Source organism: Haliotis cracherodii, unplaced genomic scaffold, assembly GCF_022045235.1.
Source record: "Haliotis cracherodii isolate W230 unplaced genomic scaffold, xgHalCrac1.p SCAF_8, whole genome shotgun sequence".
Classification (NCBI taxonomy): domain Eukaryota; kingdom Metazoa; phylum Mollusca; class Gastropoda; order Lepetellida; family Haliotidae; genus Haliotis; species Haliotis cracherodii.
The window spans coordinates 47,409,649-47,519,541 of record NW_027266341.1 but is presented as its reverse complement, the minus strand read 5'-3'; the positions used below and the strand labels follow the sequence as shown (position 1 = coordinate 47,519,541).

General features: G+C 38.7%; 2 protein-coding genes, 2 long non-coding RNA genes and 1 pseudogene across 4 annotated transcripts; 2 read left to right on the top strand and 3 right to left on the bottom strand.

Annotated features, from left to right (window-relative positions):
* Positions 1-9,802: 9,802 nt before the first annotated feature.
* Positions 9,803-11,711, bottom strand: LOC139450457 (uncharacterized). Its single transcript, XR_011652228.1, has 3 exons — positions 11,629-11,711; positions 11,020-11,105; positions 9,803-10,341 (listed from the first exon to the last, which is right to left on the bottom strand). It is a non-coding gene; the product is annotated as an uncharacterized lncRNA (long non-coding RNA).
* Positions 11,712-18,967: 7,256 nt separating this feature from the next.
* Positions 18,968-21,728, bottom strand: LOC139450512 (uncharacterized). The gene is made up of 3 exons (XR_011652230.1): positions 21,675-21,728; positions 20,218-20,303; positions 18,968-19,541 (listed from the first exon to the last, which is right to left on the bottom strand). It is a non-coding gene; the product is annotated as an uncharacterized lncRNA (long non-coding RNA).
* Positions 21,729-30,088: 8,360 nt separating this feature from the next.
* LOC139450472 (uncharacterized) lies at positions 30,089-35,924 on the bottom strand. Its single transcript, XM_071232180.1, has 5 exons — positions 35,856-35,924; positions 33,682-33,801; positions 31,904-32,050; positions 31,273-31,401; positions 30,089-30,800 (listed from the first exon to the last, which is right to left on the bottom strand). The coding sequence occupies exons 1-5, from the start codon at positions 35,884-35,886 to the stop codon at positions 30,634-30,636; spliced, it is 594 nt and encodes a 197-aa protein (XP_071088281.1). The 5' UTR covers positions 35,887-35,924; the 3' UTR covers positions 30,089-30,633.
* A 14,664-nt stretch (positions 35,925-50,588) lies between these two features.
* Positions 50,589-73,161, top strand: LOC139450652 (cubilin-like). Its single transcript, XM_071232448.1, has 23 exons — positions 50,589-51,011; positions 52,161-52,239; positions 53,464-53,597; positions 53,832-53,981; positions 54,391-54,475; positions 56,071-56,213; positions 56,466-56,603; positions 57,227-57,293; positions 57,770-57,903; positions 58,191-58,337; positions 59,695-59,779; positions 59,999-60,120; positions 60,658-60,801; positions 61,401-61,494; positions 62,088-62,209; positions 62,836-62,973; positions 63,493-63,601; positions 64,108-64,229; positions 65,177-65,344; positions 66,225-66,303; positions 67,169-67,293; positions 69,983-70,144; positions 71,073-73,161. Exons 1-23 carry the CDS (start codon positions 50,936-50,938, stop codon positions 71,492-71,494), a joined length of 3,045 nt encoding a protein of 1,014 aa, XP_071088549.1. The 5' UTR covers positions 50,589-50,935; the 3' UTR covers positions 71,495-73,161.
* Positions 73,162-75,062: 1,901 nt separating this feature from the next.
* Positions 75,063-107,719, top strand: LOC139450653 (cubilin-like; annotated as a pseudogene).
* The last annotated feature ends 2,174 nt before the right edge of the window (positions 107,720-109,893 follow it).

Here is a 109,893-nt window from a genome sequence, read left to right as displayed (position 1 = left end):
ATAGTTGAGCGTGGGTAGCGAGCTTGGAAGGACACGTCTGCACGGGACGAGTGTCCAAGCCGAGATGACTGTGTATTGACTGTGTGTATTCTTTGATTAGAATGCTTCTCACCGACCTTGGCGTGTAGGGGCGTGATGTCCTGGGCAGGAAACGACAGTGTTTTGACTACTCTTCTTTCATTAATTAACGCGTTGGGCATCCTAATTAATCTTTACTAATTCGTGTTAAACCAACACAGGATGTTTTCTGGAAGTGGATATTCGCGAATGTCAAAGGACTGACACGACACGTGTTAATAACTGTCCAAGCACTTCTCAAGTTCCTAAGATTCTTTATATCTGAAGATTAGTATTATATCTAATCATATACCACTTTATTGTCTCATATTTCAGTAGTTAAAGAAAACACAGAGCTCAAAGTGAAGCCTTTTTCACTCTACATTCTCAACATAGTCTCTATCAGAAGTGTTTGGCTTGTGTTGGGTCCGACTTGGCCCGGGCTGTCAAAATGCACTTTAAACACACAAATGTATCATCAAATGTCTTTAAATCTATAGACTAGCACTATACCTACCTATATACAACTTTATAGTGTCTCAGTTCGCTGTATTTAAAGAAAACAAGGTGCTCAAAGTGAAGCCCTTTACCTCTACATTCTCAACATAGTCTCTATAAAAAGTGCTTGGCTTGTGTTGGGTCCGACTTGGCCCGGGCTGTCAAAATCAACTTTAAACACATAGAAGTATAATCAAATGTGTTTACATCTATAGATCAGTGTTATATCTACCTATATACCACTTTACAATATATCAGTACATCGTCTTTAAAGAAAACAAGGTGCTCAAAGTGAAGCCCTTTTCCCTCTACATCCTAGACATAGTCTCTATAAAAAGTGTTTGGCTTGTGTTGGGTCCGACTTGGCCCGGGCTGTCAAAATGCACTTGAAACACACAAATGTATCATCAAATGTCTTTAAATCTATAGACTATCATTATATCTACCTATATACAACTTTATAGTGTCTCAGTTCGCTGTATTTAAAGAAAACAAGGTGCTCAAAGTGAAGCCCTTTTCCCTCTACATTCTCAACATAGCCTCTATCAGAAGTGTTTGGCTTGTGTTGGGTCCGACTTGGCCCGGGCGGTCAGAATCTACTTTAAACACAAAAATCTACCTTCAAATGTGTTTACATCTATAGATTAATATTAAATCTATCTATATACCACTTTATAATGTCACGGTACATCGTATATAAAGAAAACAAGGGGCTCAAAGTGAAGCATTTTTACTGTATTTTCTAAAGAAAATCCCTGTTAGAAGTGTTCGGTCCGACTTGGCCTGGGCTGTCAAAATCAACTTTAAACACACATATGTATCTTAAAATGTGTTTACATCTATAGATTAGTATTAAATCTACCTAAATACCACTTTATAGTGTCTCAGATCGCTGTCCTTAAAGAAAACAAGGTGCTCAAAGTGAAGCCCTTTTCCCTCTACATTCTCAACATAGTCTCTATAAAAAGTGTTTGGCTTGTGTTGGGTCCGACTTGGCCCGGACGGTCAAAATCTACTTTAAACACACATATGTATCTTCAAATGTCTTTACATCTATAGAATAGTGTTATATCTACCTATACACCACTTTATAATGTCACAGTATATCGCATTCAAAGACAACTGGACCGTTAAAGTCAAGCACTTTTACTGTATTTTATTAAGAAAATCCCTGTTAAAAGTGTTCGGTTCGACTTGGCCTGGGCTGTCAAAATCAACTTAAACCTTACAGATATATCATCAAATGGATTCACATCTATAGATTAGTATTATATCCACCTAAATACCACTTTATAGAGTCTCAGATGGCTGTACTTAAAGAAAACAAGGTGCTCAAAGTGAAGCCCTTTTCCCTCTACATCCTAGACATAGTCTCTATAAAAAGTGTTTGGCTTGTGTTGGGTCCTACTTGGTCCGGACTGTCAAAATCTACTTTAAACACATAGATGTATCATCAAATGTGTTTTATATCTATAGATTAGTATTTTATCTACCTATATACCACTTTATAATGTTTCAGTACATCGTATTTAAAGAAAACTGGTCCGTTAAAGTCAAACACTTTTCCTGTATTTTCTTAAGAAAATCTCTGTCAGAAGTGTTGGGTCCGACTTGGCCCGGGCGGTCAAAATCAACTTAAACCTCACAGATGTATATTCAAATGTATTCACATCTATAAACGAGTATAATATTAACCTATATACCACTTTAAAGTGTCTCGGTTCGCTGTATTTAAAGAAAACAAGGTGCTCAATGTGAAGCCCTTTTCCCTCTACATTCTCAACATAGTCTCTATCAAAAGTGTTTGGCTTGTGTTGGGTCCGACTTGGCCCGGGCTGTCAAAATCTACTTTAAACACACATATGTATCTTCAAATGTATTTACATCTATAGAATAGTGTTATATCTACCTATACACCACTTTATAATGTCACAGTATATCGCATTCAAAGACAACTGGACCGTTAAAGTCAAGCACTTTTACTGTATTTTATTAAGAAAATCCCTGTTAAAAGTGTTCGGTTCGACTTGGCCTGGGCTGTCAAAATCAACTTAAACCTTACAGATATATCATCAAATGGATTCACATCTAAAGATTAGTATTATATCCACCTAAATACCACTTTATAGAGTCTCAGATGGCTGTACTTAAAGAAAACAAGGTGCTCAAAGTGAAGCCCTTTTCCCTCTACATCCTAGACATAGTCTCTATAAAAAGTGTTTGGCTTGTGTTGGGTCCTACTTGGTCCGGGCTGTCAAAATCTACTTTAAACACATAGATGTATCATCAAATGTGTTTTATATCTATAGATTAGTATTTTATCTACCTATATACCACTTTATAATGTTTCAGTACATCGTATTTAAAGAAAACTGGTCCGTTAAAGTCAAACACTTTTCCTGTATTTTCTTAAGAAAATCTCTGTCAGAAGTGTTGGGTCCGACTTGGCCCGGGCGGTCAAAATCAACTTAAACCTCACAGATGTATATTCAAATGTATTCACATCTATAAACGAGTATAATATTAACCTATATACCACTTTAAAGTGTCTCGGTTCGCTGTATTTAAAGAAAACAAGGTGCTCAATGTGAAGCCCTTTTCCCTCTACATTCTCAACATAGTCTCTATCAAAAGTGTTTGGCTTGTGTTGGGTCCGACTTGGCCCGGGCTGTCAAAATCAACTTTAAACTCACGGTTGTATCATCAAATGTGTGTATATCTATACCTTGTTTTCTTTAAATACGATGTACTCTGACGGGAACATAAACATCATAATGATAATGATGATGATAGTTGTTTATGATGAGGATGATCACCATATTTTAACGTCTGTGTTGTGATTAACAAGGAGGCCTTTCATGATTGAATTTAATCGTGCACTATTGCACATATTTATTTATCTGAAGATCCTCTTGTGAAGCATGTCAAGACTGAAAACAAGTCATTCAATGGATTTTCCTAAACGACCCATTGATGCAGTACTGAATATCAATGTTAATGTTTATTTTGTTGATGGTGCTGGACGGTATAGAAATGAGTGTCAATCAAGCGAAGTGCCATATCAAATCGACCTAGAACCAGTCACTTGCTACTCGAAAACGTCAATGTGTGATTTTGTGTCAAAGTTGATGTCCAGCTTGACACAAACACAGTATCTTTGGCATGGTTCGATCCTCTTGTTACCGTACTGCGTGGTTTTGACTCCGAGACCATCAATGGTACGACCCAGAATATGCAGAGGGCGTCGTGGGAAATGATAATTACATATAAAATTCTTTGGAATACGCCCAAATACAGAGTCAGACGTATCCAAGCGAACAAACCTGATATGGTCCTTTTTGATAAATCCAATGAAAGCATTGTATGACCGATTTATCTGTTTCTTTTGAAACTAATGAGATTCAGGAGAAACAAGGCAAAGACAGTATGAGGACCGTACTAACGAAATGTCAAGCTAGCTTCCCAAGTTGTTATACTCGCCATTCATGACAAGAAAAATCCCGTTTCCTGACGCTTAAAATAGTGTTTATATTAATTAAAATGCACACATTTCCAAATATTCGAAATATTCCAGTGTCCATACCGTCCACTATCCTTGAAGGATAATGATGACGTAGACGACAAAAACGACAACGACAACAACGATGTGCTGGATTGACTTTCAGAAAGCATACGATTCTGTCTGTTTGGGAATGTTTGGACATGTTGTAGACATTTTTGTCAGTGTCCACATCGTCCACTATCATGGAAGGTGTATCTTGCCACATATGTTTGCGGGTAGAGACACAAAACCAAATAAAGACATGACACATGTGTATGCATACAATTTGGAATAATATGGAAAGTTTACAATCCTAGACACATTCCACATTAAGCCATGTTAGATCATGTTTACACTGCAGTTTTATGTATGAGAACACAAGAAAGTACGGATTTGTCAGTCATTCAAATCTCGGGTTCAGCAAAAGTTTTCGTATCTATTTTTAGTAAAAATCGTTAGGAGTTTTGCGATCAGGGTGTTAGTTGTCAATTTTAGGTGCTTAAAATGCACTTTAATGAATCCTTGGAGTCTGTAACCTTGAGAAACGTTGTAATGTTATTAATACAAAAATCAGTAAAAGATAAAGCATATATTTTGTGACCGGAACTAGCATGTTCGAGGTAAAGCTTACGTTTTGTGTACCATCAAAAGCATGCCAGTGATGACATTTCTTCAAAACATGACAAAATCCCTATCATCCACAACATGAGATGTCAGGCTCGCTGACTTGGTTGATTGGATGCATATCATCTTATCCCAATTGTTTGGATGTCAATCACTGGATTGGCAGGTCCAGACTTGATTATTTGCATGACCTCCGTCATATAGCTGGCATATTGCTGAGTGTGGCGTTAAACAAAAAAACAAACAAACAAACAAAACATATAAATTTAACCGCTTATTTCAAATTCGAGATAAAAATACATAGCGCCAATTTGAACTCCCAATCTGACTTTACAATAGAACTGTGTACCATGATATCGAAGTTTGAATTTGCCACCGTGACAGCTTTAAGAAATCTTAATTAGAATTTTACTTAACTCTAAACAATTCTCCTCGATACAGGTTGAGGAATCCGTAATGAAGTCAAAGAAGGTGATCATTTGCAACATTGTCAAACTTAGTTTCATCCACAGAAACCACGGACCTTTTTCGCAAAACTAAAATTCAACTCAATCCTTCACTTGTTTTTCTGTCACAATGTTTATTGATTATTACCTGCGAAATACATTTCAATTAGTCATCGAGATACATGTCAATTAGCCACACTTTACACCTGTTGTATTCTGAATTGATCGTCTATGCAATCGTATTTCTATGGATCTATAATACACAGTCTGTTACTCAGTCTTATTTCGCTTATCGACTTTCTACATAGGTGAACAGGGACATTTATTTTACATGCAAACAACATGTTATTCAGGAAAATATAATTACATGATAGGGGTTTGTGAACACACAAATAATTATTTATTCAAACACCTCTTCCTTTAAAAAACATATATATTAACACACACAAATGGTTTTTACAAACAATAGTTGATTTTATGCTTCCAAACAAACCACACGCAAGCTATTGTTGAATTTTAAAATATAGCCTAGGTAAATGTATCCACAATCATATTTAATCACAAATATCGTTCTGTTCTATATAAATGTAACAAGTGAACTAACCATTTCAGTGGATCTCAACATGGACAAAACTGTTGGAGATGTTCAATGAGTGAATGTTTATTTAATGAAGTAAAAACGTAGATTCTTTCTTTTGGTAAATACATGTAGCTGTACATCTTATAGATGTTCCAAGACAAAATGATATAATATCTACCTGTATACCACTTTATAGTGTCTCAGATCGCGGTATGTAAAGAAAACTTGGTGCTCAAAGTGAAGCCCTTTTCCCTCTACATTGATGATACAGCTGTGCGTTTAAAGTTGATTTTGACAGCCCGGGCCAAGTCGGACCTACCACAAACCAAACACTTCTGTTAGAGATAATGTTGAGAATCTAGAGGGGAAAGGGCTTCACTTTGAGCACCTTGTTTTCTTTAAATACGATGTACTGTGACATTATAAAGTGTTTTATATGTAGATACAATACTAAGCTACAGATATTAACACATTTGATGATACATCTGTGTGTATAATTGATTTTGACAGCCCGGGACAAGTCGGACCGAGCACCACTTCTGATAGAGACTATGTTGAGAATGTAGAGGGAAAAGGGCTTCACTTTGAGCACCTTGTTTTCTTTAAAAAACGCGATCTGAGACACTATAAAGAGATATTTAGGTAGATATAATACTAATCTATAGGTGTGAATCCATTTCATGTTACATCTGTGAGGTTTAAGTTGATTTTGACAGCCCGGGCCGAGTTGGACCGAACACTTGTGAGACTGTTGAGAGTATGGGGAGAAGAGGTCTACTTTAACCAACGTGTCTGCTTTATACACGATGAACAGTGACATTATTAAGTGGTATTTACATAGATATAGTACTATCCTATAAATATAAACACTATGCCGACAGATGGAAATTTATATCGCGAGAGCTAGAAGTATTTGATACGTTTCAAATCTTATTTCGTTTAACGATTGCTCTTTTACATGTTACCTAGATCAGCGACGCTTACACACAGCTCCACTTTCTGGATTTCAAGCGATTTACTCCGAAATACCTAATTATGTTTCACGTTTTTGGTTGGTGATTGTTCATTAATGTCATGTGTGTATGTTGCATCAATAATAATATATGATCGCCGATAATGAAGTAATTAGCCAATAACACTTTGGCCCGTCTTGGCCCGGCCCGGCCCGGCCCTACTTTTAGGCAATGCCCTCGTCAGTTGTCTAATACGGTCAAGAGTAAGATCTTCCGGAAGACCACTGCACTGGAGGTATGTGGATTATTGAGGAGGTACTACGTGTTTGGAACTGGGAGTTGAACACTAAGCACTTTTAGAGAAGAGCTCACAATAAAACTTTATGGACTCGCGGACGGACTGTTTTCATTTCAAGACGTACATTTATCAGTTTGAACTTCCTAACTGTAACAATAACTGAACTTTACGCCTTTTATACACATTTGTGATGGGGCGACAATGCGACAACGAGACATATTTTGACCTTGAAAATGTCTCGTTACGGCATCGTCGCCCTTTTGTAAAATAAAGAAAAGGATTATCAAAGAGCGACAATGCGAACACGCGACAATGCGACAAATGGCCAATTGTCGCGCTTTTGTTAATTTTGACACGTTTTGCTTGTTTTTGTAAAGGCGTCAATGCGACAATGCGACAACGAGACAATGTCCCTTCCATAGTAATCCGTGCAAATAAAACTGAGTAATGAAATAGAAGTCTGACATGCCAGTTAAAAGATAGAGTGTTGCAGCTTCTGATTTCATAGATTTTCAAGAAGGGTTATCAATAATGGGATGGGTGATGAGTTCAAATGCATACGCTGTGATTAACAATAATGCTCCGAGTCAATACATTTTGTCAAATGTATGACATGTATTACGTGAATGAACATATTGTTTATACTCGTCCATGTTTTTGACGGACAAAATAATTTACATGCTCGGTAAAACTGAGGACGGGCATCATTGTGTGTTTCCGTGCTTTGTTCAGGTGAACAATTGACTTGTCCTTGCATGTGTTTGTGACGGGTGCCACTTGTGTGGCAGTATACGCTCACCTTTTCCCGAACACCCATTGGATGACCTGAACCACTTCGGATTTTTATCCCACATCAGTCTGATACACCATGATATAACTGAAATACTGATATACTGTACAGTTGAAAATGATGTTTGATGCGATTACCGTAGTGTGTTACTGCAACTGTTCATATTTTGTGCAGTGATGTTATGTAATATGTAAAAGAAAGCATATTCAATTAGCCAATTGATTTGAATAGAATATACTTGCGTCAGTGTATTTTATTAACGCCCCAAATCGTAATTTAAACACATAAAATATACAGATCACGCATGGTGCCTTGACTTACTACTAGATTTAATGGGCCACCCCGGAATAAAATAGTTCCCCCCAAAGCGAGAAACACATGTTTAAGTATGTTTACAAGAAATATATTCCAAACAATATCCTCATTAGATGAGAAGATCTTTTACAGAATTACCTCAGTAAGTCAATCACAATGACAGAGTGTCGTAATACATTTACATCAAGTACAATACGTCAAAATGGCCGACACGATAAACGTGACGGGAGATATTTTCGAAGTTGTTAATTAACCTGTGGCTATTTCAAGCCTTTGGCATCACTGATCAATTGGCCGATCATTGAAAGGTGATTGTGAAGATGTGTCAAATAGATACTAAGGTAAATTCATAGATTTCTGTAAATTGTCACTGCGACAGTTTGGATTTTTTTTCGTGTTTTTTTCTCTCTGGGATGGGTTGTAGCGAGGGTATCCTTAAATGGGCTTGCAACCACGCTTCTGTATGAATTCGTACTAGGGAATTCCAAGGGTTTTCCCCAGGAATGTGGAAGTAGTCAGTGTTTACGCCTTTTCAAGAATACAGTCACGTGAAGAACGTCATGAGACCGACCTCGCGTCCAAGTCGTATATCTTGTAAACTTCACATTAAAAAAATAGTTATTGTTATAACCAAATGAAACACAACCCATTATCCGATAGGGGTAACTGTACATAGCCGTTACCACAATAAACTTAGTAACATTGTTTGGTTTGACTTCTTGGCGCGTGTCTGAATTCCATTAACATGTAACATATCCTAAAACTAGCTTATCAGCAAATCTCGCTGCACTGCGCGCGAGAGATACTAGAGCAAGGCATGCCAGAAATACGAAACCTAAAGCTTCCGAAAGGAAGCCTTGGACATCACGTGCGTCGGGGGACCAGCGCCATCTGATTGGCCGTTAACAGTTGTACAAGGCGGAGCAAAAAGCATCGTTTTTCCGTCCATTTTACGCTTGAAAAACTCGACCCTTTTCTGGACACTTTCTAGACGCTGACCAATTAATCAATTTTAATGAATATTTAGTCGTTTTTCCGTCCAATGACCATATACGGAAAAAAACGACGTTTTCGTGTTTGCAGTGCCAAGTGACCTCAACAGACGACTGACTTTATCTGTGCGTCGAGGAGTTTTGGCGTGTATTGAGGCATTTGGTGGTCACACACGCTACTTATGACTTGTTATTGAACGTGAGTAGTCGATGACGTTTACCTATTTGGTGAAACCAACGAAGACAATGTGGTGCTGAAACATCAAGGTTCTCAATCAGGGCTATTTTTGGGATTCGTTTCCTGGAACATAGCATCCTGGCGCGCCTAAAGGACGCAACTCTACAAAGCGAATTTGCAAATTTGTATAATACTTTTTAGAAAGAAAACACCAGGAAAGAGGGTTGCTATACTTACATTCTGGTCAAAAGCATCGCGTTGTATTTAAGAAACAATTAATAAGTCCCTAATTATAGGTAAAAGAACATTTTGATTCCAAGTGTCTAAAATATTTGAACGAAATCTTGACCTGACTCAAGCAAACATGACATGTAACGGATAGATATCCATCTTAAGATTAGCTTGCAAAAATCCATTGAAAACATTATGCCAAATGTGAGGACATTTCTGATTCTCGTTATCTTGAAGAACCAGAAAGGACAAGGGACACCAGGCTAGAATGACTGAAGCTATATATTTATTTTGCATCATATTCATAATATTGATCTTTGGTAGTACACAACTTTATTACACAAATGTAAACATATAAGTCATCTCTTTATTTACTTTTTAATGTGTTCTAGAATACACGTTTTGTTTCAAGAGAGATATGTAAGCGATGAGTTGACAACATTCGTCAATGGTTGCCCTACAACCGTTTATTTATTGTAAATGTAGTGCTTCAAAGTGATTCTATGACGCAGTTGTCCCTGATAAAAGTTTCTTGTCTTCGTGTTCTTCCCACTTCTAAATGCGTTTCCTGCACTGATGTATTGATCATGTCATTGTTAATGTGAACATATTTCTTATTAAAACTAATAATGTCCTTTGAACGGGGTGGTAAAATGTCAATGTGTTCCATCACTGGGATGTATAGTAAGGAGATCAGTGTCTTTCAGAAGAATGTATACAGCCGGTCATTGATCATTATCATAAGGTTCATGTTCCGTAGTGGTGGTGACGGGGTCAGTAACAGCCTCTGTAGTGGTAGTCTCAGGTTCTACCATGAGGTCGTGGCTCGGTAGAGTGCCTGCAACATTCAACATATATTAGATTTCAGGTTTCCTCATCTATGTGCATCCCAGACATTCACTGAAGCTTCTAGCGCTTACCAAACTTAAAACAATGTCAAACTTAACAAAAACCGTAGGTTAAAGAAGAGGGACTCAGCACATCATTAATGAGAGAAGACTAATAGGATCAGGAGGTCAGGCTCGTTAGTCTTTATTTACACGCTCAATAGACAATACTAGACTATTCCTGACTTCACCGTAAAATGTGCACCTCACTCACTCCATAAAGAATGTTCATTCTCTAAACACCATGTACTGTAAACTACGTTAATAACGATCACCCTTATAACGAAGTGACGGATGTAACGAATTGTGTTTGGGTCCCCTCCATTTGCTGCATATATGTTGTGTACATGCTTGTAACGAACTACGCTGAAAATTAATTAAAATTAGTGGTCCTTTTGAGTTGGTTAAAATCGTAGTTAACTGTACTCATGAGTCACATTTCTTGCTCGAACTGTTACACACAATCCAAAAGGTTACAATAACCAAGAAATGATGCGGGCATGCGTATTATCAGGTACTGGAGTTTCAATTCAAAAGACGACTTCAGGCTGCACATCTTATGTCTTTATATTAAGTTTGATTGATCATCTAATGAATCGTATTATATGAATTCAAAAACATATACCAACCTGCCCCCAACTGGTAATAGCATGCTGACTGTACGAGAAGTACCATGAGGAAAAGACAACGGCCGTTCATTGTTAGTCCGTTATATCTGAAATTGGTAAAATGTTTTTTATTATTACATGCATTCAGCATTGTGCATTCAAAACACAATCGGTCTCAGCAATTAACTACATGATTATATATAGTGAACCGAAGTAGATCCTTCCAACAACAGTTAAAACTACAATACGTTTATTATTCTGTAGGGTAGTATGGATATTGTTCATCTTTCGTTGGGAACATAAATGTAACCCTACGAGCTAAGATGAAACAAGGGTAATCTGTCTTAGGTGAATTAATTCACAGAAAATTACATGAAGTTTGTAACGCATTTAACGTACATATGATAATAGTCAAAAAGCAAAATGAGATATATTTTGTAGAGATTAAATGAATTTATGATCCATATACAGTGAAACTTTGTTTATTCCAAGTCAACAGAACCATCGAGCAAAATATAGATATATCAAATCGAACATCGATCAAGTGTTGACACACATTCTGCCGGGAGACTTATGAGTCTTTATAGTTCGAGTTAAGGAGATATCTTTGCTATATTTATGTTTACTTACAGATATAACGAGTTGGATGATACCCCACCTTGTGGCACTACCAGTCAGGTTAGTAAAAGCCGAATATATACCTATATATTCCCTTAATGACAATTGATTAAAACGAAGGCAATGCAATGTTTACCAACTGACGTCTGAGTTATTCTTTCCTTTGTGCATGTCAGTGGGAGGTTATGGCCCAAATAGCTGTAATGCACACCACAATTGTTATTGGAAGACATAATTTATTGTCGTTTAGCAACTGTGCATTCAGCTTATTGACAGCAAGGCAGCGAGCTGTCGTTAATTTTTGTATGTGATATAGGTATCGAAGTATCGCAATTGAAAAGACAAGCTTTAAACTTACATACGAGAGGAGGAGTTATAAGGATTAGTCGTGTGGGCTGAGACATAAGCTAATGCGATTAAAACTGAATAGATCGTCTTATGTCCACCCTTGGGTACGTATTTCCCTGCGAATGGCAGGGATCGGTGTCATTTATCATATATCATATTATAGAGTGAGGCGGTCGGAGCCAGTGAATAGGTTCGAGATATCGGTACATTCGGCGTTCAAGATAACGAGTTTCGACTTTGATTTTTAAGTTTGTAAGAGGAGGATCATTCAGGGGGAACATCTTGCTGACGTGGAAGCTGGGCAAACATCGGATGACATGTCCTTCATTGAACAACAATCTTCGTTGTACTGACCTGCATTGCCATGGTACAGGTCTAGTAATTAGCAGATGGCGAAGCTCTTCATAGTTTGCGGGTAACGTGAAACACTTGGAGAAATGAAGATTATTCGTATTCTCTCATGGCATACGTTCTTATAATAAATGAAATGACTCCGGTTGTCCAGCTGTGACAGGTCTGGTAGTTATCGACCCAAGGATACACTACGATTGACCTACATAGGACTTTCAAGATGCTGGCGATATTTACACAGTAGATTTGCATGTCCTAAAGTGAGCTACCTATCAATATATATTTAAGTGTTATGTTTGAATATTGATGTTATTTCGACGGGAAGTATCAACATCTTGTCATGTTAGTGTTTGGAAGAATTTAGGCGTGTGAATATTCGACGTGTGTTCCACGCATATATTGATGTGAAAAGAAATGCCAATGCTCATTGTAATGTCAGCACTGTAAACCCTTACAATGGTGTATGCGAAGTTTTGTTATAATTACACGGTGTGGCAGTTCTCCATGACCAGTGCTTTATTCTTATCGCAGTAATCTACAGTACAGTAATGTGTAAGTGGGTTATTTTCTCCCAAGTGCATCAAATGATCAAAGGGGGAGCACTTAAGCTTCTGCTGCTGTCTGCAATAAACTTCTTAACCACAAATGCACCAAAGATTAAAGTCCTTTCACTGTTTTTTTGAATTTGCTTGCAAGTCTGGTCTTTTTTTAGCATTTCCCCAAAACACTCGTTACTAATCCAAGCGTCTTCCAATCTTTGATTATTCATAGATCGGTATTACAACTATAAAATTAGAACAAAATATTTATTCTGCAAGATATATTATCATTTATCTTCTCTGTATGGGGGACATTGTTGTTTGCTTATCAACGTTCCGCGATGGCGATCACTTGGATATCTGCTCCAGACTCCATTATCTAAAGGTCGTGTATCAGGAATATTACAGCATGCGTCGATAAACAACAAACAAGCAAACAAACAATTCTGTCACTGGCAACACTTGCTGGTGCACGTTTGATAACATTAACACCACTGCGTGTTGTGAGACCCGTACCCTCACAGAGATTACCTCTAGTAATATCCCGCAAAGCAATCATTGTAGTATGTGAGCTTCAGAAAGCGATCACATTGATACGACTGTTGTACCTCTATGTTAATATAAGATATATTCAAAGCAATGGCGGCGCTTAAGTACCATCATACTTGACAGTTGATCGATGATCTTACTACAACCTGTGACTTGTTTCGTCCAGAATCAATTATTGACAGGGTGTAAAATGTACCTGTAATTTTGCTGACGGCGGCATGAAAATCGCATCCACTTATTGAATGTGCTACGGCAACGTTAGATGCCATTTTATGGGATTAATTTATACGATAGAAGAGACGTGAATACGCCTTTCCGTGTTTTTTGACAAACATCTAAAATATAGCAAATGCGTTTAACTTTGTCAGCAGTAGTGTTGCACTCACCTGTTGGTTTGTGTGATTTGTGGACCAGACAGAACAGTACGTACAATGTTGTAATCAGTACACAATCAATCAATTTAGTCGTCTCATTCACTCACTATAGATTATTGGAGACCTTGCAGGTATTAAGCTAGGTTATTGCAGTCACACTCTGATGAGTCGCTTAGGCGTGATTTTATGATTATTGTGAAAGATCCCTTTTGTATCCGTGTCTAAGTATGGAAAACGTGGAAATACCAGCCGATATGGAGATCATTTAAAGTTCTAAATTCCTATTTCCAAATACAAATTACCAGTTGTTAGATTTAGAATCTGACATATCGTTTCACCAAGGCCTAGAATATCAACACAACACAGCTAGGTCCTCGCCATCCATGATTCTTTGGTTTTATGAAAAGTTATGTCTTCATTTTCATGACCCGCCTGACCATAAAAAGGCCGGCCCTAAATCCTCAGCAGAAAATCATCGGAATGTTTCAACTCAAATATGGTGATCTATTGACTACAAATGTTTTGGGTCTTGACAATTAGTTTGTCAGATTCGCCGGGTACCCTAGACGTTGTCTCATGGCATTAGACCCAACAATTCATGTATACTCCGGTGCCACAATATATCACACACATGTGGTACTTTCGAGTCAAGGGTTCTTTTATAATTGTTTAACTTTACAAATAGATGAATTAGAACACACTCCCCAGCCATATTTGTATTAGTGGTTTTAAAAAGGGGCTTATAACAGTAAGAATGACGGTCCGGGTCAACACAAATCGAGTCGTTACTTTGTTGTTCCAGATATGTATGATCTGTACTATTTGTTTGTTTTGTTGGTTTGTTGTTTAACGCCACACTCAGCAATATCCCAGTTATATGGCGGCGGTCTGTCAATAATCGAGTTTGGACAAGACAATACAGTGATTGACATCATGAGCATTGATCCACTCGATTGGGATAGGATGGCATGAATCAACCAAGTCAGTGAGTCTGACCATCCGATCCCGGTAGTCGCCTCTTCCGACAAGCATAGCCGCTATTTACGGCAAGCATGGATTGCTGAAGACCAATTCTACTCCGAATCTTCCCGGGTGATCTGTCCGTTTGTGGTAACCCAAACTAAATAGAGACAATGCACTAATTAGACAAATGAGTCTAAATCGAGACAGGATATGACTTCTCCCTCTACTGATAGTAAGCCTTTAAGTCTTTTTAGTTAAGTTACGTCTGACAAGTGTGAAAGTCAATCGTCACAAGAATGCATCCATTGAGATAAGATTCCATTGTTGTGATACCACGACAACAACAGAAAGAATGTAAGTAGCCCCACTGGGGAATACACACTGTAACATCTTATTTTACGACCGCATATCAGTACCTGGCAGCCGCGTTGAATGACAACGTTGTGTCTGAATATCACAAATGTTGCTACGATGTGTTACCTGTGTCAAAACAAATCAATACCAGTACGTCTCATGATGAAGTTTTATGCAGTCCGGGCAGTACAGCTAACAACATTGTGAATCCAGAAATGGACGGTGACTGTTCAATTATCAACTGTTTTCCCATGTCAATACATTATGATGTTCTACAATATGAGCATATACTCATTTAGTGTCAATGTATTTACAAGATAGACACATTTTTTATGGATAACAACTTCTTTAATACTGTGAAAAGAGACGTTTCGGTATAGATCCTTATACCGTTGTCAAGCAAGACTGAATGAGGGACATAGTACAGAATATATATAGTAGGTGGAGGATTAACAGTAGCGGATTAACAGTAACAACAAGTATACATGAGTGGGATAACATTGGTAGGTGGCACCTGTACAGGTGTCTATTGTGTTGTTGACTTGCTACTGTGCAAACCATCACAGATGTTGGATCGATGCTGCTTTCCCCGACAACACTAACTACTGCTGATGGGAACAAAGATACGTTAACATTACATCGTTCGGTGCATACAAAACCAGCTGTCGGACATTCCCAAATAGCACACCACACCCTAACTGTATAATTTCATTTTGAAAAAAGGGTCATTAGTTCGAAATCAGCAAATGGCTAAATTCATGGACTTGGAGAACTTGGAGACAAGAGTACTCCATGTTGTGAAATTTTCAACAAGAAGCATGAATCCTATATAATGTATGACAAGTAACATTTTTTACAATGGGGAACCGATTTGGGAAACTGGATATCTGAAACAATAAATACTGATAACTTAAGAAACATCTCGTGTGGGCATCCCTATGGCCAATGCTACAGTAGTATCCCTTGGGCTATTACATCACCTACCTCCCACCCCCACCCGTCCCAGTTTTCAGATATGCATACCAACCAATAAAGCAAAGATTTTAAAAGACCATTGACAGCCGAAGCAACTCCCTTCGCTGGAATTTTGGTTTGAGGCAAAATTGCGTTCTGTGAGCGCTACAAACAATATAGTTTTGTTCTTTGACAAGAGAATCCAAACATTATATTACAGAACTTCAGAACTTGTGTGTTTGTAAAATCTTAGGACAAATGACTTATTCGGAGCATTTACGGTAAGATTAATTATGTTTCGGTTAGTTTCTTAAGCCTGTCATTATCCTCATTGATCCATTGGTTCGAATCCCAATCTCGCCCTGATTATTGTCATTCGTTTTCATCGTTTTAGAGTTTCCTTCACACATGAAGATGACATTATATACAATCAGTCAACCACCGTTGTGTCGAACTTTGATGCTTCGCACTTACGGTTGTCTCGAAGTAAAAGCTTGGACCCTGCATATGCCTTCTTAATTCATCACTTTCGGTTGTGTCGAAGCTCGGATACCCGACCCTTGAACTTCGACACAACTGTGTTTGACTGTACTGTTCAACACGGCATAAAACCCAACCTGACGTCCATAAAATCCTATTCTGTGTTCTTGATGTCACAAATACGTTTGATGTATGTTATTCTATCATCAAAGTAAGTGCAACTAGTACATTTGTAGACTAAGTGACGTGTATACATGTGCATAAAGTCGTGTCGTGGACACATTTGTCATTGTAAGACTGTACTATATAGTCGTTCTAGGGGCTCCTTAACGTGTGTGAGCATATAAAAGAATCGATTGCATGGCACAGACATTTGTAAGGTACATAAATTGAATACATGAAGTGAAGCCGTTCGAGCATACTACCAACGTATAGTCGTCAATAAAGATGTTGACCCGCCTACTCAAGTAATCGTCTTCGTTATACACAACTTCGGTGACGTGTAGCTTTGTCTGTGTACTTATTGGTGTTCTAAAAGTTGTTAGTCAATATATTTCAGTACTTTTAGGTCTTAGGCCTTTATGTACAAACGGTATGGTACAGAATTTACAGTTAAGTTATATTTTATTTCTTTACATATAAGCGTAGTACAAATATTTCCTAGGTTTTTAATGATGTTAGAGTTTAGCGATGATATCAAAATGTTAAATTTGTGGAGTGAGTGAGTGAGTTTGATTTTACGCCGCTTTTAGCAATATTCCAGCAATATCACGGTGGGGGACACCAGAAATGGGCTTCACACATTGTACCCATGTCGGGAATCGAACCCGGGTCTTCGGCGTGAATTTAATTTGTGGATGTTAGGATAAAGATAAAACTTCAGTAAAAGAGAATGGGATTCATGGTCATTTTCAACGCCGTTTAAGTTACAAAGTTTACATTTTCTAAAATTTCTAGGTACATTAATCAACGTTTATAACGAACACGCGTATAACAAACTGACCGATATAACGAACCTATATTTAAATCCCATCCATTTGTTGCATATATGCTTATAACGAACTGCGGTTATTACGAACTAAAATTTGTGGTCCATTTGAGTTCGATATAACCGTAGTTTACTGTATATTGAAGTTATTCCCACGCTCAATTTCCAGGTAATGACAACTTAAACGAAAAGCAATTTTGAATTGGCTTTATGTTATGAGTTCTTTGGTAGGCATTTAGAAGTTTGAGTACTAAGTAAGGATAAGAATTTATTGATGAACAACTTCTTTATTACAGTTCGGTGTAGGTTCTACCACCGTTATCGAGCAAGTGATGAGATCAAGCAAGTCATCACTTGCTTGATAACGGTGTTAGTACGTACACCGAAACGGCGCTCTTAACTGTAATTAAAAAGTTGTTTTATCCATAAATTCTTAGCCTTACTTTATGTTATGAGGTTCAAATAGTTTTCACAATTTATAGAAACATTACATATTGCATAATTAAACATTCTGAGATTCTAACCTGGAATCTTCACAGGACAGAAATCTGGTGAAAACGGTTGCAACGAATGTAGACTTGGTGCCTTCTCAAAATATTTATTCATACCTTCTTGGCAACTACTTCAACTACATTGCCTTTATTGAACCATTTCACAAAACTACAATTTTAATCTTAGACATATTGACCGACAATTTCAAAGTTTCACAGAAATTGTGAAGAATATTTAACAATTTTATTAGATTGAAAACAGTATCACAAAAGAGAGTGTTAAGTTATTGAAAAGACGAATGTACGACATTGGATAATTGTTTAGTTGCTATGGTAGAATCATCTGCAAAGATGTGTGTATTATGAAGCTCATTCGCATGTATATTACCACGGTCTTTTTGGCAGACACTACCGTCTATGGTATCAGGAGTGAACGAGTCATATAGCCCCGTATCACCATCATGAGGGAACAAGCCCAAAGAGGTGAGTAGTCGATGACGTTTACCTATTTGGTGAAACCAACGAAGACAATGTGGTGCTGACACATCAAGGTTCTCAATCAAGGCTATTTTGGGATTCGTTTCCTGGAACATAGCATCCTGGCGCGCCTAAAGGACGCAACTCTACAAAGCGAATTTGCAAATTTGTTAAATACTTTTTAGAAAGAAAACACCAGGAAGGAGGGTTGCTATACTTACATTCTGGTCAAAAGCATCGCGTTGTATTCAAGAAACAATTAATAAGTCCCTAATTATAGGTAAAAGAACATTTTGATTCCAAGTGTCTAAAACATTTGAACGAAATCTTGACCTGAATCAAACAAACATGACATGTAACGGATAAATAATTATCCACCTTAAGATTAGCTTGCAAAAATCCATTGAAAACATTATGCCAAATGTGAGGATATATCTGATTCTCGTTATCTTGAAGAACCAGAAAGGACAAGGGACACCAGGCTAGAATGACTGAAGCTATATATTTATTTTGCATCATATTCATAATATTGATCTTTGGTAGTACACAACTTTATTACACAAATGTAAACATATAAGTCATCTCTTTATTTACTTTTTAATGTGTTCTAGAATACACATTTTGTTTCAAGAGATATATGTAAGCGATGCGTTGACAACATTCGTCAATGGTTGCCCTACAACCGTTTATTTATTGTAAATGTAGTGCTTTAAAGTGATTCTGTGACGCAGTTGTCCCTGATAAAAGTTTCTTGTCTTCGTGTTCTTCCCACTTCTAAATGTGTTTCCTGCACTGATGTATTGATCATGGCATTGTTAATGTGAACATATTTCTTATTAAAACTGATAATGTCCTTTGAAAGGGGTGGTTAAATGTCAATGTGTTCCATCACTGGGATGTATGGTAATGAGATCAGTGTCTTTCAGAAGAATGTATACAGCTGGTCATTGATCATTATTATAACATTCATATTCCGTAGTGGTGGTGACGGGGTCAGTAACAGCCTCTGTAATGGTAGTCTCAGGTTCTACCATGAGGTCGTGGCTCGGTAGAGTGCCTGCAACATACAACATATATTAGATTTCAGGTTTCCTCATCTATGTGCATCCCAGACATTCACTGAAGCTTCTAGCGCTTTCCAAACTTAAAACAATGTCAAACTTAAAAAAAACGTATGTTAAAGAAGAGGGACTCAGCAACTCATTAATGAGAGAAGACTAATAGGATCAGGAGGTCAAGCTCGTTAGTCTTTATTTACACGCTCAATAGACAATACTAGACTATTCCTGACTTCACCGTAAAATGTGCACCTCACTCACTCCATAAAGTATGTTCATTCTCTAAACACTATGTACTGTAAACTACGTTAATAACGAACACCCTTATAACGAAGTAACGGATGTTACGACCTGTGTTTGGGTCCCCTCCATTTGCTGCATATATGTTGTGTACATGCTTGTAACGAACTACGCTGAAAATGAATTAAAATTAGTGGTCTCTTTGAGTTGGTTAAAATCGTAGTTAACTGTACTCATGAGTCCCATTTCTTGCTCGAACTGTTACACACAATCCAAAAGGTTACAATAACCAAGAAATGATGCTGGCATGCGTATTATCAGGTACCGGAGTTGCAACTCACAAGACGACTTAAGGCTGCACATGTTATGTCTTTACATGAAGTTGATTGATCATCTAATCAATTGTGTTATATGAATTCAAAAACATATACCAACCTGCCCCTAACTGGTAATAGCATGCTGACTGTACGAGAAGCACCATGAGTAAAAGACAACGGCCGTTCATTGTTAGTCCGTTATTTCTGAAATTGGTAAAATGTTTTTCATTATTACATGCATTCTGCATTGTACATTCAAAACACAATCGTTCTCAGCAAATAACTATATGATTATTTTGTTTGATAGGCATTACTTAGAAGTTGATGGATGACAAGATAGATACAATTTTATGGATATTTTCATCCCATCCGCCTACTATGAACTCATCAAACAATAATCCCCTGTTTATTGGCTTCATGCCCCCATTGGCTTCTAGCTATGTTTTTTCTGTCCATCGTGTTGTGAAAACATAATCCCTTTGTTGTCACACATACCTATGTTATCCCACTCATGTATGCCCTTGTTGTTACTGTTAATCCTCCACTTGCTATATATATTCTGCACTATGTCCCCCATTCACCTAAGACATCGAACCGCATTACAAACCACCCTCAATCTAAACAAGGCTCTCACTCTAGAAGCAATACTAAACCCACAAAATAAACTAGAAAACTTCAAGGCCTTAGGCGTATTCTTAATAAAAACGGAACTAATAAAACGCATCTAAAACCATAATAACCTACCAAATCAAAATCACATAAACAAACAATCATCCACCATACCCAGCTCCCTTAGTTCTCCTCCCCAACCCCATCAGCATCTATTCCAAATCTCAAAATTCCCAAATTCTATATAAGTAACCCCTAAAGCCCCCTCTTGGGTTGCACAGACCACCCTCGCCCCTTTCGGAAACACATTAAATGGCCTGGCCGGGCCCGTGTGCGAAATACGCATCAGTCGGAAAGCGCACGTTAAATCTCCAAAGTAAGTAAGTAAGTAACCCATTCAGTCTTGCTTGACAACGGTGTAAGGATCTATACCGAAACGTCGCCTTTTACAGTATTAAAGAAGTTGTTATCCATACAATTGTGTCTATCTTACATGATTATATATAGTGAACCGAAATACATGTAGATCTTTCCAACAACAGTTAAAACTACAATACGTGTATTATTCTGTAGGGTAGTATGGATGTTGTTCATCTTTCGTTGGGAACATACGAGCTAAGATGAAATTTTGATAATCTGTCTTAGGTGAATTAATCTTCCAGGTATTTGGACGTATCATAATTCACAGAAAATTACATGAAATTTGTAACGCATTTAACGTAGATATGATAATATTAAAATAGTCAAAAAGCAAAATGAGATATATTTTGTAGAGATGAAATGAAATTATGATCCATATACAGTGAAGCTTTGTTTATTAAGTCAACAGAACCATCGAACAAAATGTAGGTGTACGTAGTTCAAATCGAACATCGATCAAGTGTTGATACACATTCTGCCGGGAGACTTATGAGTCTTTATAGTTCGAGTTAATGAGATATCTTTGCTATATTTATGTTTACTTACAGATATAACGAGTTGGATGATACCCCACCTTGTGGCACTACCAGTCAGGTTAGTAAAAGCCGAATATATACCTATATATTCCCTTAATGACAATTGATTAAAACGAAGGCCATGCAATGTTTACCAACTGACGTCTGAGTTATTCTTTCCTTTGTGCATGTCAGTGGGAGGTTATGGCCCAAATAGCTGTAATGCACACCACAATTGTTATTGGAAGACATAATTTATTGTCGTTTATGTTTAGTCCGAAGCAACTGTGCATTCAACTTTATTGACAGCAAGGCAGCGAGCTGTCGTTAAAACATCTTTTGTATGTGATATAGGTACCGAAGTATAGCAATTGAAAAGACAAGCTTACATACGAGAGGAGGAGTTATAAGGATTAGTCATGTGGGCTGAGACATAAGCTAATGCGATTAAAACTGATTAGATCGTCTTATGTCCATCCTTGGGTACGTATTTCCCTGCGAATGGCAGGGATCGGTGTCATTTATCATATATTATATTATAGAGTGAGGCGGGCGGAGCCAGTGAATAGGTTCGAGATATCGGTACATTTGGCGTTCAAGATAACGAGGTTCGGCTTTAATTTGTAAGTTTAAAATGAGTTACATTTTTAAGTTTACACGAAATACCGCTTTTCTATTGGACGAGAAGCCGGTCACATGATCGCGAAACTGACGTATGAACAACACAATTTGACGTTTGTATGTTTTTGACGAGGGTGTATTCTTGAAAAGACGAAAACACTGACGGCTTATTTCCATATTCCTGGGACAACCAATGGGAATTCCCTGGGACGAATACACACAGACTATTACTGATCATTAGACCCTTGAATCTTGGACTCAGTGTTTTAGCATACATTGAGAAAAATCGGAGAGATTGAATGCATGAATGCGCGATCTTTCACAAATAATAACGCTACAACCCATCCTAGTGAAGGAAACGAAGAAGTGCACATCCAAAATATTTTGGTATCGCCTCGATCCGGTTCCCGTGTCCAGGCAGACATTTACAGTCTACACCAATCAATGTATTTAGGTAACACGTCTTTACAACCAGCTTTTAATGATCGGCCAAATGATCAATGATGACTAACACTTGTAATCGCAAAAACGCGGGAAATCGTTCCCGTCACGTTTAAAGTGTCGGCCATTTTGACGTCTTGATGTAAATGACTTCAAGTTGTATTAAAACGCTCTGTAGCCGCAAGTTCCGACGTTCATACACTTTGATCCTCTCTCAATGAAGGTTCATACTATAATGAGCTCACATAAAGTGAAAGCCATTTCTTAATTTATATATTTCCCTTATAAAAAGTACATGATATATGTTGCTATATATGCAATTATTGATTTCACGTTTCGCATATATAGTTCACAATTTGTGCATTTAATAATGCATACAAATGATATGGTTTAGTGTGGTTGCCCCACATATAAAAGATCCACATTCAGAGGAATGTGTTAGTTTAGACTCGAGGAGCATCATTCAGGGGGAACATCTTGCTGACATGGAAGGTGGGCAAACATCGGATGACATGTCCTTCATTGAACAACAGTCTGCGTTTTACTGACCTGTATTGCCTGCATTAGCAGATGGCGAAACTGTTCATTGTTTGCGGGTAACGTGAAACACTTGGAGGAATGAAGATTATTCGTATATCTATCATGGCACACGTTCTTATAATAAATGAAATGACTCCGGTTGTCCAGCTGTAACAGGTATGGCAGTTATTCACTCACTGATACACTACGATTGACCTACATAGGACTTTCAAGATCTGGCTATGCTGGCGATATTTACACAGTAGATTTCCATGTCCTAAAAAGAGCCACCTATCAATATATACTTAACTGTTATATTTGAATATTGATGGTATTTCGACGGGAAGTAGCAACATTGTGACACGTTAGTGTTTGGAAGAATTTAGGCGTGTGAATATTTGACGTGTGTTCCACGCATATGGTGATGGGTTAATTTTTCCCAAGTGTATCAAATGATCAAAGGGAGAGCACTTCAGCTTCTACTGTTGCCAACCTTTCAACCACAAGTGCACCAAAGATTTAAATCCTTTCACTGTTTGGGGGGAATTTGCTTTGCACGTCTTTTTTCTGCATTTCCCAAGAACACTGATGTCTCGTTACTAATCCAAGTGTCCTCCAATCTTTGATTATTGATTTACAGTTGATCGATGATCTTACTTCAACCTGTGACTTGTTTCGACCAGACTCTATTATTTACAGGGTATTACATGTACCTGTAATTTTGCTGACGGCGGCATGAAAATCGCACCCACTTATCGAATGTGCTACGGCAACGTTACTTGCCATCTGTGGGTTAAATTTATACGGCAGAAAAGACGTGAACACGCCTTTCCATGAGTATTAACAAACATCTAAAAGACAGCAATTGCTTTTCAATTTGTCAGCAGTAGTGTTGCATTCACCTGTTGGTTTGTGTGGTTATTGTTTTACGACGCACTCGGCAATATTCCAGCAATACTTCGGGGGCCTGTAATAATCCATTCTGGACCAGACAGAACAGTACAATGTTGTAATCAGTACACAATCAATCAATTCAGCCGCCTCATTCACCCACTGTAGATTACTTGACACCTTTCAGGTGTTAAGCTAGGTTATTGCAGTCACACTCTGATAAGCCGCTTAGGCGTGTTTTTTCTGACAATTGTGAAAGATCCCTTTTGTATCCGTGTCTAAGTATGGAAAACGTGGAAATACCAGCCGATATGGAGATCATTTAAAGTTCTAATTTCCTATTTCCGAATTCAAATTACCAGTTGTTAGATTTAGAATCTGACATATCGTTTCACCAAGGCCTAAAATATCAACACAACACAGCTAGGTCCTCGCCATCCATGATTCTTTGGTTTTATGAAAAGTTATATCTTCATTTTCATGACCCGCTTGACCATAAAAAGGCAAGCCCCTAAATCCTCAGCAATGAAAATCATCGGAATGTTTCAACTCAAATATGGTGATCTATTGACTACAAATGTTTTGGGTCTTGACAGTCACTTTGTCAGATTCGCAGGGTATCCTAGACCTTTTCTCATGGCATTAGACCCAACACGTCTTGATTACTCCGATGCCAGTGAGTGAGTGAGTGAGTACGGTTTTACGCCGCTTTTAGCAATATTCCAGCAATATCACGGCGGGGGACACCAACACCGATGCCACAAGACATCATATGCACGTGGTACTTTCGAATCAAGTGTTCTTTTATAATTGTGTAACTTTACAAATAGATGAATTAGAACACACTCCCCAGCCATATATGTATTACTGGTTTTAAAAGGGGGCTTATAACAGTAAGAATGACGGTCCGGGTCAACACAAATCGTCGTTACTCTGTTGTCCCAGATGTGTATAGTCTGTACTATTTGTTTGTTTTGTTGGTTTGTTGTTTAACGCCACATTCAGCAATATCCCAGGTACATGTATATGGCGGCGGTCTGTAAATAATCGAGTTTGGACAAGACAATACAGTGATTGACATCGATCCACTCGATTGGGATAGGATGGCATGAATCAACCAAGTCAGTGAGTCTGACCATCCGATCCCGGTAGTCGCCTCTTTCGACAAGCATAGCCGCTTTTTACGGCAAGTATTGGTTGCTGAAGACCAATTCTACTCCGAATCTTCCCGGGTGATCTATCCGTTTGTGATAACCCTAACTAAATAGAGACAATGCACTAATTAGACAAATGAGTCTAAATCGAGACAGGATATGACTTCTCCCTCTACTGATAGTAAGCCTTTAAGTCTTTTTAGTTAAGTTACGTCTGACAAGTGTGAAAGTCAATCGTCACAAGAATGCATCCATTGAGATAAGATTCCATTGTTGTGATACCACGACAACAACAGAAAGAATGTAGGTAGCCCCACTGGGGAATACACACTGTAACATCATATTATACGTCCGCATCAGTACCTGGCAGCCGCGTTGAATGACAACGTTGTGTCTGAATGTCACACATGTTGCTACGATGTGTTACCTGTGTCAATACAAATCAATACCAGTACGTCTCATGATGAAGTTTTATGCAGAAGTCCGGGCAGTACAGCTAACAACATTGTGAATCCAGAAATGGACGGTGACTGTTCAATTATCAACTGTTTTCTCATGTCAATACATTATGATGTTCTACAATATGAGCATATACTCATTTAGTGTCAATGTAATTTCCATTGAGGCAGAATGACCTACAAATGAAATGCCTGTGAATTAATTGATGATCCCATATGCCCGAACGTACTGACAAAACTTTAAAACCATAAATTAACAGATTTTAATTTACAAATTTCTGATTGTTTTATTAGAGAAAGTCTGTAACCATCACTTGTTTTGTTACATTTATCTTACAGCGCCTGCGCACAAATATGACCAGGCTTGTGTTATTGCTGTGATATTACACAGCTCAGATTCGCTCACAGATATAAGAAGTCATTATTCATGCTTGTTAAGAACTTTATTGATACTTAACGGAAAGTAAGCATGACACATAAGAAACAATTATTTCCACCGGCTGTTGACTCAGACACATGTTACCGCCACGGTAGAAAAAGGTTGTTGTATGGACGATGCTATTGGATTTCCATGTCATACACTTCTTCCGACAGGTCAGGATCCTCCTTATGTGGTTTAGTGGCTGCTGGGAACGCGGTCATCTCGGTGGTGTCATCTGTGACATCATCTTTAAATGAAAATGAATATTAGAGCGCACACTTTTAAATAAAAAGGTAATTATTAAACAAGACATACAGCCCATCGTGAAGACACAAGCGGGAGACAATGAATCATATATTTAATAAATAAATATGAAGGGCGTGAGAATAAACTCGAGAACATATGTTTATACATCGATGCCACAAGGTTGCGGATCAGTATTATTGAGATACGAGTAATATGTATTGTGTCTTATACTTCCATCCTAATACATCAAGGTACGTCTATTCTCAGAATACGGGGCTGGTAAAAAAGTCGCCAATGTTACCGTCTTCTGCTGTGTCCTCGGTATCGTCTTCAGTTGTGTCTTCGGTGTCGCCAATGTTACCGTCTTCTGTAGTGTTTTCGGTAGTGTCTTCAGCAGTGGCCTCGGTATTGTCCTCGGTAGTGTTTTCAGTAGTGTCCTCTGTTGTTTCGGTGTAGGCCAAGTGGATTAACAATCCCAAGAAGAGAAGAAGTCTGATTTTCATGATGACGTCTCAATGTTCTTGCTGTAACGCCAAGTTAAGAAAAGATTAATTCTCTAATATAGCGACGGGCATGCACGCATGCCACAGAGGTGGATCTAAGGTGCATGTATAATGTTACCAACAATATCGACGTATAGACATACATGTTTGGATGTGAAGCAGATATCATCTATTTTTGAAAAAAAATATATGTATATGAAAAATGTATAATTGTTCATGGCAGATCATGAAATGAGGCAAAATTATTACTTGTCATAGAATCAAGTTGATGCAATCAGTTGCATGTCTTTCACGGCGACTCGGGTTACTATATGTATGTCCTGGGAAAGTTTTAAATGTTTTTTGCGTCAAATGAAGCATGCTAATTGACCCTCAAGTTTATCTTATTAGCTACTAAAAATGTTACACTTCATCGGTATTGTTTCAGGCATATAGCCACGAGAACAAATAATGGCTTCAAATCGTGCTATCAATCCATCAATGTTATCTTTAAAAGCAATCTTATAAGCACGAGATTTTTAACACCTAAGCTTTCTGCAAGAGAATCCCTTGCGATTGCAAAGTCCACGCAATCAAGTATTTTTTCAAGAAGCCACTCAAGGGTCCATTGTGTAGAAAATAAACGGATGAACTATTATTCACTATTCAAGTAAATATTTCATGGTGAACAGTCGTAACCCTTTTGTGTGGAGATTGACTTTCGAATTGCTCAAGCACCAATTTTGACAATGAAGCACTCACGTTGCCAGGTTGTCTCTGGCGATGAGTCAACTTTAATAAAGAATCCCACTTAAGACAATAGCGTGAGCTGCATTTTGTAAGCAGGGTTATCCACCATTTAATACGGTGGCATGGAGCTTCTCCCAAGTAGAAAACAAGTCCCCGATTTTAGTATGAGCAACAAAGAAGCATATGTCATACCTACCGGGGTAGATGACGTTGTCGTCCCTGGTGTGTCGTTACTGACGGGGCCTCAGTAATCCTGGCCTTTATATGACACGGGTAGACAGACGTGGGAGTAAGGAGCGAGATTAAAATGTAGGACATTTTAGAATTTCAGGCATGGTCAATCTTAACGACGGTAACCCTGTAGGGGACACGTTGAACGGAGGTGTAACATGTGCAGGACAAGTGAATTATGTATCGATATGGAAACAAAGATACCACATCATGGTTTCAGTGAAGCATACACCCTGTGTTTACAGAATCCTAGTATAATGCCATCTCCGGCTCTTCGAAAAGCCCCCACGTTAACGTTATATTCACTGTCGTAGCATTTGGCTTCGTGGTAGGTCAAAGGTGCTAGAAATTGTCCTTTTGCGAACATCATGGATAGACATGTAGGGATATTTATTTGACATATCTACGAGGATACTATCAAAATATTCGATGAAACTTTTTTCACGATGATGGCTTTATAAATGTTCTTTAAATGTCGATATTGATTACATACTTTATTCAAATATACCGTGACGCTGAAATTTGAATTGGTGTAAACGACTAGGATTTCAATATTGTTTAAATCTACCTATAAGACCACCGTACATGTACATGCTTTATAAATGGTCAAACGCTTTGTTATTGATCGACCCGAAACATGTCGTAATGACTGAGAATGGCCAAGATGGTAACGTAGAAATAATTACGTAGCCATGTATACCACATAAACAGTATGCAAGAAACTGTTTAGTCCGTCGTGTATCATGTTCTGCTGGTATTTGTCAAAACTACTGTTCAGTACATATGGATATGAAGCAATGGAATAAATTGAGATCCCAGCACTCCACCGTTAGTAACAGAATGTGTTCAACCATCCTCGATCATGCAGTGTATTATATAGACATGTATTTTGATAAATACTCTCGACCCATTCACTGCCATAGCAGTTCTTTCTATATTTGTTTCATCTGCTATCCTTAGCGTGATACTATTCGAATGATGAAGATATATGGCGGTGAGTCCATGTATCAGAGTAGAATGTAGATACTAGTATCATACAGCAGATAGTCGAGGATAGTTTTACACGACAGAAGGTAGATCGAAGAGAGTAGATTGGGTTTAGTGTCAGTGGATTAATATAAGCTTCTAACTGAAGAACTTTATTCCAGAGACGAGACTGATCAATCATACGAGTGGAATATGTCAACTATTGACAAACTTTTACGACGTCAGAGCATGAGCTTGAAATTGTAAGAAAGTGACACAAAGTCAATAATGACAGCAACGGATGGATTACGACACAGAGCAATTCGATATCGAATCAATCACATTCACATTTTAATGCTGACACATGGACATATAAATCCACGGATGCCGCGATTGATTTTAATTGAAATAGTTTACAGCGGTCACGTTAAATTACTTTAACAAAGAAATGGTATTCAAGGCTGTACACATTATGTCGATGTTGATACATAAATCATAGGATGTTGAAATTAACATTGCGGTACAGCCACACCATACACTGCGCTCTCTTTTAACGATGCCGGTTAAGAGCCCGTTGGATTACATTAAGATTAAATTGAAGCCGTAACGTGGCAGGGCGAAATGTGAATGTTGCATTGTGTGTGCTTGTTTAGACAGAGGTGGCTGTCTATGAAGGTCACCGCAAAGGTCACATTGTTAGGAAACAATGAGATATGCCCTGACCAATGCTTGTTGACGTCTAAGGCAATTTTCTTCATTTGCTTACTTAAAATTACAACGGGTACTATATATAATAGCCCAAGCTGCCCAACGGTATTATTTTTGCAGGTATTATATGATCAATGAACGTGTGTATGTGGCTGCTTGTACTATCCCGGACTAATGCCGACTTTTGTAGTGCTAGCCCACTGATAAACCATGCAACAGTTTAGCATAAATACCCCACTCAGACACAGTATACTAACTATATCTAGCCCCTCAGTGCCGAATACCAGGCAGGGTTTCAACAAGTACTATCTTGTTACGTCGTTTAACATGACGCGGCCGGGGATCAAACCCCGGACTTTCCGCTCTCCGGGCGGACGCTCAAGCACTAGACAACGGAGGCGGTCCTGTCTGTAAGATGGGACTGAACCTCTAAATTTTGTTCAGACACATCATGATCAGTTCCAGAGGAGAACGTACTGATCAACACCAAATGTATCCACCGAGCTTTACCTCAATAAACAACTCTTCCTCCAGCTAAAACAAATCGCAGTAGACGTTTTTATTTCACGACACCTAACACATGTGAATGAAAACAGCCTTGGTTATGTGGACTTGAAATACGTGAGTTTACAAACGCGTTGATATCGATCAATAATAATTCATTTGTTCAGATGATGACTTGTGTCCAGTACTACTAGAAATGCGTACACAAAAAGGAGTCAGCATCATTTGATGGACATCAGAAACACGAGAAAGCCATATCCATATGAATGCATATACAGTTGTCTTGTGAAAGATAGGTTTTCAATAGTAGATTGTCAGTGAAACGCGTTTAATTGCCATCTGTTTCCAGGAGGTCTTTTCAATCACCAATAATTTAAATCATCTTAATACGTCTTAAGATTAGGTAATGATATGGATGAATGTTCCAAGTTGATAAAACCATGAAAATGTCCTATCGAACATTGATAAAATATCCAAAATACCATTTGACTTAACAAATATGGATTATGAGGGATTGGATAATGAAACACAGTTATCCTGGCAACAGATTCTTAGTCGAGCTGCATAAGATCCAGTGGTTCTGGATGTGGAGGAAGGGTCAGACAATGTCATCAGAAGTGTTCGCGACAGCAGCAGGAGTGCTGGACTGCTCGTTCAAACTGCACACCACCTCTGTAGTGGACTCACACATACACTGGAAGTTGAGCACCATGTACCATTTGTCCAGCTCGTAGCAGTTCTGTTCGTCTAGTATCCCACATTGCTCTGAAACAGGGCAAATCACTCACCTGTACAATATACCATGACAATTCTATTCTTCTGGGCAATCATGATCAGAAGTTTCAAATTACAATGGCTTTATTGAACCAGGACTAAAACATTACTTCATAAGCCCCTTGCTGACCCACTAAACCTCAAAACATGTATTGAAGGGTTGTTGTGACAGAGTGCTAGCACGTTTCCTTATAACACTTTCGTGTTTGGACCTCGTAACATGCAGTCTGTTGGTATGACAATAAAGCCAAAATGGAAGTAAAAAGACAGTTAATCACTTTTGTAGAGCAGTTTATGTTGTTCAACCCAGTCAATTGTTTGATTTCTTTCAGAAAATAACACTTATATTGTGGTGCAAAGTGCACATTTGGTATCAGTCTTGCAGGTAGTGTCCAACTGTAAATGACGAATTGCACGTGAACAAGGATGCGAACACACAGATGAACATTTTTGAAAAGCATACTTTTAGCATTGGTGTCGACGATCCACATGTACTTTTTCCCATTGAATGTGTGGCCCGAGTTCTTGCACACGAATGCCTGGCAACCATACCGTTCCAGTCCCGCCACACAACCATCTTCTCCCATACAGCCTGATAATGGGAAGAATATACATGAGGGTCCCAATGGGAATTACATTTTTAGCAACGCTATGGCAGCAGTCCATGTAGATCAGAGTGTGTCAATTACAATGTTAGAACAACACCCAAATTACCGCTATTCGTTTAGGGTGATATAAGCTTTAGGGATATGGTGCTTATAAACCGAGAATATCAACCTGTGATATACCGAGTCTTGGAGCACAGGGTTATATATGTAAATGTGTCAGCTTTGGGTAATAATATTAACATAATGTCAGTGAGAATACGTGGGAGGAGAGCCCAAATTGCTGAAGCCTACTTTTACCAATTTGGGAAACCTTAATCGAAGACTCGAACCAACGGTCATAGGTTCCTGACACGCCAAAGGGGCGTAACTCTCCACATTGATTTAGGGCCGCCATGCATCCAGCTGTACCATAACGGTAAGAAACAAAGGATGTTGTTGTACCACAGGGCACAAACTACCATGTGATGGGTTGCTGCACGGTCTCACCTGCGCCTTCCATCATGCTGACACCGGTGGTGCTACAGAGATAGGTGACACACGGCCCCGTGATGTCCAGACTGAACTCTCCGCCATAGCTCTTCGTCGTGCCATTTATATCGCATCCTTCGTCGTTCAAAGAGTACTCAATTTGAGCTGAAACATTGCAAATTAATACTTTAACGAATTGTGTCTCGTGCCGTGAGAAGTCGACTACCTGGCTGATCGCCTGTCCCTGTACCCCGACGGCGTAGACGATACGTTTAGTATCAGTCACTCATTTTTCTGGTCCAACTGTTATTATTTACTGGCAACAGTTATATACCTGGACTATTGCGGAGTGCGGCATCTATTTTTGCTTAAGAATAGACTTTTACTTTGTGTGAGTTCATTGGAGAATGAACGTTCATAGAGTAAGGGCAAACTATACGAACGTCGGAGTGAAAGTGAATTGTTAATATTTTTTATCACAATTTCTTACCTCAAAGGATGTTGGCCAAGGTCTAAACAATTTAATTTAGTACGTGTGACTTCATGTTAACGCTGACAGCCATACAACAACCAGCTATATCGCGGAGTAAAATAGTTCCTAAAAAAAAGAGGTGACATGGGCGTATGGATGCACAACTTGCTCTTCAGAAACATCTTACGCTCAGTGTCAGCCTAGACATGGATCGAGTCGATACTACGATATTTTATATGTGCATTTCTTCGTTTGTTCATTAGGATGGCCGTAGCGAGGATATTCGTGAACAATCATGCAGTCACGCTCTCTGACATTTCTCAATGTAAACTGAAACTCTGAGACCAAGAATAAAGGTTCTTAATGATCAGAAAGAACGCTCATGTGTGTTTTCGTGCTAGGGAATTCCCAGGGGTTTCTCCAGGAATGTGGAAGTAGTCCGTCAGTGTTTACGTCATTTCAAGGACACGGTCTCGTTAAAACCGTATGAACGGCAGTTTGTGTCGTGCATACACTTATGAACGTCAATTGTGTGGTCATGTTGTCGACCTCTCGTCCAATGGAAAAAGCCGTATATCGTGTCAACTTCAAATTAAAAACAATATAAAGAATTAATGTCTATCACTCTATTCGTAAGGAATCGGGAAGGGCTCAGTATTTTAGTCCTATAACCACGTTATATACCTGGTTGTAAAATCACTTTATAACAATAACGGACCGCCTCCGTGGTCTAATGGTTGAGCGTCCGACCGGAGAGCGGAAGTTCCGGGTTCGATCCCCTAGCCGCGTCATACCAAAAGACGTTAAAAGATGGTACTTGTTGTTACCCTGTCTGGCGCTCGGCATTAAGGGGCTAAAACAAGGACTGGTCGGCTCGGAGTCAGTATACTGTGTCTGAGTGGGGTATTCATGTTAAACTGCGGCATGGTATCTCAGTGTGCTAGCACTATAAATCTGCATCAGTCCGGACTAGTACAAGCAGTCACACACATACACGTGCATGCACGTCGCTATATAAGTGCAATAATCTTGGACGCGACGTTAAACCCCATTTCACCTCACCTCATAACAATAACACCAAATATAAGAACTATGGTATTATTACAGCTGTATAACACCTTATCCCACATCGTTGTAATAATGTCGATGTGATGAACATTTACCACTGGCTAAATGCAAACACTCTTTGGAAATACAGCGTACAATTAAAACTTCAAAATCAACTTATTGATACATCTTGCTGACTCAAACACTCTTTGGAAATACAGCGTACAATTAAAACTTCAAAATCAACTTATTGATACATCTTGCTGACTCAATTTACCATATAAATCAGGTTGGAGTTTCATTGAAATTATTCCTGCTCTGGATATTACAGCCGGTATCATGAGAGCAAGCAATACCACGACACAGTGCATCGCAGGGAGGGGGCGTCGAGATGAAGCTGAAACAAACATGATCAAGTTATCCGCAGGAATCACAGGAGTCACGAATGTGAATGGAAACAAATTCGATACAGTCGAGTCCAGTTGGCTCGAACCCGGATATGTCGAATCACTGGTTGTGTCGAACTCGCAGTCCGGTTCTGGCTCTGTCTCATTATGTTTATTACTTTTGTAACCCTTGTGTGTACTCAGCGTTGAAGCTCTGTAAAATTGTATACTATGGTTTCCTTTGACAAACGGTATCCCATCGAGAAACAGGATAACGTCATTCCTACCATATAAATGAGCGCCTTTGGAATATTTCAAGATACCAAAACGCAAATGGTTTGACGCCTCTGTTTGAACTTATTCACTTTGGATTTGGTTGGTGGCTTTGTTGTTTAACGCCTCACTCAGCAATATTCCAGATATATGACGGCGGTCTGTAAATAATGGGAGTCTGGACCAGACAATCCAGTGATTAATATCATGAGCATCGATCCACGCAATTGGGATCGATGACATGCATCAACCAAGTCAGCGAGCCTGATCACCCGATCCCGTTAGTCGCCTTTTACGACAAGCAGCGTCATATTGAGTGCAGTGTATGAATCAAGTGGTACAAAGGAATGAGGTGGGATATAGTTTTTTTATCCTAACAATAGTACTAATATCACGGCAGCTGGGGACACCAGATTCGCACATTGTAACCATGTCGGGAATCGAACCCGGGTCTTCGGCGTGACGAGCGCTAGCGACCGCTTTTAATCACTAGGCTACTCAGCCGCCCCTTACAAAAGTATATAGAATGAGTATAAAGAAATTGTGGTCTTACCTCTTTAGAAAGATGTTTTATAAAATTTAACAAATTAACACCCTTTTATATTCTAAAAATGATAGATTTAGAACTATCGACCTATTTCCTTGGCCAGGTGCTTAATGTGGAGATATTATCACCGGGTAAAAATCTGAAAAATCGGGATAAATTCATGGCCTATGATGCCTTAGCATTTGGAATTGCCTGCGGAAGGATTTTCGAATCGAATAGAGTTTTCTGCTGGCCTCTTTTGAACTGGTCAGGTCCCACAGGGAAATAGTCTAAATATTATAAATTTAATTTCTCTCATTCTTAAGCAATTTATCGTTATTATGTTCATAAATTTCCCATGCATTCGTGTTGCTTGTTCTAGTCTCAGTTTGTTCATATAATCAGTTTGTCTTAAGAGCTAATGTGGAATTTTTATGTTTAATAAGTGACATTAACTGAAGCTTCATGTATCTCTCGACATTTCCAATGGTTCCGTCATAAAATGGCTGGATATATCGGTGCGATAAACTATTCCGATATACCAATGAGAACATCAAGCAGGACCTTCATCCACCAAGCGTTATACATCGATGTCGAGTTACCAGTAAGATTACACAGCTATGTCCATATACAGGGATATTGTTTTTTTTAAGCACTAGGGCTGCAAGTAATTTAACTTGGCACTTTACCCAACATGAGGACCATCACGACTCCAGCAGTGATCTCATACCTGTTCGAATTCATAATGCTACTTCAATAAGTGAAATTTCGTCTTAAGCGATTATAATGAAAAATGACATCTACATGATAAAGAGGTGTGTGGTATCGTATCATATATTTGGAAATCCCTGTAGATCCGGGTTCTATTCGGTATTCTGCAACCCAGGCTTGTCATAAGATGCTCATGTTAATTAAATCCGACAATGCATTGTTTGGACTCGATCATTTACAGACCGCTTCATATAGCTGGAATATTGTTAAGTGAAACGTTAAACAAAAAACCCAACATATTTCAGGAATATAAGATGTATGAATTGTCGTCGCCCAAGCCTCGCAAAAGACAAACATTATGTTTATCGTGTGACATTTACGACACCGAAAAACATTCGGATGACGATCTCTTTATTCATCTACACAAAGATGCTGCTTAAGTCCAACGTAAAACTCGTTGCTTGTGACAAAGTGACAAGTTGTTATTGTTATTTGCTTACATGTCAGTTTTTTAACAACGCATCCTACCTTTAGAGTCTACGACATTGTACTTACCCTTCTCCATCCGCATCTTGCCGGGCATCATTTTACTGAGATGACTTCTCCGAGATGTACATGTCCGAAGTCGACTCGTCAGACGCTCCAATTCCATTGGATCCTGAAGGAATTGGAGTTCATCCTTCATTGTAATACAAACGCTTACAAAGAGAAGAACCATGTTATGCAACATCTGTGATCGTGGCATATGCTTGGCTATAGCAAAGTTTCTAATAAAGCAAGCTCGAGTATTGATAGAGGATATACGGATGTGTATTCACCTCAAGCTTTGTATTAATCGGAGTGCCAGGTCTATTATTATATTGTCATAAAAATGCCTGATGATCAAATATGAAGGATAGACCCTATGCGATATCAAACAATATGGGCAATGTATGAAGTATTGACATAACCATATGGTTGAATTCAAAAGGATGGAGTGAGTGTCAAGACGTCGACGCAACCGTTATTGCGTTATCATTCGTCACCACTCGCCTCTTTCCGTAAACCGCAAGAAGTCTCGTCCCCCTATTGATGAATGTTATGTTTGAAAAACGAAAAACCAATCAGAATCGTATGACTTCAAGTTCTTCGGTCAAAAAATGCCTTGCATCTAAAAATATACCACGGATACAGCTGAATGTGTTCAATCAAACTGCCTAAATACAGTAAGCCCCGATGTGTGTAAATAGTATCTGGAATATATACATGTATGACAATGGGGAAATATACGTGAATCAGAACGCAACGAGTTTACAATTCTTTTAACTAGGCCCCTTTGGGCTTAGACGGAACGCAGTCGCAAAAATGACCACGAGAGGGACACGAGTCGCTATTCGGCTTGTCCCGTAATAACGCAAGTTGGTCACGAATGATGCCGTTATGTGGGTCAAATTATTAAGTCTCTTCATCAACTTACAAAACGATCTGATCGGGGTTCCTGTTGCGATCCATTCGAGATCAAAGGTGTTACCAGGCACGATTATCGATCCGGATGCCGAATATTGGTTTGAGAATTATTTACAACATGAAACGACAAGTTGTATCGATGTTTAGGTATCACAATCAAGACATCGCGGAGGTGTAAATAAACTCGCAAAGAGAAGGGGCATAACTCGTCTAGGCTTATATGTTCATGTATGCCATTTGAATTATGATGTCGTCATGTGTGTATGACAAAGAACGTTTTCGTGGTGTTTCGTTACAACTTACACAGCATTTCCCATCATAACAAATAAAATACTTAATTAAAGCGAACTAAAGACTTACAGGCTAAACTGAAATTCATAAAAAATAATGGAAAAGTATTTGAGTGAGTGAGTTTAATACCACAGTCAGCAATATCCCATGTTATTTTATAGCTGCAAGACAGCTGGGTAATTGCCATATATACCTACGACCAAACGCAATCACCTTTATCCATAGCATAACCTGAATTAAATAGAACGGTAATATGAAAGAAAAATGCTTACAATGTTTCAGTCATTGGTTATGCGCTTTGAGCATGGACTATGCATGGATATGTGCGCCATACAAATGGACTATTTTGGATATTATCATTTACAGATTAAAATAAAAAATGCAGCAAAAAGGGTTTGGGTGATCCTGGCACAGTCAGGCTGGTTAGGCTCATCATCAGCTCAGGGCCCTTGCCCCCTCTATACGCAGCCCAGACAGCGAATAGGACTACTCTCAGGAAGCCCTGCCTAGTCAAACCAACCAGAACCCTTCGGAAAATGTGAAGAATCCACAACACTGCAGCGTCCTGATTTACACAGATTGTCAGGAGGGCTGTATTCCTGGTACCAAGCACGGGTACTCTTCCAATGTCAGTCAACAGATTGGGAGGTACCAAACCTAAGGCATCGAGAACAATGGGGAATCGGACAACTTGGTACTTTCGATGCAAGCGTGACATTTCGAAAGGGAGGTCCGCATATTTGTCATGTTTTTCCTCAATCTTGTCAATCACACTAGTGTCAAAAGGGACAGAAAATTCAATAATGTAAATGATTTCATTGGATTTATCAAAAGTTCTTGTCATTCTTATTAAATTGAAAACCTGGAGTAATTATCAAGATGGTGACATAACATATTCACCTATTTTACGTTAAATTTGTTGGTTGTTTTTCTCCGCTGTGAATATTCGGGCTAGAGACAGACAGAATGTCTTCATTAACGTCTCACTCATGAAACAACAGATAAATGATCAGTACAGTTCGTAAAAGATCTATGTTTACAGGTTTATCATGACCAATCGCACAACAATTTATGAGAAGCAATAACATGCTACTAATGAGAACATATATTATACATCATAAAAACAAACTTCATATTTATATAAATTAGCTCTTCTTTTGAGAGACATGTCAAAACAGGTGCTGGCGATGTGGAAGGTGAGCTTTGACAGGTTTGTAAAAATATGCACAGCTTTTTGTGTTAAAGTCATATGAATAAAATTTGGTGATAATAAAACACACGTTTGTATAAGTTTATCTCAACAATATCCGTGCATATAAGATTGCTACGTGATAAATCGCAAAGAACAATGAAGAACGAAGCTTGGTTTATTTCACGATACAACATTGTTCTGTCATGACGTCATTTCTGGAGATCCGAACATGCGCTCGCAACTTGATGACGTCGTACATTGGAAGACGTTATTTGTGAGAGGGTCATGACTAGTGAGCCGTTCTCCATTAATGTAGCTGGGCAACGCAGACAAACGCGATGGCCGAACGATTACATCCAAAAGCGGGAGAGATATGCCAATCAGTATTGGGAGAAAAGGTACAGATAATCGACGTGAGAATTGTGAGGATATGCGGGAATACCCACCTGTGCAGAAAATGGACTTGTCCGACATTTCCGAGGTCGGATTCAATTGAGAGAGTCATCATTATTAAAATACAGGTAGATATTTACAAAGCTTTTACATTAATTTTCACCATCATCTTTAAAGAGGTTTTACATAATACTGATAATCGCCACTCATGGTTTATTCTCCCTCCAGTGCTTTTTTGAACGATAAACAACTCCCGCTCGTCTTTTTTTCTTAAATAAAGGACATTACAATAACAAATTACAATAACACATTCATACGATACAGTCAAACATGTTCTTTTATCATATGGTGTCTTTTCATAGCGGCCCGTTTCTATTCTCAGGGGAGCTATGCTGCATCTAAATTTGTCGTAAGATCTTAAGTCGGGTAGTGTAATTATAAGTGGGCAGGTCAGATAGAATTCTGTTGTTTAAAAGTCGATACGTTCGTAGTTTATTTCTTCCCGCCCCTCCGTGGAATGTTATCCTGTCGAGACCTTTACTCCATTAATTGGTGTATTTGTCTGTCGTAGTATTGCGGACACAGTTCATGTGCAGTGATTTCACCAGGGAAGGTAGGGTTGGCAAGTGTGTTGGACCAAGCTTCATGAAGCTATCACGCCAGAAACCTATGATTGAGGGTTCGAATCTTACAGTTGGGTGAGATCCTATTCAGAAGCGGTCAGTAGAACTATGTTGTCTGCAACTTCCCCTCGTCCCATGGCACTGATCATCATTATCAGGTCATTTATGAAAATGTTGAACAATAGCGGTGACAACAAACAGCCCTGTTTTACTCCTTGATTGACGTTGAACCATGGTGTGTGAAAGTTGTTGACACGATCAACAAATAACATAACAGTGGGCATCATAACAAAGGGACTTTATCGGTAATTCCCCCTTTTGGCGTATGAAGTAGGTTTTGGTGTAGTTCTCATTTGATGATTGCCGTAAATTGTTTGATGACATTGTGGTAATAGCGAGTTAATTACTCGGTAGTACTTGGTGTAGTATGTTGGTATTAGTTTGCCAATTGAATAGTTTGTGTCAAACGATCATGACCTCATTTTGTCGATGTATTAGATAACATATAATCTTAAAACATTAACATTCATGTATTTACGAACAAACAAAATTAGATTTCATTATTGTTTGGAACCTTTGTGTGATAAATGTACCATGAACACACTAGTTTTGTGAGAGATTTACGTTACATACTTGTACGATGACTGTAATTTCATCACATTATCTTACATTGAATATTACATAACAAACAGTGTGGAGGTATTTTGTCCTTTCCATTATTTATAATTTCTTATGAATTGCAATTTAGCCTTTAAGTATTTAGTTCGCTGTAGGTATATTTTGTCCCCTGTAAGCATTCAGTTCGCTGTAGGTATATTTTGTCCCCTGTAAGCATTCAGTTCGTATTTCAACTGTTGGGTGGGAAATACTTGGTCAGTCATGACAGAAACACTACGAAAACGGATTGTTGACATTGTCATGGAATTTCAAAAACAACAGTTGTGCACACATGCACATTTAAGCATAGACGAGTTATGCCCCTTTTCCTTGCGGGTTTTTCCCATGTTACATAAATATCGAAACAACTTGTCTTTCCGTTCTGGGAATAGTTACGTGATTCTAAAGCAATCTTCTTGTACTATACAATATACATTCAAACATCAAGTGGCAAGTTATGCTCTTTCAATTTACAAATTGTACGTATTAATAGTTACATGTACAGTAAACAGCGGTCATAACGGACTCATAGGGACAACTAATCTTACGAGCGTAGTTCGTTATCGAAGAGGTTTGTGAGCATGTACACAAAATTTATACAGCAAATGTCAGGAACGAAAAAAAACCAGTTCGTTAATCATATCCGTCAGTTCGTTACAAGCGTGTTCATTATAAAGATCGTTAACATCAGTTACAGACTTCGTGGCACTGTACATGTGCTGGACACTTTAATTTATATATGTGTATAATACGGCAACGCTTTACATTAAACTATAATAATATTATGCTTTTCGCCGTCAATGATCATGACGTTGTCATATTTGTCATTCATCGTATCAGATTCACATCCATGGGCATCACATCTGGCCCTACACTACTCAGTCACAATTCCACGGAAATACACATTGGAATGGGGTGGTACGTTTTCATCTCGGCTTAACATATATTTCATGTATGAGACAAATTAATTCACCAACCCTTCTTGATATGCCCTTAAGATATTTGTGTTGCTTTTGTATGATAATATTCAATAAAGTTAATGTGAATTTTCAGAATTCAGAATTGTTTTAATTCTTAACACGCGGAGCCAGATGTCCAGATCGGTGAGCCGTAGATACGTAGTGGTGTCCCTTCAGTTATATAATTCTATAAACATTCCCAGCAGCCATCGCACGAATGACCGGGTTTCCGGATTTACGGGGTCCGGGCGAACGGAATATATTATCCATGTCATTAACACCACGAGTTCACAAGTTTAATAATAAAGAGACTGCAGGTGTGTTGTAAACGCCGCGTTCTTTTGTCGCTGAGAGATTATTCTTTATTCTAAATTATTCGTACTTCATATCATCTATATTCGTGCGTATATTCCATATAGTATATATTGTTGAGTTTGCGTACGCTTTTTATGGTAGGGAACAACAAAAACGTCCTTGCAACAAAGTGTCATCAATTACAAATTATGGATATTCTAATATCACCCGCATCCATCAAGAGAATTGTGTCCCAAATTAAACAGCGCCTCTACAGACTGGATGAAGAAAAATGGTTTACAGAATTGTGGAATGACCGGAGAAATCTTAATGGTAACAAACTTCGCACTTACAGGCTGTTTAAGAAGGATTGTCGACCGGAGCCATATCTACAACCCATTATATCAAGAAATATGCGACGAAATCTCAGTAAATTACGTTGTGGTAATCTACCCCTCCACATTGAGACTGGTCGCTATAACAAACCTCCCAAGCCACATAATGAGAGACTGTGCCCTTTTTGTAATCATCTAGAATCTGAAGTTCATTTTCTTTTATATTGCAGCTTTTATGATGATCTTAGGTTTGAACTTGTTAATCTTTTAGATTTTAAGTCATCTGATAAGACTTTTACTATGTTAACTGATAAGACTTTTACTGTGTTTACTGACGTCATGTCAAGCTCTGACGCCTCGTCAATCAAACTTTTAGTATCAAATATTAATGAAATGTTTAACAGGAGACAGCGTTTTACATAATATATGTCTTAGTCGATTGATATCTGTATATTTTAATACATTTTAATCTATTTTAGTTTTCTATTAGGTATGAACTTACTAATGTATATCTGTTATAAAATAGTGTCTCATAAGCCAAGCTAGGCTGGATGGTATGATAGATTTAATATGATGTATTCTTATTGTTTCATGCCATGTGACACTTTAATAAACTATGTCTGTCTGTCTGTCTGTCTGTCTGTCTGTCTGTCATGTTATGAGAGTGGAAACTATGAAAACAACTCTTTTGAATACACGTGGCGTTCGGCAAGGTTGAATGGTAAGTCCAGTTCTTTTTGTGCTTCGTATCAATGCATTCATACATTAACATGAGAGCCTTGGGTTAAGTGGTGTATTTGTGATATTTAAATATGACTGTTTGTAAACCTCTAATGCAGGTGTATGAAGTATGCAAATAAATTAAACTTCTTCTTCTTCTTCTTCCTCCTCCTCACCTATCTCACTATCAGCAAATCAACAACAGTTTCTTATAATTTACATTTATTTACATCCTGTGCCTCTAATCCCCAAACTCAGCACATCTTATGAGTTATGAGTTATGTGCATTCTCATCGTTGCTCCAAATTAAAAAAAAGCATCCCGATTTTTTCTTCTTCATCCGATTTTTGTTCACTTTGCCCCCTTTTCGGGTCCATCAATCACTTGATTGTTTGATTTCGTTTACGTCCCTTGGCAGGAGTATTGCTGTGCATCGTCAGGCAACACACACTTACTTTTTTATGCAAATTGTGAGAGTGGCAGGTGCTACCGGTTGGACAGGACATGCTTTGTTACCCTTTTCCTCGAACACTTGGTGTCATCTCTGGTTTTCAGTGACCAATTCATATAATTTTAACCTCTATTTTGCATTTTACGCTCAATGGAATCTGTTTCGGCGGATAATCGAGACTGGCTATACTCTGGCGATTACGTATTGTATTTATCTACACCCTGAGTCACTTTAAGCTTTCAACTCGGGTCAAGCTGAAACGCCGAGTATAAGAGAAATGTTGCACACCTTACTGAATTCACTCCCTATTTTGCATAGAAACCGTGTCTTTGTGACCTAATAATGTATAGTAATTCAACAGTCGCTTGTCAGCCATAATGGGCTGAATAGGGCGTCCTGACATGCACATCCGGACGTGGTGAGGACTCCCCTAAACTAGGATGTACCTTGATGTTGACAAATAGTACAAATATGCCTCTAACCGTACACAGACGTTGTAATGTGACCTAAAATGAAGGGAAGTTAGTGGTGGGTGAGGAGCGCAAGCAATGATGGCTGTGCGTGTTGTCAGTGGAGTGTGTGTTATACTGTTGGGAGTTCTATTCACTGGTTCAGGTGGGTACTGGTTCAGGTTGACATTATATACAAAACTCACTATAAACAACAATGTATTTACCTGTGTATCTACGTTTATCACTTGCAATACATTTTGTATTTGTGCTTGAAATAAATAGATGGAGGTGCATTCACTCAGAACCTGAAAGATATGTACATACAAAAATTGCATTGTTCTCTATCATTATCCAATAACATATCAAGTTATTCCCTCCTTAATAGCATTGCAGCTTTTAAGATATAGCTCCATATCGTGAAAGGGAAGAGATATGGGGATATTAAGAGAACACACAATGTGTGAGTTTTGTTATATAAGCGCTGGAGAAAGTGAATATTATAATTTCTTATTAATATGTCCGTTGTAAGTAAACCTCAGAAAAAAAGCTCATTGATAGATATTACATCCGTTATCGTAGTTTACAGAAGTTTGTTTCGTGTCAAGTGCCAATGTAGTAATAACGAAAAAAACTGTCAATGTATACATTTCATGCTACGTACCAAAGAAGATCCAAATATGTTTCCTTATACATGCACCCATTACTATATCACTTGAACTGCAGGCATATGGCCTTTCTGTTTTGTAAATAAACACTATTGAACCTTGGTCAAGTCTTCTAATAACGAATTTTAACTCTTCCTTATGAGACGGCAACTTTGTAAAATTCCAACACATATAGAAACACGTAAATGTATTTCAGTAGCAAAATACTTTTGAAGCAAGGTTGTACATATTGTAAAAGAAGAATAATGTTGACCCGTTGTCGCTAGTTTGTATGGAGTGGACAAATCAGGGCCCGATCAATTGATTATTTAATGTCGTCCCACGTTGGGTGGGATGAGGATGGGGACTCTGGGATTTTACTGCTTGAAATAAATGATTATGCATCATACTGTTGGAAACATAAGCAATGTCTACCACCAAAAATACATTGTTGCAATGTGTTTTTTAGAAAAAAAGAGTTGGTTCGTAGTTTTAATTTACAGAGTATTTGGTTTTCTAGCTATAGCTGAAAACACATCCCAAATACGTAGTGACACGGATTCTTGAAGTCCTAGGCCTGATCGCATGGGTCAGGATGTATGTGTCTGAGCAATAGAAACTATTTCATTTATATCACGGCTAAATACGTCTGTAACACTGTCTAGAGTGGTGGATGGGCCAGTGATGGGTGGGCCTAATATCAGTGGAGAAAAAATGCGTTTGGCGGAGATGTTTATACGCATAATAGATAAGCAGAAAATGGTACTTTTTCTCCAGCTGTTACAGGAGAGTGGGTACAGGGTAATGTGTTTATAGCTACAATGTGTGACATGTTTCATTGTATCTAATCATCTCCTAAAATAAGGAACATGTATTGCTGTTCATGCTATCAACCACTTGTGTCAATGGATGTCACCGGATCGTAAAATCTGTCAAGTGACGGTCTAGTGACCGCTTCCCTCTCTCTTAACTGCCCGGAGCCGTCACCGTTCGGCAAACTCCGGTGGTCGCCGTACCCTGGTGTCTTCACATTCACTTCCGGTGTCCTCCCCATCAGGTATTGCATGATCGTCTGTCGGTCGTCTTGCTCTGGGTGGTCATTCGAAACTCAGGATTCGTTCGTAAGTAATTAAGGGGGACTTTCAAACTAGTACTGACTTACTCTGGTGGTACTGAGCTTCACTTATGAGCTAGGGTTTTGCATACTCCGTTTTACTAGTAATACGTAGTAACCAACTGTCTCGTGATTGTTTGGTTTAGGTCAGGTACCTATTTACGATTTTGAGTCTAGATACTCCTTAGGTCAAGTAAGTTTTTATTTTGGGAAAGTTTAGAGTTTCCTTTCTCGGTCTAAGTTACTTAAGTCTGTAAGATTAGTCTGCCATTCAGGATTTTTTCGTCTATATTATTTTCCAAGTGACTTATTTTAATGATAGGCCCTCTGCGTTTACTTCTCCCTTTTTAACCCAGCCGAGGTTATTTGAGTGTTGAGTTGATTAACTCCCAGGTGACAATTGGTCCAGCTGACATAATTGGCTGCCATTGCTTCTTGTCAATTATCTAGTCAAAGTGTTGATTTAGCTAACCCCTGTGTATTACTGTCATACAGTTGTTTAGCTAATCAGCTGGTAATTTGTTGTTGTTTAGTTAATCCGTGATCGTTGTCAGTGTAAATCGGGTATTTTATCTTTTTTATTGTCATCTATAATTACAACTAGCTTATAATAACACACCTGTGAACCTGTTACCACGGTAACATTATTACTTTATTCATGTTTACTGATGCCCTGGTCTGTGGAGCACAGCTCCGTGATAATAGACATGCCTCCGTAATCTACAAGTTGCTTTGATATAAATTGAATATGTATGTTTTCGGTATCATATAGCATGCACTCACTCTCATCCCCAAACATCAAGACATAACCTATTAATGTACTATTTCGTGAACATTTAACATATTAACAATCAAACTGTCTGCTGGTGGATGAAACTATAGCTCTCAGCTCTCTTTCTAAATATTAAAGATGAACAAATAAGAACTTAATGTAAAAAAACCGTAGCAATTAAATGCAGATTATTAAGATAAGAGTACGCGATATACTAGCTTTGAACGATTTGTTTCGTACGTGGACTTTGTCACTAACGCTTGTCTTATTTAGTCGTCGTAATTAGCTCAAACCATAATAACACAATTAAAAGGTATGTTTCAATTGTGTTGTCCACTGGATAACCAGATAAACCTATTGTCTGTTCAGGCCTTTATTGATTTGATTATTTTGTGTCTGTGATTCGTCGACGCTCAACCTCTCCTTATGTGACATTTATTCTTAATCCGTTTTGCCTGGACCTCCACAGTGATGTAGTGAATTCTGTGTGTACGTTTATTCTATCAATCTTTATGTGTAAAGGCATCTTCGTGAACATTATCGTTGTATGCAGATGCCACCATACTTTCGTGTGAAAACCCCCCGAAGACATTACAAGGGATATTTTCTCATTCATGCATGTTCGAAATTATGCACATGTTTAAGTGATGATCAAAATGAACGTTTTTAATGGCATAAATTGATTTTGATAGTATCCTATGTCAGTTTGTCAATATGCAACCTAAGTATTTCGCGCGAATCAATTTAATACACCGGGTTGTTGACGTGTCAACGTACCCCTACGGCGTGAATCGTTTCTCATTGTAACGATCACTGGATCGTTTGATCCGAAATCGGTTATTAACAGAAATATTCACTGGCATATTGCTGAGTGCGGCGATAAACAATACACACTAATTTTTTTGGAGCGTGGTAGCCACTTTCAATAGAGACCATACACATACGTAGTTCAATGTAAATCACTCACTCTGTTTCACATATTCAACAGAACATATATATTAACTAGCTGTGAGGCGAAATATCAGATTTGTACGTGAAGTCGAATGGGGAGGTTAAAGGATTCCTCACTGGTTAGCTTCTTGTTTACTTCAGATGGATTGGCTATGTTATATGAGATATAACCAAAAGCCGGCTGAGATAACGGGCGGTAGCTCCCGCCGAAGAAGCTGTAGGAGCTGTAGGTGCGGTAGGAGCTGTGATTGACTGACTCACGTTTTTCCCTTCCTTTGTTAAAGACATAGACAGACCAACCAGGAAATGCATCGATGTAACATCAATATCACATGTTACAGATGAACCAGTTAAATTCATCACACAATAGAATAATAGTTTGATAATACCAAGTGAGTGATCATGTACACGTTCGTTGTTGTAATGAACATACTTGTCAAATGTTTAGGGGATAGTGTAGCCCGGCATCGACGATAACTAGAGTATCGAGACTCAAAAGATCAAAAGAGTAACTTGTCTCCCAATCGTAACCAGATTCTTGACCTAAACTATAGACAATCGCGGGAAAGTTGGTTATCAACGGATTTCTAGAAACACGGAATATGACAAACCCCAGGTAAAAGTGTGAATTCCGACTGATGGAACGGGATCGGGAAACGGGTGAGGTTAAGATTAGGGGAGGTAGAAAAAGACCTTGAAAGACAACTCCCAAACGAGGTTCTGTTTACCCTTTACAGTTGGTAGTGAGTGAGTGAGTGAGTGAATGGGTTTAACGCCGCTTTTATCATTAACAGTATTCCAGTTATATCACGGCGTGTCAGCTTAATGTGGGAGGAAAGCCCGAAGTGATGCAGGTCTCAGACGTTTACCAATTTTGTGAAACCCACGAGCATGGGTATGGTGCTGACAAACCTAGAAACATAATCCGGGCGGAGCGGGATTCGAACCCACAATCATAGGTTTCTGGTATGCCCAAGGGACGCAACTTAGACGACTGGGCCACCCGTGCCCCCTTACAGTTGGTACACAACGTGTTTGGAGACGGCCTGGAGTGAGGCACTATCCTGCAGATAGGTCCGGTGGAGCCTTCGTTACATTTGACTTGAGCGACTGTGTGAATGGGTGAGGAATGAGTTCCTGAGTTCCTGAGTTCCTGAGTGAGTGAATGACAGTTCATATACACCATAGTCAACAATATTCCAGTTACGTCATGGACTTCAGTAACTAGTCGATTCTTGATCAGACAAGCGACTGGATGACATCACGTACAACGATGACACACACTCGACCAATTCAACATAATATAACCACCCAATCTTCATTTCAGCTCTAATCATCAATCACCAGAATCCTGTGATTGCACCCAGTTTACCATCTCATCCTACCGGGTACCCATTTGAGGTTTGGAGATCAGAGACACATATCGAATAAAGTCACTTCCCTTGGGAGACACAACTCACGTTTTTAACGACATCTCAACCTCCGGTGTTTTAGTATGATGTATTAAACATAATAAATAGTTAATTTCGCCCTTATACTGAATCTATCAACACATCCTTTATGTTAAAGTATATTGCCTAGTTGCCTCGAAAATTCCATTCAGTGTGGCAGTACCCGACACTGACTGATTTTAGGCTTTGTTTGTGAACCGCAATACGCTGCGTAAACTGCGGAAAGGCCAACAATAGATCCGATCAGAAACGTGAACAAAATGACGAGCAACTATGTGCAGTTAGACGTGTCATCTTTGTCCATGAATGCATTGCGGCAAATAGAAAATGACAACAAATAATGTTTCTTTTCCAGTAATAGTCACCTCGTCCACACGGACAAGCGTACACACCAACCTCTTCATCGTATCGCGGCATTTGTGCTTTCCGATAGTTCACGTGGGACACGCCTCTTAGTGGCTGTCTGTTAATGCAAATCAGTAACTAGGAAGTGATCACTTCGTAAACAATTTCAATTTCATCGGAATTTTCCGTCTGCTGTCAGTAAGGATTTATTAATCCGTTGATACTTATTTCTGGCATCTGTTGTAATATTGTCTTACCCCCATCTATCAATGGCCAACGATATAACTCGCAGTTTCCCAAGTAAACTTTCTCTATGGACCTGAACTAGATCATCTGCATATTCATGGCGACTAATGAGGTAACGGAAGTTACGTAGTCCGCACATTTTTCCCGCTCTGTGCCCAGAATCTATTGGGAGATCATAAGGGCCATAATGCCAAACTTAGAAATACGTTCTTCACTAGTAACCAAAAGATAAATACATACTTTGGGCATACTAGGAGTGCTTTTTATATATTTATTGTTGACTTTTAACATTTTTCCAATTTGTGACAAACTATTGTTATCCACATTTTTTTAAACAATCTTAGAATATCATTTCTGATATTTTGTTGTTGACCTATACAAATATTTTTCTCTTACTTTTCGGTAAATATGCATTGAATACCTATTGCTGATAACACATTTAGAATTTTGCTTGTGCTGTCTTTGCACTTGTCTGGACAAATCACTGATGTCTGGCATGATCATACCAAGTGGTTGGTAGAATTATGTCCTCTTTTTGTCCAGTTCGGACCTCCATACACAACTTTTCTCTGTACCGCGATACGATGGAGTTCTCTCCCTTGTCAAACAGAGCGCGAGGCCCGGCTTTTACTCGGAGCTACTAATGTAAATAATTAACTTTTATCAGTAAAACATACATTGTTTGATAACATGAATGATATTTGATACAGAGAACACGAATAAACATAAAGGTTAGTGAGTGCATGTTGTTCCGTTTAGCGTACATGACAAGTACCGCGATATCCCGAGGTTGCAGGCTATATGTCTATTTCTTAATCACTGTCAACCCTACGCTAATACATATCAGCTACATTAATGACAACTACCATAAAGCTCGCACACAACAATTAAATTTATAACACCTTTTTATGTTTACGTGTGGCGATTTCAGTTGCACCTAGATGTCCAAATTAGTGAGTCGTGGAGACGTAGTAATATCTCTTTAATTGTTATAATATGCAGAAAAGTGAGTGACCGGTTTCCGTAATAACTGGGTCCAGACGAATGGTAGAAGACATTAAGGTTCATAAGTAAAGACCATTTCCAGGGTCTAGTGGTAGAGCGTCCGCCCGGAGAGCGGAAGTCCGGTGTTCGATCCATGACCGTGTCATACCAAAAGATGTTTAAAAAGCATACTTCTTATTACCCTTCCTGGCGCTCGGCATTAAGGGGCTAAAACAAGAACAGGTCGGCTCGGAGTCAGTATACTGTGTATGAGAGGGGTATTCATGTCAAACTGGGGCATGTTATCTCAGTGGGCTAGCACTATAAATTCGACATTAGTTAGGACAAGTACAAGCAGCCACACACGCACGCCGAATAATGTGTGTTGTAACCGTCATGTTCATTTGTCAATGAGGCTATTCAAACATATAACTTCCAAGTATTCACAGTATTCCTACGTCAGTTCCATATAGATTCAACTGTTGCGTTTTACGCATTGCATGGTCGAGAACAACGAAAACGTTCTCGCAACGAAGTTCCATGTGTGAGCGAGGAAACTATGAAAAAAAAAAAAAAGTATTTTAAATAGAAGTGGCGTAAGACAAGGTTGTATGTTAAGTCAAGTTCTTTTTAAACATTGTATCTCCATGGCATTTAAATTGCTGTGTCAAAATTTTATTGGTGGAAGAAAGTTTGGATGAAATGATATTACAACGGTTCACTGAAGTTTTTAATTTGTCTATTTAATCACACCACAATCTGGTAAGCCGTGTATGAACACACGACGGGGATCAGTAGACCCTTGTATTGACACCCATATCGAACATCTCTTTTCTATGTACCCAATCGCCAATTCAGCAAAACATCGATCTCATACATATGCAGGACACTGAAGGAGACAAGAGTTGCGCAGAGTATTGTCCCTTACCTACCATTCATCGGTTTGCTTCGGACAAGAAATCTCCGTCCTTACGTGTTTCATTCATTCATCTACACCCTGCGTCACTTTAGACTTTCAACACACACCAATTGCAAGCTGACAGGCCGTGCTGTAACCTCAATGTTACACACCTGCCTGACGTACTACCTTGCATAGAAACCGTGTCGTTGTGACCTGATAATGGATGTTGATTCACTGGGGCTTATCAGCCAGTATGGCCTGAATAGAGCGTCCTGTTACACATACCCGGTCGATGTCGGGACTCCCGCAAACTGGGTCGTACAGTGATGTCGACATAAAGTACGGTATTCCTCTACCTGTACACAGACGTTGCTATGTGACCTTAAAACAAGGAAATCTAGCGGTCGGGGACGAATGCAGGCAGTAATGGACGTACGTGTTTTCAGTGGAGTGTGTGTTATACTGTTGGGAGTATTATTCCCCTGTTCAGGTGGGTATTGATCGTCATATCGTGTGTAGTAGGTCATACATGTAATGAACATAGCACTTTTAAGCAATTATCAAATGGCTTATTGCAGGACATGTTTATAGATAGTTAGAAATTATATAGAATGACATTGTATACTAAAATACGTTCAAATGAAATGGTAAAAGGATAAATCATATGATGTAAGGTGTGTATTCACAATATGCTTAGCGCTTAAACAAAATGGCAGACGAATGATTGCTTAATGTTTACACACTGAGTGACATACTGTATTCTGCGTGCGTTGCAGACAACACACCAAAGTGGCAGACAATCTGTTTGCAGTATTTCAGTATCGATACATACGATAATGGAAGATGAGGATATATACCCTTTCAAATAGTTAAATATATTATATGATTCTGCTTATATATTCTCCGCGAAGGATGTGTCGTTGCAAGGTGTAATTACTTCGTACATATTTCGTATAATTGTCGATAGTTTTCGATGTGACGTTGCAAGGTGTAGCTTCCTATATTTACATTCGTAGCAGGCATAACAAAAACATTTACAGCTTCATAATGTTGAGTTTGTTCTTTCTTATCAATATCAAGTCAGGAAATATGCTTGCGTATGTTTTAGCAACATTCCCGCAATATCAAAGCGTGTTACACCGTACCAGAAATGGGCAAATATTTTCAACAATTGTTAACCCTGATTTCTGTATTTTTCAGTTTCAAAGGTTGGATGTTTACTAAGAACACGTCTTTCAAATACACCAGGGCTGATTTCTCTACTTAACTTTGGAAAAGACGAAATAATTTCTTTGTAGTTTTAATTCCAAACTGTATATCTGATTTATTACAATTATGTTTTATATGATAAATATTCCAAAGATTTACCTCACCGGGCAAGATTATTTTCAAGATGGTATGTTAGCTTCAAGGAGAGTAGCTCAAACTTAAGATAAAAAAATCAATTACATTTGCTTCAGATTTCCCTTTAATGGAAACAGCATGTACCACATGGGATTCACAGATAAAAATATTGTTTGGCCATATATAAAGTAGACATGAAAATTGAGGCTACAGTATTGTGAATGCATCGTTTTTTTAATACAAATTATATATTCCACATATATGTATAATCTACATTGAACGTGTTATTTCACAGGTGCGTGTAACGTTACGCTGGTCGCTCAAAGGGAACCGCTGAATTTCACATCTCCAAACTATCCACGCAACTACAGGAAGTATGTACAATTGTTGTGATTTGTGCCGTTTCCATCACTAAAGTGCCAGTCCAAACATCATATGTGTACATTACTATTTGCACTCCTTACTTCACTCTTTGTTTCACTGACACCTTTTGAGTGAGTAAACAGGATGTGTGATGCCAGCTGAACGATTGAAGTGACATGGGGGATACTCATCTCTGATGTAATGAGTTGTGATCGTTGTAGAGATGTTTACATTTAAAAAAGTGCCATTTGTTATCAGATGAAATAATATACAGTCTATTGTGTTATATACAAATATCAGGAAAAAGTTTAATAGATAGTGTGACATATGATTTTGTTTGTTTGTTGTTTGACGCCGCACTCAGCAATATTCCAGCTATATGACGACGGTCTGTAAATAATCCGGTCTGGACCAGACAATCAAGTGATTGACATGACCAGCATCGATCCACACAGTAGGGATACGATGACGTGCATCAACCAAGTCAGCGAGCCTGATCCCCCGATCCCGTTAGTCGCCTTATGCGACAAGCATAGTCGCCTTTAAGGCAAGCATTGGTTGCTGAAGACCTGTTCTATCCCGGATCCTGGTCATCATTTAAGAGGCGACTAGCGGAATCAGGTGGTAAGGCGGTTGATGCATGTCATCGTATCCCAATTGCATAGATCGATGCTCAATCGATGATGTCAATCACTTGATTGTATGATCCAGACTCGATTATTTACAGACCGCCGTCATATAGCTGGAATAATGCTGAGTGCGGCGTTAAACATCAAACAAACAAACACATGGCCACGAAGTATGTTTACAAACAGAAACAAGGCCATGCTCCATGGGGATTTAGTGCCAGAGTAACATATAATCTAATGCAATTCGGAAACGGTTTCACTCGGGCTTTTATTTTTTTCCATCAGATGGCAATGCACAGTTAACAATAAAGGAAAATGAACAGTAACTTACTTTCAAGACTTTACATAAATATATTTTAAGAACTTATGTCTCTTTATTTCTGTCTCTTTATTCTTTACTTACGTTTTAGTGTATAAAACTAATACTGTTTGTTGTGTTTTTAGGGGTGGGTTCGAAGTAGTCATAACTTGTGCCTGGTCCTTTAAACGAGTCTCATTATAAAATATGTTTAAACTAAAGCAAATGACATAAGGCATGCCCTGGCTAGAGTCAGTGTGATAAAATGAATAAATACATTTGTCTAAAACGTATACTTTTGTCAACAGCAATGACTATTGTTATTGGACTATCTACCCACATACAAGGGGCTACACCGTTGTACTCGACATGGTTTACTCAAACATCGCAGGCTCGACCTTTTCATGCCAGGACAGTCTCATACTGAACATGAAAAACAACGGTACGTTATATGAATGAGTTTGACATACTGACCCATTTGTTGATCTCACTGCCTCAAAACTATTGTAATGGCTGTAATTTTACTGCGCAAGCCGTTCCATATACAGTATGTATTACGAATACTAGATAAGCATAGCTAAATACGATCAAATTCAAATACTATGTAAAAAATGAAGTTTGATAATTACATGTAGAAATTACTTTGACACAAGCGAAATGCATATTATTGTGCCAGCTAACGGAAGGACTGACAGCACCCGCAAGATATGTGGCAAAACGAGAAGTAATGTGGCAGCCCCTCGAGGTCAATACTTTTACGTTGTTTTCGAGACTGACAACAGCATTACTGAAAGCGGTTTTCTGATTAGATACTACGAAACCCGAGGTAAGTTAATAATCATACATGCAGCTTCGTTTTCATATTGTATAGTGTATGCGATTATGTTAATATCAAATATTCGCTCAATCATTTGTGAGTTAATTAAATGTAAACTATCCAACTAATTAATCCATATATATGTCATATTTATATAAAGAAACTGACAGTAATAAATAGTACAGAATCAATAATCTCCCCCGGCACCAGGTGTCTGAGAATGAAAGTCGAGAGCACACTGATCCAATGATCGGCGTGAAAATAATAAAGTGCCAACAGCCTCACTTGAGTGGAATGTGGCGCATTATAAATGGACGTATAATTCATTATGATTAATCTCCCAAACAGGATGTTAACGAATGTCTAGCGCATGTCATACATTTTGTGTCACGATACAATAATCTGAACATCCCGGCAGAAAAATCCGGCTGTGACAGGCGACTGGAAGCGACAACAGCTAGCAAAACGTTTACCAGTCCCGGATATCCCAATGCATACTTCCCGTAAGTCTGCTTCATGCCATGTGAAAAACGATTAACAAGTCGGTATGAGAGGGGGAAACGTCATATAAAACATACTTCAACATTTGTTTCAACATAGTGTTCGTGTGATCGAGTGCGTATCCCGTAACGTCGTCACAGTATTCCAGTTAGAGACGGTGTGACAGTTTGTTTCAGTAGCTGATTGTATGTAGCAGATTGTTTATTTGACATATCGAATGAAACAAGTCGAACATAAATAGTATATTTGCCAATTCATACATGCTAGTAACCATATAATCAAACTGTATTTCAATGTCAATATGTATCAGTTATTATTATGTCCACTGTAAATACGATGCGTACAATTTTTTTCCAAATTTTGAATTTAGTATGAATAACATGAATTTCACATACTCCCAAAAGAATGCAAAGGAGGTTTTGTTATGAAGAATTCATTGACTGGTATATTGTATGTGATCCAGCTCTGTAAACGTCTGAACAATGTGCATACCGAGATTTGATTGTGTCATTTGTTTCCTTTTGCGTCTTTCGCGTAAAATACACATCTTGGCAGTCACAAGGAACCTGACTGTTGATGATATAAGGTGTGGAAGTGGAAGAGAATGTTCCACTTTAATTTCGACTCAGAGAAAGAAGGTTCTATTTGCATTTAAACGCGGAAAAAGGTCTATCTGCATTTCTCCAAAGATAAAGAATTTTCTGTTTACTTTTCACCAAAGAAAAGACACAGAATGGTGTCTGTGCATTCTAGCGAAGAAATAGAATGTTCTATTGCATTACACAACAAATCAGGATGGTTTATTTGCATTCTAACGAAGCAAAAGAATGTTATATGCACATTTCAATGAAGAAAAAGCAACAATGATACATTTAGTGTTTAACGCAGAAAGAAAAATGGTCTGTTTTCAAATTTGCATTTCACCAAAGAAAAAGAATGTCCCATTAGCATTAGAACGTACACGACGGCCCCCTGACGGAACATCTAACGAACCGGGGGTAGTATTTTCTTGAAAAGATAATGAATATTTTTCTCTTCTTGTCAAATTATATGTTTATCCATGACGTGAGCCGACAAGTTGATCTTTTTATGAGCTAAATGAGTTTTAATGAGCCATGATATGCCATAAACATGGTTTTGACAAGAAAAGCCACATTTTCTATTTTTTTATTTTCTCGCAGGATTTACACAATCTTACTTTGAAAACCATAGTGTCATAGATATAGACTGAAAGTACTTGCAGATATGAATTCATTGTTTTTTCACTCGAGTGAAATATCGATAGTATATCAGGAGGTAAATACAGTATATCATCTTTTATTAAAACAAATAAAATTTAACCTCATAAGCCTGTTTGTGAAAATTAAAAATGTACTCATGGTTAAATGGAATGAAGAAAAAAATACATTTTCTAAAAGACATAAAAATACAAATACAAATTCAAACTCTGTGAAGAAATGTTTGAAGTTCTTGATACATGTAAAGCTAATAACGGTTATTTTTGCTTTGAGAGTCACAAAATTGTTTTCATGTTGCTAATTGGTAGAATTATATTAATACAGTGAAAACATATTCTAAATAATGAGTTTGCTTTCAGGAGACAGACATGTGATTGGACTATTACGACAGAACAACAAAATCAGATTGTTTTCTTGGAAACCATTGACGCATTATTCCAGAATCCCTCAGCAACAGGGATATGTTACGGCGATTACGTCAATGTATATAACGGACAAACCAGTGAGTTGTATCCATCACTAATAATCATTCTTTTTTTGCAATATTATTGGCGAAAAGCTTATACATATATGCCATATACATAATTCTCTTCATTAGAAATGATGAAATATTTCTGGATGAGTCATCTGGGTGTAAGGATATTTTTCTAACGAGATATAGCTGAAACTCTGTATTGATATGTGCACGTGTTAATCGTTGAGTATCTAACACCGCCAAATCAACTTCCGACACCGTTGTAATGTTCACTTCTAGGTTCGGACCTGCTCGGCACGTTCTGTGGGACAGATAAACCCGTTTTTCTCAGCAGTGCTACATCAATGCGCGTTCGCTTCCACTCGGATGGCGCGAACAACTACAAGGGATTTCAGATGAGATACACTGCAATTCCTGGTTTGTATGTCTTGATTTGTGCAAAGATCAATGTTATGCTAGTGATCATGATTGACTCGAACGTTCGATCTGGCCAGATTAATGATTGACAAATCAGTTATATTGATATCATATGAAATGTAAGTGAAAACATGGACTGCTTCTTCCAGCATTTTACTTTTATCACGAACCTATCACATTGTAACTGTAATACACGAACGTGCCTACCTTTTATCTGCTTCATTTCGCCCCGCAGATCCTGGTTAGAATTAGTTGTCAGCAAACCATGCTTGTCGCAAGAGGCTACTAACGGGATCGGGTGGGCAAGCTCGTTGACTTGGTTGATGCATGTTATCGAATCTCTATTGCGTGGATCCATGCTCATGATATCAATCACTGGAATGTCAGGCCCAGATTTGATTACTTACAGACCGTCGTCATACAGGTAGAATAATGCTGAGTACGGCGTTAAACATACAAACAAACAAACAAACAAACAAACAAACAAACAAACCACAGTGGAGTCGCTACGTTCTTTCATCGTTACAACTTGTGACAAATGTATGCTTGTCCAAGACGCCACGATATAGCTTGAATATTGCTGGCGTATATCAACGTTCACTCACTTTTGTCTCCACTCTCAGCAACAATGTGCAACGCTACACTGACGGCAGCGCCGTATCCGTTGAAGATTGTCTCCCCTGCCAAAAGGTAAAGCACATCATTTGCATTGTGAAATGGTTTCTAAAAACTGCATTGAATGCAGTCACTTACTTTTATAAAAGAGACACCAGATGTCTGTTTACTTGGTCTAACACGCCGCAGTTCGAAATACCGAGTTGCGTCCCTTAGGAATGCATTCGTGGAGATTATGATCATTAGTTCATAAAATCTATAATGGTCATTGAGGCCTTTTTTTCTCACATAAAGCTAACATGCCTTGATACAACCGAAATACTGTTAAAGGTGACACCCCTGCACTTGTTAAGGGCCACGATGTACAAAATGGCCTCATTGCTAAAACTATGGTTATCCAGTGTTAGAGAAATGTTATTATAAGTTACGACAGTATTAATGCTAGGATCGTTTTGTGAAACGAAGCCTTAATGCTTTCCGCAGCATGATGTGGAATTATAGGTTGTAACTTGTGCAGGTTAGTGTATTTGTGTAATTATTCTTTTCTGTAGAGAGAACTGTGTGTGGATTATTCAGTCATCTCCATCACAAAGACAAGTGAGCATGACGATTCTTGCGTCGGACGCGGATGAGTCAGCTCATGGGTCGTGTTCAGACGAGAACGGAGCATTGCTCGTGTACAACGGTATGTCCTATCCACATTCTGAATGGCTGGTACCAGTAAACAGTCACTTCAGACGCGAGACATTAAGGAGCGATCATTACGAATTTCAAAATCAATTCATTTTCACACAGACTTTGACTATAATTCACAACAATTCACATTCTTCCACAAAATGAACAAGAGAAAAATAAGTTCTGTTATGCCCAGTGGTGATGCAATCAACAATTTGATAAATTTATGCCCAGTTAGACATTGCACGAAAATGTTGCAAATGCAATTTGCTGCAACAAATGCTGCTCATTTTCAAGGGAGAAGCACCCTACGGACCGCTTTCCTGGGGAGATGGTGTGAATCTGATCCTGAACGGCAGTACAGCAGTACGGGCAATTCTCTCACAGTCATCGGGCACTCAGGAGGCCAGAAGGATGTGACGATATCGTACCAAGAAATACATTGTATGTATCACATGTGTATACATGGCCGTTCACCAAGGCCTGTCTGACGTCTTACGTCATTGTAATAATAGTATTACTTACTTTTGATTGGTTAACGACCAGACAACTTTAACTACCCTTGACACCTTTCAACACAATCTGATAACCTTCAGAAGAGCGAAATAATCATCTGAAAAGGTAAAACAGGGAAGGAACTAAAGTTAGTCTGGCCTAAAACACATACAAATGACCGTAAATATCCGGGTGTATAGTGGTCTTGAGCAACCCATGCTTGTTATAAGAGGTGACAAACGGGATCGGGTGATCGGGCATGCTGACATGGTTGATGCATGTTATAGTATTCCATTTACGCAGATCGATGTTCATGATGTCAATCTCTGGAATGTCGATTATATACCGACCGTTGTCGTATAGCTGGAATATTGCTGATTGGGGCAATAAACAAACAATAAAGACACAGAACAAACGTTAGAGCTGACTCGATTATTTCTTATACTGCGTCATTGGATGGGATATTGCATGAGTGTGACGTTAAACAACAAACAAACACACCTACATAAACTTATTGTCTATATGACCAGTCCACAGGTGTATTTTCTCAGAAGGCAGAATACCGATTGAAATATTATGGCAAAACATGGCGGCAAAAAAAGGTAACTGGTCCGTTAACATGAGGACAGGGACTGGCAACATGTTTGGAACAAATATTAAATCCGGGTTCTAGACTAGACTAGGCTAAACCCGAAATTATTTTACATCCCATACGTTTCAAATTATGAGACGCAATGATGAGAAACATTTTTGTTAATTTTCATGACCTTACCCTTTGACTTTAAACGTGGAAAATCAGATTAACGTTTACCATCGTGGAGATGTATTTGTTCTGTATATTGTAATAGATAAATATTTAGAACTACATTTTCAGATTATTTTCGGAACAAAGGCCTTAACCCACCCACCAACATTCATTGTCTGTGTATGGTCAGATTGTTGCCCAGCACCATACACCGCTTACTGTTTCTAACCAAGAGTTCAACATCTATTTCATGCACTGCAATGTTTAACCTTTCGTGGTGGGATACTTTTGTACAAAAAGTATATTTACAACTGCATAAATAATTATGGAATATTAACTCTCATCTTATCATCATCCATTCTGATGAAAGTATTTTTAGCCTACCACCATGTTTAGGTACGTAAATGACGGTTGGGAAAAGGCAGTTCCACTCTTGGAATAGTTTTTCGCATATTAAAAAAAAGTGAAAAGGGTTGAGAATTTGTCCTTCCACTTATACTAACACTGTCGTGATTCCACTTGGCTCGGAAGAAAATTAATCTTGATATATTTATTCATAAGCGGTATGCGGAAGTCCAACCCTCACGGCTTCCAGCGTCTATGACAACAACCTTACCTCACCTGGCTACCCTGCAAATTACCCCGAGTAAGTTGGAAAAAATCCGTTGGGATTCCATGTCAACATAGACCATCAAACATGCCTGTCCCAATACAAAAATAAATTTGACAGATTGTATCAATACACATGGTTATCCATATATGAATGTTTAAGGAATAAATTGCATCAAGTATCAACATAAAAAAAAAAAGAATTCTGACGTTTTTATGATTTATCTCCAATGTGTTGCTGTCTTTTTTGTTACAGCGGCTTGAACTGCGTTTGGGTGATTTATGGTCCACATGGAACACAAATCAAAGCTGAAGTTTTGGATGTTGCTTTTGAAGCATCACCTTTGTGCAAAAGGGATTACCTTGTGTTCAGGGAAGGTAAATATGCCTTTATCAATATAACACAGTGACGTCTCTTTAGTGTATAATTCCCATAAACTGAGCGAGTACCTTTCTATGTGGGACTACTTAATACATTAATCGTTTATCCGTACATTTGTTACGAGCGACGAGTACGAGTACCTAGTGCCGAAGAGTAATGCAAATGCAAATGCGAATAATGCAAGTCAATACAAATGCTCAGGAAAGAGAGTACTTTGTTTTTACTGAATATAATCATGACTCAATAGCTTTAAACAACATTGTAACAAATTCATTCTTCCTTTGATATTTGTTTATCGTGGGCACCGTTTGACCTGTGGTCAAATTCGTTGCTGTGTAGTGTTGCATCCCATAGTCGTGACAGGATCCGCTGATCGAGGATTCTAACGCCAGATACTCTCTAATTAAGATCCATGGCAACCCATACACTTTCTTCTCCCTTTGACTTGTCTCACAAAACACAATCCGACAGAAATAAATGAAACTGAAACATCCGCTTTAATGCCAACACACAAACATCTTTTTCCTTTACAGGTACTAGTTCTAATTCTGAGGTCATCAAGCAAATGTGTGTTCCTGTAACTGGAGATATATTCAGCTCCGGCAATCACATGTACATCACCTTTCACTCAGACATGAGTGTAACGCATAAAGGGTTTCGTTTGAAGTACTCAGCAGGTACTGTATTCACCGTCACTATATGTTTTCTTCAAAATGATAAAGACAAAAACTTTAGTCATGTACTTATACATATATATCACATGTGTATAATTCGTTGTGTCACGAGTAAGTTGATTTCGCCGGGTTACATTTATAAACCTGTCATTTATAACCTTCCATAATGTGTGTCTCACATCACATATTTGAAGTGCTCAAAAAGGGACAAATTATACATTCGAGTAATTTCGTATTGCGTTTGATTATTCTATGCATTCCCCACAGTATAATGTATGTCCTAAATGTGACACCGGCCAAGTCAACCTTGTTGTAATGAAGTCATATAAATTTATGTTACGTCATGAAGGATACAACAGTACACTTCCGTCATGTTGACGATCAGCAAACGGCCAAAAACTGAACAATAGTCTAAATATATAAGTTAATCAGCGAAAAGCAAAATATTATTTCAAGATTGACAAGCTTACCTACAATATGTCCCTGCCATCCGCGCCCATGTGAATGCCATACATGTTCTTACATTGACTTGACTGCTTGAAGACGCATTTGGTTGTTTTAAAAAGCTTAATAACTCTGAACAAAGTTTTTGTTTCCGACAGTGAAAGCTGGGTCTGTTTGTGGAAATATCCGCCTCATCGCCTCCACCTGGCGAAGGTATTTGACGTCACCGGGCTATCCAATACCTTACCAAAAGTAAGTTAAAGACTATTGATTAGGTACGTCTGCACCCTCCACAGGAAAACTAGTTACACCAATTGTATCACACCTACTACGACGAAAAGAACTTTTATTCCCTAAACGTGATGTATATATCACATTATTTCCACCGTGTTGGATCATCGTACAGTATATATGTTTACTACACAATCCGAAGCTACCCAAAACCAATCCAGTCCACAAACATCGGCAGTAATTAGTAAAGATCAAACTTAAGTAATTTGATCGAAATAAGTGACCTACCATGTATTCTTCTCATGGGTCCATTGTTGTCTAGTGATATTTCGCGATCACTGCATTAAAACACGCAATTTCTTTCCAAGGAGGAGCCGAATAATGACATTAATCTTTTCAAAAGAACAATTGAAATATAGGCATAAGATCTGATGACATTTTTTTTATTAATATTTTGTCTGGAACAAATTATTGTTTTTTTGTGAAAAAGTGCTTCTAAAAAATCGGTACCTCATAAGATAGTCATGCTTTCATCATTATTCCTCAACGCGTTGTACTGTGTGATGTAATCAGTTTCTACATCGGTGCTTGTATATATGCTTCTTTCGTTGCAGTGGGTTAGAATGCCAGTGGACAGTTGTTGGGCCGGTTGGAATGGGCATCAAAGTTCATATTTTGTTTCTTGATATGGAAACGTCTGAAACGTGCACGAGGGACTACCTCTTGTTTAGTGACGGTGGGTACACTTTCGTTGAGAAACATGTTTGGCCTTCAAGTCATGGTTTTTCAGCACCATACCCCTGCTGGTGGGTTTCACTAAAATGGTAAATGTCGAAGTTTTTCAAGCAACCTTGTACATAATATAACACGGTTCGTACTTTCATACTTTCCACAGGAAGACCTGTATGGCACTGGCTGCCTTGTGTGGCGTGTTGGATCGAGTTCGTACAATTTATATGACTTCTATCTCGAATTACATAATCCGAAGCTACTCCAAACCAGTCCAGTGCAATCCAATATGATCCAATCCAATACAATCCATTTATATAAGTAAAGATTAAGGTCGTATGGTCGAAATAATATTCTGCCACATCGTGAGATACATGTTTGGTCTTCCAGTTGTTTCACTTCCTAAAGGCACAGAGTGGCGCCACCAAGACGTGCCAGAAACCTATGACCATGGGTTCGGGTGGCAGATTCACCCTCATTAGGATTGTTGGTTTGTCAGCACCATTTCCCTGCTTGTGGGTTTCACCAAACCGGTGAAGGTCGAAGCTCTTCGAGCATCAATCGCAATTTATGCCGATGCCCCGAGAAACCCATTCCACTTAATTACTTTGATAATTTCCTCATACATTTCAGGAGTTGCAAATGCCACATTGGCTAAAATGTGCCGGTTTAGGTCTACAGATATCGTTAGTACAAGCAACTATATGGTCATCGATTTCCACAGCGACAGTTCAGTCACAGTACGAGGATTCAGTTTGCAGTACTTTACAGGTAAGGTGAACATACAATTGGTGACAATTGGAAATATTATCAAATGAAAGCAACAAGGCAAACGAGACATCCATTCCTATGTCGAGACGAGAATTCACTAATCTGACATGCACATGCGTGTATTTCTGTGTTCTGGTCCAGTCTTTTCATGGTTTTATACTGCTAACCCACTGGGACACCATGCCACAGTGTAACACCGATACCCTCCCCAGACACACTATGTGATTCCGCGTCGGCCTGTCCTTGTTTTATCCCCTTGTGTAATATCAGTGCCGAGCGTCAGGCAGGGTAACTACAAGAACAAATATTTGACGTCTTCTGTAATGACACGGCCAGGCGATCGAACCACCGACCTTACATATAAAGGCAGAGACCCGAGTCACTACACCTTGGAGGCCGTTAATTCACATCGAAACACGGGATGTTTTTAGCCATAGAATACCACAATTTTACCTCACCCAATCCCACCCCACGCCGAATAATGAATGGTCGATCCCTAATTATTACTTTTGTTTGAAGTAAATGCAGACGCAATTCCTAATCGCAATTGTGGAAAGAGAAACTTAAGTGCCGACACGTACCTGGAGAGGTATTTGACTTCCCCTGGATACCCGTCGCCCTATGCAAAGTAAGTGTGTACACAAATGCATCACCTTAAATACATTGATGCCATAAATCGTATATCTTAAAGTGGAAAGACAATATTGGATTTCGACTCCTTTTATTTTTACAATGCAACATGTCGGTACAGTACCTTAACCAAAACATTCGTCGTAAAGCCATTTCGAAGACAGTCTGTTTAATACTATGTATAGGCACTGGTGGACAAGTACTCTTCAGAGTTGCATCCTTTAGTTGTGCCGGAATCTCGGATTTGCCCTGATAACGATTCCTGCTTTGTCAGCACTATACCCTTGCTCGTGGGTGTCGGCAAAAAGATCCTCCTCATTTCCGGTGTACCAACTTGACATAACACGATATATGTAATTGAGAAACTGTTCATAGCGATATAAAACGCTACTCACACACTTAACTTTTTGTTTTCAACATCACAAGGAGGACTAGCATTGGTATTAGGTTTTGTTTCACTGTTAACGTATGTTTAACGTTAATGCTGCAATTGTATTGTTTCAGTAACTTAAACTGTGAATGGACAATATCGGCGCCCTTTGGAAAGAGAATAAGAGTTGCAATTGTGACCATTCAAATGATAACGACGCCAGGGTGTGTGCATGACTATCTTCTCCTCAGTGACGGTAAGTACAATAAATACTTACCCATTCTACATGTACTTATTTTACGGCATTCTGTCGAATACTAATATGAACAGGAGTAGTTTTTTTTATCGAAATAGTTAAGGCCAGAGGCTCAAAGTACATGTTTTCATGATGAACAATGAAAAGACTTATCAATCTTAATAAACATAAAATTATACTTTATCATTTATACATTCCAGTATCTGACACGTGAAGATCCGGTGTAGAATAGGTCTTCAGCTACCCATACTTGCCCTAAAAGGCGACTACGCTTGTCGTAAGAGGCGACTAACGGGATCGGGTGGTTTGGCGCGCTGACTTGATTTGAAGCATGTCATCGTATCCCAATTGAGTGGATCGATGCTCATGGCGTCAATCACTGGATTGTCTGGTCCAGATTCGATTACTTACAGACCGACGCCATATAGCTGGAATATTGCTGAGTACGACGTTAAACAATAAACAAAACAAACAAACATTCCAGTATCTTTATTTCTATTAAGAAATTATTATCAAATTTCTATTTGAAAGTTCAAGTACTAAGTGATTAGTATAACTTGCACGCAAGAAATGAATACATTGCTAAGTTTAGAACAATTTCTGGACAGTCAGTTTCCATTAAATTTACAAAGGAATTTAATGATTTAAAAAAAATTAGATAGCACGAATATACTTAACGCTTAAATCATGAAATGCTGGACAGATCATTGAAAAGTGAAACTAGTATAAGCAAAACCGCAGCAAAACTTAATATATGAACAACGTGTTAGTGTAATTTCAGATAATTAAGATTATGCCGATCTTTCCACTGTGTTTAATGATCAAGTTTATATGAAATTAGCCCTTTCCCCAAAGGCCGATGACATTTCTGCAATTGTGTTTAATTTGTTTCAGAAAAAAGTGGTATATAATGTGTGAACGTGTTAACGTGAATGTATTCATTTTAGGAGCATCGTCTAATGCTGTTCAGTTGAATAAACTCTGTGCTGCGACCTTTAAGTACATCTTCAGCTCTGGTACCAGCATGACCATCACCTTCCACACTGACACATCGGGTGTATCGTCGGGATTTAGTGTGAAGTATAAAGCTGGAGTATATTCAACAACACCAAGAGGTACAGACGCTACTTGTCGTTTGTGTGAAATGTATATAGTGGTTTATGAAATACGTAATACCAACCATTCATTAAGATAAATTACTATTCAAATGAGGGACGGTGGGGAATTCTAGTGGTTAAAATATTCCCTCTTCATTCGATTTCCCATGTGGGTACAATTAGTGAAGCCCATTTCTGCTGTCCCGTGATATTTCGGGAATGTTACTAAAAGCGTCATAAAACCATACTCTCTCACTCGCTATCATCCATTTGAACTTGTTGTACAGAGGGTATGAAATTTGATTCTGACTTTAACACTCTAAAGGGGACTCCTTATTTCATTTTTTTTAAATGCATACACTTCTCTGTGTATATAAATGTAAGTTTTTTCTTGCAGGTTAGTGGTCTTAGTTATATTAGCCCGATGCTGATTACCCTTCCTAAACGACCTGCTAATATTGTTGAAGTTTTTGCATGTACGATTCATACTAAACAAGTGAGTGAGTATGGTTTTACGCTGCCTTTAGCAATATTCCAGCAATATCAAGGCAGGGTACACCAGAAATGGGCTTCACACATTGTACCCATGTCGGGAATCGAACCCGGGTCTTCAGTGTGACTCATACTAAACAAGGCACTGCAGGAAATGAATTGAAAACCGTACTATCATGAATGAGCGAGTGGGTTTGAAGCCGCAGTCACCAATAGTCCAGCTATGTCTGGAAGGCAACCTGTCAATAATTTCGACCAGATGGTTGATACGTCGGGATACGCTATCAACTGCACCATCAGCGGCAGTGGATATGCGTGGTCATGTACACAATAGTAACTTTGCGAGACTAGAAGAGCGTATTCTTCATCATATCAAAGATTAATACTGTTTTTTTCTAAATTATAGGCTGCGGACATCACATTGACATAACGCATTTAGATTTTGGACAAATTGAATCCCCAAATTACCCCCTGAATTACCCAAGGTAAGCATTTATGAACCAACATCATATTCCGATACATTGGCAATCATAATCCTACGTTCAGTCATGCCACTTAGTCATGCCACTTAGGAAACTTCAAGCAGCAGAGCACAAAATTAACATTATTACTTCAAAGAGTAGAGCAGTATATAATCATAATCACTTCAAACAGCAGAACATAATATAAACATACTCACTTCAAACAGTAGAACACACTATAAACATAATCACTTCAAACAGTTGACTATAATGTGAACATGATTACTTCAAGCAGCAGAACACAATATTAACATTATCACTTCAAACAGCAGAGCATAATATAAACATACTCACATCAAACAGTAGAGAATGCTATAAACATGATTATTTCAAACAGCAGCACAGTATATAAACACACTCACGTCAAACAGTTGAGCAAAATTTATTATAAACATAATCACTTCAAACAGCAGAGCAGTATATAAACATAATCACTTCAAACAGCAGAGCAGTATATAAACATAATCACTTCAAACAGCAGAAGAGCATACTCATACAACTGCAGAGCATAATGTTACTATAAACATAATCACGTCGTTTGTGATGCTACTTTTACCTTATATGCATGTATTGGACAATGATGATTGGTTAATTCATTCTCTTGTTATCCCTTCGCACTCCGCCGGGAATGTCTGTACCTTTTAGTTTTATAACATTTCATTTCATCGTGTGCACACACTGATAGCTGTTGAATAGTGCTAACAGAGACTTGTATCTTACCTCCCTCACTATCAATTTCTGATTGAGTTATTCATAAAATAAACCTGAAAATGTGTGAATTGTCTTTCATGAACAGAGTTCAGAGATCGCGTATATGTTTCTATTTCAGGAATGTAGACTGCACATGGACAGTCTCCACTGATAATAAGGGATATGTGATCAGAAGTAGTGTGGTGTCTTTCAACACTGAAGAGGATCCCTCCTGTATATACGACTATGTACAAATTTATGACGGTAATAATATACATCCAACTCTGTGTTATTCTTGGCATCGCTGCCAGTGAATCTCATATTCTCATTTGATAGCGTTCACTGATATAATTATACTGAGCGGCGAAAGATCTTGTAAAGTTATTTTGACAAGCACAAATATCTGGACTCTATTTGACGTTTTTGTATATTTAATGCTTACACACACACACACACACACACCCAAGAATGCAAGAACAGAATTGTCAATTCACACGTCAGTAGCGTGTGTGTCCCCCCCCCCCCCCCCCTCGCTTGAATGCATGCAATGCATCTCCTTCGCATTGAACGGATCAAACGCCTAACATAGTGTTATGGGATGGCATCCCATATCTCCACCAGCTTGTCTCTCAGTTCCTGTGCTGTAGTCAATTGGAGAAAGATTTGGAGAGCGAGCACTCCATGGGATCACATTCACGTTGTTCTTGTGGAAGTGCTTGTTGAACAATCCGGGCTACACGGGTTCGGGCGTTGTCAAGCTGAAAAATCATGCAAGGCTGGATGACCTCGTCACGGCAACGCTGCACGTTCCAATTGCCATAGATCACTTACAAACGAGTTCTCTGTCTCTCCCACACTGCCTTCTCCGACCCGGACTTCCTCCACAACCCAGTTCTGAGTGAAACGTTCACAGCGACGGCAGAATGAGGCGTCTGGCTGGTCCCCTCGTAACAATCCCGTAACGTCTAAGACGACGATGTGCAGTCTGTGCCAAGGGATGGTCTTCGCAGTGATTGTTGCAAGCTCGAACCGATTTCGCAGATTGGTGGTTCGAATCCAACGATCTTGACGGGACGCTCGTAACGGGATCCCGGCAGCTCCATGGTCGATCTCTGACGGTGTTTGTTTACTGCCACCGCTGCCATAACGTCCAAGTAGTGTTCCTGTGCATCGTCAACAACGACTGCATTAGTGTCGTCAACTCAGGGCATGGCCTCAACTGTGATGGAGAAATGTCTGGTTCAGCGACGAATCAAAATTTCTCCTCCGTCGAGGGGATGGAAGAACACGGGTCTACAGACGTCGGGGAGTGCTCTCATCATGGCAGGACAGGTTTGGTCCATATACAGGGCAGTCTTACGGCTCAACAATACATCAACGGAATTCTCCTACCACACGTCCTCTGAATTGCAGCCAACGGCAACTGTGTATTCCAGCAGGACAACGCTCGACCGCATACAGCACGGATCACAAGAGTCTGTCTACACAACAGCAACGTTGGCCCTCCAGATCCCCGGATATGAACCCGTTAGAGCACCTGTGGGATGAATTGGATAGACGGCTATGCTGTCGTCAACCGCAACCCCAGACTTTGCAGCAGTTGCCTTTGGGGTTGCAGGCCGAGTGGGCTACCATTCCTCGGGATATGATTCGCATACTCGTCTCTTTCATGGGCAGGAGATGTCAGGCCGCTATCGATTCCAACGGGGGGGGGGGGGGGGGGGGGGGGGGGGCATACGCGTTATTGATGGTAGCTGACCTTCACCTTGGACTTTTCCAACGTACCGAAAAATGAGATGACTACAATCACAAAGTGTTCTCTCCACAACATTTTGGCTCAATGCCGTGTAGGGTTCCTCGTTAAAATGCATTTCCCTACCTCACACAACTATGGCTTTGCGTTTCATTTTTTGAAGGGTATAGAAATACTGTAAATCGTGAATTTATTTATATTATATTTAAAGAAAATGTCCTCTGTCAGGTTTACAGGAGAATCCTCACCTTAGTCCAACCTTACATCAATCCAATCACACACACCAAATAGCACCACTTAATTAGCGCTAAGTAGTTTTGACTTTCCTCTATATGTATGTTCGTTGTGACACGTGGATTGTTACAGCAATACTGTAAACAGGGAATTTTTTGCGACCGTTTTATTATTGCGAGTTTTGCGAACGAGACTCAATCGCAAAAATTAAAAACGCAAAAATAAGTATAAATAATAGATACATATTTTATTCATTGCAACACGTCATCAAATGTTGAAATCATCAACCAGAACCACAAGTTACTCAATAAGTTAAAAACACAAATGAATGCAGAATGGTCACACAATACATCACAAATGACAGTGTAAACAGACCAATTAGTGTCACTGTTGCCTCACAGTAATCCTGCCTTCTTCCAACCTCGCTTAATTGCGTCAGTGTCCTTTGCAAGTTTGTCCACACAGGAAACAAGCCATCTTGCGTGAATCGGTTTCATGACACTGGTCAACTTTCCGGCCAACTCAGATAAACTAGCTTCGGAGAGAAGCTGTCTATTGTTTGGTAATCGAGGTGTCATCTCAAAACGGCAACTCGCAAAAATATCTCGTCGCAGTATTGTCTTTGGTGTGGTATTCGCAATATTTTAACGGCGCAGAAATAAAGCTGTTTACAGTAGTGGCATCGACATCTATTACCGATTGTTGAAGGTCACTTCGACAGTAATGGTCATAAGCTCAGCACACGTTAATGTCTGTATGATTTCAGTCTTGGTGAGCGTTGACCCAACTGCACGAATACACGTTCTGTGTCTTGCCTCGGAAAAAGTACTTGTTGGTCCCATTTTCAGACTATCACTTACTGATAAATAGTACTTTGAACCGAAAACATGTACAGATATTATAATTATGCTATAGCGTCATAACGTTTGGCCTCACGAAATCTTTCCTGTTATCCTCCTGAACCAGGTCCTGATTCAACTGCTGTTTCACTCGGCCGATGGTGTGGTTTGAAGGGGCCGGCAATTGAGAGTTCCGGGGCGATGGTGTGTGTTGTGTTCCGTACGGATCATTCAGGCTCCCGTTCTGGATTTGTTTTGTCCTTCTCTGCCAGCAAACCATCGTATGCGGGTAAGTGTGTAGATCTTGTTTACATTAGAGACTAGAGTTGTACCTAAACATACCTAAAGCATTTTCCTCTTCATCTGCAAATGAATACGTTTATGACTAAAACAACTGTCTGCATCTACATTTCGTCGCTATTCAGATATATAAAACAAAACTGTTAAAAGTAAGTTGTTCATAATTTATTCATAGTCTTCTACAATATTCTTCGGCAATGTAACACAATATTAGTATCAATATTGTTATTGTTAAACACAAAGTGCGAAACAACACTTTTATACACACTACAATAATAATAACAGTAAAAATACAGTATCTTAAGCCACATGGTGGATGGCTCGATCCTTTTATCACCGTCTTCGCTATGTTTGTGGTTTTGACACAGATTTCCATCCATGGTACTACCCGGAATATGTAGAGGGCATCATGGAAAATGATAACTACAAAATTCTTTGGAAAAGGCCCATTTACAGCCTCAGACGTATCCAGGCCAACAAACCCGATCTTGTACTTTTTGATAAATCCAATGAAATCGTTAATATTATTGAATTTTCTGTCCCCTTTGACACTAATGTGATTGACAAGATTGAGGAAAAACTTGGCAAATATGCAGACCTCGCTTTCGAAATGTCACGCTTGCATCCCAAGTACCAAGTTGTCCGACTCCCCATTGTTCTCGATGCCTTAGGTTTGGTACCTCCCAATCTGTTGACTGAAATTGGGAGACTACCCGGGTTTACTACCAGGATTACAGCCCTTCTGACAATCTGTGTAATGCAGAAGGCTGCATTGTTGGGGAGTCTTCACATTCTCCGAAAAGTTCTGGGTCGGTTTGACAAGGCAGCGCTTCCTTGGAGAAGTCTGCATTTTGTATTTTAATCTGTACAAAATGATACTTCTTCAACTACTACTACTAGTGATATTTATTTTTCAGATTCTTACAGCCCCAATGTTGGGGGCATAGTTGGAGGAACATTAGGAGCGATTGTCTTCGCACTTATGCTTGTGTGTTGTTGTTTGTGGTGCAACAGAAAGAAATCCTCTACCAACACCCAGCCCCAAAGGAACATGATGGTAACCATGGTAAATCACAGCTCACAAGATACCATCCCCAACAGCGTTTACTCCATCTCCCTTCCAAATCAACCTCCATCTGTAGCTGAACTAATTGTGCCCACAGCACCACCAGCATATGATGACGTCGTCAAGAATGACCCCCCTCCGTACTGTGAGGTAGTGGCACAGTTAGGCTTCCAGCCTGTTGTAACGTCATACCCTAGCGATGCATTTGTAAATCGAGGGGTAGATAACCCAGCATTCTCTAGCACGGAGGTTTTGTGTGACGGTTCTGTGTAAGAAGTGTGTAGTTTAATGACAAGAGACACAGACATGGACAAACCTTGAAACGACGTATTTCTCAATACTGAAACTGTTGATACAAATACAAAATAATGTATAAAATTACTTTATTCATGCATACGGGTAGTGCTTCAAGGTGAACGATGTGTTCTGCAGACACGTTATTTTAGAATCTAGTCGGCAGAACTAGAAAACAAGCACATTTGCAATACTGCCATGTGGTAACTTCATGGACCATGGGGGATCGGCTGGTAATCTCATGTGCCACAGTTTAAAGTCCATAGTTGCATCTCTTTGGACTTGATATTTTCTCTGTGTCATGCGAAAACTCACTCGTTGTTCTACAGAGTAGCGTACCATGGACGTGCATCAGCTGCTGATGGTTATTGTTTCTGTTACATGCGAAACGTCGGGCTCTTCCGTAGACGTTTAAGTGATCATATATGTAACTGGAACGCTGTTAACTGACTCAAGGTGGGAAAGAATCCTCTGGGTGTATGCATTACATTACCCCACCTCTGTAGTTGGAACCATTAATGTAGACTTACAAGTGGACCTGGACACTGAGATAAGACCGAGAAGAAATTGTCCGAGAAGCAAATGTCAAAACCTAGAACCAACAAGATGCATCGTCCAGACCTGTAAAGTACAATCCTAAATATGTATAGCATGAAACGGTGTTTATTTGAAGTCCTCTGTCAAACCATTTTTCGTAGCTTCGAAGTGGTCCTCCTTTCCTGAAAACGACTATACATACTTATACCTGACGTGTTCTAATGCAACATGAAAAAGAATCTGTGATACCACTGACTGTGCGTACACATGACATTAGCTTGGAATACAATACAATACAATACAAAGTGGTTTATGTTGGTCTCACCAGATGTACATTACGAAGATAAAAGTCAACGGAGCATGATACATTAAAACACATGTACAAACGCCACGCAAACGGCTTATGAGAGACAGTAAAATCAAGAATAATACATACACATAAGGTCTAAAATATATGAGTAACACATAACTTAGGGTTATATACACCATAGAGAAGGAAAATGTAAAAGAAATAAAATATATACAATACATAAATGCATTAAAAAAATGAGATAAAAATAAAATATATAGATTATGAATGATAAAATGGTTTTCTGCGGGTGAACATTTTAAAGCACATTGTACCAAATGAAAGGGCTAGAGTATTGTGAACCAATATGTTCTAGTTAGTGGTAGAGCAATCACTGAATAAGGTCGGGAGTTCACTACGGCGGATATAATTATAAACTGAATATTGAAGTAGGAAATGGTTTTCATCTTCAACAGCATCTGAACAAAAATTACAAAAAACGTTGGTTTGATGGGCTTATTTAGCTGATGCGGTTGTCCGTCTGCACACGCATCACACTGCTCGTCACGCACACGAACGACATCCTCAACATCATACTTCCTGGTTGTCGGTATGGTTCTCGTGTTCAGTAATATTTGAAAATAGCCCGTCTACTGTGTCGCTGTAATAGAATTGTTCACATTTTCACGTTTGAGTAATTTTAATTTCTTTCTTTCCAGAGCAGAATATCCGAGTTATTCTTTATTACCTCAACCTTGTCTCGTACTGACTTCTGATAGAATTCGTTCTTCCTGTTACATGATTCACTGAACTATTCTCTCTGAATATATTTAAAGCTGCATACTTGTTTGGTTTTAGTGATGCACATTCATTGTTCCACCAAGGCGGCAGGTCTGTTGTCACGTGACCCGTGTTGTCTGACGCACTCCCAACCTTGCGTAGAAACCATGTCACTGTGACTGATAATAGGTATTCAACAGGCGCGAAAAAGCTGGTGCGGCGTGAGTAGTGCGTCCTGTCATATAAACAACCCCTCATACGGAAACATCTTGACTGCTGGACCTATTTTGCCTCGTAGAGTACACGCGTCCACAAGACAGGACAATACCAAGTTCACCAAGAAAGCAACTATACGTTGACAATTGAACACACTTTTCTTTGATTATTTTATTTATAATAATATATCAATAATACCAGGACATCAGCTCATATTATTAACTAAGGCTACAAATCAATAATTTCAGACTCTCAAGAACGACATATTGTTTTTAAATACATGATTATATTTCATGTCATTACCTCACAGTGTAAAGACACTTTCAAGTAGCAGAATGTAATTGTTGCGTCGTTCATGTGCTGTAGAGGCGACAGATTTCCAGCTCCTTGCAGAGTCGCTCTTTATTAACTACCAACTGGTAACTCGCAACCATTTCCGGAGATCTCTCTGGTATATCGACAAAAGGAACAAATTCCTTAAAAATCTTGATATTATAGAAGAACCAGACACATTTCGTCATGGTTGGTAAAGTCGTGAGTAAAGTATTTTTCAGGAGTGGAAATTTACTCGGATATTCCCCTCTACGTTTGTTTGTTTGTTGGTTTGTTGTTTAACGCCGCGCTCAGCGAACCTGACCACCCGATCCCGTTGGTTGCCCCTTTCGACAAGCATAGTCGCCTTTCACGGCAAGCATGGGTTGCTGAAGACCTGTTCTACCCTGGATCCCCTCTACGTAACAACCCCAGAACCAATGTCAAGGCACTCAAGGGTTGCTGAAGAACTATTCTAACCCTGATATTTACGGTTCGCAGTTAATGAGCCGTATGCCATCATTGTGTCATGCATGTATCACCCAACTTCGTGGACACACCTGATATCTACACCCCCGAAATTAATTTTAAATACATTATCGTCATTACACCTTCACTTTCATTTCTTCAGAGTGAGTGAGTATGGGTTTCGCCGCTTTTAGCAACTTCCAGCAATATCACGGCGGGGGACACCGGAAATGGGCTTCACACATTGTACCCATGTCGGGAGTCGAACCCGGATCTTTAGCGTGACGAGCTTTAACCACTAGGCTTACGCGACCGCTCTCATTTCATCAGGTCCTGCATTTCTTATCGGTAGTATATTTTAACAACTCGTCCATTATTTGCTGCCACCGACAATTTCTGCACATGCTTTGATATTAATACTTACATATAACGTTGGTCAGTATCACAGTAACAACAAACTATATAGTTCCAAACTTGCCATGTAATATAACACGGTACAGAATATATATGGTAGGTGGAGGATCACCAACAATTGCATAAATGAGGGAAATAAATATGAGTAGGGTCCATACTAACATACGGATAATACTGTAACACCATGTTGGACAGAGAACACATGATGGGGAAACCCAGTGAACAGGATTAAGTACTATACATAGGTAGGATTCCAACTGGAACGTATTTTATACCGTTTTTATCCGTTAGTTTTATCAAATGGCCAAGTGGGAAAGCTACGTATGATGTGATACATGCTTCTATCGGAGAAACTGTTTTGGTACCAGCATTTCATGATCAGCACAAGCTCTGAGACACTAAATGCATGTACTTGTGAATGCCAGACACCTAATCGTATTGTCGTGGTTGACCCAAGCCTTCTTTATTAAAAAGCATTTTCCACGCAAGATGAAAAGAGTTGTGTGTCCTTCCCAGGTTTCAATGGGAACAACAGCGCACGAGGCTTTGTACTGATGTTGAAAAAGGTCATGTCGGGCCAGGGTGTCGTATGTCATGTCAGCCTCGAGCGAGATATTCGTCTCCTCAGCGTGTCCACCTGACTGAGTATTACCTTACACGGCTGTCATCGGAACACTGCGTTGTTATGGAATAGTGTCAGTTTCGAGGGAGAACTGTCGGCGACGATAGGAGGCCGCTATGAACATACCTTGTTTCGTTGGAGTATGCGTGCTGTTGTTTGGGCCGCTGGTCTCAGGTGGGTGTAACATATATCATCGTTATAACATATGCACATTGGATATTTGTAAAATGATAACCTTTCAAACACATTTAAACAGGTCGTAATTTATTCATTCATTCATGTCGATTGCATAACTGCAGTGTCTATATTTATCAGCACGTACGATCAATAAAGGTAACCTATTTAGTTAAATGATGATGAGACACACTGGACATATATTGAATTTGAATGTGTCTGGAAGTATATTACAGGTGGCACATTGCTCCTGTGTTAGGCAAAGGATGTGTAATCTGTGCATGGGACACACGGTCCGTCAACTGTGTAAACAAGATGGCGGAAACGCTATAGCCCCTTTGTTTCCACTTTGAGCATGTCTTGCTTGGCTACATATATATATATGTGTCAAGGGGCCCATGTCAAGATGACCTATATGGAACGTTTACATATATGATGCAGTAAACTTGTGGCGTTTTTGGACATGATTTCAAGTGCGTAAGCTAAAGAATTATTACTAATCGGTGGTATTTGCATGCAGTGATTCACTTAAACAACAACAACAAATGAGTGCAAACATAAATACAGAGGAGAGTTAACTGAGTCTTTTTGAACTATTAACAACATGTATAAAATATGCAAGCATCATGGAAGACATGATATAATAGAGACGTAGCCGACGATAAATAACTGTTATTACATAAAAATGAAATAAAATCTGTTCATAATTTGCTGTTTCCACAATACATTGATAGACATATTTCAACATTGCATTATTTTGTTCTTCAGGTGAATTACTGTTTCCACTTAAATGTTTGCTTAATTCATCTGAGCAACTATATTAATGATGTTGATAAACAAAGGTTGTTCTTTTGAAGTATAGTTCTTACATTCGATGTTAAAGCATTTTCACATTGTGAACCGCAAAAGCAAAAAATAGTGTCAGACAAATTAATTCTATAAACATCATCTTTCATTTTGCTGATAACTGAAATACTATAGAGCTCCAAAAAACATTGGGATAGATTATTGTTTTACATTTAGCTATAGAAGTACTTTTTTAACACTTTCAATTCGTGTTTTAATGAGACTTTTATAAATGACGTTTAAAACCTGATTTTTCTGACAAAGGGAGAACTTTTTGGATGATAGTTACGTACATGTAGGTTATAATTTGAAGTAGTTGGTCTATTACGAGGTAAAGTATCATTAAGTTATGAAGGACATTTATTCTTTTTTATTTTGTTGGATGTTGGAAGTTTTTTTCATTTCTTGTTTTTCTTTTTAGTGGTAGCCAACCCGTTCCCAAAATACAAACTTAAACATGATACAAATTTGGTCATACCTGTAACAATGCTAAGCAGCAGCAAGCTGTATTAATTCAAGAACAACAGACATTACAGGCAGAACAGTTTCACACCTCTTGAGTATTCAAGAATAGGTATTGTATATGTCAGATATATTTTTTTACAAATTGCGTCTATTTAATTAATTTTAAATTTACGCATCATTAAATTAAATCATTTTTGCTGTTGACCTGGCAATAATTGAAATATGCGCAGTCAATTTTATAGCTTGAAATAATGTGACATCTAAATGTTTATATGTCTCAACATTTACAGTGGCACTGTTTGCTAAAAACATATTTGGATAACCCCGAACCTGTTTCTAACTAAAAAAGATCATATTTTATCTCAGAAGAATTCAGTTACAAATCATGTGCTTTCCCATTGATTTAAGATAAGACTTATAGAATCAGCCGATAAAGTGCCTTTGCATGTTTCATCGGTGAATAATCCAGTAACAATTTGAAGCCGATCAGTGATAACTGTAAACGATAAATAGAAAGGGCCCCAGTTCAGAACCTTTGGGGGACCCCTTGATGCATTTATTACTTGATTAACTACCATTAATAAATACTCTTTGGCAACGATCTGACAGATACCTATATATGATAAACCAGTAATGCCATATTGTTGAAGTTTATGCAATATACCTGTGTGCCATACGCTGTCGAATGCCTAGAAATATCAGAGGAGTTCATGCAAAGATGTATTTATGATCATCATGTGACTTTACATTCTGATGGTAAATTTTGATCAGTTGGGATGTAACGCATTTTTGTGTGGATGAATAACGATTGATTTTTGGAAAGTAGTTTATGCTCAAGAAAGTAGCTATACATTATTTCCTATTTATATCAGTGAAACAAGTCTGAAGTTTGAAGGGTGGGATTTATCTCCTTTTCGTCAACGGCATTACATGTCCTAGTTTTCCACTTTGATAGTAATGTGCTTTGTTCAAGAGATAAATTGAATAATGGACTTAGGGCAGTGCACGTGGCTATTGATATTCAGATAATCTGTGGTTCAGGTCGTCGGGACCGCTTGCGTTATTTACCGGACTTTATTAGATCTGTCATTTCTTGATTTTCATGATGAGGTAGTGTGTTGTTATCAGAGGGAATAGAGGTAACCTTAATATATAGTTTTACATTGCACTGTTATAAACTTGGAGGTAAATCAGAATTGTGATCATGTCACGATACTGATACTTGATCCCGTTTTGAGGTAAAGCAACAGGCAACATCTAACATTTATTTTACTTGTCCGACTGGTGTACTGCTGGTAATAGGAACATAAATAACCTTCACGCCATAGCCAGGGTAAAGGTGACAGAAATGTAGAATCTGTGTGAATTTATTCTTTGTAAATATTAGAAGCCCCTATGATTCCCAAATTAACAACAGAGCACTGTCCATCTTCAAATAAAGGGATAGCGTGACGTAATACAATTGTGTCTAATAAATGATGCAATAAACCATTGACACTTAATACCATACATGTATTTAGGGTCCATGGGTAAGCTCTCTCAAACCTTCTATCTTTCTACACCCCACATTTAATGGGTGCATGCGCACAGTAACCAGTTGGACAGAACCCAGGTGATGAAAGGTAATGTGTTTCCTTGCATACATACTCCCCTGGAAGTCACTTTTATAAAGGCTACATGTGTAATCGTCATATTACATCTTGCAACATCGAGACTGAAAATGTGTTTCAATTAAGTATTTATAGCCTTGCCTTCATATGGAACGAGTAAAGCTCCTTAAATCTATATCAAGTGAGACATGGACAGAATTGATAAATACGGATAACGTAAAGTGTACGTTGATTTCTTGAGGCTCTTTATTTGTATTATTGAAGTGTTCACTGGGCGGGTTACATTCTTGTTAAGGAAATAAATGTCACAGGGTCGCTTTCACCTGGTCCAGTTGTTAAGTTGTCCTTTATATACGGTTTTACGTGAAGATATTTTACGGAAGTGTTACAACATACGGCCCGGCGTTAAAGTGTCATCGACAAGTCAACAACTTACCCTACTTTAATCAAATGACGACATGATTTTTCTGTAGGCAAAACCTTTTGCAATATCTTAGCGCATGTGCGCCTTTTAATGTCCAGATTAATTGTATTATTGGGTATATATCCCAACATTCTATAAATGACTGTATACATCAATAATATATTATTTTATGACTGAGTGGCTTTATCATCTGTCATACATCGCGGGGCGATTGGTCGCAATATAGTGTTACTGAATAGTATGTATAATAGTTATGTTCTATGTAATTGTGAGTGAGATGTAAATAAACTATTGTCATTCTGTCTGTCTGTTCCCTATCCTGTTATCGCCTGTTACCCGGCAGTAGGACTAACAGCGCTGACGCTACACTGACCAATGCAATAACTGCACAATAGTGGCCTCTACTAGACAAACAAATATGTTTGTTTTGGAAGCCCCTCACTGAGTGCATGATATCAACACTTTCACTGGGACATCTAAAACTTTATACGAATATTATGATTTTTTTTCTCCCGGAAATTGACTGATATCTAGCAAAATTGATATTCGCAACAAAATTGCAATCATTTTCTTTTCAACTTACATGTACTTGCCCTTTATCCTCTGGATTGTGTTCCTATGAAAATCCATTTATTTTGCGTTTTCATTTTACATCATGAAATTAATCGTCAATAGACCTAATTCGGAAGACATTACTGATACATTTAAATTTCTATCCGGGGAACAAAGCTGTATGAAGATTTGTCACCGGTCGTTTGTACTAACCAGCCTACCTTTCCGCAGGTTTATCGACTTGCCAAGAACCCTGCTTTAGTAAGCTCTACAATATTTTCGAAAGTTGCATGGTAAATGCGGAGGTTGACATTTCAAATATATATGAGTTAAATGGGTATTTTGGTTTCGTTTGCTTGAATCAAATAGTATATTAGTATAATTCGATTTATGATACAATAATCCCGAGGATAGCATATCCATAATGACATATATTTCTGTTTACACATTACGGAAACATATATATGAAATTCGTTTTATTCACCGCACGTATTACTAGCAGCAGCACATGTAGAAGTAGCGATGACGCAGTTGTGCAATGTTGTTTCAATGTTACCTGCATATAACACTTCACATAATAGCTGCCGTTTAAGTGATAATATATACTCCTCAAAAGAAGTTAAGGATCACACGATTCTTTCATATTGGTAAAGTTAATCTGCCATGGCATGAGAGATTAACTATAGTAATATGAAAGAATCAGGTGATCCTTAACTTCTTTTGAGTAGTATATACACGCATTAAGTACATATGATATGTGTGGACAAGGTATAACCTAAACATATGTTATATCTTAACCATGAACGTGTTTCACTGAATTTAATATAGTATATAAATGTTATGGTTTTCATACAGTTTTGCACGTTAATGTTAGGTTATCATGAAAATAGGCTATTATGATATTACATATTATCTAAACTTACGCTTAATGCTATTTATTGGCTGTAAGTCACATAAAGTCCTTCATTATTTGATGATTGAGTGTTGTTTGTTTGCCGGTACATGTTATGGTGGAAAATCAGTTTCTATATTGTATGAAACAGCCCGTTTGATGAGTCAAGCCAGCAAGGTGGTTCATCCCACGTTTCTGAACGTTGAGAAACAAATTTTAAAGGAGATTAGACAGTCTGTATATGAGTCAATATGATGAAAAGAAAGTAGTCATTACAAAAAAGTTCAAGTGTATACAGCGAACGTGTTCTTTACAGGTGCGTGTAACGTTACACTGTATGCCCAGAAGGAACCATTGAACTTCACGTCTCCTAAATACCCAGGCAATTACAGAAAGTAGGTACAATGATATTCGTGTACGAGTTTTAATGTTTTTCCCAATCGCATTTTATTAGCGGTCAATATCTAGATATCAGCATCCACTGAAATAATAATGAGTGTATTTAGTGTCAAGTGTTTAACACTGTGGTGCTGCATTGACAAAGTCATGGATCATCCCAAAGATTCATGTGAATCGATGTATGAATATTATTTCCATGATCTTTTCTTCTTTAAAGCACGATCTTGTGATATTTCAAACATTGCAAAGAAGATCAAGACAAGTTTAGTCATTGTGTTTTGTAGAGTCATATAGCTATATTTTCGTACAAACATTTCTTGCAGCAATGAAAACTGTTATTGGGACATGTATCCTCAAACAAGAGGCTACAGAGTTATACTCGACATGGTGTACACCGATATCGAAGGTTCATTCCCCTGTAGACTGGACGTCCTGACCATATTCGTCAGAAATAACGGTAACGTGGAAATAATCACTGGTGTATATGCTTCAGGATTTATTGTTTGACTATGTTAAGGGGGTTAAAGATGCTTTGAAAAACGCCCATTACCTGATTGTAATGTTATGTCATTGCTTAATGCTTTCATCAATGGACAGACAAAGTACACGAAGTAACACGTTTTTCTTCCTTGTTCACATGCAGTCATATTTAAGCTCAAGTATTACTAACATAAAAACTGTGTTAAACCCATTTCTCGTGTCCCCCGCCGTGATATTGCTGGAATATTGCTAATAGCGGCGTAAAACCACTCACTCACTGATACAAAAACACATTTAATGTTAGAAAGCACATACTTACTAACTACTTATCAACAAGAATAATTGCAGCCATTATCATTTTCCATCACAGCTAATCATACTACAACCGAGTTACACAAAATTTGTGGAAACAAAAGATGGAATCTTATTACCCATGATGACCAGCATTTTCACGCCGTGTTCACGACTGACGGCAGTGTTTCGAAGAGGGGGTTCTTAATTCGATATTATGAAACAGAGGGTAAGTGAATTAATGACAATGTTTTGTGACGTCATTTAATACTGTACAATATGAAGGTGAACATACGAGGGGCGTTCAATATGTTTTGCAACTTGGGCATTTGTGTTTACACAAACAATGTCAACTTGTGGCCGGAGTGACACTAGTCATAACATCAGGTTGACACGTGTCATAACACGTTACAGACACAACAATAAGTTAGATGTGATGGCTTCATTCACCTAAGGGTGGTCACAATCATGGATTCTCTCAAACATGAACAACGCGCTGTAATAAAGTTCCTTATATGCTACGGTTCACAAGTCGAGAATTGCACAGGCCGCCATATGTGAATGTGGATTGAAACAGTTAAATCACCCACCCTACAGCCCAGACTTAGCCCCCAGTGACTATTTACTGTTCCGGCAAATGAAATCTGTCCTACGTGGAAGACGCTTCCAGGATGACGAGGACATAAAAGGCTGCCACAGAGGCGTGGTTAGAGGGCCGATCTGCGGATTTCTATAAAAGTGGTATTAAAAGCTTGAAGGACAAATGGAATAAGTGTATTGAGGTGAATGAGATTATATTGAAAAAAAAGGCAAAAAGATATTCTGCGACTTGGTCTTATATTGAAGTTGAACGCCCCTCGTATGTCTCGCTCCATGATTGCTGCTTTCTTTCGCAACGTGTGCAACCTTTCGCCGTGATCTTTTCTGTTTGGTGATAGCGGACATGGTTAATAACGTGGCATTGGTTGAGTGAAACTATAATCAATAAAATAATATTGGAACCACTTCAAATAACACAATGAATGACCAAGCACAGCCGTCATGTCAGTAATATTCAAAACGAAGCGACCCAAACACTGATTAGTTGTAAAGAACACACCACTGTCCTGACGTCATAATGTTTTACAGACAAGAAAGCCTAGCAGTGTAGCCAGTGATATATGACAAATTACCATATCAGATGGAGATCTCTACCTAAAATATTGCCACACGTGAATAATCTACGAAGCGGAAAAAAGGCATTTAACAACTACTATGAAACAAGATCAGTTTTGATTATTGCCAACCGGTGGCAAAAAATGCTTCTGAACAATCTTTTTTTCTTTCGTGGTCTGACATAGATTTGATACGGCAGACAGGACCCTTTATGCACGATTCTAAAATATCGTGGTATAATTTGTCATAATCAGTAAATAATATTGACTTTCCTTGAATAAATGCAAACTCATCATGTGCGTCATACACATTATATTCTTATCTCACCCAGGGAGAGCAGCATGCAGTGCATCTCTCGTGGCCACTTCTACCGGCAAGATATTTACCTCGCCTGGATACCCAAACACCTACCTGCCGTGAGAAGTTTTAATGCTGTTTCGACTATGACATCAAATATATTCAAATCTGGTAAAATACGTTGTGGTACGACTGACCAAAAAGAGGGTCTGTTATCCCACGTTTGTTAATATTAACACAAAAACACAAAAACAAAAGGTATTTTTCCAGTCGATGTCTTATATGTACTTGTAGATTCTAGTTTTATTTGAATATAAGTGTGTGAATAAATGAGCATTTATTTATTTTTAGCTCAAACAACTAGACAATATCATTCAATTCACTTCAGTTTATTTCTAATGTGTAGGCCATCTGCCCATGACTCCATATGTTTAACAATCGACGTGAAGCACTCAAATCTTATTGTACTGACAACAATCTACCACGAACTAGATGTTTAATTGATTTACATTGATTTAAAAATATATTGATATTACATTTATGCTTGTTCGGCTACACACAATATTTCTGTGGTAAGTCATCCACCTGTAACTTGTTACTACAGAGCAGACTAATAGCAAATTATCCCTGTATTACACATACCAAACATTACAAACATAGCGTATCTTCTGTTTCGTGGGATTTTAGTGCTTGTATGTTTGTTTGTTTGTTTGTTGTTTAACGCCGCACTCAGCAATATTCCAGCTATATGACGGCGGTGTGTAATTAATCGAGTTTGGACTCGAGTTTGGACTCTCCATAGGAGAGGCTTAGAAAGGACATAACTGGTAATAGCCAGTGGGGGCGCTACGACCTAGCCCAGTAATTCCAGCCTAGTTCGGCAAGGGTGTTAACTGGACTTTAACAGTCAGTTAATTCCCTTGCTTTGGGAAGATGTTTCAAGGGGACTAAGTCAATCCTGTTCAATATACACAAGATGGACTGACTGCGTTAATCAGTACAAGGTATTCAGCAACCCATAACGGCCGAAAAATGCGACCTTGCTAGTCGAAAGAGGCGACCAAGAAAGGGGATAGGATGGTCAGGCCCGCTGACTTGGTTCATACATGTTATCTCCAATTGCGTAGATCGGTGCTCATGATGACAAACACTTGATTATCTGATCCAGACTCGATTATTTACAGACCGCCGTCATATATCTGCAATATTGCTGAGTGTGGCGTTAAGCAACAAACAAACAATAATTGGTAGTTCTTGCATTGTTTTCAGGACACAGTCATGTACCTGGAATATTACAACAGAACAACAAAATCAAGTCATTCTATTATTCACCAAGGACTCGGAACTTGAGGGCAGTACCCCACGCGGGGTTTGTGATACGGATTACGTCACTGTATATAACGGACAATACAGTAAGTATATTTATATATCTGCATGAAATAAAAGCTACTAAATGTAGCTCCGACTTCATCATAAGTGTGTTTAGGAAACCCGATCAAATGGTGATGATACTATGTGTTTAAGAGATGGTCGTTTCCTGTTCAACTGGTGGCACATGTCACAAACACGCTGAAACAAGTCAAGTGTCCACCTGAACAACCATGGTAACATATGGCACCAATCAAAATAAGGAATTTCATAGGACATAATTTTGATCACTGATGTGTTAAATTTGGAAAATCATTGATCCAATTGTCTACCATTAAACGTTACTTTTGGCATTGAATTATGCAAACCTGATAAAAACAACTTCGGAGCATGTTCGCATAACGTGTTTTGAAATCTTCTACCTTTAAAGTAATGAATGTTTGCTCGACCTAAAGACAAAGTTGAACATTGGAAAATGAAGTCATCCCTTTTGATATACAGTATTGTGTATAATATTTTGTCCGTATGAATATTTATGCAAAGATCTAAATCTAAAACAGAAATGGGCCAGCTTCTCTAGGCCCTTTCATTTCCAGTTCAGGTGGATAAACTGAATTGGCTTTTCAAACGGTATCAGATCATCGGCATACCTAATTTGAAAGCTTTGCCAAATTCACGTTTGAAAAAGCCAATTTACTTCCACTGAATAAAAAATACTTAGATATAAAGGAGACCCGCGAGGTGGATTCAGAGTGACAAAGACAAACTCTCCATTTATATCGAGCAAAATTCCAGCAGCTCCACCCTTTGGTGTCTGCAGTTCACAACTTTTAAGGCACAATTCAGCAGGTTCTTTCTATGCAGAGCGTCACACGACTCTTGTCCAAAAGTTGTTTGATGAAGGTTGCAACATTCAAAGCCTCAGTGAAGCTTCAAAACGTTTTATGGGAGACATGTGGGGACAGGTTGGACACATCAGTGACAAAATTATGTCCATTGCACTACTTCCTTTCGACTTGTACCAGATTGTCCCGTGTTGCGTTTTAGGGGAACATTTGTACATGTTTGTGACGGGTGCCACCGGTGGGTCAGTACACGCCCACCTTTTCACGAACACCTGGTATCACCACCATTTGAATGTGCCTCATATATAAGCACATGCTCATGATATAGTCGGAATCGCACAATCGACTCTGTTGCTAGCAGATATTTCGTATGAATATCGAAAGAGTTTTGTCGCTTTTATTTTTTGACAAAATTGACGTTGGTTATTTTTTAAGATTGCTACAAAATCAATCTTTTGGCTACTTTGCATCAAATTCACTTATCTCAAATACTTTAAAGTCCTTCCTTAGTTGCATTAAGAATTATGGTGAATCTTTAACACAGGGACTTATCGGCAAATTGCAGAAAGGTAAAACGGTGATGGCTCAGTGACATCAGATACACTACATGTAAACTTGTGTGTAATGCCACTCCTGGAGTTGATTAGACTGCATCACTGTATGTTGTATTTGGAAACACGTCCACTGAAACCACAGGGTTAATCAAGTAGTAATGTATGACGTCAATTTATCACCCAAGTGCTCATTCAAGTACTCCAGTTATTGTCACTGAAACGATGCGAAATAAACGTGTGCCTCAATCTCTATAAGTTTCCCTATGCAGTCAGGAAATGGTATGTGAAGTAACGTTAAACTGGGTTAAAATACGGCTCCTTTTGTTCCTTCATTTCCGCATGTCATCTGCCTCTCTCATTGAGCCGTGTATTTATGTGTCTGTACGGAATTTAATATACAGTGGACATGCCTATTGTGAAAACAGGTTTGACATGAGTCCCACCATCTTTCATTGAAGTTCGATTCAAGAAGGCAACCTTCTGGTCATTGATACCATATCAAAGCATAGTTTCACGTTAAGCATGACAGACAACTGATTGGATGCTCAGAGAGTTATTAATGCGTCAAAGTGAAAATTTTCAACTACCTCAGTGGTGTAAAGGCTTATGATGTTTCTTTTCATATCCGACACCGAAAAAGTGTATAACCTTTATGCTCCTGCATAAACAAATATATTTAACAACGAATGAAAAGAAGGGATATGCTCTGCAATACCGGATTTCGATTGCATTGCTCGATTTTGATTGGACTATGCATAGACTCGTTAGTCCAGCCAAAATCTAACTCCATAATACCAGCCTAGTTCGGCAGGGGTGGAAACTGGACTTTTATAGTCAGTTAAATCTCTTGCCGCGGGAAGATGATACTAAATCAGCACCATCTCACAAACTGACTTTAAATTGCCTGTCTACTAACATGTGGACCGCCTGCGGTCTAGAGGTAGAGCGTACATCAAGACGGAGGGCTGACGATCTGGGGTTCGATCCCCGGCCGCGTCATATCAAAAGACGTTAAAATATGGTACTTGTTTTTACCCTGCCCGCTATCGGCTTTCAGGGGCGAAGACGTCTGGTCGTCTCGTAGTCAGTATTCCGAGTATTTATTTGTAAATTGTTGTCTTAACCTAAAAATATGTATTGTTTAATACCTGTTTTTCCAACATGAGATTAAACAATTCCAACGAAATTAACAGGCAGCCTAAATAATCTTAACAGATTTGCAGGTGGGCTAAACAGACTTTTATAGTACTGATATATGTACGGCAAAATAACGTCATAAGTTTCATTTGAGTAACCTTGCAATCGTACGCATTGGGCTAACCACTTTCCAAAATTACCTCAAATCCTTAACACGCGCGTACGGATAATGATGTCATTTAAAGTGACGTCATGCACGTTATTTCACCTTTGTTACGATCTTTCATACATAAGAATATCCTCATAGGGGGTAGTATCCTATATTTTTATTATCGACAGATGAATGCTATTGTCAACCAACAATAAAAATGAAAGTGCTTTTCTTTGGCGTCATATTTCTGTGTCACAATGAGCGGTCATTATCCAAGATATGAATATGGCAATGCGTTTGGTTATTTCTTGTGTGTGTACATCTTTCTTGACTGTTTACTTCCGCACATTGTTGACATGGCTTTCAATTCCAGGCTACGACGAAATCGGCACATTCTGTGGTCACCAACAACCAGTATTTTCCAGCTGGGGGAACTCACTGCGTGTCCATCTACAAACTGATGACAGAAACAGCTACAAAGGATTCAAAATGCAGTACAAAGCTGTACCTGGTTTGTTGAAATTGAACCATTTTGACTCCACCATGCAATTGCTCAGTAGCTCTCTCCCGGAGACAATATTTTACGAAATGCAATTGATTGTCTGTTGTGAATTGCCTTAACGACAATAATCTGGACAGTATAGTTCCTATAATGAACTGAATTGCGGCGTCACATGGTCCAATGCACCAGTTACAAATCAGGTGAAGCTGAGCAACGTCGGTCACCAGCAGTCCTTTGATGGGTGACCGTCTTTCGGCAACTTGGGTGTTGAGAGTTTCTACGGCTTCGGTCCTGCCCCACACTGTATCACATGTGGTGTCTCCTTGGGCAAGTAGCATTGTTCAACATGTGCCTCTGTTCACCCAGCAGTGAATGGGTACCCGGTAGGATGAGATGGCAATGTGGTTGTCTTCTAGCGCCTGATAGGCAGCGTGGGATGTATACTCCCCAGGGACATGACAATGATTGTTGAGTGAACACTGACAGTGACCTTTGTAGTATTAGTGCTTTGAGCATGCCCCTGTGTGGTGTGGACATATGGTCTTATAAATGGCCTAAAATTAGTATTATTAAATAACCTGGGGCAGTGTCACAATGTACATATGCGCTCCCTCCAATTATCGTCTGGAAGACGATGGGGACTTCAAACAAACATGTTCTGGACCAACACGGTTTCATTGAATTTATATCAGAAACATCCGTGATACGTTCAAATGTTACATGATGCATGCATACATATAGTGAGTGACTGTTTCTGTTATATAGCGGCATATCAGCTTAAGGTGTATGGAAAGCCAAAAGTCATGCAGACGTTTAACACTTCTGTGAAACCCATGAACACGGGTATATGGTGCTGACAAATATAAAAACGTAATTTGAGCGAACCGGGATTCGAACGCGCATTTATTGATTTCTGCCATGTCCAGGGTATGAATCTGCACAGAGATTTGTGGGTTGTCAGACCACTGGGCCACCCCTGCCCCTGTATAAATATATAATTTATATTTTTATATATTCATATGACGAAGAATTGCAATTAAAAAAAACCACTATTAAATTCCGTGTAATTATAACATTTTCAAAATGATATCATTATATCTCCATCAGCAACAACGTGCATCCTTACGATGCCTGCAGGGCGCAGTCCAATACAGTTTGTCTCACCTGGTTATCCTAACGGCTACCAAAGGTAAATAACAAACAGTTGCCAGGAAAACATTCCGTTCCAAATAATTATGGAACATGTATCGGTTCCCTAGAATCATTAGTCTAATTCTCTCAAATCCTTCGCTTTATGAAAAGAAAGATGTATACATAATGTAGATACGACTTTGATCATGTTCCATGGCGATTACTAGACGAGTGTCTGTCAGATGCTATTTATCTTAGAACGAGCTGCTTCAAACGTATCTGACGAGCGCAAGCGAGTTAGATACGCATTTGAAACGAGTTGTAAGATAAATGGTATGTGACAGGCACAAGTGCAGTGATCTGTTTCTTACACACCCTGGTTTTTGGTCCATTCTCATGATCGCAGTGGCGCATTAATACACAACGGTCATTATTGACGTCACCCGACGTACTGTTTACCTGCTTACTACTCATAAATAATTGTAAGTCTACAAAAAAAAAAATCCGTTATATCCGTGGATGGATTATCAAGGCGATGATGAACCTGCAGGATGCCGAGTGAATAATTTTCACCTCAAAGAAATTACGTAATATGTACAACAATGTTTACTTCCGTATGACATCACTACTAGTGACCGACTTTTACAAAATGGCGTGTACACTACGTGGGTTTTTTAGAGGAAGACTCTTTCGCTGATCGAGTGATCGTATATATACCCACCACCAAAAGAAACGCGAAGACCACACACGTTGGCTAAGATATGAAGATTTACTCACATTCGAGGGATATTGGATTGGTTTGATGCACAAACGAACATACTGGTATGTTGTGCGAACCAATGCTCATGAACACTTCTCATGTGACGTCATAGATCCATGACTCAAGATGCACCATTTGTCTCGTACAAGATTAGAGTGTAAAGTTGGGAAATCACGTGTAGCATATCGTGATAAGAATAAAGACACTCTGTGGTTTCACTTGACTGATTGTTAGTTTTGTCTTTAAGTTGTACACATTCGAAACATCTCTTCTTGACGTACATACTTCTCGATATGTTTCTATGGTTCGCGTTTCTTTTGGCGGTGAGTATACATAAATCAGAGTCAATCAGAAACATTCTGACAATCTGAATACTGTTGTTTGTTTTTATGTTTGTTATGTAACCAAGAGAATTAGTCGGGAAATGCAGATATCTACCGTCGCCGAGCGTGTCATGGCGACACAAAGGACGGGAACTGTCACGATTTCTGTTTAATTTAACTTTTTATTGTTATTTTAATATGTATAATTTTAAATCCATTATTCGTGCTACCACACTCTTCTCATGAATATTATAAAACTAATATCAGCAACAAATAAACGAATGGATCTCTCAAAAAAGGAGAGAATGCTACACAGTGTAAAATCTGAATTTTGATTTGTATACATTTCAAACAAGTACAGTTTTACGAGCACAGCGTTCGTTTCCACACCTAATGTATTTCGCTTGATTTCAACTTGATTTGTATTTGTGACAAAGACCATTTGTCATTTGATTCTAAATTTTATGAGGAAATCAGGGATGTATGCATCGAGTTTGAAATATACTAGATGTAATAGGCTTCTCATAACCGGCTTACCTGAACTGTGATTTTGTAAACACTGTATCCAATATGGCGGAAAGTACACTTATCATTGGTGAATTGGTGAAAAACAGATAGAAATCTTATCATGCTCACTGATGTGCTATTTTTTAAATTCAATTCTTCGAGTAAATATATGATATTAAGATATCTAAACATATAGGCCGAATAAATAATGAACGTCGTGATTGTATTAATAAAGTATCAAAAATAGCGAAGTTTAGGATGTACCTAATTTTCAGAGGTCACTTTCAAAAGTTTTACTTTGCCTAAAATGACAATGGATGTCACAGAAAAGGGACTTTCCCACATAATTCATAACTGTGAAGTGTATTAGTGTGCGTGATGCATTTTCAGTTTTATCCGACTTCGAAGCGAAGGTTGATGAGGAGCGACATCTTTGGCATCCTAGGGGTAAAGGCTCTAAACCCATAACGTTCTACACAGACGTTGGTTAACATTCGACTACAGCAGGAGTAACTTGCTGTCATAATCATAATCTGACCTCAGGTCATCACCATGGAGTAGCCAATCACTGGCCTGGAATTCGATCTCACACATATGTTTGACACCAATTATCTCACATGTGTTTCTCGCCCACGGGTGTGTAAGAGAACCTATTTTCCTCGTCCAAATGATTCATCATGTCAAAGTGTGTACATGGGTAAATATACAATATGCAATATGCTACTGGTTTAAAAAACTAGATGTACATGTACTAGTTGTAAAGTTTGATTGCAGCATTAAACATACCGAAAAATTAGATTTGAATAATTAATGCGAAGTAATATTTATTGTGTCTCTATTTATCTCATATCATTTTTTTGTTCTCAGCGACATTTTCATAACACGATCTTATATATTGACAAGACGATGAATTGATTCAAATAATGCCCTTGATACTGGAAAAGCGGATTTAAACCCCGAATCCCTCCATCTTTTATTAGCACAAGGACTTGTGGTTCTTTACCAACGTCGTCAGGGGCTGTACCGCAGGAACCCAAATGAATAAACGTCGGCTCATGGAGTTGACAACCGCGCTTAGTCCTCTGTATCGGTACATGATGTATGTACACAGTATCTGTACACTGAATCTGTACACAATATATGTACACTGTATCTGTACACTGAATCTGTATACAATATATCTACACTGTATCTGTACACTGAATCTGTACACAATATATCTACACTATATCAGTACACTGAATCTGTATACAATATATCTACACTGTATCTGTACACTGAATCTGTACACAATATATCTACACTGTATCTGTACACTGAATCTGTACACAATATATCTACACTGTATCTGTACACTGAATCTGTACACAATATATGTACACTGTATCTGTACACTGAATCTGTATACAATATATCTACACTGTATCTGTACACTGAATCTGTATACAATATATGTACACTGTATCTGTACACTGAATCTGTACACAATATATTTACACTGTATCTGTACACTGAATCTGTACACAATATATGTACACTGTATCTGTACACTGGTTGAAACCCAAAGCCGTAATAGTGTTAGCTCACATACTTCAAAGTTCTTCTGATATAAAAATATTAGTCACTAGAACTAGCATTTACCGAGACAAAGCCTGTCATGATATCATTGCAAATATTTTGTATGGCTAAGCATGTGCTTTCTGTTTAAGAATAACTTTCTGTATGTTGCAGTTGATTAGATTGTCAATGGACTATAAATGTGCCGTATGGAAGTACCATCACGGTTCAAGTTCTCTTTCTTGATATGGAAAGAAGGCCATCGTGCAAAAATGATTATCTTCTCTTCAAAGATGGTAGGTAAACCTTGGATCTATGCTATCTTACTCTTGCAGATGCAGCTACGGGTCTGTGGTAACGAGAAACAGGTGTATTAACATTTAGGCAAATAACGAGGTGTGGTATATTTAGCTTTTATTTCAAAATGCAAAATCAGAAATTATGAAATCCTTTATCTTACTGTTAGTAATGTGATAACGTGTTGTTTTGACTGAATTAACATTTTATTAATCTTCACTGCTTTTGGACTTGTCACAAAATCTGGCTGAACCACCGACAATTTCTCAACTTGCATTTAAGGCCTCCGCCCCAAATATATAGCAATTACATGTGAGTAGTTTCACATATTCGGATATATCTTTATATACTACTCAAAATTTGATAAGGTTCACTAGGTGATATGTGTGTAAGTTACCACAAACATAACAAAAGACATGATTCTGACTCAGAAACGTGTTTAATCATGTTATGAATGAAAATTCATGAACGTCATGAACTTGTATCAATATGGAATGTTTGAAATCTGCAAACACCAAAAGGCATTTCATTACAAAATGTTAACAGCAAACAAGAGAAAGAATTACACAGTTATGAGGGATAGTCCATCATTACACTTAGTCGATGAAGTGTCAATATCGAGTATGACCTCCCCTTGCATCAATGACGGCCTGACAACGTCAAGATATGCTGTCAATAAACACCCGGATGTTCCCAATGGGAAGGTTGTTCCACTCTTCCACGAGGGCATATCCGAGCTCTGCCAAAGTCGTGGGTTGTGCTCTACGGCGTGAAAGGGCAACCTGCAGCATGTTCCAGACATGCTCAATCGGGTTCAAGTCCGGCGAACGCGCTGGCCAATCCATGCGGACAATTGTCTCCTGCTCAAGGTACTGCTCAACCACCCTGGCGCGATGAGGACGGGCGTTATCATCCATCAGGATGAACTCAGGGCCAACAGCACCAGCGTAGGGTCTGACGTACACATGGAGGATCTCATCCTGGTACCTCACCCCCGGCATTGTTCCTCTCTCCAGGACATGAAGATCTGTCCTTCCATCTCTGTTGATTCCACCCCAGACCATGATGGAACCACCACCATAACGGTCATGTTCACTGATGTTGGCATCATGGAAACGTTCACGTTGTCGTCGCCACACCCGCTGCCTCCTGTCTGTAAAGTCCAAACAATACCTGGACTCATCGGTGAACAGAACTGGAACCCAATCGTTCCGTGTCCAAGTGACATGATCTTCAGCCCATTCCAATCGCTCCCGCCGGTGTCGAACAGTCAGGGGGATTCGGACACATGCCCTTCTCGAGTAGAGACCTGCATTGTGAAGACGATTCCGTATCGTCTGAGTGGACACATTCACCCCCGAGGCGTTCAGGAGGTCGTTACGTAGGCTGGTTGCTGTCCAGAAGGGATGACGTCGTGCCTGAAGAGCCACAAAATGATCTTGGCTTTGGGTTGTCGACCTCTGACGACCACCCCCATGTCGGTGTGCTGCTGTACCATAATTTTGCTGTCGGGACCAGGCCCTGCTTACAGCGCTCTGGCTGACGTTTAGTGCATTGGCAACGTCACGTTGTGAATAGCCAGCATCAAGCATTCCAATACATCTGCCCAGTTGTTCTGTCGTCAGGCGACGCCTTACACGTTGAGGGGGCATTGCGTAGATAAACGTAGTGTTAACACTCAATTGAGTTTAAAGTTTCAGAATGAATCAGACACCGTTGCCTGATTGGAAATCGTGCAATGGTAGCAAAAGCATGAACTGTGATGTGAAACGCATTTCCCATGGCATGAAATGCACGTGCAAGTGTGTTGGAGACGTTTTTGATTTCACTTGAACACAATATTGCCAGTTATGCAGTTATTTTGTTTTTTTATTAAGAAAAATATCTACGATCCTTTTTTGGTACAGGTACAGGATAACTTGACAGATAGAGTACTGGAAAAAAAACTGTTCCTCAGGTAGCAATAATAAGGATACACGAAAGTAATATGAATTTCATTGTCTATAGCTCAATGACACAATGGACATGTGTCCTCTTCGATTTTACATTTGTTTTCCTTCATTTATCATGATATCAAACAGTCCGATGAATAAAATGACGTCTAAGGGTTTTTGATGTGATATTGATATGTTTTTCTGTGGCTGAATGAGACTCTTAAAAGTCATACATTGAACAGTTTTACAGAGTGGAGTGTCATTCTTGGTAAGACATAGGGTATGGGTACAGGGTATGGGGAATATTTAGCGTAGTGGTCATCCTGTTACTCAAGGTAACATGCCAGTCCCATAATGAAACAACGTACATTCGTTAATTAATCATTGCTATTTCATACTCACATTTCAGGGAACACGACGAATGCTCTCACACTGGCAAAGATCTGCAGAAATACGTCTACACACATCACCAGCTCTGGTAACCACATGATCATTTCGTTTCACTCAGACATGTCTGTCACAGGAAGAGGCTTTCGTCTGCAGTACTCAGCTGGTAATTGTTCTTTTCCCTACAAGAGTTTTTAATGTTTTACAAAGCTCAACATTGTGGTATTGTTGAGTCATCAAAGTCATACTCTTCTTCATGTTTTTTTTCTATTTGAACAATAATGAGTGACCCAGAGTTTCCCTTCTGTGATACACTGCTGCTTGTAACCTGGTACCCACCTTACAGTAACTCACAAAGTTACCTATGCAATGCTCTCCAAGACCTTGTGTCATCTATCAACGCCCTGATCACATCAGGTTGAACATCCTTGAGAATATCAGGCACCTAGTGGGACTTAACAGTTTATATCATCTTTAGGTTTTAGCTCCAGTTGCATCCGAGGTCGTCAATGTAAGTTGTGATGGCTTAGGATTTACAGGCATCCAGAGTATTACATTTCCGTTTGCTTATGCCGTTGCAGGACCTGTTTGTGGATTGTCAAATCTTTCCGCCTCTTTGACAGAGAAAACATTGACCTCTCCTGGCTATCCATCATACTATTACAAGTAGGTACCTACACACTTGACAAGTGAGTAACTTTAGCCAGTATATATGTGCACTACACATGTGACCAGTAGAAAGCCCTAAACACGTGACAAGTAGCACTACTTTCATAACAGGTAAGAAGAGTTCTCCAATTGACAAATAGCAATACACAAGTGATACATAGCACCATGTACGTGACAAGTAATGACACTGCACACGTCACTTATAAGTAGTCACTTTTAAATAGTGAGACGATATATTCTTACGAAATATTTGAATGTTTTGCCTTTTCTAAAATAGCATTTATGTATCACTGAATATTGCATGTTCTTGGCACAGTCCGATAGGTACATGTGTATAGGTGGTGTGCATTATTTACTGGCAGCTCACACATGATGCTCATACTGAGTTTTTGTAGACCAGAATAAACTCTGCATTGATAGTGCCAAAAGCGGCAAAAGAAACCATGCACGCTCACTTACTGTTAATCAGTGGCAAGGGTTAATGAAGGTCGCACATATTGTCACATGATTGTTTATATATGAGATTGTACATGTATGCAATGGTTTTGATCTGTGCATACGTTCTAAGCTGATGCAGCAAATTTACTTGCAGCAACCTACACTGCACGTGGACTATATCTGCACCCGTTGGATATAAAATAACAGTCGATATCGTGGATCTTTCTATGGAACAATCGTGCGTAAATGACTATCTTCTCTTTACAGGCGGTACGTACAATGTATATTTTGTGGAAAAAAATACTTGACATAAATAAAATGATGATATTGACCTTCGTGCTGTACTAGGTTTCGGTTATCTCTGAACAATATATTATATTTGGATTTACCAATCGTCTGGATTCATGTTGACCTTATTTGAATGTTGCTTGGTAAACAATGCTTCGTTTTTCATAAGTATTATGAAGTGATTCGGAGCGAGACATTTCAAGAATGACGATTAGCATAGAATAATATTCATTCAAGGGTCCTCATACCACAAGGTTCAGTTGGGAAAATATTGTGGTACCACCACCATGGACGTCGTCAGCTCCAGTAACTACATGGCCATAACCTTCCACACCGACAGCTCCATCAGAGGAAGAGGGTTTAATCTGAAATACAAAGCCGGTACGATGATTGTGTGTTAGGCACCGCACCGTGTGTGTGTGTGTGTGTGTGTGTGTGTGTGTGTGTGGTGTGTGTGCGTTCGTGCGTGTGCGTGTGCGTGCGCGCGTGTGTGTGTGTGTAAAATAGACAGAATATTTAATTTGTCACTCTGATAATTTCGTTTGGCCCTCACAGCTTTGTATTGTTCACAACAACCCCAACGATGAAGCATTATTATCATATCATTGTTAATATTTGCAAGTATGGTACAAATGATGAACACATTGAACACCAAACTATCAGCACGTTAATGACCAATTATATTTGAACATTTTCGCATGTATTAAAATTAGATCAAATTAGTCTCTGAAAATCTCGAAAAACAGTAGCCTGATGTCAACCGTAGGTGTTGTTTATCGTTTGTACGAATACTCCTGGTACCTTTATTGACAACCTGTAAGCATTTTCGCATTTGGAAATTTTTATGCAGATCGCGTAGGCCTGTAAATGCACTAAGGCCATATCAACAATTTGTCAGTTGTGGTAGATTTTCCCCCATTATGTGGGATAACTGGTTACATACTGCGAATTAGATTAATTTGACTTTTCATTTATATTCTGTTCTAAAGTTTTTAACTTTTGAAATATTTACTTACTGTCATGAGACCTCTACTGAGAGAGTAGAATTCATTGGTTTCTATTTTTTATGTAGAGTCACACAATGTGCTTAGTTGTGGAAGGTCAAGACTCAACGCCTCTACTTCCATGGCGGGCTATTTGACGTCTCCTGGTTACCCAATCAACTACGAAAAGTACGTATATGCTTACATGTGGTCTAGGATTATATAAACATTGATAATGACAGGTTACTTTCATAACAACTTACTAAGCGACAGCACGAATCCTTTCTACATTCATGAGAGTAGATTGTACGATACCGACTATTTCGTGATCATGTGTTTATGAATCACTATGTCTAATAATGATGATACCAGATGTTCTCGTAAAGATAAACGCATCCTGCCCCATCTGTGACACCCATCACATGCAAGAGCAAGTCAACTGTTCATCAAAAAACAACTCTTAAAAAACACGAGGGACCGAGTTCTTGACCCAATCGTCTGATAACCTGTTGTGCGCCCTTGAACGAACTAGGATCCTGTTACAGTGACCTGCATCATTAATGGATTGTATTCCTAACATTCTTAGTAACATAAACACGCCACACACAAATTCCTTTAGCTGAAGTTGCCTGTGTTATATATTGCACACTCAATCTATGAGTCAAAAGGGCCTAGTTTTAAGCAAATTGCAACAGAAAAAATCCAAATGTTTATTACTTGTCAATGTTTGCGTATAAATATGTAAAACATAGAAGTGGTGAAACACTGTGAGAAACGTTGCCATGACAACCACCATTAAGATATTTAGGTTTATTTTTGTATTAATTGGTTTACGGATCCGCCGAACATAAAAATCAAGAAAGAAAGAAATTTGATAATTATATAATTCTAACCGAGTCTGTGAACACCATTTGGCAATGAAACATATCAAGTACCTCAAATTAGTTCCGTCTGTGTCCCAACAAAAGACATGGCCTACGGTATGTACACACTCTTTGCGTCATGCTGTGGACCTATTCAGCCTACTCTCTACCAGCTGTGTGTGGGTTGTTTCTAACCGATGTGATTGACAACTTGACATAATTACCCCATTTTCTGTTTTCTGGTCCATCGATAGCTTGATTGTCTGGTTTGTTTACAGGCCGCCTTCTCGTGGCGAACTGTGTGAGTGGCGGGTGCTACCGGCAGGGCAGCACAGGGCATGCTTACCCTTTTAGCGAACACCTGGTGTTACTATTGATTTTCAGCGATCCATTCATATCATTTTCACCACTATTCCCAGATGGAATCGATGCATAATCGAGACTGGGTATTCTCTGGCTTTGACGTTTTATACTTACACGTTATATATATATACTCGGACCCCGTGGTACCGCGGCATTCATTGTATCGCGGCATTTGTGATTTCCGGTAGTCCACGCGGGACACGCCTCTGAGCAGCTGTCTATTAATGCAAATCAGTAACTAGTAAGTGCTCACTTCGTAAACAATTTCAATTTCCACGGAATGTTCCGTCTGCTGTAAGTAAGGAGTTATTAATGCGTTGATACTTACTTCTGGCATCATTTTTAATATTTCCTTACCCCCAACTATCAATGGCCAACGATATAACCCGCAGTTCCCCAAGTAAACTTTCTCTATCGACCTGAACTAGATCATATGCATATTCATGGCGACTGATAAGGTAACGGAAGTTACGTAGTCCGCACATTTTTCCCCGCTCTGTGCCCAGAATCTATTTGAAGATCATAACGGCCATAATGCCAAACTTGGAAATACGTTCTTCACTAGTAGCCAAAAGATAAATACACACTTTGGGCATACTAGGAGTGCTTTTTATATGTATTTATTGTTGACTTTTAACATTTTTTCCATTTTGTGACAAATTTTTGTCATCCTTTTTTTTATTATCAGTCTTAGAATATCATTTCTGATATTTTGTTGTTGACTTACAAAAATATTTTTCTCTTACTTTTCGGTAAATATGCATTGAATTCCTATTACTGATAACACATTTAGAATTTTACTTGTGCTGTCTTTGCACTTGTCAGGACAAATCACTGATGATGGTCTTGCATGATCATACCAAGAGGTTGGTAGAATTATGTCCTCTTTTTGTCCAGTTCGGACCTCCATACACAACTTTTCTCTGTACCGCGATACGATGGAGTTCTCTCCCTTGTCAAACAGCGTGAGGCCCGGCTTGTACTCGGAGCTACTTATGTAGATAATGAACTTTTATCAGTAAAATATGCATTGTTTGATAAAATAAATGATATCTGATATAGGGAACACGAATAATCATTAAGGATAGTGAGTGCATTTTGTTCCGTTTAGCGTACATGACAAGTACCGCGATACCCCGAGGTTGCTACATTTCATGATCAGGAGGTGAAGCGTATGAAACGGATTTGTTGCCGTGTTCTTCCTTGCAACGTGTTCGCTTAAGGTTGTCTCATTTAGGTTAATGCCCTCTCTTTAAAACAATCTAGCCCTGTGAGGTATATCTTTGAAATGTTTATGATGAAATATATTGTTTGTTTGTTGTTTCTTTGTTTTTTTGTTTAACGCCGCACTCAGCAATGCTCCAGCTATTGGACCAGGCAACCCAGTGATTGACATCATGATCGTCGATCCTTGGGATCGATGACATGCATCAACCAAGTCAGCGAGCCTGACCACCCGATCCCGTTAGTCGTCCCTTACGACAAGCATAGTCGCCTTTTATGGCAACCATGGGTTGCTGAAGACCTATTCTACCCCAGATCTTCAAGGGCCGAAATATATTAAGTAAAGTACGGACCTAACCAAAGTGAACACCCCCGTCTCGGATATGAGAAACTTCGTTGATCAGTGAAAATGTAAACTTTGATACAAAACACCACTAGATGATCTACCCTTTAAATTGTATTTGCAGTTCTGGCATTGTTTTGTTGTTGTTGCAGAGATTAAGATTACAGTGTGTTAAATAGTCTATAAAGTAGTTACATAGGGTATAAAATTCCCCCAAACTGACCGTCCTCTAGCAAAATATACCGTCTCGGACTGTCGGGCAGGCGGGTATTTTACACACACACAGTTTCAATAACCAATAACCAAATTCACACAAACAGATTTCAATGAATAGATAAACACAAAAATGCTGTGTCAAATAATGAAACTGCAGAGAGACATGCATATTAGAAAACAGTGAAATACATATGAGGTGGCCTCTCTTTGGCTTTTTGGAAATTTCAAATATTAATTATTTGTATTACTTTGAAATTTGTGTATTGACATAATCAGACGTCTTCAAACAGTTAACAATTAGCCTTTGTTATTATTTACACTTGCAAGTAGTGTTACTTTTGGCCGTGTTGGAGTACACAGTGACCAATGTGAGCAAAAGAAGCCGACTTTGTTCCAAATGTACGTGACACAAGTCCCATGAAAATCAGTTTGAGTCAATGACTTGTTTTATGTTTCGACATACTTTACCTGTATGTATTCATTTAGCACACAAGAACCTAGTGTTAAAATGATGGATGTCTTATTCTCACTCATATGAACATACATGAGTACCTTCATAACCTATATATTCTAGACGGTTGAGTATTTCGTAAGTGCCGGGAGGTAATGAAGATACCGTGGGCCACAAAAAAGACCCCATTATCATTTCTTGTCCTTTCTGCAAAGCAAATTACAATTACCAAGTCAGTATGACTAATCCTGCAGCTGGTGAACATTGACATACTTCTGAAGTATATGACTAATTGTTTTCATTTCAAGTGAGTGACTGAGTCAGTTAATGTTGTTTAATCTGTAAGTAATAAGTACAAACGTTAATTTGTGAACAAACAAGCTTGTTATTTTATAACTCGTATAGGTCTCCAATGTTGTTTGTTTGTTTGTGTGTTGTTTAACGCTGCAATCAGTAATATTCAAGATATATGACAGCGATCTGTAAATAATCGAGTCTGGACCAGACAATCCAGTGATTAACATCATGAGCATCGATCTACGCAATTGGGATAAGATGACATGCATGAACCAAGTCAGCGAGCATGACCACCCGATCCCGTTAGTCGCCTCTTACGACAGGTATCGTCGCCTCTGAGGGCAAGCATTGGTTGCTGAAGACCTATTCTTTACCCGGATCTTCACGGGCCGATCAATAGTTAAACTAATAGTAATTACATTGTAACAGGCTTGGGACAGTCGCCTTGTGAAAGTCAGGGTTCTTTTGTCCATATGTGTCAATGTGTCAAACCCTGATATTGCTAATGCGATATTGCGTCTTAAAATCTTACCCACTCATTGTTACGGAAAAACAAATGCTGAAGACATTACGGTCAGGCGTAGTGTGCTATATCATTACATGCTGGTATATATTTATTACAGCCAATGTACAAAATTCCGAAATATTTCAGTCATATAACAAATTGACTGAAAACCCTGTCCATTCGTTTCATTATGATTAGGAATTCCAAACAAAACATTTTGATATTGAATTCCCTGGCCAAGTGACTGAAATTGATATGATTAAAAGAAAACGAACTGTATGGGCATTTTTGTTTGTTCTAATCCTAACATGATTACAATATATTTCATTGTGATGCTTTTAATAATTTGTTTATAATTTTAAGTCACAGTGTCAAATGAATTTGACAGATTGTTCAGTCAAATTGTTAAAATAAGATATTGAGGCATTTTGTAAATTGTCTCAGTTAATCTCATTGTACACATTGACTGATTTTACGTATTGACAGAAGCATATAAGCAATTTTATGGTTTTGATCTGTGCATATGTTTCAAGTTAATGTTGCACTTTTCTTTGCAGTAACGTTGCCTGCATATGGACAATAGCCGCAACTGTTGGATACAAAATAAAAGTGGAAATTTTGTATCTTTCTGTACAATACTCGACATTATGTACACATGATTATCTTCTCTTCAGTGATGGTAAGCACAATGTATGACTTTACAAAAGTGCTTAAAAATAATCATACTGCACTTCCTTTTGAATTGTTGTTCAATAGCATTAACAGAAACAGCTATATATATTTCTGATCAATAGTCAGTATTATTATTCTCATGACTTCAGAAAATGTATATATTTATGCGTCTAAGCCGACGATTTGAGTGAAGTGTTTGGTATAGAAATGCAATGAATTATTCGTCAAATCGGGAATGATGATTAACATAAACCATATATTTATTCAAGGTTCCTCGTCTGACGCCCCTGCCTTGGCTAAATACTGTGATACGACCATCACGCACGTTGCCAGCTCCAGCAACTCCATGACCATCACCTTCCACTCTGACAGCTCTGTTACGGGAAGAGGGTTTTCTTTGAAATACATCGCCACGTTAGGTGCTCGCTTTTCTTGTGCCTTTCAGAAAACATACATTTATTCTCTTCTATTGAATTGAAAAAGGACGAATAAGACACTGGAAAAAAGTATAATTTTGCTTAGGCTTCCCAAAATCAACAATTGTTCACTAGACATGCTGGATGACTTGAAGAAAATGTGCTGAAATTGTTCGAATATGTAAATATTGTTGTCTCCAGTATTAATCCCATTATGAAATAACATCTTATCCTTCTGCTGAGTTTTACGCTGTTAAAATATCCCTTAAACTGGAAGTGATTCTGTGAGCTACGGATAAGTACTCTTTTACAGGACGAGGGTTTTCTTTGGAATACACCGCAACGTTAGGTGCTCACTTTTCTTGTGCCTTACAGAAAACACACATTTATTCTCTTCTATAGAATTAAAAAAACGGAAAACTTAGTTTAGGCTTCCAAAAATGAACAATTCTTCGCTTAACATGCCGGATGACATGAAGAAAGTGTGCTGAAATTGTTCGAAAATGTAAATATTGATGTCTCTAGTATCAATCCCATTATGAAATAACTTCTGCTCTTAACATATTCCTTCAACTTGAAGGGATTCCGCTAGCTGCGCATAAGTACAGTACCATAACAAGCCAACAATGTTTATTCTAATATAAGCTCAATATCTATCATTAAATAAATCTAAATAATCTCCTGTTCAAACCATTAAAATAGTGTCAGAAAAATCATCGATAATCAGGCTACTTTTTTCTTGTTTGTTGGTTGTTTAACGCCTCTCTTAGGAATATTCCCGATCCCGTTAGTCGCCTCTCCTTGTTTGTACAAAATTATAGTAGACATGTCGAGGACATTTCCAAATTTGACACATCGGTGACTGGAATTATGTCCGACACACTTCACTTTATTTAACTTTCACCATCTGTGCCCGTGTTTTTGTCAAGTTAACAATTTACTTGTGTTTGTACGTGTTTGTGATGGCCGCAACCGGTGGGGTAGGCAGGATACGCTCCGTTGTCCGCATCTGGTATCATCATTATTAGATAGTGATTCATAAACACATACTTATGATATAGTCGGAATCATATTATGGACTGAGCTTTTAGCAGGAAGTTCTTACGATTATGGAAAAGGTTTTGTCATTTTTATTATCATTATGAAAAGGGCTTTTGCGTCCCTATATCAATGTAAGATAGAAGTAATATTTTGAAAGTTATCGTATATGACAGATGAATAATTGTAGTGATCACTGCTTCCGCACCGTACGTAAGGTTGCAACGGATTGGTAAACTGGTGTTGCTCGCGAAATGTTTCGAAAGTTATCTATATTAAAGATATACGGTAACTTTCGTGTCGCTCGCGAACTTCAAGGTGTTACATAGGCATGTGCTATCTATATGTAAAGAAATTCACAAAATAATGACACAATACGGATTGTTCTCCTACATGTTTCAGTTCCATCTTCAGGAAAAAGTGATTACAGTTATAGAAACTGTAACTGTAAGCAGTTTGTGTAACTGTAATCACAAACCGTGTCATATATATTAATTGAAAAGTTGGGTCAGTAATCTAAAAGTGTTAAGAGGGACAAAATCTAATCCCTTTTTAATGAAGGCAACCCAGAACGTTCAGAACGTTTTATTCCTTGACAAATAAATAAGGTCATGATCACACCCCGTCTCACCATCCAGACACAAGTGTCTCTTCTAATGGATCTAATGTAGAGACCTTGTTAAAGTTTACCTCATTCTGTCTTTCAGGCTGTGGAGACGTTCAACAGATAGATTCTTCTGAAACAAAAATGATTGAGTCACCGAATTACCCCCTGAACTACCCAACGTAAGTACAGACTATAAGTTGAAGTTTAGGGTACATCAAGCGGCGTTCCACGAGAGATAAGTTTTACTCCCACTATTGGAAAAGTGAGATACGAATTGTTTGTCACATTAAAGCCAGGTGAGCTCCAAACAAACATTTCTTTATTTGTAGGCACTATGCATCACATACATCTAAATTTATTTTTTATACGGCAAGAGCTTGAATTATAGAGATTACATAGATTTTCTAATACCCCTTCTGAAATACATCAGTCAACAGGTGAAGCGGTTCTTTTTCATTGGTGTGTGCACATGTTTCCTTTTCTCCCCCAAACAAACAACAACGATATATTTTCCGTTCTGTTGTTCCAGGTCAGGCATGTTACAGCAACTGATGTATTAGCAGGCAATAACCTTACAGCTAAAATCATGGGTAGACCCATGCCTTCACCATCTGTAATGATTGTGTTTGGTCGACGATATATGTTTAAATAGCTGTGGGGGTAACTTTGGTTATTTGAATGTTAAGGTAGGTTTTGTTCAATCTGATACCGCAAATTATGTCCTGTGCAAAATGGGGAATACAGCCAATACTGCTAATAATATTGCCAACTGTCGACAGACTAGAAAAAGTTTGTTTTATATTTTGTGCCACGAAGATATTTTGTTCTTACGTCTCCCTTATTTTCACATATTCGTGTAAGCGCTTATACCACAGGCACAGTTTGTTATAATGTATTGTTTCAATTTTAGGAATGCGAACTGTGAATGGACAATCAGCACTGATGTTGATGGACACGTAATCCATGTTAGAGCGATGCATTTCAACCTTCAGTCTTCCTTTCATTGTACATCCGACTATGTACAACTCTATGAGGGTAATGGCCTCCCCGATTCAGGGCTTTCCAAAAATATTGTAACAGTGACAGTGCGATATCTGAACAATTTTATCAGGGTTAAAGAAGTTATTTCTAGATTGTCGATTGTAACTGTATTTGTCAGACAATCTTTGCTCTATTACCCAATGAAACCCCATCAGCCTGGATGGTAGTCCTGCAAGTTACACCAGGTGGTAGGGTTGGTGCGGCGGTTTAAAGGAATCGTTGTGCTGAGTTGTGCCCTTTTCACCAAGCTGATAGACGTCCACGCCCTACGTTACAATGGGGCTCGCATTGTGGAGGTTTCAATGTTCATTTTGTTACCATAATTGGTGCCCGAAGAGGGCTTCGTCAGCAAAGTGGTAATAACTAAATATAACTCCAAAGAATATGAATAAAGTAAAGTCAATTGTTCCAATGTTCTTCAGCCTTTGGACCTTTTTTGATCGAATTGTTCAAATAATATACCTTTTTAACTTCACCTAGTTCTAAGTATAGCACACGTCTCACAATACCGCATACATTTGCATGTTATATTCCTGTATCAGTCACGGGACCATCTGATTACTTGCTCGGTCAATGGTGTGGAACGGATGGACCAGATACACAGAGTACAACACAGAGTATGAAGGTTCGATTCCACTCTGATGGTGCCTGGTCCCAAAGTGGATTTCAGTTGGCTTTCACAAGTACTGCCGTCAAGCAAACATCTGCAGGTAAGATTTAGAGTTTATTCATTCATTTCTAAATACTTTGAAGCTTTAAGACTAGATGAATGAGATGCATCAATCGGTCATTCCAGCTAAACATTTATTTTGTCTCAGTCATTGTACATTTCCATCGTGTTTGTGTTGATTAACACCTGCAGCGAATTTCCACGGTTACAATATACTACCTATGTTGTACCAGACCACATGAAATAAAACATTATACGTAACATATGTGTTGATTGCTAAGGGATATGTTTGGTTTTGGGGTGTTCAATGGAGGTGGACTGGTGGGCACTGAATGACAGGCAGACTTCGCTGCCGCAGTTATATTGCAATGGTAACCCATTAGCGTTATAACATCGCAGTGCTATTGCAATAGCTTTTTTAACCCAAACAGTCAACCGTAAAAACGTTAATGTGATAATGCAATTAACCTAAGGGAAATCGTCCAATACAAACTTCAACGCCAGAGAAAAACCTGTTTCGATTATCCGACGAAACAGATTCCATTGTGTAAAAGGCAGAATAGCGGGAATGACTTTTACGGACGTAACCTGATGGATTATACTGAAATTTGAAACGTGTATATTGCAGTAATACATTGGTGATACAAACATTCAGTGCCTGACACTGTCAAAATACACATTACATGTACATTCTTTTTTTAACGTTTCCTTCATTTTCATGTTGTTTGTGTACAGCTTCTTCAGACTCGAAAGTAGGAGGCATAATTGGAGGTGTACTCGGCGGAATTGCAGTTGTGGTTTTAGCAACGTGTTGCTGCTGTGTAATTTGCAAAAGGAAAAAATCCACGTCCAATGACCAGTCGCAAAGAAACAGAACACGTGATATCAATCTGAACATCGTCTTCTCCATCCCTCTTTCCAACTGCCCGGCAACTGAAACTTCTACTCCGGCGGTCATGTTTACTAATACACCACCCCCAGCCTACAATGAAGTCACGAAGGATGACCCCCCACCGTATTGTCAGATAATTTCGCTATCACAAACCTTTGTGAGGTCACCCCCTAGCGATGCATCTGATTGTGAAGCCATAGATAACCCCAAAGACCGTAACAGCGGGACTTTCGTATGATGCATGTGTTTTGAATTTGTGAAGTAAATATGAAAGGTCACACACATGTGCAATACCGCCCGGGTATGTGTGTTGAGGTTACCACGAGAGTGTGTTTGTGAATGGTAAATATCCTGTATAAGGAATAAACATTATGTATTTAGCTCGCTAAGGTGCATGCTGCTGTTGTGAGATAAGTATATGTAAATGAGACAAGTCCCGTTACAATTTTTAAAATTATTCATGTTAAAACGAGGTGACTTGACATGCCCCCAGCAACCATGCTCTTGCCACACATGGAATCCATAGCGGTATTATCTACAATGTAAACAAAACAGGTCTCCCCACAACTAATGAAACGATCACGAAGCCGGATGGTGGTAATACCCAATCGGCTTGCTAGCCGGACTAATTAAGCCACGCCTCCTCGCTAGCACTTTAAAGATTCGTTTGGCTTAAAACAAATACAGACCTCAAGATACGAAAGAACAATTAGATCACGTTTTCGCACTTTTTTCTCGGCCATCGTATTGTACATCCTACTGGCTACATAATGATGTAAGAAATATGTATTATTATTTTTCATGGCACTTTTTGACTGCCAAAAGTACAGCTTAAGACAACAAAAATGACCCAGTACACACGTACTTCTGATCCCATTCGTCTTCTACTCAGTGAATTCAATTTTAACCTATCTTTCTTATCGTCACAATTTTTGTACATTTTGTAATTTTCTTCTTGTTGAAAATAAATATCATGATCATTTCATGCTTGAATGTACAATCTACCTTCAAACAAGAAACAAATATATATTATCAAAGACGTTTACATCTTTTCCAAATGACAATTTAAATTTGTTTTGCATACTCATGTCAAACTCAAATGTTACAATGTTGTAAAATGTTGCACTGTACATACACCATGCATTGTTCGTTGGAAGAAACCCGCATACCTTGTAAGTATCTTGACTGAGGGCCTATGGCCTCTCAACTTGCCATGAATGAACAAAGGCAATAACTGTTCCAAAATTACAGGTTAAAACAACAAAAATGATCCAGTATACACATAACAATGTTGTTTCTAGTTGATAATTGAGAGGTGTACGATGGATTATTTCAAAATTCTAACAACATTTGTACATATTGTAATCTTAATGTTGTTTATCAGTTTATGCTTGTTTGAACAGCCTATCTGCAATCAAGAAACAAATATATACCAAAAAGTTTACATCTTTTCTAAATATCAATCTGTTTTGCATACTCATGTCAAACTCAAATGTTACATTATTGGAAAATATTGCACTGTACACACATCATGCATTGTTCGTTGGAAGAAACCCGCATACCTTGTAAATATGTTGACTGTGGGCCTATGGCCTCTCAACTTGCCATGAATAAACAATTGCAATAACTGTTCCAACTTCTAAATGCCTTTCAAAGGATCACAGCTTGATCACATTTAACTGTTATTTAATATGTGAGGTTCGCGCCCTTTCTCTTCTTATCCCATCTCTTGGGCTGTGGAGAAGTTCACTGATGCAATACACCCTTTCAGTGTGCTACGTGTGGTAAACAGTACTATTGTCTGACCGACTGACAAAGTATTTAAAGTTTGTTGTAATCTGTTCAATTTACAATCAACTCATATCCAAATATTGCATTGTACATACATCATGCATTGCTAGAAATTTGCAACCACCTCGCGTCCCTAAGTGTGACTAAATGAATCAACACTGAATTAACAGTAACAAGGTAATCAATTACATACATTGTTACTTGTGCAGTTTGCAAGCACCTGTCGTCACAATAGGAAACAGAGGACTGAATATGAAATATTCAACGTGCTTATCATCACCTTCAGTGCGGACAAACATGACACAAGAATTAAATTCATATTAAAGTTAGGATTTAGCCACCACGTTGACGTGAAAACATAATACAGTCTTCACAATATATTTCCTCACATGGACTTTTCCCCACATTGAATAGATAAATAATGTATTTTACAGTTATTGTTACAGTTTGACGAACTGTAATATTGTGAATATATAAATCCATCGTCACTTGCAAAGTTCACTCAAATTTCACCAGCCGGAAAACATATAGCCATCGGTGCTCCTGCAAACAGTGGAAGTATTTTAATTGCTGCGCACAGCATTCCAGCAGTGTTCTTTTGACACTTGTACAGTACTAGTTCACTTTCGTAGATGTATACCCATGCTTACCGTTAAGGTGAGATGGGGTGAAATTGGGTTTAACGTCGCGTCCAAGGTTAATGCACTTATATAGTGACGTGCATGCACGTGTGTGTGTGTGTCTTCTTGTACTATAGACCGGACTGATGCCGATTTATAGTGCTAGCCCACTGAGATAGCATGACGCAGTTTAACATGAATACCCCACTCAGACACAGTATACTGACTCCGAGCCGATCAGTCCTTGCTTTAACCCCTTAATGCCGAGCGTCAGACAGGGTAACAACAAGTACCATCTTTTAAAGTCTTTTGGTATGACGCGGCCGGGGATCGAACCCCGGACCTTCCGCTCTCCGGGCGGGGGCCCTACCACTAGACCACGGAGGCGGTCCTTACTGTTAAGGCGACTATGCTTGTAATAAAAGGCGACTAACGGGATCGGGGGTCAGGCACGCAGACTTACTTGATTCATGTCGTCGTATATCAATTGTGTGGATGATAATGATGCCAATCACTTGATTGTCTGGTCCAGACTCGATAATTTATAGACCGCCGTCATATAGCTGGAATATTGCTGAGTGCGGCGTTAAACAACAAACAAACAAAACATGGAGCAGAAAAGAGTCAGAAAGGGATGCTGTGGTTATAAAGATCAATTGCTATTTCACAAAATGATCCTTGAAGAGGCTAAATCTCACCACCGTATCCTCTCAATGTGTTGGACAGACTTCACTACCCCGAGCGACTACTTGTTTTACTCAAGTCGTAAATGAATTGCAAGTAAACTCACTTTTAGATGTATTCTCAGGGACAGAGACTTCGAAACCCATTTCTAGTAGAAAAGGAATATTACAGGGCGATTCGTTTAGTCCTTTGCTTTTCTGTTTGTTATTAAATCCTTTAAGCTTTTCGATTTGCAAAGAGGAAGCTTATCATCCTGGCACTCCTCAGACAGATCCCCAGCACCCCTTACATCCATACCAAAAGACAGATTCTCCTTGAGTCCTTTTCTTATTATATTTGCATATCCTTTGGATTCGATAAATGCAACATTCTTCATCTGAAACGTGGCAAGGTAGAAGAGGGAGAATAAATCTACTTGGGGGAGGAATTATTGACCATCTCATGGAAGGTCAGGCCTATACGTACTCAGGGATGCTGGTTAGGAACAAACTCCAGAATGCCCATATCAAGGAAAATCTTCGGGCAGAGTATAAATGTCGACTTATGAAAATCTGGAGATCAGAGCTGAAATAGTTTAAAGCCACAAATATTTATGTTTCATATACTTTTGGTGTTGTTGATTGGACAAAAC

Excerpts from the sequence above, each read along its gene's own strand:
- LOC139450472 (XM_071232180.1), bottom strand. The coding sequence starts at position 35,886 with ATGATGCCCGGCAAGATGCGGATGGAGAAGG. Across the intron at positions 32,051-33,681 it reads ACTCCAACCTGATTTATATG|CTCAAATTGAGTACTCTTTG; the intron begins GTAAATTGAGTC and ends GCAATGTTTCAG. Across the intron at positions 30,801-31,272 it reads CGTCGACACCAATGCTAAAA|AGCAATGTGGGATACTAGAC; the intron begins GTATGCTTTTCA and ends GCCCTGTTTCAG.
- LOC139450652 (XM_071232448.1), top strand. The coding sequence starts at position 50,936 with ATGCAGGCAGTAATGGACGTACGTGTTTTCAGTGGAGTGTGTGTTATA. Across the intron at positions 53,598-53,831 it reads ACTGAACATGAAAAACAACG|CTAACGGAAGGACTGACAGC; the intron begins GTACGTTATATG and ends TTATTGTGCCAG. Across the intron at positions 67,294-69,982 it reads CTATGTACAAATTTATGACG|GTCCTGATTCAACTGCTGTT; the intron begins GTAATAATATAC and ends CTCCTGAACCAG.